Source organism: Theropithecus gelada, chromosome 20, assembly GCF_003255815.1.
Source record: "Theropithecus gelada isolate Dixy chromosome 20, Tgel_1.0, whole genome shotgun sequence".
NCBI lineage: Eukaryota > Metazoa > Chordata > Mammalia > Primates > Cercopithecidae > Theropithecus > Theropithecus gelada.
Window position 1 is genome coordinate 61,184,743 of NC_037688.1, and position 144,179 is coordinate 61,328,921.

The window sequence follows — 144,179 nt, forward strand, 5'->3', positions numbered from 1 at the left end:
TTGTTCATCAAACTTGTCAGTGTGAAAAAGACTGGAAAACTCAACAGTATCTTGGGATTGGGAAATGTGTGTTTCCCATTCATTGCTGGCAGGATAAAACCTTTCTGGGCGTCAGCTTGACAATAGGTGTCAAATATGGAATACGCATACCCTTTGATCCAAGGTTTCAGCCTAAGGAGATAGCTGCAGGATGGACAAGGTATAGGTCATGATGATATTCACTGCACTGTTGTTTCTAATTTATGTTTCCCGAGCTTGGGGGTAAGGGGTGGTACAGAGAGGGGCAATGAAAGATTCACTACAGAATGTTCAAGGTGAGTCTTTAAGAATGATCATCTGAACATTCCAACGAGAAATTTTTTCAAGCCTGCGTCAAGCTTTGAGGCTCGGTGGAGACCTGTAAGCTTAGAATAGTGGGAGGGGCCCAGATTAGAAAGGCAGTTCTTAGGTATCTCACCAGAGAGTTCAGATATTGTTTAGAAGCCAGGTGCGGTGCCTCACGCCTATAATCCCAGCTACTCAGGAGGCTGAGGCAGGAGAATTGCTTGAACCCAGGAGATGGAGGTTGCAGTGAGCCGAGATCCTGTCACTGCACTCCAGCCTGGGTGATAGAGTGAGACTCCATCACACATACACACACACACAGGCACACGCACACACACAACATTGTTTAGGTATAAAGTTGCCAAATAACCTGTTATATGATGGCTACCTTATTGGGTACCCAATAATGAGTAAGATGGGTCTCTGCTGGGTTGAAGCCCACATATTAGTGAAAGTAATGATAGTAAACTGAATTGCAGTATCGTCAAGTCAGTGTCATGAATGAGAGGTGCCAAGAGAGCCTGTGGAAGGAACATCTCCTGAAGGGGATGATATCTAAGGTGAGACTTTAAGGATGAAGGGAAGTTAGCTAAGTAGAAAGATTCTAAGTTAGCTAAGGAAAGGTTCAAAGGAGAGGGAACAGCTCTGGCAAAGGCCCTTGAGTCTGGATCAAACTTGAGTCTGGATCAAAAAAGTTGAGAGCCATTGCCTTCACATTTTAGTATGAATAATCAGATGGCTTTCTTCCTGGTGTCCAGATAAGAATTTTGACTAAGAGGAGAGTGGAGGCGATTAGGGACAGTGCAGAGCACCCTGGAGATGTCATCGTAGAGCCCTACTTACAATGGGGAGGGAGGTCAGAGGTAAAAACCATTTACTTTGAAACGTGGTGTAAGGTGGCCTTCATGTTTTAAAAAGGAGGAAGGGCTCTCCCTTCCCTGATTTCTCTCTTCTGCCTCAGGACTCAGACTAGCCCTTTTAGCAGAGGGGAGCCTACAGAGAGGAGGTCATATACTAGTTGATTTTGGACTAAAGACATCCCAAAGATGTACTATTTTTTGCTCCCTGCACTATTTTTTTTTTTAATGGAACCAACGTTTAAAAATAGGATTTCTGCCTTCTCTTAAAACATCAGATGATCTGGTAACGCTGAGCTCCTGTTCTCACATGGGAACAACCGGCTGTAGCTGAGTGGCAGCCACCTCTTTAGAAAGATGTTAATTTGAAGTTTGCTATAGTCCCCATCATTCCCTGTATTTCCCCCAACACTGAGAGCCAAGTCACTTGAAAGTCAATATGATGATTCAAACACCAGGTTCTTCACTCATTTGTAGGTTTGTGACCTGTGATATTTGTGAATTCGTGACCTTTGGTTTAGAGGTCAAGTATAGGGTTGTGAATAAAACTTGGATTTGAATCAGGTAAGAATTGTACCACGCTCAAAGACGGTGAATTAAAGATTAAAGAAAATATTGCATGCTTGGCATAATGTGTGGAACACAACAGCTATTGTAAACATCCACTAGGAATGTAAGCTGCAAGAGGGCAGGTAGAAACCGTGTTAGTTTGATCCGCTGGGGATATGACATTTAATTCTAATTTAATAGATTTAATTCTTTATAATATCCCCAGTAATTGTTGAATGAATGAGTGAGTGAATGAATGAATGGATGGATGAATGATGGGAGAGCCCGGCGGGGTTTTAAAGGCTGGAATGAAAAGGAAAGTAGTTATGATAACATCGTTTCGCTGGGACTCCAAGGTGCAGCCGGGAAGAAAAGCCCGCTGGGACGTGCCAGGCTCTGTGACTGCGCTCCGGTGGCACACAGACGGTAGGTATCTGCAACGTCCCTTGGGAGCCAGGCGGGGCTGACTTGCCCGGTACCTGTCGGGGCCATGTCCACCAGCTCTTGCACGGTCTGGTAACTGACAGCATCCTGATTCCTGCACGTTCCCGCCTCTGCCATCTGATCAGCAAAGACGGAGACCCACCCATGGGATCCACCTTTTAGCGCGAGCCCAGCCTTTTCCTCCAAGCCTGGACCGCGCCCACACTAGACATGGCCTCCCTCGGGCTTCACGCAGCAGGACCGCGCCCGCAGCCGGCGGGCATCCAGTCCAGCTGGGGAGGCAACTACCTTCCCACAGTGAATATGGCGGCCGAGGCGGCTTCAGCGCGGGGCGGGCGGCGCTGGGAGGCGCGTCACGTGAGTGGCCCAGCTGGGCGGACCGCGCGCGCGCCCGCTCGCCCCGCCGGCCGCCGCTCGCTCGCTGGCTCGGCGGCGCTCTGAGGTGTGTGGGGCGTCGAGCCCACGGGCCCGGTGAGGCGCGGCGCCGCGGGATGCGGCGGCGGCCGTGGCGGGGCCGCGGGCCGGGCGGGCGGGCGCGGTGATGAGTGTCTGCGGCCGCCGCCATGTCCAAGGTAACGGCGCCCGGGTCCGGGCCGCCGGCGGCGGCGGGCGGGAAGGAGAAGCGCTCCTTCAGCAAGCGGCTATTCCGGAGCGGCCGCGCTGGCGGCGGCGCCGGGGGCCCCGGGGCGTCTGGGCCGGCCGCGCCCTCCTCGCCCTCCTCGGCACGCTCGGTGGGCAGCTTCATGAGCCGCGTTCTCAAGACGCTGTCCACGCTTTCGCACCTTAGCTCTGAGGGCGCCGCCCCGGACCGCGGCGGCCTCCGCAGCTGCTTCCCGCCCGGGCCGGCCGCCGCGCCCACGCCGCCGCCGTGCCCGCCGCCGCCCGCCTCTCCCGCGCCGCCGGCTTGCGCCGCCGAGCCAGTGCCCGGCGTGGCGGGACTCCGCAACCACGGCAACACGTGCTTCATGAACGCCACGCTGCAGTGCCTCAGCAACACCGAGCTCTTCGCCGAGTACCTGGCGCTGGGCCAGTACCGGGCGGGGCGACCCGAGCCCTCGCCTGACCCGGAGCAGCCTGCGGGCCGCGGCGCGCAGGGCCAGGGCGAGGTCACCGAGCAGCTGGCGCACCTGGTGCGGGCCCTCTGGACCCTGGAGTACACCCCGCAGCATAGCCGCGACTTTAAGGTGAGCCTGCGTGCCGCCACGCCCCAACTGCACCCCGAGTCCCTGGGGCACCTGCCCGCTCAGGTCTTCCTTCCCTCTGTTCCTCTTGGCCCGGCAGGCTTCTGCATTGGTTGCTCTGAGTGGTCTGGGCAATCTACCAGTGATTGTAAGGAGATTCATTCATTCATTCATTCTTTCATGCACTCACTCACTCAACATGTATTTATTGAGAGCTTGCTACATACGTGCCTGTACTCTGTGATATAAGGCAATGGGAGTGACGTTGCAGTGAACAACTGTTTGCCTTCATGGAACTTGCATTTTTGTGGGATGGGAGTGTTGAGCATGGGTTCAAATCCTGGTTCTGCCACTTACTAGCAGTGTGACCTCGGGCAAGTTAAGCAGCCTGTCTGTGCTTACCGTTTCTTCATCTGGGACCTACTTCATAAGGTGGTTGTGAGCTGCAAACAAGTTGATATATTAGGTCGAACACAGTGGAATTACCCATATTTCACCGTTTTTTATTTACAGATTGGCACTTTTATAGGGTTCGACTTGATAAGTAAAATACTGCAATATCATGTGTATTTGTTGTTATTATTTTTGTTATTAAACATTTGAAGAAGTTAACGAGATAATATCAGATAGTGGTTTGAAGAAAGAAAAACCTGCTGATGTGATTGATGTGCTGACAGGCTACTTTTTATTTTTATTTTATTTGTAGAGACAGGGTCTTGCTCTTTTGCCCAGGCTGGAGTGCAGTGCTCACATAGCCTCAAACTCCTGGGCTCAAGCGATCCTCCTGCCTCAGCCTCCTGAGTATTTAATAGCTGGGACTACAGACACACACCACCATACCTGGCTATTTTTTATTTTTAAAACACTTTTGTAGAGACCAGGGTTTTGCTGTGTTGCCCACGCTGGTCTTGAACTCTTGTCCTCAAGCCACCCTCCCAGCTTTGGCCTCCCAAAGTGCTGAGATTACAAGGGTGAGCTCTACATCCATGAGGGATATGTATGGCCCTTGACCAAGCCCTCCTTTGCTGTCTGATGGTGGGGCTGCAAGTGTAATGAGAGGGTGAGATTTGAGAGCCGCGTGGTGGGCTGGGGCTGGATGGTATGGGACCATTTAGGATGCACTAAGAAATTGGGCTGTTACTCTAAGCAGAGGGGGAACATGATGTGAGATTGTGTAAGGGATACTTTTAGATGGGACGTGAATATGGTATTAAACAGCGTGAAATCGGGCCGGGCGCAGTGGCTCATGCCTGTAATCCTAGCACTTTGGGAAGCCAAGGCGGATGGATCACCTGAGGTCGGGGGTTCGAGACCAGCCTGACCAACATGGAGAAACTCCATCTCTACTAAAAATACAAAATTAGACGGGCGTGGTGGTGCATGCCTGTTATCCTGGCTACTCAGGAGGCCGACGCAGGAGAATCGCTTGAACCCTGGAGGCGGAGGTTGCGGTGAGCCGGGATCGCGCCATTGCTCTCCAGCCTGGGCAACAAGAAACTCTGTCTCTAAAAAGAAAACAAAACAAAACAAAAAACAGTGTGAAATCACACAGGGAAAAAGTTAATTCCTTTTTTTTTCCTATCCTGATCTTGCCCAGGACAAAGTCTCAGCTTGATGTTAGCCTGTTTTTAACACCTCTTGTTCACCCCCCACCCATTTTTTTTTAAACAGAGAGAACAAGCTTCAAGTCTAGAAGCGTTGGCAGGCAACAGTAGCTAGAATTTAATAAGGTTATGCTTTTATTGGGTTTCCATTTGTCTTCAATTCTTGGCAAAAGGTACTGGTTTCCCATTGGTGCTATAAAACTTCTTTATAACATCCATTTATTTAAGTAAAAGGAGATGATTTTGTTAAAATATAAAAAGGTGAACTAGCCGAGGATCTGCACTTGGTTAAGATCCTGCTTTCTTGCTGACGAACTACATGGCCAGTGTGCATCTCTCCCCGTTTAATACCTTTTCCTTATATTTTATGCTGCTCAGTGCTGTTTTTCTTGGGAAAAAATCGTTGCTGTTTGATCTTGACTTGAATGGAAGTACTTGAATGAGATAGGGACTGGAAAAAAATGAGATCTATGTCAGAGATCTCAAAATTATTATTATTATTATTATTATTATTGAGATGGAGTCTCGCTCTATCGCCCAGGCTGGAGGGCAGTGGCCTAATCTCAGCCCACTGCAGCCTCTGCCTCCTGTGTTCAATCAAGCAATTCTCCTGTCTCAGCCTCCCGAGTTGCTGGGACTACAGGCGCCCACCTCATGCCCAGTTAATTTTTGATCCACTTTCCTCGGCCTCCCCAAGTGCTGAGATTACAGGTGAGAGCCACCGTGCCCAGCTGAGATCTCAAAATTAGAAAGGGAGAATGATCAGGAGAACTGGCTACTGTAGGTCCACCCCCCACCCCCTATCCTGCCTCTCTTTGCTTACAATTGCCTGTAAGTAGCCACAGCATTTGTAAACTTTTCGAGGTCAGAGCCTAGTATTTAAGTTCGGTTTTCTCCTCTTTTCCAAAATGTGAAAATCAATTTCTACAGCATCTTTGTATGTGAACATTTCCATTGCTTTTTATGAGTTTGTTCACTTTTTTATCCATTAAGCTGTGAACAGAAATGGGTCAATAATTCTAGAAGTGCAGAGACTGATTTATAGGCATGTTTTGGCAGACATGAAAGATTCTTAGAGGCCTGACTTTTTAAAAGATGTAATCTCCTGAACCTTTAGTAGGTTTCACTCTACATTCATTCATTCACCTCCCATTTATCGAAGGCTTACTTAATCAGTTAGGAATGCCTTCAGCCCAAGAAAGGAAAAGCCCTAATGATAGTGCCTTAAGCAATAAAAACGTTGCAGTTGGCACACACAGTGATTCCGGAGTTGAATGGTTCTGTGGTTCAGTGGCTTGTTGGGCCCAACAAGAATCCAGACCATTTCTGTATTTCCACCCTGTTGTCTTTTTAGCTATCATTGACTTTTTGTTCCTATGTTTGTCACCTCATGGTTGTCCAATGATGGCAGCCACAGCACCTAGCATTCTACCCAGGAGGGCAGGAAGTCATTAGGGAAATAAAAATTCTTCCAGAAGCCCCCTCAGCAGGCTTCTGCTGACATCTCAGTGACTATAACCATGTCAGTTGGCTGTCATGGCGGCTGGAGGGTGGGTATTTGGGTTTTCTTGTCTCCATAGAGGAGATGAGTAAAGGAGGGGTTTACCTCCCAGGCAGCTATGAAGTGCTGAGTCTAGTGGGATCTAGGAAGTTCCCAGAGACAGCGCTTCTCACGCGTCAGTGTGCACATAATTCACCTGGGGATCTTGCTACAAAGCAAATGGAGATTCGGTAGAGCTGGAGTGGTGCCCAAAATTCTGCATTTCTAACAAACTCCCTGGTGATGCTGGTGCTTTTGGCTCAAGGACCATCCTGTGTGTAGCAGGCACCAAGGAACAAGGAAAGCATTACCGAAAAGGTGGCTCCTGAGCAGTGTTCTGAAAGATGAATAGAAATTTGCAGGGCGAGGAAGTAGCAGAGTGGCATGAAAGGGCGTGTGGTTTTGGGGAATAGACATTTAGTGGCTGGCTGCACCACTGAGAGCAGTGGGGGTGCAGGAAGCCTGGGAGAAGTGTGTTGGAAACGCACTGTGAAGGGCTTCGTGATCTATGCTGGTTTGGATTTCATCCTCTGCAAGTTGAGAATCCAGAGCTGATTTTTAAGCAAGGAAGTGGTATAATTAGATTCTTTTCCCCTTTTTATTCCCCCAAGTTAGGTAACTCTGGCAAATTGATTACTTTTTAAAAAAATGTTCTATTTTAGCTAAATTTGATGGATATTATTTTGAGTATAAAGAAAGTTGAATGCTAAGGCAGGACACAGTGGCTCATGTCTGTAATCCCAGGTGGGAGGTGTAATCCCTTTGGGAGGCCAGGGTGGGTGGATCACTTGAGACCAAGAGTTCCAGACCAGCCTGGACAACATGGTGAAATCACGTCCCTACTAAAAACATACAAAAAGTAGCCGAGCATGGTGGCGCACACCTGTAATCCCAGCTACTCGGGAGTTTGAGGCACGAGAATCTCTTGAACGCAGGAGGTGGAGGTTGCAGTGAGCAGAGACCACGCCACTGCGCTCCAGTCTGGGTGACAGAGCAAGGCTCTGTCCCCCCCGCCCCCGCCAAAACAAAACAAAACAAAGTTAAACACCAGAAGATGGACCTGAGGGCTCACTCTTGCTTCGCCTGCTTGGGGTGGACATTGTTATTTCATTCAGATATCCTTCACTCTCAGATCATTCATATTCAGCCGTAGAATCCTGCTCAGTTCTAGAAGGGCTCTAGGCAGCCACCATCAGTTGGTTGAAGTTGGCAGAGGAGATAAAACCAATTTGCCATCTTGAGATGGTTTGCCTTGAGGTTAGAAAAGCACTTACTACGTCTTTGTGCTTTTATTATCTTAAAACTTTAAGTTACTAATGTTTTTCTTGTAAGTTTTTCAATTAGAATTCTTTCTTCCTTTCTAACCACATTGATTTGAGTTTTAGGAGCTTGCCAAGTAGATGGTTTTTGGTTTTGGATGGGCTAGATGGTTGTTAAAGTTGGGTTTTCGTTTCCCAGGATGAAATGAATTGACTAGCTGAAACTTGATACGCTTTAAAAAACGTCTCTAGTCATTACCTTTATCCTTTCTCTTTTTACACTTTTTTATTTGTTTGTTTCCTACTCTTAGACCACTGGTTTTCAACACGGGCACTTTTGCCTGTCCTCACCCCACCCTGCTCCCACCCCCTGGGACATTTGTCAATGTCTGGAACCCTACTTGGTTGTCACAGCTGGGATCAGGATGCTACTGGCATGTGGTGGGTAGATTCCAGGGATGCTGCTAAATGTCACACAATGTGCAGGACAGCCCCCCTTAATAAAGGATTTTCACCCCCAAGTGTCAATATTGCTGAGGCTGAGAAACTTTGGAGGAATGTTTGGAGACTCAGCACAAGTTTCCCCTTACTTCCCTAACCTTTAAAATGGTTACCTTGTTATCTCTCTCTCTCTGTTTCTCTGTCTCTGTGTTCTCTCTCTCTCTCTCACTGTTTCTTGCTCTGTCTCACTCTCTTCCCCGCAACCTCTCCCTCTCTCTTTCTCCTTCTCTGTCTCCCCTGTCTCTGAGTGTGTATATGTGTTTGCAGCAGCACTAGGGTAAAACTTAGACTTCACTGGCAGGACCCTTGCATCACTTTCTTAGTAAAATAGTGAAAGTAAATAAATCACTTTGAATACATAATATGCTGTTTTAAAGGGAAATCAGCTTATTGCTTTCATAGGAGCATGGGTGCCCCAGATTCTCACAAATGCTTTCTGAGTTTTAGTGCTCAGAGCCGTTTTGCAACAAGTAAAAAGATGGATGGTCATCTTTCAAGCAAGAAAGATAAATTTTATGGCAGCAGTTTTTAAATTGTGCTGGCGAAGAACAGCTAGAACAGAGTGATCTATTGATAAAAGAATTGTGGGGACTCCTTCCAAATTTGCAGTGAAACAAATAGTAATTGATGAATAGAATTCTCTCTCACATATTTTTTTTTCCTTGAACTTTGGTGCCTTGTAGTGCTTATTTATTAGTGAGAATTCTCAAGTCACTAAAGGAATAAACATGCATAAGAGACTAGTGGGGAACAACCTGGCAATTGGAGGCTCACACTTGCTGAGTTTCCCAGCCTGCTTTTCCATGCACCCATGCTGGGGGTTCTGGTGCTATGCTGCACACCCATGGTACACAGTTTTTTTCTGGTTTGTGTCAAGCTCTTTTAGTATACTGTTATTTCAGTGTTTTCCACAAAGCACACTGACTTCAGGGTGTCCCTTGGGGGAAAAAATGAAATTGTGTAGGTCACATTTAGTTTTGTGACAGAGTATAAAATAGAAACTACATCCCTTCCTGGTCAGTTCTCTGGTCCATCAAATGCCATCACTTGAGTTTTAGCAAAGCTCCAAATCTCTGAGGGAGAAAGTTGATAGAATCATGAAATTTTAGACTCGGAAGGAGACTCATGTGGTATAAGTAGTCCGTAGCCTTTCAGGATGAGGGAACTGAGTTCACCTGCTGGCTAGATGTTGAGGGAGCAGAACCAGAGTTCTGACTTCCACTGACTGTCAACTCTGTGTACCCCTGCGCTGCTGGTGCACAAATGGTCCTGGGCCTGGGGCGACCTTATCAGTACAAGCAATGAAACGACAGGTCTCAACATAACACATACACGGGCAGAGGGGACGTGCTGAAACGTGTAACATTTTTTCCTCTGAGACTGTGGTGCTGAATTGGAGTGAAAATAAGGTCATCTGCAGCTGGCTTCACGTTTGTGCGATTGCTCCTCAGGCTTAGGTGTTTTTGGAAGTCTTTCTTAAAACACATTCCTTTCAGACTGTTTCAACACATATATCAACACGTGTGGATCTCTCTCCAGTAAGCTTTAAGCTGATGTTTGCCACATCTTACCAAGTTTGGTAAAAGTAAAGTGTTAAGAATTACAGTAAATTTTCCAAGACGACTAATTGAGGAATAAAAATACATGTGATAATTATGAACTCCATATTTGTGGACCTGAATCACATTTGCTGCGCAGTTATTGTTAGTTTAGGTGTTGGGCTGGGAATAGAGGATTAAGTACAAAGGTTATAGGACTAGGTTCATGCCCTCAGAGAACTTAGCTGCTAATAGAGAAGCTGTTTTAAGTTGTACTGGTGAGGAAAGTTCACTGGGAGCTCAGAGAGAGGTGAGATCATTGTGTACGAAAGTGTAAGTAGAAAGATTGATTTATTCATCCTTTTATTTGTTGTCAGCAATTAAGCATCTACAAATTTGAGTTTCTAACTCCATGCCACATATTGTACAGGTCATTTGTTATATAGTGGAAAACAAGGTGATATGATAATGGTAAAAAAACTGTAAAAGACCATGTGGTCCCTTCCATCATGGAACTTTTATTGCTACAGAGGAGGCAGATATTATTCAATAAACACTGGTAAATATGAAATTAAGAATTACAGTAGGCCAGACATGGTGGCATGCGCCTGTAATCCCAGCACTTTGGGAGGCTGAGGCAGGCAGATAGCTTGAGCCCAGGAGTTCGAGACCAGCCTGGGCAACAGGCGAAACCCTGTCTCTCCAAAAAGTACAAAAATTAGCTGGGTGTGGTGGCACACACCTGTGGTTCCAGCTACTTTGGAGGCTGAGGTGGGAAGATCACCTGAGCCTGGGAGGTCAAGGCTGTAGTGAGCTGAGATTGCGCCACTGCCCTCTGGCCTGGGCTACAGAGTGAGACCCTGTGTCCAAAAGATAAAAATTAAAAAAAAAAAATATTGTATAAGTGCTAAAGAGAAATAGGTGTATGAGAGGGAGTAGTGGGTGTGACCAGGCAGGAGGAATAAAATGCAGAATGTGCTATAGTTGGAAAGAGCTGAGGGTACACTTAAAAGTCTGACGGATCTTATTTGCGGCTAGAGAGCCAGGAGGAAAGTGGGGTGGAGGAGGTGGAAAGAGAGGCAGGGGCCAGGTAGGCAGAGGCCGAGTCTGCCTTGTGTAGCTATAGTGTCTTATAGACCAAGGTAAGGGGTTTTAGATTTTATTCCAAGACACATGGGGGCTGTTGTAGGCTTTAAACAGAGTCCTGGTATGATTTTGGGAAAATGTGAAGTGGCCATTCCGGGCACTGAATAGTGAGTAGAATGGAGGCAGAGACCAGTCAGGAGGCTTTTGTGAGGAACTAGGTAAAAGGGATGATGGAGGGAGGTGGAGAAGTGGATGGATTTAAGATGTGTCGGGAGGTAGACTTTTGACAGAACTTGCTAATGGATTGATTTGTGGCCAGACACTGGAGCAGAGGACATCGAGGAGAGCATCCAGAATAACTCCCACCTGTTTTCCTGAGCAACTGGGGCTGTATACCTATTTGAGGAGAAGCAGTTTTGGGGGAGTCAGGAATTCAGGTTCAGATATGTTAAATAGTACACTCATGAGATGTCTGGTAGGCAGTAAGGAACTCAGAAGATAAGATAAACATTTTGGAGTCGTCCCCAGTAGATGACGTATTTAAAGCCATGGGCTATAGACTTAGAATGGGATTTGAAGATAAATAAAACATTGATAGTTAAGGGGAAGAGAGACGACATTCTAGGTTGCTAAGGAAATATTCTGAGCAGAGATATAGATATAGCATGGTCTGGGGACAGAGAGCCTTGATTTGGAGCAGATTCTCGGCCTTGGCACTGTTGCTATTTTGGGCTGGATAATTCTTTGTTGTTGGGGGCTGTCCTGGCACTGTAGGATGTTTAGCAGAATCCCTGGCCTTCACCCACTAGATGTGATTGTACTCCCTCCCCGCTACTCCAAGGCATGGCAATTAAAAATGTCTCCAGATACTGCCAAATGTCCCTGGGCAGCAAAATTGAGAACCACTGATTTGGAATGAAGGGGAGATAAATTTAGATGACTGGGAAGAGGAGAGGGGGCACATTATGGATGACTTTGAGAGTCTGTCACAACAGTTTAGCCTTGAGGCTGCAATCAGTAGTGATTCAACTGAGGCTTCTTGAGTTGTGCAGAGAGATTGATTTGATGAAAACTATTTTAGAAAAATGGGTCTGATGGTGAGCGAAAATGAATCAAATGGAGGAGAAAATAAATACAGGGAGAAAACAATCACAGGAATGAAGTGAGGAAAAGGGGGAGGAAAGGTGAATCCAAGAGACATTTTGGAGGACATTGGACATTATTAAGGAAACTACAAGACGCGGAGTGGTAAAGGGAATACTGAGATTTCAGGCCAAGGTGATAAAGAAATAATAGGGATATTTGATATAAATTTAATAGCTGATAAAAATTGAGCACTTAGAAAGGGAAGTGGTTTGTGGAGCATGAGGAGCAGAAAGATTGTGCATTTAATTTGAATATGTGGGGTTGGGAGTCATAGGATATGACCTTCCCACTTAAGAGATGAAGTCTTAATAGACAGTTGGAAATCAGGTGCAATTTAGGACTAGCTGTATAGACTTGGATTCAGCTGCATAGAGGTGATAATTGAAGCCAGGAGCATATTTAGAAGGTCTGAGGCCCATGACAAAGCCTTTGAGGGAAACTAAAACTGAGAGGACAGGAGGAGAAAGAGGACCTCTTAAGGGGCAGTCAGAGAAGTAGCAGCAAAACCAGGAAGGCAGAGTCATGACACCTGGTTTGCTTTACAGTTTGACGACCTGCTCTTAGCGCTGAATACAGTGTAGAGCTGCAGAAATATCAATTTATTTTATTTTATTTTTTATTTCGAGACGGAGTCTTGCTCTGTTGCCCAGGCTGCAGTGCAGTAGCATGATCAGCGTGATCTCAGCTCACTGCAACTTCTGCCTCCCGGGTTCAAGCAATTCTCCTGCCTCAGCCTCCCGAGTAACTGGGATTACAGGTGCACATCACTGTGGCCAGCTCATTTTTGTATTTTAGTAGAGATGGGGTTTCACCATGTTGGCCAGGCTGGTCTCGAACTCCTGACCTCAGGTGACCTCAGGTGGTCCACCCACTTCAGCCTCCCAAAGTTCTGGGATTAACAGGCGTGAGCCACCGCGCCTAGCCTGAAATATCAATTTATGCCCATTAAGAAACAAATCAGGTTGGTATTTTGCAGACAGGGTATAGATTTATTAAGTCCACAGATTTATTGAGCACATATACTGTGGTGGTCCTGCATTAGAAGGCACTGGAGATATGGCAATGAGTGAAGTGGCCCATGTCCTCAAGGAATTCAGGGTTTAGAAGGGAAGACAAATGGGTATAAAAATAATTGCAATAGGATAGGACGAGTACTGGGACAGAGTTACGTACAAAAGTGCTGTGCAAACCTAGGGGTGAGGTCACCTGAGGGAGGAATGGGGCCTGCAGGGTGACTGAAGAAACAATACCTGCTCCGTGTCTTGAAGGATTTGGTAGGAATTTTCTAGGTAGATAGGGGAAGGGTGGGAAAGTCCTTTGCAGGGTAGCAAAGCCCGTAAGTGCAAAGGTTTGGAACCTGAAACAACATGGCTTCTTCAGAAAATGTCAAGGTCTAGGGTGGTTGTAGCAGAAGAGTAGTGGTTGACAAGGTAGAATGGGAGGAGGCCCACTGAGTGATGGTTTGAGCAGGGCTGCCTCTGGAAGTCCTTGGGTGCCATGTTGCAGAATGGCATTCTGCAAAGGCAGAAACCAAATAATTTTAGACAAGCTTGTGGTATGATTGTCTTTTTTCTTTTATTTTTAAAAGAATGTTCACTCACGAGGCTAGGTGCATTGAGGATGGGTTGAGTGATGATGAAAGAGGGGAAAGGGCAGAAACTGATTCAGGACAAACAGTATATATATATATATACTTTAGCCTCTTTGAAACTGGTAACATTTGGGAAACTGAAGCAATTTAGAACTTTTCAAAGATGATAAATTCTATTTTAGACATGTTATATTTGTGGTCCCATGGTAATTCATGAGGGGAAATATTTGGTAGTTTAAGATAGAGTTTTAGCTAGATATTTCTATTTGTTATAAAACTCCAATTCTGAGGTTTTTAAAAAATGTCTTCCCAACCAACGATGTAAACTAGCACTGAATCTGTCATTCTGATTTGACCTAGTTTGGTTCTTTACACGTTTGCAGGGGCAGAGCTTCAACTTGAACTTAGGGCAGTGTGACATACATGCTCTTACTCTGTGGAACGCACTGCCCTAAGGTGCCATTGATTTACATTTTTGTACTTCTTGTCCACTTAAGATATTTTATATAGTAGTTATTCTGGTCAGACCACTTCGGATTATGAGTTTTAAATGCAACTTGTAGGCCGGGCACGGTGGCTCAAGCCCGTAATCCCAGCACTTTGGGAGGCCGAGACGGGTGGATCACAAGGTCAGGAGATCGAGACCATTCTGGCCAACACAGTGAAACCCCGTCTCTACTAAAAAATACAAAAAACTAGCCGGGCGTGGTGGCAGTCGCCTGTAGTCCCAGCTGCTCAGGAGGCTGAGGCAGGAGAATGGCGTGAACCCGGGAGGCGGAGCTTGCAGTGAGCTGAGATCCGGCCACTGCGCTCCAGCCTGGGCGACAGAACGAGACTCCGTCTCAAAAAAAAAAAAAAAAAAAAAAAAATGCAACTTGTAAAACATTTTTTAATGTTTCTAAAGAACATTTGTAATACTGTTTAGTGTTTAATGATTTATGTGGTATTATCACATTGCTAAGTGATAATTTACTTATCCTGTCCTCTTCCTTTGTACATTTTCTTCCCTACTCTTTTTTTTTTTTAACTATAATGAACATGAATTGTGTTAATAGCTTTTTGCTTTGTTGGGTTATTTCTTTAGGATACATTTCCAGACATATCCTTAGAACATCAAAAACGTATGGACATCTTTTTGATTTCTCATGTGTTATATTACATTGCAAAGAAAAGAAATTACAAAAATTACAGTGCTGCTAGTTGATAATAAACTTCACCCAGCACAGTAAATGGTACATGTTGGGTACCCAGAAGCCATTTGTAGAATGAGTTTGGCTTTGTAATTTAAATTTGTTATGTCCTTTCTTTGCTCATTTATCTGTTAGCATTTAAAAACTTTTTTTATTGTAGTAAAATATACACAACATAAAATGTACCATTTTATGTATATAATTGGACTGGGTGCAGTGGTTCATGCCTGTAATCCTAGCACTTTGGGAGGCCGAGGAGGGCGGATCACCTGAGGTTGGGAGTTTGAGACCAGCCTCCTGACCAACATGGAGAAACCCCGTCTCTACTAAAAATACAAAATTAGCTAGGCGTGGTGGCACATGCCTGTAATCCCAGCTACTAGGGAGGTTAAAGCAGGAGAATCTCTTGAACCTGGGAGGCGGAGGTTGCAGTGAGCTGAGATTGAGCCATTACACTCCAGCCTGGGCAACAAGAGTGAAACTCTGTCTCAAAACAAAAACAAAAACAAAAAATGAAAAAAACCACAATCCAGTGGCGTTACGTACAGACAGTGTGGTACAACCATCTTTCCATTTCAAAAACTTTTTCATCATCCCAAACAGAAACTTTGTATGCATTAAACGGTAACTCTTCTCTAGTCCTCAGTAACCTCTATTTTTCTTCTGTCTCTATGAATTTGCCTATTCTAGGTACCATATAAAAAGGGAATTCTATAATATGCAAAAATTTTTTGTCTGGCTTGTTTCACTTAACATAATGTTTTCAAGGCTCTATACATGCATATTATAGCATGTATCAGAATTTCATTTCTTTTTATGGCTGAATACTGTTCCATCATTTGTATGTAACAGGTTTTTATTCTTTTATCTGTCAGTAGACACTTGGATCGTTTCCCCCTTTAGGTTATTGTGAATAATGATCCTGTGAATATTGATGTACTAGTATCTGAGTTCTTGTTTTCAGTTTTTTCAGATCATGTAATTCTATGTTTAACTTTTTGAGGGACTGTCAAACTGTCTTCCACTAACCACCATTTTACATTCTCACCGATAATGGATGAGGGTTCTGATTTTTCTGCATCTTCACCAACATTCGTTAGTTTCCATTTGCTTTTGATTATAGCCATCCTAGTGGGTGTAAAGTGGTATCTTATTGTGTGTGTGTGTGTGTTTTTTCTTTTTGAGACAGGGTCTTGCTCTGTCACTCAGGTTAGAGTGCAGTGGTTCAGTCATGGCTCACTGCAGCCTCAACCTCCTGGGATCAAGGGATCCTCCTGCCTGAGTTCCTCTGAGTAGCTCAGACTATAAGTGCGTGCCACTATGCCTGGCTAATTTTTGTGTTTTTGTAGAGATGGGGTTTTACCATGTTTCCTAGGCTGGTCTTGAACTCCTGGGCTCAACTGATCCACCCGCCTTGGCCTCCAAAAGTGCTGGGATTATAGGCATGAGCCACCACACCAGGCCTCATTGTGGTTTTGTTTTACATTCTCCTAATGACTAATGATGAGCACCTTTTCAAGTGCATATTGGTCATTTGTATATCTTTGGAGAAATGTCTATTCAGGTCTTTGCTAATTTTTGAATTAGTTTTTTTGTTAGTGGTGGTGATGAATTGTGAGAGTTCTTTATATATTCTAGATGTTAATTTCTTATCAGATATATGAATAGCAGCTATTACCTTCCATTCTGTCATTCAATCCCTTGGTAGTGCCTTTTCAGGCACAAAAGTGTTTTTTTGTTTTTTGTTTTTTTTTTGAGATGGAGTTTTGCTTTGTTGTTGCCCAGGCTGGAGTACAGTGGCACGATCTCGGCTCACTGCAGCTTCCGGCTCCCAGGCTCAGGCAGTTTTCCTGCTTCAGCCTCCTGGGTAACTAGGATTACAGGCATCCGCCACCACGCCTGACTAGTGTTTTGTATTTTTAGTAGAGACGGGGTTTCACCGTGTTGGCCAGACTGGTCTCGAACTCCTGACCTCAAGTGATCTGCCCACCTTGGCCTCCCAGAGTGCTGGGATTACAGGTGTGAGCCGCTGTGCCCAGCCAAGTTTTTAATTTTGATGACATCCACTTTTTCTAGTTTTTCTTTTGTTGCCTGTGCTTTTGGTCATATTCAAGAAATCATTGCCAAATCCAGTGTCATAAAGCCTCTGTTTTCTTCTGAAAGTTTTATAGTTTTAGTTCTTATGTTTAGGTTTTTCATCCATTTTGAATTAAATTTTTAGGTAAGGGTCCAACTTTATTCTTTTGCATGTAGCTGTCCAATTTTCCCAGGACCATACCATGGTTAACAAAATTATCCTTTCCCTATTGAATGATCTTGGTACCCTTGTTGAAAATCAATTGATCATGTATGTGAGAGTTTATTTCTTGACTCTGTGTTCTATTCCATTGATTTATATGTCTGTTTTTATTAGGCTTTATCTTTATGTATCTTTACCTCACTGTTCTCATTACTGTAGCTGTGTAGAGTAGTAAGTTTTGAAATCAGAAGTGTGAGTCCTTCAATTTTGTCTTTTTCGAGATTTTTTTGCTTCAGTGTCTTGAGATTATTCCATATTAATTTTGGGACGGACTTTTCTATTTCTTCAAAAAGACACTGTTAGGATTTTGACAGAGATTGCCTTGAATATGTAGATCGATTTGGGTAATATTGCCATCTTAACAATATTAAGTCTTCAAAGCCATGAAGATGGGATGTCTTTCCATATATTTATGTCTTTAATTCCTTTCAACTGTGTTTTGTGGTTTTCAGTGTACTGTTTTTTTCCTTCCTTGGTTAAATTTATTCCTAAGTATTTTTTTCTTATTGATACTATTGTAAATGGAATTATTTTATTTTTGTATTGTTCATTACTAGTATGTAAAAATGCAGTTGATTTTTGCATGTTGATTTTGTATCCTGCAACTTTGCTGAATTTATTTATTAGTGCTAACAGATTTTGGTATGGAATCTTTAGGTGTTTCTACATACAAGATCATGTCATTTGTGAAAAGAGATCATTTTTCTTCTTCCTTTTCATTTTCAATGGCTTTTGTTTCTTTTTCTTGCCTAATTGCTCTGCCTAGAACTTCTCATACTATGTTGAATAGAAGTCGTAAAAGTAGGCATCCTTGTCTTGTTTCTTGAACTTAGAGGAAAAGCTTTTAGTCTTTGACCATTGAGTATGATGTTAGTTGAGGGCTTTTTAATATGGTGCTTCTATCATGTTGAGGAAGTTTCCTTCTATTCCCAATTTGTTGAGTATTTTTTATCATGAAAGAGTGTTGAATTTTGTCAAATGCTTTCTTCTGCGTCAGATGATCATGGTTTGCTTTTTTCTCATTATTTTGTTAATGTTGTTGTTAATCAATTTTCATATGTTGAACCTCCTTTCATTCCAGAAATAAATCCCATTTGGTTATGGTGTCTATTTAGATTCTGAAGACTGTTTTTGATTTTTAAACTTTATAAGAGCTTTCTATAGAATATATGTGTGTGTGTGTGTGTGTATGTTTATATAAGGTAACAACTTTAAACATTTGGTATATTTGATAAAAATATTTTCTTCATTTTCTTGCTTTTTTAGTTTGGTACTTTTGTATATTACAGAAAGTTTTAATTTATATTTTTTAACCTGACCTTTTCCCTTATTGCTTTTGTTATTATATAGCTGAAAATGGTGTTCTTGCATATAGGATAATTTTTCTTTCTTTCTTTCTTTTTTTTTTTTTAAGCTTTTTTTCTACTGTGTTCTAAAATATTTATCTCTTCAGAATATGGAGTTTACTTTGGTGCATGCATACAGTGAGGATTTATTTTAAGGTTTGGTATTTTCCATCTTGTGTTCTTGTGTAGTATAGTGAGTAGTTAAGAGCTTGACTGGGGGTCCAGACTGCCTGCCTTCAAATCCTGGCTGCACCACTTGCTAGCCTCGGGACATTTGGCACTTAACTCTTTGGGCTTAATTTCCTCATCTGTAAAGTTTAGATAAGAGTATATCTATTTCATAAGGCTGTTTTGAAAACAAATGAGAGAAAAACTTGGCAGGGGGTCTGGCATACTGCCAGGGCTCACTGAGAGCTAACTGATGTTGTTACCATTGGTTACTCCGACCTTACGATCATCCTGCTTATTTACGAAAGGTTTCTCTGTATATTTAGAGTTTTAGTTTATTTCTGAATTTTGTATTCTGTTTCATCAATTCTTTTGCTGGTGCTGTATAGTGTTATTGTTGCTTAGTCTTCTTTCTCATGCTATTTAAAGTTCCTTCAAATTTTAGAATCGTTTTGTCAAGTTTCAAAAACAGTCATCTGTTCGATTTTTTTTTGTGTGTGTGTGAGACAGGGTTTCACTGTGTTGGCCAGGCCGGAGTGCAGTGGCATGATATTGGCTCAGTGCAGCCTTGACCTCCTGGGCTCAAGTGGTCCTCCCACCTCAGCCTCCTGAGTAGCTTGGACTACAGGTGCATACCACCATGCCTGGCTAACTTTTGTATTTTTTTGTAGAGATAGGTTTTGCCATGTTGCCCAGGCTGGCCTTGAACTTCTGGGCTTGAGTGATTTGCCCATCTGTTCCTCCTAAAGTGCTGAGATTATAGGCATGAGCCACTACGCCTGGCCAATCTGTGTGAATTTTAATGTTAAATATGTGTATTAATTTGGGGCAGGTAACCATGTTTACTGAATGCCTGCCTGTCACTGATACAATCAGTAACTCTTCACAAAATATCAACTAAAAATGTTACAGTAGGAGAGCCTGAATTGACTGATAACTGAGGAAGAAATGGAAGGCTCTTAAAGAACTGCCTGTTCCCTTAAAGGGTAGCAGGATTGGATGGATTTATTCATACATTCTTCCAAGGATCAGATAATCCCCATGTTGTATGAACTGTTTAAAAACATAGAAAAATCACTCTCAGAGGCAAAAGGATTCTGTTTCCTAAATCCATTGCCATCTCCCCTCCACTCCCTCCCGTGCAGTGCTTATGTCTTATTCAACATCGAATCTCTGTGCCTGGTTTGTAGGAGGTGCACAACGTGTTGGTTAATCTGAGAGGAACATGCCACAACCAAAGACAGCTTGCAGAGCAGCCAGCCCCAGCCTCTGATGTTATAAATGTAGATGTGCTGGTGGTGGGCCAGTTCTGTTGTGGGCTTGGGTCAGACCTCACTTGAGGACTGTGATTACTCTTGGGCTTGAAGCTTTGAGAGGGGAGAGGAGAAATTAGAAAAGGGAATGGCGGGCCTTGTATATAGGATTTATGAGCAGGTTGTCTGAAAATAGGATGAGCTGCCTCACATAATAGTATTTTTCCTATCACTGCACAAGCTTAAGCAGAGTCTTGGGTGATACTGTAGGAGGGCAGTCACATGCCTCCTAGTGGACTGGGCTGGATTCACCTTACTTACTTTCTTTTTTTTTGATTTTGAAATGTGAAAAGGACATGAGATTTGGGAGGGGCCAGGGTGGAATGATATGGTTTGGCTCTGTAAGATCACTTACTTTCTTCTCTTTGTCTCTTGCTCCTTTCTTTTGACTTTTGAGCTTATGTAAAATGTATGTTAGAAGCAGTGTTGACAGTGTTTGGCAGCTTTATGGGTGTGTGAAGAGTGGATAAGGAGGAGGAGATGAAAATAACATAGAGGTTTTGAAACAGGGTGTTTGGGGATGGCACTCTTGACGACTGGAAAAATAAAATGGAAAGCCATTCTGGATGTGGGTGGATAAGTTTCATTTTGATTGGGTCATATAGTATTTGAACATAAGAATCCCAAGAAAACTTTTTTAAAGGCTATATTTATTGAATATTACCATTTTCAGGTACTGTGCAATGTGAATCATGTAAGTTTTTGGTGACCCATGTAGAAAGAAACTGATCTAGTCTAAACATGGAACTGTCTCTTAAATCAAGATACAATTGTAATCATACAGATGCTTTTCCTAGGTTAGTTGTTTTACATCTTCCTTTGTGTGACTTAAAGTTTTTAGTTTGACTCTGCTACTTTTGTTTTATTTGTGTGCGGCTTGATGGATTTTTCCTGTCCCCATCTATACACTGGTCACAATGAGGGGCTACTAAATAGGGCAGTGTTCTCTGTTTGTGTAGTCCCCACAGCTGTTTCCTATAGTAAAGACTCTGGAAAACAATGACCTCATAGTTTCCGCAAAAAAAAAACCTTTTATATTTAGTAGGGGAAAATAAATCATTCAAAATTCAGTAATTTAAAGTTCTGTCCTCTGTTGCTTCTTCCTTCAAAAATATTCTTGTTTGCTCTGCTAATTAATTGTTCATTGGCTGTTCCTCAGATGACCTTTTATGTGTAACAAACATTTTTGCAGTGGAGCACATGGGGATCTCTTGTCTTTGATTTGATTGTGATCTTTCTCTATTTAGAAATCATTGTTTTAAACCATGGACTGTGGCAGTTCCTAGAGCAATTGGCCAGTCACTGAACATCTGTTGCTTCTTCCCTCCAGCTGTTGGGTTCGGATGGTAGGAAACAATGTGTCCACAAACAAACAGTTCACGCTTTAGAAGATTTCATAGGACTGGTCAGGAAATGCCTTTGTTGGTATCTGCTTCTACTGGAAAGAACCCTTCTTTGTAAACCCATCACCAGTTCAGTACATGTTTTGGCTTTAATTCTTGCTATTCTTCTAATCTTGAAGAGCAAGGCAGAGAGCCATCTGATTGTCAGGAGATTTAAGAAACAATAATAATTACAGTAATGAAAATGCCGCTTATTTGTGTAGGGCCATATCATTTACAAAGTGAATTCATGTGCAATGGATGAATTCATCATCCATTCTTTCTGGCTTTCTCAAGCCCAGAGAGAAAAGCAAGCTGATGATGGCACGTTCTATGTGCCTTTTATGGTTCATTAGAGTTCTTCAGCATCAAATGCCCTCCCATTCATTGCTACACTCATTTTATTGCTTGCACATTTCAGTCCTTTAGTACTCTAGTGACACAACAGGTTTCTGTGTTTGATCCTGTGTCCAACAACATTTTTGCCAGTGAGTTGGATGAGGACTTAACCTAGGTATATTAATTGAATTTGTAAATGTCTTCTAAAAAAATTTGGCTGGGCATAGTGGCTTATGATAGTAATCCCAGCACTTTGGGAGGCTGAGGGTGGAGGATTGCTTGAGCCCGGGAATTCAAGACCAGCCAGGGCACCATAACAAGATCCGGTGTCTACAAAACTAAAATAAAATACAACCTTTTTTTTTTTTTTTTGAGACGGAGTCTCGCTCTGTAGCCCGGGCTGGAGTGCAGTGGCCGGATCTCAGCTCACTGCAAGCTCCGCCTCCCAGGTTTACGCCATTCTCCTGCCTCAGCCTCCCGAGTAGCTGGGACTACAGGCAGCCGCCACCTCGCCTGGCTAGTTTTTTGTATTTTTTAGTAGAGACGGGGTTTCACAGTGTTCGCCAGGATGGTCTCGATCTCCTGACCTCGTGATCCGCCCGTCTCGGCCTCCCAAAGTGCTGGGATTACAGGCTTGAGCCACCACGCCCGGCCTAAAATACAACTTTAAATTGTTATTATTTTTAGAGCGTCTTGCTCTGTTGCCCAGGCTGGAGTGCAGTGGCATGATCATAGCTCACTGCAGCCTTGAATTGCAGGGCTTGAGATCCTCTTGCCTCACCCTCCTGAGTAGCTAGGACTGCAGGTGCACACTATCATGCCTGGATAATTTTTGTATTTTTTTGTGAGATGGGGTATGTTGCCCAGACTGGTCTCGAATTCCTGGCCTTGAGTGATCCTCCCACCTTGGCCTTCTAAAGTGCTGGGATTATAAGCATGAGCCACAGCGCCCAGCTGAATTTGTAAATGTCTTGACGGATATAGCATATACTCCAAGTTAGAAAATGCAGGTCCATTAAGATCTTTAATTGAAATTAACAGCTAACATGGAATAGAATCCTGCATCTTGCATTTGGATCCAAAAATGAAGTAACTACCCCATAGCACCTATGTGAAAGGACCTGGGTGTGTTACTAGCATGTGACTTATGCTCATGTGTCTGCCAAAAATGTTTAAGGTTTTTATGCTGCCTTCGGAGAAGTATCTTGATCTGGGGTGGTGGGTGATAGTGCTGTTCCTGTCAGACCACACCTAGGATTTTATGTTTATGTGTCATTCTGGAAACCTAGGCTATCATGTAATTTCTGGGCTGACAAACTGTAGTGTGTCTAGAGTTGGTGGTGGAAGACTCCCTGGGGAGTCTGTCAGCAGAGAGAGGGGATTACTGTGAGAGAAAGCATTTGTCTTTGCCAATAATTTCAACTCCTGTAATTCCGGCCCTCATTATGTCTCAGTCACACAATTGCAGTAGCCTTCTAGCCCCCCTGCTATTGCTAAATTCTGTCCTTTCTGGTTGGTAGTTTTTCTTTGTTAAAATTTTATTTATTACATTAAAAAATATTAGAGATGGGGTGTCACTTTGTTGACCAGGCTGGACTCGAACTCCCAGCCTCAAGTGATACTCCCATCTTGGCCTCCCCAAATGCTGGGATTATGGGATTGAGCCACCATGCCTGGCCTAATTGATAGTTTTGATTGCTGCCAGATGAATCTTATTAAAGTTTACTTGAAATTACAGTATTTTTCTTTTCAAAAATTACCATTGCTTTTTTATACACAAAGTACCATGTAAATTTCTTAGCTTGGTATTTAAGCTTCCCCATGATGAAACCTTATCTTCCCCCTATCCTGGAAAGGCAGAGGAACACAGGGAAAGAGTTGTAGCATCAGAGACTTTGGTTCAGATTCTGAGACCTGAGGCAAGTGATGCATTCTTCATAGGATTGATAACCAGGAATAGGTGAGAAATGTCTGTAAAGTACCTAATACAGTACCTGGTATAGAGAAATCTGTTAGCATTATTATTTCACAGTCCCCTGACTACCTTGCTGGCTGTTGTTTGTGCCCTATACTCTCCCACCTGTCATGTTTTTTCTGTTTTCTCCTTCCTGGGTCCAGAGCATACCCCCATTTTACTCGTTTTAGAAGTTACTCTTACTACATTAAAGTTCCTCTCACCCCTATAGTTGAACGTTATGGCTCCCTCATTTGAAAGCAGATCACATTTTACATGGAACCGTGTTAAAGTACTTATACACTTCCCTCTTAGTTATGTTTAATAGTAGTAATAGTTATGTTTAATAGTAGTAATAGCCAAATGTTCAGAAAACTTTTCTTTGTGAACATTTCAACTATATAACTAAGAGGGGAGATCAGTACGATGAACCTGCATTTCCCTGTCACCCAGCTTCAACAACTACCAATTTGTGGACAATCTTATTTCATCTGTATAACCTTTGCCTGTACTTCCCCCAAACTTTGGAAGCAAATTCCAAATGCATTTCATCCATAAATATTTAAGTATATATCTCTAAAAGATAAGGATGCTTTAGAAAAATCATAATGCCATTATCTGCCTAAGGAAAACTAATATTCCTTAATATCATCAGATATCCACCAGTGTTCATATTTCTCTGATATTGTTTCTCTGTCTCTCACACACGTGTACATACACATATATGTGTACAACTGTGCATATGTATTTCCTATACTTTGTATAAGAATCCAGATAAGTTTCCAGAATTTCAATGGATTGATGAATCTGTTGTCTCTCACGTTCTGTCTCTTATTTATTTTTCCTCTGGCAGTTTATTTGTTGAATGCATGTTTGTCTGGTAGAGCAAAACTTTTCATATTATTTGTGATTTAGGACTAATTTTTAAAATATCCAATCTATTGTGGACTGTTTGTAAAATACAATACAAATGAATCAATAGAAAAGTGACATAAAAAAGGTGTATGTAAGACCAGCCCCATTAAAAAATTGTTGGCCGGGCGCGGTGGCTCAACCCTGTAATCCCAGCACTTTGGGAGGCCGAGGCGGGTGGATCACGAGGTCAGGAGATCGAGACCATCCTGGCTAACATGGTGAAACCCCGTCTCTACTAAAAATACAAAAAACTAGCCGGGCGTGGTGGCGGGCGCCTGTAGTCCCAGCTACTCGGAGGCTGAGGCAGGAGAATGGCGTAAACCCGGGAGGCGGAGCTTGCAGTGAGCCGAGATCGCGCCACTGCACTCCAGCCTGGGTGACACAGCGAGACTCCGTCTCAAAAAAAAAAAAAAAAAAATTGTTAAAATCAGTAGACATAAAGTTACGGTTTAATTTGTAAATACTTCTAAATGCTTATTCTCAACTTCTGTAATGTCATCATGGACTGGCAACAAAAACTTCATAGTCTTGATGTTTTGTATTATATTCCAGTAGTGTCAAATAAGATGTTCCTCTGTCCATGTATTTCCTGTAAAATGGTGGTTAGAGCCAGAGGTTTAGAGACTCACATTTGAGGTTTTTTTTCTCCTCTTTTTGGCAAAACTTTCTGTGCGTAGTGTTACAAACTTCCATCAGAAAGTCTGCGCTGTTTGGTTCTATCTCTTGTGGTGCCAAGAGTCACTGATGATTGTTCCCTGGTACATTAATTTGTTAAGGGTTTAAAATGGTGAAATTATAATTCTGATATTCCTTTTTTACTTGTTAGCTGGAACACTTCTGCAGAGACTCTTGTCCAGTTATTTGGTTTCCCTGAAGTAAATTTTGCAGAAGAAAGGCTAGATAAAAGCTTGATTTCTTCCCCCTCCTTTATTTTCCAGTTTTCAAAATACTTGATTTCCAATTGTGTTTAGTGAATTTTTGTAACCTTATGAACTCATGGGTTTAAGCATATTTGATGTGTTCAGTCAGTTATACTTATTGATGCTCAAAGTTGTCCCATTTTTGGCCAGTGGGACAAGTTGACCGTCAAGTCCTTTTGACGCTATACTAGTAGCCTGGGATGTCAAATGAGAATGCAAGGATGTTAAGATGTTCCAGGCTCATCATTTCTTGTGCCAGATTGGGAATCAGTGGTTTCCAGATACTGGAATCAGGTTTCTTTGGTACAGTGATATTGAGAGACCACAGTTGAGGCATAAGGAATGCACATGGTTTCTAAGAAAGGGGTGATTTCTTTTAAAGCTAAATCACGAATTCACACTAATTGTTCCAATACAGGGTTTCGGGGTTTTATTGACCCTCATTGGTCTTATATCTGTGGCTCCTTCCTCCCATGCTGAAAATCCTATTTGTAACACCAGCGTAAATTCTTGTTTGCCGTATCCCACAGTATGCTCCTAAGTCTCAGAATAATAATCCCAATACTACCACCAGCAGGGTTAGTATTTGAAAATGGCTGAAGACTTATTTGGTAGTTTTTTTGTCCATAGCATATATTCTACTAGGACTGTATAGTACAAATTACTGTGTTTTAAAGTTACTTGGAATAGTTCTCTGTGTGGTTTTGTTGTCAACAGGATATGTAGTTAATATCAGTCGTTTTGACCAGGTGCATTGGCTCACGCCTGTAATCCCAGCACTTTGGGAGGCCAAGGCAGCTGGATCACGAGGTCAGGAGTTTGAGACCAACCTGGCCAACATGGTGAAACCCCGTCTGTACTGGGGAAAAAAAAAAAGCTACAAAAACTAGCTGGGCGCAGTGATAAGTGCCTGTAATCCCAGCTACTTGGGAGGCTGAGGCAGGAGAATCGCATGAACCCAGGCGGCAGAGGTTGCAGTGAGCTGAGATCACGCCACTACACTCCAGCCTGGGCGACAGAGTGAGACTCCATCTAAAAAAAAAAAATTCAGTTGTTTCTTTTTTAATCTTTTTTTTTTAAATAAGGTTTTCTTTTTTTTTTTTCTTTGAGACAGAATTTTGCTGTGTTGCCCAGGCTGGAGTTCAGTGATGCGATCATAGCTCACTGCAGCCTACCTCCCATGCTCAAGTGATCCTCAGTCCCTGGAGTAGCTGGGACCACAGGTGCTCACCACCATGCCAAGCTAATTTTTTATTTTTTGTAGAGATACTGTTTCACTATGTTGCCCAGGCTGGTCTCGAACTCCTGGGCTCAAGCAGTCCTCCTGCCTTGGCCTCCCAAGGTGCTGAGATTACAGGAGTGAGCCACCACACTGGCCCATTTGTTTCTTTTTTTGCTTTTCATTTTGATAGATTGGTTCTTGAAATTTGGTTTTGTTGCATCATAATTATGTTAAAAAATGCAATATATGGCCTCAAGTCAAATCTGCAAAACAACATCTATTTGGAAATCTAGCTCTGTCTCTGATCCTTCCACTCTGTTGCCTTTCTGCCTAAATTTTATGATTTATTCTTTCAGTATTTAAATACAAGGCAGTATGTGTAGGTATATATTAATATATGTGTGTATTCATATATGGGTGTGTATTCATGTTCTCTCTTAGTTAGATAAGTTGTAGCACACTATGGATAATTTTATCCTCTTGGTTTTTTCATATCGCTGATGTACGAGTGCTTATCACATGCCCTGCACCGTGGATTATTTTATTTGCTGCTTATGATGTAAGATGCATGTGTTACAATTTCTGTTTTATAGTTGGAGACAGAGGTATTTCTGTGTAGACCTTTACTTCTCTGAGTCCCTTATTTATTTATTTATTTATTTATTTAAGATGAAGTCTTGCTCTACTGCCCAGGCTGGAATGCAGTGGCGTGATCTTGGTTCACTGCAAGTACCACTTCCCGGGTTCACACCATTCTCCTGCCTCAGCCACCCAAGTAGCTGGGACTACAGGTGCCCACCACCATGCCCAGCTAATTTTTTTTTTTTAAGTAGAGAAGAGGTTTCACTGTGTTAGCCAGGATGGTCTCCATCTCCTGACCTGGTGATCCACCCACCTCAGCTTCCCAAAGTGCTAGGATTATAGGCGTGAGCTACCACGCCCAGCCTTGGAGACAGTGTCACTCTGCACCCAGGTTACAGTTTAGGGGTGCAGTCATAGCTTACTGCAGCCTCAAACTTGGGCTCAAGCAGTCCTCCCACCTCAGCCTCTGGAGTAGCTGGGACGACAGGTGCCTGCCACCACTCTCAGCTAATTAAAACTTTTTTTTTTTTTCTTGTAGAGACAGATTCTTGGTATATGGCCTAGGCTAGTCTTGAATTCCTGGCCTCAACTTATCCTCTTGTCTCAGCCTCCCCAAGTGCTGAGATTATAGGCATGAGGCACTGTGTGTGGTGGTTATGATTCCCTTTAACCCCGATAGTAACTAGTCATGTCCCTCGTGTGCATATTCATGAGCAAATGAGTGAGCAGGGAATGAACTTCTCTATTTACTTTACTTTGAGCAATGAATGGGAGCAGAGAAAGGCTGTTTCCAAACTCTAGAGAAGGAAATTCAACGCTTTCTTTATTTGAAGGTTATGGCTCTCTGTAGCTGGAAGAGAATAATAGTAAGAACTTATTCCTTGACCAGAGTTGCTCCCAGTAGTTGCACAGATACATTAAGTTGGAAAGTTCTTTAATCTTCTAAAATAAGAGTTCCTTTTTAACAGTACAGTGACAACTTGGTAAATCTTCCTCATTTTAGAGTCTTTGTGTCATGGAAGTTATAATAAACTAGGGTAGCTAAGGAAAAGGACAGACTCCTGTAAAAGCAACAGCTCATGGAAAATACCTACTAGTTAATGATTTCACAATTTTAATAGTGACAGGAAGAAAGGAGAGTAGCTTCATTTCCCTACAGATGGGAAAGAAAGGAGTATTTGGCTGCTTTTTATTTTATATCCAGCTGGAGGAAGGGGTTAGTTACCCTTCAGGCTCTATTGTGATGTCAGGCAGCTGGTTAAGCTGTTGTAGTTGTCCCCACCCCTTCCTGGATTCTCTCAAGCTTCAGAGGGTAGAGCTGGGGGAGGAGGAGGGCAGCCAGGGTCAGAGGCTACTCCTTTCCTGTTGAAAATCTGTGAGCCTATGAGTTTTGAATGTAGTGAGACTCCTGGTGCAGCTGAGATCTTGGACAGGTCACTGAGCCTCAGTTTCCATATTTTCCTTTTCATTGCCACATAGTAATACCAGCCTCACAGATCATGGTGTTTAACAACCATTGGCTCCTTTACACTTGAGTGGTGAAAACATTTTAGCAAGAACAACCAACCAGCACACCAACCAACCCAGCCTGTGACAGCAGTTCTGGGACATAGGAAAGGGATGCTAGTAGGACGGAGTTGTAGAGAGGAGATTGCAAAATATCACCGTAGTTAAGTGCTGAAGAGAAGTATGCTCCACCTCCACACTTTCTGTGGGTCTAGCTTTGCAAGTCTGATTGTTTTATAGCTTACCTTTGATGCGTAGATGCTGTAGGTTTTTTTTTTTTGGGGTGTGTGTGTGAGACAGAGTCTTGCTCTGTCACCCAGGCTGGAGTGCAGTGGCATGATCTTGGCTCATTGCAACCTCCACCTCCTGGGCTCAAGCAATTCTTCTGCCTCAGCCTACCAAGTAACTTGTATTTTTAGCAGAGACAGAGTTTCACCATTGAAACTCATTCAAGGCTAGGCTGGTCTTGAACTCCTGACCTCAGGTGATCCACCTGCCTCAGCCTCGTGCTGGGATTAAAGGCGTGAGCCACTGTGCCCGGCCATGATGCTCTAGGTTATGACCCCTTGAATTTCAGACTGTTTTTGAAGAGGTGGTATTTATTTATATCTCCAGTGTTGTAGTGCCAGATAACTCACTGAGGAGTCTGTCCCCAAGAGGGCACTCACTTCTCAGTATGATACATTCTGTGCCATTGTATCATCGTTGAATAACACAATGATAACCCATGTGCCTGACATTTTAGGGAATGAGTCTTTTACGTAAGTGACTTCTGAAGTAATTACTTATTTGAACATCAGATCCTTACAATTACTTATTTGAACATCAGATCCTTACAATTTTAACCTTTTCTTTTGATTAGATGGCTTCATCATATTATCCTGGACTCATTGCCAGGGTGAGAATCCCGGACATACTCAGTTGTTCCTTGGCAATTTAGGGTTGTTGTGAACATCATTGATTGATCTCCTTTTAGGTAATACGGAGGTTTCTTTTGGGGCTAGTGGGACTACATAGGCCCTATTGAGTGATTCTGGATTGCTATATTGTTCGAATTCTTGTTTCTGTTATGATATTTCCTTTCATTGCTCCCTACTGTCTTCCTTCATGCTAGTTTTCTCTTGCTTTATCCTATTTCTGGGATCCTGTACCTCCTACTTCCTCCTGTACTTTTCTTCTTTTTTTTGAGACAGAATCTCACTCTGTCTCCCAGCCTGGAGTGCAGTGGTGTGATCATGGCTCACTGTAGCCTTGATCTCCCAGGCTCAAGTGATCTTCTCACCTCAGCTCCCCAGTAGCTGGGACCACAGGTGTGCACCACCATGCCTGGCTAATTTTTAAAATTTTGGTAGAAACCAGGTCTCTCTTTGTTACCTGGGCTGGTCTCAAACTCTTGGCCACAAGCGATCTTTCTGCCTTGGCCTCCCAAAGTGTTGGGATTATAGGCATGAGATACCATGCCCTACTCTTTTGCAGTTTCTAATCTGCTTTTTAGTTAAGTAACTAGATAAATAGAATCGACTCTAAATAAGACTAACTAAACTGAGTTAGGGCCTGAGAGTCTGACTAAATTAAGAAACTTTAGTGTTTTTCCTTTTTAATATCAACATTTTTTTTTTTTTTTTTTTGAGATGGAGTCTTGTTCTGTTGTCCAGGCTGGAGTGCAGTGGCATGATCTCGGCTCACTGCAACCTCTGCCTCCCAGGTTCTTAGGGAGGAGACCACCCCTCATATTGTCTTATGCCCAATTTCTGCCTCCAAAGAAAGAAAAAGTAAAAACTAAAAGGCAGAAATGAAATCCACAAGCAGACAGCCCGGCGTCACACCCTGGGCCTGGTAGTTAAAGATTGACCCCTGACCTAATTGGTTATGTTATCTATAGATTATAGACATTGTATAGAAAAGCACTGTGAAAATCCCTATCCTGTTTCGTTCCCATCTAATTACCAGTGCATATAGCCCCCAGTCACGTACCCCCCTGCTTCCTCAGTAGATCACAACCCTCTCATGCTTACCTTCGTAGAGTTGTGAACCCTTAAAAGGGACAGGAATTGCTCGCTCGGGGAACTTGGCTCTTGAGACAGGAGTCTTGCCGATGCTCCCGGCCGAATAAACCCCTTCCTTCTTTAAGTCAGTGTCTGAGGAGTTTTGTCTGCGGCACATCCTGTTACATTTCTTGGTTCCCTAACCGGAAAGTGAGGTGATTGGCGGATTGTTGAGGCAGCTCCTTAGGCGGCTTAAGCCTGCCAGTGGAACATCCCTGCGGGGGACTCTGACCAGCCTGAGTGACGGGGATCCTGAGAGCGCTCCTGAGTAGGCATTTGTCCTGGTGGGATGCCTCATCAGAGCAGTGTGTGGCAGGCCGCTGTGGAGGATCAATGCAGTGGATGAACACTGGGAAGGAACTGGTACTTGGAGTCTGGACATCTGAAACTTGGTAAGACTAGTTTTGAGAACTTGCCCACTCAATTTGAGTGGAAGCGTGGCCTCATCACCCACGGCGTGCCTTTATCAGCACTTTGGTTTTGGGTTTGGTTTTGACTTGATTTAAATTGCTTGACAGGACTGGTCTTGGGAACTTGCCTACTCCATTTGAGTGGAAGCGTGGCCTGATCACCCATGGTGTGCCTGTACTGGCACTTTGGTTTTTGTTTTTGACTTGACTTGGATTGTTTGATACTTTGGTTTTGATTTTGACCTGGCTTGGATTTCTGGATACTCTGATTTTGGTTTTGATTTTGGTTTGGTGTAAACTACAAAAGTGTGTATACCCTTTTTACTAGTTCTTTGTTTTGTGGTATGCATGTGGTGTGAGCGTGGTGTTTGGTCTGGAGGAAACATGGGTGAGACACAAAGTAAGCCCACCCCACTAGGAACTATGTTGAAAATTTTCAAGAAAAAGATTTAAGGGAGACCGTGGAGTACTGTGACACCAGGAAAACTTAAAACTCTGTGTAAGATAGACTGGCCAGCATCAGAGGTAGGTTGGCCATTAGAAGGAAGCCTGGACAGGCCCCCTGTTTCAAAGGTATGGCACAAGGTAACCTATAAGCCAGGGCATCCACACCAGCTCCCATACATAGACACTTGGTTACAGCTGGTTTTAGACACCCCGCCTCCAACACACAGTGGTTGAGAGAACAGCACCATAAGCGGCTGGCAGAGGCAAGGAAAGACCAGCAGAGAGAGAGAAAGAAAAGAGATAGAGAGGAAAAGAGGCAAAAAGAGAGAGGAAGAGACAGATGAAGAAAGAGTCAAGGAGAGAGAGAGAGAAAGAGAGAGGCAGAGAAAGAGACAGAGACAGAGACAAAAGGAAAGTCAAAGAGAGGGAGACAAAGTCAAAGAGAGAAAGAAAAAGTTGATTTAACATTAACCACTGAAAATTCCCTTAACTCAGCAGGTTTCCTAATGGGATCTAAATCTTAATTACCATACGAAGGTCTGACCAGACCTAGGAGGAACTCCCTTCAAGACAGGATGATTGATGGTTCCTCCGGGGTAATTGAAAAAAAAAAGCCATCTATACAAATTCTAATTTGGACAAAACAAGGTCTTATTAATAGCAAAGGATAGTTAAAATCCCAAACTTACAAGATTTTCAACAAAAGTAAAGTTGGCTAAAAGTTAATAATGTAACACGTATTGTAATAACTTCTATTCTTGTGGCCTTAGACAGTCTAGTCCACAGACATAGAAAAGGGTTTGCTTTGGAAAAGAATGGTTATCATCTTCGGGGAAAAAAAAGGGAAAAAAAGGGGGTGAAATTTATATAAAAAGAGTGTTATACGGTAAATTCTTGTCCTGAAATGAATTGACTGGTTGGTTTAAGAAATGTTGGTAATAAGTCAGAAAGTTAAGGCATGTCGAAAAATTCCCTGTAAAAGTAGTGAAAGAAAAAAAAGGTTATAAAAAAAGTGTGTTAAAAAAAGCATTTATGCAAAAAATGTTGTATAATTTAAAAGTAACGAGGCCTCCTGAATGTAAAATTATTGAGGAAAAAAAACCAGTTTATGTGCAAGGTGTATAAGAAAAGTAAAATATACCTTTACTAAAAGGATTATAAGGAGGTATAAGAATGTACATTTTACCTGCATTAAAAAGTTAAAAAAAATTATTGTTTTGAAGGTTTAAGCAAGTTTTAAAACGTTAATTGTTAAAGAAAATTCTGTGTGTAAACATATTAGCTAAAGTTAAAGAAGTATCATTCAGTTTTTCTATGAACTGGATGTTAAACTAAAAGCATAACGGGTTTTTCTTAAAGCACCAACCTGCTCTGTAGCAAAAATTATAAAAGGTTAAAAGGAGTCCATAAAATCTTACCTTATAGTCATAAAGATTAGATAAATATGTCTACAAGATTTTATTAAAATTAGGTTTAACATTAATAACACACTAACATAAAGATGAAATTTAGCTTCTCTGGTGTAAAAATCGTACAAAAAGCATTATTAAATGTAAAATGGTGTTTAGCTTTCTTTGGTCTAAATAATAAAAGTAGATGCTAAAGGAAATTTCTCAGTAAAAAGGCACTTAGGACTATGAAGTCCACTGCCAAGGTCCCCACATTTAAAACAAAAGGTCAGTTTCTTAGAAATTATATACTTAGTTCATCTTCCACTTTCCTGTCCCTCAAAACTAAAAGTCTTTTAGCACATGTACCACCCCTAGAATTTGCGGTAAACTAGCACCAGCCTGAAGATGACATTCTCATCAGAAGGTGGAAAGAAGAAAAACTCGAGCCAGCCTGGGAAGGACCCTACCTTGTGCTGCTAACCACCAAGACTGCTGTTCGTACAGCAAAAAAGGATGGACTCATCACACCCGAGTCAAGAAAGCGCCACCCGCTCCAGAGCTATGGGCCATAGTCCCAGAGGAAAATCCTACCAAACTAAAGCTAAGAAAAATCTAACTCTTTTCATCTATTCTATTACCCTTTCTTCGTTCCACGCTTTATTGCTGACCACTAGTTATTAACATAACCAAGTCAATTTCGCCTCAAACTATTGCATTTAATGCTTGCCTTTTTATACCCTGTGAGGACTTGCCAAGTCAAAGACAGCTTTCTACTTCAGAAAAGTATTTCTGTTCCTCCTGACTCTCCTCAGACTGGGCATTAGTAAACTAGGACCATTTAATCTGGGGAGATTTCGATAAAGACCCCAGTGCCAACGAGGAGTCTTGCCCCCCGACGTAGAGCTTTCATGCCATGGTTGGTCCAACGTTCTGTGGACCACTAAAGAGCAAGGATGGACTGCCCCAGCCAGTTTTTGTAATTTCCTAAAACCCTACATTCATTTTACTAGAGGACCATAGAAGTTAAAGACTTAAACTTTAGCAATTAAGACAGGATACCAAGATGCAAATGCCTGGTTAAAATGGATCAAATATTTCATCTGCACGTTAAACAAAAGCAATTGTTATGCTTGTGTACATGGCAGGCCAGAGGCCCTGATTGTCCCCCTTCCACTAAGGTGGTCCTCCAGTCGACCAGGCGTAGGCTGCATGGTAGCTCTTTCACAGGATTCTGCAGCCTGGAGTAATAAGTCATGCCAAGCTCTCTCTGCTATATCCGGAAGTCCGGCACCCTGCGGTTCAGCCCCCGAGGGCCATCCAGCTTCCGTCTCCCAACACTAAGTTCACTTCGTGTCTCTCACGACAGGGAGGAAACTTAGCATTCCTTGGAGACCTGAAGGGATGCGATGAGCTTAAGAATTTTCAAGAGCTTATCAGTCAGTCAGCCCTTGTTCATCTCTGAGCGGATGTGTGGTGGTATTGTGGTGGACCTTTACTGGGCACTCTGCTGAATAACTGGAGTGGCACTTGTACTTTAGTCCAGTTGGCTATGCCTTTCACCTTGGCATTTCATCAACAAGAAGGAAAAAAAATAAGACATCATAAAGCAAGAGAAGCCCCTTATGGGTCCTTTGACTCATGTCTATTGAGACATAATTGGAGTCCCACAAGGAATACTAGATCAATTTAAAGCTTGAAATCAAATAGCTGCAGGCTTTAAGTCAATATTTTGGGGGTAACAGTTAATAAAAATATAGATTAGATAAACTACATCTGTTACAACCAACAGCAATGAGCTTTTCATGAGTTAAAAACTCATGTCAGTCCCCAGCACTGAGGCTACCTGACCTGACAAAACTCCTTCCACTCTATGTGTCAGAAAGAGAAAAATTGGCAGTTGGAGTTTTAACCCAGACTGTGGGGACCTGGCCAAGGCCAGTGGCCTGTCTCTCAAAACAACTAGACAGGATTTCCAAAGGCTGGCCCCCAGGTCTAAGGGCCCTAGCAGCAGCGGCACTGGTAGCACAAAAAGCAGATAAACCCTTAGGCAAAACCTGAATATAAAGGCCACCCGTGCTATGGTAACTTTAATAAATACCAAAGTCAGCATTGGTTAACAAATGCTAGATTAACCAAGTACCAAAGCTTGCTATGTGAAAATCCCCACATAACTGTTGAAGTTTGCAACACCCTAAAACCCACCACCTTGCTCCTGGTATCAGAGAGCCCAGTTGAATATACTGTGTAGAGCTGTTGGACTCAGTTTATTCTAGCAGGCCCAACCTCTGAGACCATCCTTAAACATCAATAGACAGCAGTACATGGATGGGAGCAGCTTCAACAACCCTTGCAAAGTGACTCTAAAGAAGACGACAAGCCCTGCTCCAGTCACACCCGGAAGCTGACTGACTGGTCCACGCATGGCAGAAGCATAAGGAAATTCATCGTGGGACTCATTTTCCTTAAAATTTGGACTTGTACAGTAAGGACTTCAACTGACCTTCCTCAACTGAGGGCTGTTCGCAGTGTATACATCAAGTCAGTGAGGTAGGACAAAAGGTTGCTATGGTCCTATTATTTTATAGTTATTTTAAGTGTACTGGAACCCTAAAAAGAACTTGTTTGTATAATGTTATTCTATACAAGGTATGTAGCCCAGGAAATGACCAACCTGATGTGTGTTATGACCCATCTGAGCCTCCCATGACCACAATTTTTAAAATAAGATTAAGAACTGAAGACTGGTAGGGGTTCATAAATGATACGAGTAAAGTGTTAGCCAAAACAGAAAAACAGGGGTGCCCAAACAAGTCACCTTAAAATTTGATGCCTGTGCATCAAATTAATAGTAATCAAATGAATAGTATTAAGTTAGGAATAAGGTGTAGTTCTCTTAATTAGAAAAGAGGCTATATGGCAGAAAATAAGTACATCTGTCGTAAATTAGGACTGTGTGGAAATAAATGTAAATACCGGTCTTGTGTCATTTAGGCCACTTGGATTAAAAAAAAAAAATGAAAAGGATCCAGTCCACCTTCAGAAAGGAAAAAATGGCCCTTCCTGTACTAAGGTACAATGTAACCTCTTAGAGCTAGTAATAACCAATCCCCTTGAACCTCGCTGGAAAAAAGGGGAACGTGTAACCCTAAAAATTGATGGAGCTGGACTGGATCTTCAAGTAAATATCATGGTTTGAGAAAAAGTTTATAAATGCTGTCCTGAGCCAGTATTTCAAACCTTCTGTGATAAACTAAATGTGCCAGTACCAGAAATTCCAGGTAAAACAAGATACTTGTTTTTGCAATTAGCTGAGCATGTAGCCCAGTCTCTCAATGTCACTTCGTGTTATATATGTGGAGGAACTGTAATAGGAGATCAATGGCCATAGGAAGCCCGATAATTAGTACCTACAGACCCAGTTCCTGATGAATTCCCGGCCCAAAAGAATCACCCTGATCACTTCTAGGTCCTAAAAGCCTCAATCATTAGACAATACTGTATAGCAAGAGTGGAGAAGGACTTCACCCTTCCTGTAGGAAGACTACATGGTGGAGTTCAAACCACACAGAGAAAAATCCATTCAGTAAATTTCCAAAGTTGCAGACATTTCAGGCCCACCCAGAGTCCCACCGGGTCTGGATGGCCCCCCACTGGGCTATATTGGATATCTGGACATAGAGCCTACGCTAAGCTGCCTGACCAACAGACAAGTAGTTGTGTTATTGGCACTATTAAACCATCTTTCTTCCTACTGCCCATAAAAATAGGCGAACTCCTGGGCTTCCCTGTCTATGCTTCCCATGAAAAGAGAAGCATAGCTATAGGAAATTCAAAAAATGATAAATGGCCCCCTGAGAGAATCATACAATATTATAGGCCTGCTACTTAGGCACAAGACGACTTGTGGGCATACCAGACCGCCATTTACATGATCAACCGAATCATACGGTTACAAGCTGTCTTAAACATAATCACTGATAAAACTGGCAGAACCTTGACTATTCTGGCCTGGCAAGAAACTCAGATGAGAAATGCTATCTATCAAAATAGATTAGCTCTTGACTACTTGCTATCAGCTGAAGGAGAGGGCTGTAGGAAATTTAACTTTACTAATTGCTGCCTACACATAGAGTATCAAGGGCAAGTAGTTGAAGACAGTTAGAGATATGATAAAACTGGCACATGTGCCCATGCAAGTGTGACATGGATTTGATCCTGGGGCCATGTTTAGAAAATGGTTCCCAGTGCTAGGAGGATTTAAAACTGTTAATAAGAGTTATAATAGTAATAGGAACCTACTTACTGCTCCCTTGTTTGCTACCTGTATTTCTTCAAATGATAAAAAACTTCATCACTACCTTAGTTCACCAGAATGCTTCAGCACAAGTGTACTGTATGAATCACTGTCAGTCTGTCTTGCAAGAAGACATGGGTAGTAAAAATGAAAGTGAGAACTCCCACTTTTGAGTGAGAGTCTCAAAGGTGGGGAATAAGGGAGGAGACCCTCCCTCATATTGTCTTATGCCCAATTTCTGCCTCCAAAGAGAGAAAAAGTATAAACTAAAAGGCAGAAATGAAATCCACAAGCAGACAGCCCGGCTCCACACCCTGGGCCTGGTAGTTAAAGATCAACCCCTGACCTAATCGGTTATGTTATCTATAGATTACAGACATTGTATTAGAAAAGCACTGTGAACATCCCTATCCTGTTTTGTTGCGATCTAATTACCGGTGCATGCAGCCCCCAGTCACGTACCCCCTGCTTGCTCAGTAGATCACGACCCTCTCACGCTCACCGCCTTAGGGTTGTGAACCCTTAAAAGGGACAGGAATTGCTCACTCCAGGAACTCGGCTCTTGAGACAGGAGTCTTGCTGATGCCCCCGGCTGAGTAAACCCCTTCCTTCTTTAACTCAATGTCTGAGGAGTTTTGTCTGCGGCTTGTCCTGCTACAGTTCAAGTGATTCTCCTGCTTCAGCCTCATAAGTAGCTGGAATTACAGGCATGTGCCACCACACCTGGCTGATTTTTGTATTTTTAGTAGAGACAGGGTTTCACCATGTTGGCCAGGCTGGTCTCAAACTCCTGACCTCAGGTGATCCACCCACCTCGGCCTCCCAGAGTGCTAGGATTACAGGTGTGAGCTGCCATGCCTAGCCTGATGTCAACTTTTTAAATGAAGTATAGCGTACATACAGAAAAATATATATGTTGTTAGTGTACAACTTGATGTATTATCTTAAAGTGATAATTTGTCACCCAGATCAAGAAATAGGACATCTCTAACACTCCAGACACCATCGATTAGACCGTCTTCTAACACCATTGATTAAACAGACAGTTAGACTGTCTTCTAACACCATTGATTAGTTTTGTCTGTTGCTGGACTTTATTATGAGTGAAATAAGTATATGTTTTTTTGAAAACAGCTTTATTGAGATACAGTTCACCTACCATTTAATTCACCCATTTAGTGTACAGTTAGGTTATATTCTTGGAGTTGTGCAAACATCATCACAATCCATTTTAGAGTATTTTAAATTATCCCCCAAAGAAACCCCATACTCATTAGCAGTCACTCCCTATTTCCCTGTAACGTTCCAGCCCTGCATGAACACTAAGCTACATTGTGTATCTATCTAGTCTGGACATTTCAGATGAAAGCAATCATACATGTGGCCTTTTGCATCTGGCCTCTTTCACTTAGCATATTTTCAAGATTAATCATGTTGTAGTATATATCATACTACATTCCTTTTTATAGCTGCAAAATGTTATATGAATATTTCACAGTTTGTTTATCCATTCATCTGCTGATGGACATTTGAGTTGTTTCTACTTTGGCTATTATAAATAATGTTGCTGTGAACATTCACATACAGATTTTTATGTGTTCATATGTTTTTGTTCCTCTTGGGTATATTTTAGAGATGTAATTGCTGGGTTATATGGTAACTGTTTAATTGTTTGAGGAGCTGTCAGGCTCTTTTCCAATGTTGCTACACCATTTTATTCCCACGAGCACTGTGTGAGGGTTCCAGTTTTTCCATATCCTCATCAACACTTGTTAACGTCTGTCTTTTTCGTTATAGCCATTTGAGTAGGCATGAAGTGGTATCTCATTGTGGTTTTGGTTTGCAGTAAGTATATATTCTTTTGTGTCTGGGTTCTTTTGCTAAAATTTGATATGAGATAACATCTATTTCTGTAAGAGTAGTGCCTAAATTATTGTAGAAAACATGGAAAATATATGCAAGTTGAAATAATAAAATTGACTTACTTGCCTTCCCCTCCCCTGTGTGTGTATAACATAATTGATATCAAACCATATATCCAGATTTTCATCATGTGATCTTTATTTCGTATGGTCTTATCAGTAATTTTCATCATAAAAACTTTTCAGTTTTTGGATCTGCTGTAAACCTTTCACTTTTGATTATTTCTTGAGGCTATATAAAATGAGGAAATTCCTTTCAGTAGTTATATATTTCAAAGGCTCTTAAATCATATTATTACCTTATTTACAGAAGGATTTTACCACTAGCATTATTAAGAATGTGTGGTACCCCACTGTTGCAATTAGAAAAGAAATCTTTAAGTTGCTAAGTAGAAAATAGCATTTCATTGTTTTAATTTGCATTTCTTTGGTTAGTAGTGAGGGAGAACAGCTTGATCTATTCTTTGAAGTTACTATATGATAGTAACATTTTGATACTAGGGAATTGCCCTATTTTGATTTCACACCGTTGTCTTTTTTTTACTGTCCCTATGTTCACACACACACATCCATTTAGCATCCACGTAAGACAGGCAGATGACCAAGGCCTGGACTGACTAGAATTGGTCAAGATTGGGCCAGGCCAGGCCTAGGCTGGGAAGGTTCTAAATTTTACTTTGCTAGGAGAAGACTGGAGCCAGGATGAGCTGGAGGTATCTTTGTTGGTTTTTAGGAGATCTAATTCTTGTGGCCAGGATTGAAACAATGGGTGGAGGCTGTGATTGTTTGGAGGCCTAAGAGTCAGCCTGGTTTGCCTGTCAAGTATCCATAGGGTTGGCTGTGTAGAGTACCACAGCAGGTCTATGACTTGCAAGTATCTCAGGCAGCTAAAATTTACTGGGAGTACTCTGAGTTTATGGTGATGTGAATGCATAATTTATAGTGAAACTTGCTGGATCTGCTTATGAATAATCTCCCTTAGTTACTACTAAGTGATGTTGCAGTTATAAAGATGCAATAGCAGAACAGTGAGTCAACGCAAGGTTATTTCCAGAATATTTTGGATCCCCTTATAAAATCGGCTGTTCAGTCAAAAACATTTTAGGTCTGTTATAATCAAATGTCAATATATTCAAAATCAAGAGGATTTTGCCTCTTGTGTGTGTATATATAATCTGTCTGTGTTTATAGAAGAAATATATTCATGTTTGGCTTAGGGTTAGTTCAAGGCCTTATCTCATTTTTCCTCTACTCCTTGCCTTTCCCACCTTATTCTGCCTCCTGGGATGTATAGGTTGCTTTACTTCCACTTCGGAGAGGAGCGCCACTCAGCAAAGAACGTTGATTGGCTCTTGTGCTGTGTGCAGGGCCATTGTGCTGAGTTCGTAAGTCTGTATGTTCTTCCTGTACTTTCTTTTACTTGCTCAAAAAGCTGCCACTGCCATTCCTTTTTTCTCTTCATAGGGTTAAGCATTCATCTCCCACCACCTGGCAAGCCAGGATGGCCTGAAAAGGCCCCTGGATATAGCCGTAGGGATACATTCTTTTTCCCTCTTTCTCTCATTTTTCTTTGATGCTGGCTCTTGTCTCTTTCCCCAGTGGTTAAGATCCAGAGGTTGGTCTGGGCTTTGGGTTTAGAGTTACTATAAGTGGAAAACTTTTGTTTAAAGCTCCATAGGTCTCTCTTGTTTTTAAACAGCCTGAGATATCATTGGCATATAAAAATTGTGTGTATTTAAAGTGTACAACTTGGTGCTTTTTAAACCCTTAACCATTTATAATGTTTCATGATAGGAACATATAATAATTATTAGATATTTAGATGACTTTTCAGTTTTAACTTTTTTTTTTTTTTGAGACGGAGTCTCGCTCTGTTGCCCAGGCTGGAGTGCACTGGTGCAATCTCAGCTCACTGCAAACTCCACCTCCCGGTTGACGCCATTCTCCTGCTTCAGCCTCCTGAGTAGCTGGGACTACAGGCGCCCGCCACTGTGCCTGGCTAATTTTTTGTATTTTTAGTAGAGATGGGGTTTCCCTGTGGTCTCGATCTCCTGACATCGTGATCCGCCCGCCTTGGCCTCCCAAAGTGCTGAGATTACAGGTGTGAGCCACCGTGCCCGGCCCAGTTTTAACTTTTAACTCTTTCAGATTACCATTCTTTCTGTATGATGACCAAGTTGCATTGGGACTGCACGTTTGCTTTTTTGTGTTGATTGTAAGTCAAAATTTCCCCCCTTCCTCCTTAAAAAAAGGGTTTGTTTTATTATGGTTGAAAAGAATTGTAGATTGTGTTGGAAAATGACAAAAAGAGTCCAGAAAGAAGATGCTTTCAAAAGTATCTTGAGTTACTTGAGTTAGTTAATTGGGTAGTTAAATACATTTTGGTGACCTGAGCTGACTCTAAACTTGGAGTCAGCAATGTTTGGCCACTTAAGTTGTACGAGGAAGGATGGACTGTTGGTGGAATTAATCTCCACCAGAAGAGCAGCTTGAGCATTGTAAGGTGAAGAACACCCCCTTTACGTTACTGATGAGAGACAGATGGAGTTCCCCAAAGCCACATCTTTGTCGCTGGTGTGTTTGCTTTCTCTAGCATCCTGGGACACTTGGGCAGGACATAGTTCTTCACATGCCGCAGCTTGATCTTTCTACATCATCTGCATTCCTCCTTACTCCTCAAATAATAACATCCCAATTAGATAAACTGCATTTTTGTTTCTGGGCCATATTTCAGTCATAGGAGGAAATACAAATTGCAACAAAACAAAAACTGCTTAACAAGGATTTATTTAAAAGCAAATAAATTCCCCGAAGCCTCAGGGTTGGTGCAGCTGTAGTTCAGTCATGCTTTATGTCTAATTGAAAATTGACATTTAGAATGAAGAACCTGAGCCCTGTGTGATGCTGAATCCTATATGGGGACAAAGCATTTTAAGGGACTTTGTTGAAAAAGGATTATAGGCAAAAATATTTTATTTTAATCAGATGAGGTTGAAGAATAGTGGTAACTGGCCGGGCACGGTGGCTCATGCCTATAATCACAGCACTTTGGGAGGCCAAGGCAGGTGGATCACTTGAGGTCAGGAGTTTGAGACCAGCCTGGCCAACATGGTGAAACCCCTTCTCTACAAAAAATACAAAAATTAGCTGGGCATGGTGATATGCGCCTGTAATCCCAGCTACTTGGGTGGCTGATGCAGGAGAATCGCTTGAACTTGGGAGGCAGAGGTTGCAGTGAGCTGAGATCCCGCCACTGCGATCCAGCCTGGGGGACAAAGCGAGACTGTCTCAAAATAGAAAAAAAGAAGAGTGATAACTTGGAACAGTTACTTTGTTTCTCTGAGGCTAAGTTTTTTCATCTATAAATAAGAATACAGCATAGGGAATTTCCTAAGAGTGAATTTATTTATTTTATTTTATTATTTTTTTGAGACAGAGCCTCACAGTGTCGCCCAGACTGGAGGGCAGTGGTGCGATCTCAGTTGACTGCAACCTCCGCCTCCTGGGTTCAAGTGATCCTCCTGCCTCAGCCTCTAGAGTAGCTGGGATTACAGGCATGAGCCACTGCACCTAGCCATTAAGGGTGAATTTTATAGAAAACAACATCTATAAGCAATAAGCGTAATGCCTGATACAGTATAAGCGCTCAATAAATATTATCTGTTATTGTTACCCTTTGCACCAAGCATTGTATTTGCCAGGTATTGGGGAAGTAATATTGAGTAAGACATTATTCCTGTTCACTGTCTAGGGATGCATGTGAGATGGTATGTCCTGGAGATATGAATAAAACATAATGTAAGAGGTCATATAATGCACTTATGACAAAGGAGCCTCCTGTAAGTTTTGGTGCTTTTGGAAGTGAAACTCCAGAGCTTTTCCAGTGTGGCTGTGTTCATTCTCAGACTTGGCTTCACATTAGAAATAGTCATTAAAAATACGTCACACTTGAGAAAAAATTAGCAGTGGGCTGCTGCCAGGATGTGGTTTTTATTTTTAACTTTCCCCAGGTAATTCTAATATGCAGCCAGGATTGAGAACCAGTGCTTTAGATGTTTTCTCCTTCTCTTTGGCATTTTTAAGGATCATGTAGTATTATAGGGTGATTCTATTCTTTTTGTTTGTTTGTTTTTCAAAACTGCATAATAGCATCGGTACAGAGTTTTAGACTTTATACAATGCTTTTATGATCTCATTAAAGCCTTACAGTAATCCTTTTAGAAAAGCATTACTCTCACCATTCCCATTTTGCAGAAAAGATGACTGAGGCTCAGAGAAAACACATGTTAAGTAAAAAATGGTAGAAAGTTCAGGCACAGTGACTGACACCTATAATCCCAGCACTTTGGGAGGCTGAAATGGGAGGATCACTTGAAGTCAGGAGTTCAAGACCAGCCTGGGCAACATGGTGAAACCCCATCTCTACTAAAAATACAAAAATTAGCAGGATGTGATGGCGTGCACCTGTAGTCCCAGCTACTTGGAGGCTGAGGCAGGAGAATCGCTTGAATCCAGGAGGCGGAGGTTACAGTGAGCTGAGATTGCACTCCTGTACCCGAGCCTGGGCAGACAGAGAGAGACTCCATCTCAACAACAACAACAATAACAGAGAGAGACTCCATCTCAACAACAATAATAACAAAAAAAAAAAAAAAAAAAAAAAGAAAAAAGAAATCAGAAGTAGTAGGAAGAGAACTTGAACCCTGGTATTCATAATCCAGCCTTTTTCTACTGCATTTCTAGCAGAAAGTTTTAGCCATTGTGTAAATACTTACTTGGAGGTCTTCTCTTGTTACTTGTATAATCTGTTGGGACAGCTGTTGCTTCTTGTTCATCTGGCTGAATCCACTTCACTTTTTCTCCCTTTTATCCTGGCTCTTGACCATACTTCATCCTTTAGTTTTGTGGTTTCACGAGTCAGTTATAATTTCTTGAAATGCAGTAACCATTTCTCAACCCCTTTATTATAGCCTTTTCTTTTAGGTAAGGAATGTATACTTTACTAGTCGTTATTCAGCAGTGAGTCCTTGCCACCGGGTCTTTCTGGTACATATGAATTTGCTTAAAATCTGATACTAATCTTTTTTTTTTTTTTTTTTTTTTTGAGACGGAGTCTCGCTCTGTCGCCCAGGCTGGAGTGCAGTGGCGTGATCTCGGCTCACTGCAAGCTCCGCCTCCCGGGTTCACGCCATTCTCCTGCCTCAGCCTCCTGAGTAGCTGGGACTACAGGCGCCCACCACCGCGCCCGGCTAATTTTTTGTATTTTTAGTAGAGACGGGTTTCACCGTGGTCTCGATCTCCTGACCTTGTGATCCGCCCGCCTCAGCCTCCCAAAGTGCTGGGATTACAGGCATGAGCCACCGCACCCGGCCTAAAATCTGACACTAATCTTATAGCAGTGCAGATATTCTTTGCTATCCAAATCTGTTTGGTTCCTGAGTTTGGATCCTGAGAACTTGGATATGAGGGACACCGATTCTTGAGTTATCCTATGCTTGGCCCTTGTGCCTGGAAGGATCAGGAGCTCTGTACAGGTTGAGCATCCTAAATCTGACAATCTGAAATCTGAAATGCTCCAAAATTTGAAACTTTGTGAGCACTCACATGATGTTCAGAAGAAATGCTCATGGGAGCATTTTGGATTTTGACTTTTCGAATTTGGGATGCTCAGCTGGTAAATATAATGCAAATAATCAGAAATCCGAAAAAAAATATGAACTTGAAAATACCTCTGGTTCTGAGCATTTTGGATGAGGGATACTCAACCTGTACCAGGAATAACATGCTTTGCTCTGTGACCAAATGTGAACAGAGTCCAAAGAATGTGTGTGGCATTTGCTCCTGTCCTCATCAGGTTGTCTTTCCATCCTGCATGGAAGCCCCCTTTCCCTGTGCCTCATTTATCTCTCTCTCCTCTCCCACCAGGGTCCCCTGCTTATCCTTCTGAGGAGGGAAAGTGGTTTGAGGAGTGTGGTGGAGGGCATTCCAGCCCTAGGGGAAGTACATATGAAAACCTAGAGGCCTTAGGGTCCCTTTCAAGGGCCTTTTGCCCCAGCCAGCAAATAGTAGGAGTCTCTCAGTCTTATTTGTGCCTTCTGTTAAAAGACCTTCCCTCAGAGGAGAAGATAAGGAGGAAGAATGGATGAGGGGCACAGAAGGCCCTATTTATTCTGTGTCCTAGTATGTCATACTATTGCATGGACACTATATTACCATTTTTTCATGGCTCATATCTGTTTTTACAGTGTTCATATATTTGTACAAATTTTATCCCTCATGTTTTAGCTAATTATTCTTCATCAACTTAGTAGGTGTCCTGAAAGTAAAATTCAAAAGATGAAACTTTTCTTAAGACAACTGCTTATTATTTTATTTCTAGCAGCAGCCCAGAAACCAGATTTCACTTTTAAATACCATCTATAAACCCAGCTGTTTGCATTTTGTCTATTTCTTTTTCTAAAAATGTAAATACTATTGTCCTCCTGAGTTTCTTCTGTGTGTGGGGTTTTTTTTTTTTTTTTGTCCCTGATCACTGGAAACAAATTTTGTGTTTCTTCTGGCATATAATCAAAGAAAGTGGGCAATGATTGGGTTTGATGAGTCTTGCAAGCTACCCTTCTTCCCAAAAGAGGAGCCCAGTTCCCGATCATTCATGTCAGACCAGTATTGCCACATCCGTTTCCCATGGGTGGAAATCACCAGTGACCGACCATTGCTTTTTCTTCTTCTTCCTGGTGTTAGGTGAAGGATGTCTTGGACCAGTCAGTACCTTTTCCCTGGAGCCTGGGATGCTTCGGCCTCTTTACTAGGGCTCTACAGAAGGAAAGACCCTCATGTCTAATTTTATGGCTCTTTGCTTTTCTGACCCATGTTTCCAACTCATTTTTTTTTTTTTCTTTAAGGGAAAAAAATAAAAACATTCTCTCTTTGAAGGGTAAGGAGAAATTTTGTGAAACTTGAAAACCTGGTAAGTGTTTTGCCTTTTACTTTATTTTTTAGTAACTATATGCTAAGGATCATCCCAGTTGAGGGGAAAATTGAAGCAGAGGTCAAACTTGTTTATAGTAGGATGTATAGGATTTAAGCCAGGAGATCAAGAGACTCAGTTTAATATTTTTTCCAAACAGAAGCACTGTACCCAAATTCTGTAAAATAGACACAAATATGTAAGACTAATTTTAAGAAGGACCATGTTCTATTTTTTCTTTTCTTTTCTATTTTATTTTTATTTATTTTAAGTAGAGATGGGATCTCGATATGTTGCCCAGGTTGGTCTTGAACTGGGCTCAAGCCATCCTCCTGCCTTGGCCTTCCGAAGAGCTGAGATTACAGGCATAAGCCAACACACCCGGCCCACATTCTATTTTCTATAGAAATGACATACTTAAATGATTTCTCAGATTGTAGCAATGCTTCTGTTTACAGAGGACATTGATAATCAACTTTTTCAAAACTGCAAACATACAGAAAGATTAATTTGACATCAAATAAACTAAGGTTTAATTATGAAAAAAAAATTGTAAAGACAAATCAAAGCAGCATCAGATGTGACCAAAAATGTAAACCAGATCACTTTCCAGGACTCCTAGGGAAGAGCTTGGGTGAAGATTTGGGATGCAGGGGTCTCATCTGCTCATTTGATAAACGAGGATTCGAATCACAGGTTCAGTGAGTTGCCTCTGATAACCAGTGGTTTGTGGCAGAGCCAGAGCTTGAACTTAGGATTCCTGACTCCTGCTATTTTTCTTTTTTCTGTGACACATACTAAAGGATTGGCCATTAGATTCTTCTATGTTTTGTTTTGTCTGGGGAAGAGGTAAGATAAATAGTCCCCTGGGTATCTGCAGTGGGAGTAAGTTACCATTGTGAGGGGTACAAAGGCAGAAAGAGGACCTTTTGTGTTTGTGTATTGAGATTTTCTTTTCCTTAAATTTCCTTTAGGGTGTGCTGTAGTGATTTAGGGTGGAGTTGACCCAGAATGGTTTTTGCCGTAGTTACGAGGGTTGTGGACGTCCTGTTACCTGTTTGGTCATGCCCAACAAACATGTTGTTGAGCAGCCTTGGCAGTCTGCATTAGAACACAGCAACTGGTGGATAAGTGTGGATGAGTTGAAGTGATAGTGGACAGAAGCATAAATAAATTTAATGCAGTCTTGATAATTGAATGTCATCTCCACCCTGAAATCTGAATGGATGCTGTGTATAAATTATCTGCTTTGAAACATAATGAAGAGTTTGATTTCAGTTAATTTGTTTGGAATGTCTATGTTGAAAACTTTTTTTTTTTCCTTTTATTTCTCCATTGGGAGTCCATAAGAGAGAGGATTCGGAACAGAAGCTTGCTGTACTTCTGACAGTTTCTGTGGCCCAACCATATGCCATGAGATTGTCATTACCCCTGTTACACCTAAGAGCTCCTCTTAGCAGTTGTCGTCTACTTTTTTTTTTTTTTTTTTTTTTTTTTTTTGAGACAGAGTCTCGCTCTGCCGCCCAGGCTGGAGTGCAGTGGCGTGATCTTGGCTCACTGCAAGCTCCGCCTCCCGGGTTCATGCCATTCTCCTGCCTCAGCCTCCTGAGTAGCTGGGACTACAGGCGCCGCCACCTCGCCCGGCTAGTTTTTTGTATTTTTTAGTAGAGACGGGGTTGCACCGTGTCAGCCAGGATGGTCTCGATCTCCTGACCTCATGATCCGCCCGTCTCGGCCTCCCAAAGTGCTGGGATTACAGGCTTGAGCCACCGCGCCCGGCCTACTTTTTTTACAAAACAAACTCAGCCAGGTTCCCTGCCTTCCTGTCTTTAGCTTATCTGCATCCAGGACTATCTTTACCCCCTTCTCTTCCATCTCTCCTACCTATCTTCTGTTTAAGGCCAGTACCTCTACAGCCTCTGTTAAATCAATCTCTCCTTTTCCCCTTACCAAAGAATCACCTTTTTTTTTTTTTTTTTTTGAGTAAGAGTCTTGCTCTGTTGCCCAGGCTGGAGTGCAGTAATGCGATCTTGACTCACTGCAGTCTCCACCTCCTAGATTCAAGCAACTCTCCTGCCTCAGTTTCCTGAGTAGCTGGGATTACAGATGCCCACCACCACGGCTGGCTAATTTCTGTATTTTTAGTAGAGATGGGGTTTTGCCGTGTTGGCCAGGCTGATCTTGAACTCCCGACCTCAGGTCATCTGCCCGCCTCAGCCTCCCAAAGTGCTGGGATTACAGGTGTGAGCCACTGCACCCAGCCCGAAGAATCATCTTTATTCAGATATCTCCCTTCTGTTAGCTCCTTCCCTTAGCATGTGGGTCCCTCTGCTCCTGAAGGTCCCCTCCAGATGGTCACAGCATCTTTCCTCCATCCTTTTATAACTGAGCTCGTTGGTAATGAAGAATGGTCTCTGGCAGTCATTCAAATCCTTGCCTTGTTTCTTTTAACCCTCTCTGATAAATATTCTGCTTCATTGAGATTACATGAGCATGCAACCTCTTAATTTGCTATTCCAGAGGATCTGCCTCAGAGCCTGTCTGACTTGCCTTTTCTGCGGTAGTTTTCATTGTGGCTTCTGCCTCCATGGAGGTTTGTCTGTCCTCACTTGTGATGCCACTCACTCTCTCCTGGCTGCCACCTCTTTGCTTCTTCACGGGCAGCTTTTCTGTGACCTTTTCCAGTGTTCAAGATTCCGTCCCAGTTGCTTCCTTTTCTCACCAGATGTTCTCTGGGTTCTGTCTTATATGATAGGCGTGTGCTGCTCTGATTCAGTTTTCCAGCTTAGATCTCTTTCCTGAGCACCAGATTTAACCTCACTTGGGATCATGTTTATACCTCAAATGCAGCTTGTTCAAAACTGTGGTCCCCTAATCTCTTCCTCTGTTCTTGGTTTCATTATCTACCTAAGTCAGAAGTGGGAGACCTTGTGTCATCTGCTTTCCTCTTTCAATCCGTCAGTATAGTGACATCTACATGTTTGTCTTCCATCCCGAGTCAACCAAGGTTTCATTAGTGCTAATGATGTTTTTAATCAATTCTTTTTTGTGTTTTTTTTTTTTGAGGCAGAGTTTCGTTCTTGTTGCCCAGCCTGGAGTGCAATGGCATGATCTCGGCTCACTGCAACCTCCTCCTCCTGGGTTCAAGTAATTCTCCTGCCTCAGCCTCCTGAGTAGCTGGGACTACAGGTGCCCGCCACCGCGCCCGGCTAATTTTTTGTATTTTTAGTAGAGACGGGGTTTCTCCATGTTGGTCAGACTGGTCTTGAACTCCCGACCTCAGGTGATCCACCCGCCTCAACCTCCCAAAGTGCTGGGATTACAGGTGTGAGCTACTGCACCTGGCTATTCATTTTTTTTTTTTTAAATTAGGAAATCTTCTCTTCTGTAGCTCACATTCTTCCATTATACATACTAATGCCTTTGGTTTTGATTCTTCTAAATGAGGGGAACATAAGGCCACAAGCCACCATTTCAAGATGGAATAAGGGTTTTTTTTAAAAAAAATTATTATTATTCTTTTTATTGAGACGGAGTTTTGCTCTTCTCGCCCAAGCTGGAGTGCAATGGCGCATTCTCAGCTCACTGCAGCCTCCGCCTCCCAGCTTCAAGCATTTCTCCTGCTTCAGCCTCCCAAGTAGCTGGGATTACAGGCATGTGCCACCACGCCTGACTAATTCTGTGTTAGTAGAGATGGGCTAACTACTGTTGGTCAGGCTGGTTTTGAACTCGACCTCAGGTGATCCACCTGTCTCAGCCTCCTAAAGTGCTGGGATTACAGGCATAAGCCACCACGCACAGGACGTTTATATATATACAAAATGCTAAAGGGAGACAGATGTGAAGACTGAGAAAAAAGCCCTTGGATTTGATGATTTAGTGGGGAGGTTTTGTAGTGTGGTGAAGACTTCCTATCATGCCTGTTCCTCCTTGTGTACCTGTTTCTGAGATGGCATTCAGTGGTCCTTCCAGGTATTTGAAACTTTGTCTTTATCAGGATCCTTCTCCTGTGCTCATTTTATTCAGTAAGTTGTGTCAGTGACACCTCCATATTCTCTGTAATATCCCTTTGTTATTTTCCTCCCAAATCTGAATCTCAAGATCTATAAATGAACATTTTCTTGTTGATTCACATCAAACTGATCATCAGATTGTGATGCAAATTGCAAATCTCTTCCTTCTTTTCACCTCTGTTATCGTTGTCTTAATTGCAATATAGCAGACACTTTTTAGTTCTCTGGCCTCCTTTATCATTCTTCAACATTTCACACTGTCAATCAACCTTTTCTTCATGAAGCTCTCTTCATTTGACTCTTGGACACCATTCTCCTGATTTTCTCACTACATCTTTGATGGTTTTTTTCTTGGGCTTCTTTGAGCCCCCCACCTAAATATAGGTTACCTCTGCATTCTGTCCTCTGACTCAATCTCCCATAGATGATGTCTGGGCACTCTCAGCCTTAGTTGAGGTTTCTACCACCATCCATCTGTTGAATTCCAAATCTTTGTCCTTAGCACAGACTCCTGCAGTGAACCCACAGATCTGTAGTTTCCAGTTGTTTACCAGATAACTTCCATTCAGAGGTTCCATAGAACTTTAGCTGCAATGGATTCGAAAGTGGGGACCAATTCTGGGAACTCTTTCCCAGACTTCTTCCTTTTTTATTTTCTGTCTTGATGCTACCAGTTGCTCATCATCTAGGTAAGACCCCTGAGTGAGTGACATTAATGCCTCCTTCCTCCCTCTCCACATTCATTAGATCACAAATCCTAATGATTCTACCACTCAAATTCCTAAATCTCTCCTAAATCTGCCTTCCCATTCTGTCCTCACTGCTTTAGCTTAAACTGTCATTATTTCTTGCCTCTTTAGTTTGTTTCCTAACTACTCTCCCATTGTGCAGTTATCTCCCCTGCTTTCTTTTTTATTTATTTATTTATTTATTTGAGATGGAGTCTCGCTCTGTCATCCAGGCTGGAGTGCACTGGTGTGATCTCGGCTCACTGCAAGCTCCGCCTCCCAGGTTCACGCCATTCTCCTGCCTCAGCCTCCCAAGTTGCTGGGACTACAGGCGCCCACCACCACGCCTGGCTAATTTTTTGTATTTTTAGTAGAGACGGGGTTTCACTGTGTTAGCCAGGATGGTCTCGATCTCCTGACCTCGTGATCCAGCCACCTTGGCTTCCCAAGGTGCTGGGATTACAGGCGTGAGCCACTGCACCCGGCCCCCTGCTTTTTCTTTACTCCCATATATAATATGGCTAAAATTTGAGTGCTGATTATATCTCATTTACATGTGAAATGTTTGGCATGCATTCTCAAAATCTAATCATCATACTGAGTCATTATTATCCATTTTGCTTTGGAGGGGAGTAGTCCCAGGCCTCACAAATAGGAAGTGGGGGAATGGGGATCTGATCTCAGGCTGTATGCTCCAGAGCCCATGATCTTAATTTACCAGTTCACTTACAGCTCCCTTTGCCATGTTTGAGTGGTCTTAAATGTCTTTCCTGAACTGGCCTCTGACTTTACTGTTTCATCTCCTCCTACTCTGCCTAATCTGTCTACTGTTTCATCTCCTTCCATTCTGTCTAAGAATGGAATTTCAGGCCTATTGACCTTTTTGGTCTTCCTTGAAGGTGTCATACTGTACCTTTGTGTGTTTGTGCATGTTGCTTCCTCAGCCTTGAATCCCTGCCTCTTTATCTTCAAGGTCCAGCTCAAATGACATCTCCTGAAAGGGTTTCTTGTCTATTAGTTAACACCACTATCCTCCTACTTCTTAATTAGCCTCTATTCTTTTCCCATGATATGCCTATATACAACTGCCATATTTATATTTATAGAAAGTTTGTAAATATATATATTCGCCTTTAAATAAACTTTTAATTTTAGGATAGTTTTAGATTTACAGAAAAGTGGCAAAGGTAGCATAGAGTTTCCACGAAGCCCATACTCAGTTTCCCTTTTGTTAATATCCTATGTCACCGTAGTGCATTTGTTATAACTAAGAAGCTAACATTGGTACGTTACTATTGACTAAATTTGACACTTTATTCAGATTTCCCCAGTTATTCTCTTGTGCCTTTTTTCTGTTCCAGGCTCCCATGGAATAACACATTACATTTAGTCGTCACGTCGTCTTAGTCTCTTCTGGTCTGTGATTATTTCTCAGACTTTCCTTATCCTTGATGACCTTGATAGTTTTGGGAAGCACCAGTCACATTTTTTTTTTTTTTTTTTTGCAGAATGTTCCTCAGTTTGGGTTGTCTGATGTTTTCCTTATGATTAGACTGAGGCCATGGGTTTTTGGGAGGAAGACCAGAGGTAAAATGTTCTTTTTGTCACATATCAAGTGCACATGCTAGCAACATGACTTACTACTGATGATGTCAACCTTGCCCAGCTCTCTAAAGCAGTGTTAGTTATTGTGTTAGTAACTGTAAGTTACTTTCTACTCCTCTTTCCAATCTCCTGTCTTTGGAAGTAAGTCATTATCACAACCCACACTCAAGGTGTAGGGGTGGTAAGCTCTACCTCCTGGAGGGGGGATTATTGATATAACTTATTTGGAATTCCTCTGTAAGGAAGATTTACCTCTTCTCCCTCATTTATTCATTCAGTCATTATGTCAATTTATACTTTTTTATACATTGGGTTATAACCTAATATTATTTATTCTTTTGATCAGATTGTTCTAGCTTTGGCTGTTGGGAGTTCTTTTAGGTTGGTTCCTGTGTCTTTTTGATATGTCTCCTGTCCCAACCCTAGAATCGGCATTTCTCCAAGGAGCCCTAGTTTTATACTGGAAAATGGTATTAGAAACCAAGATATGGGCACTGGATGTGCACATTGTTACTGGGGTGTCACTACTTCTTTGCCTTTCAGTGTACATATATGGATATGAACCCAAGTTTATATAAATATCTGTATTTATTTATCTGTTCACTTTATATTAAGCTAAATAGGAGTTTATACTGACTTCAGCTGATTCATTGCCTTCCCTCCTTGCTTATCTGTAACTTCCCTCTCTATGAGAAACTTGGTATCCATTACCACTATCCCATCATGCTACACTGTAAGATGGACTTTCCCCCTGTCCCCTTCACTAGGCTGTTTGTATCTTAGACACTTATTAAATCTTTGTTGATGAGTGATGAATCTTGAAGCTGTTATGTATCTTACATAATAAAAGTCCAGCATTTTAGCAAAAGCAATGTAAATCAGTCTCGTAAAGTTTGAAACAAAACTTTTACCTGCTTTGTATGTAACATGCTCATTGTAGAAAATATGAAAAGTGAGAAGGAAAAAAAGCACCTGTAATTCTATCACCCAGAGATAATACTTAATATGTAGGTATGTGTTATTTTAGAACTTTTTCTTTGTATGTACATGTCTACACCCCCCAAACAATTTTTACAAGAATACATTCACATTTCACATGAGTTATTTATAACTTTTTTCACTTAATATAGTATTTCTTAAGGATGTCATGTAGTTGTATCCTAATTTAACTGTCTTTACTGTTTCATCTCCTCCTATTCTTAACCAATTCTCTTTTTTAAGATGTCCAAGTTATTACCAATTACTTGCTTTCATAAACCCTGATTAATATTTTCTTAGAAGTCTTGACAGGCTGTTCTGATAATTTCCTTAGATACACTCCTAAAAGTAGAATTGCTGGATTAAGTGTATTTTAAGGGTTCTGGTACATGTTTCTAGGGGTGAGGTTTTTACACCAGCATCTGTTTTTACTTTGCACTCCTTCTGGGAAGTACTCTCTAACATGCTTGAGGTCTTGCATCCCTTTTGGGATTATGACTAAATAGTTTTTCTTTAAAGCCAGGAACTCACAACTGTTCATGCTGATTTATTTACCTGCATAGACTATTGTGTCAAAGAATGCACTGCAGTACCGGGGAAATTCCCAGCATGATGCTCAGGAGTTTCTACTGTGGCTTTTGGACCGAGTTCACGAAGACCTCAACCATTCAGTGAAGCAGAGTGGCCAGCCGCCTCTGAAGGTAAGGACGCATGCTCCCCTAGGGCAGTCAGCTAGTCATGAGAGCGTGTAGATTCTTCTACTGAGGAATTGTTGCATTGCATTAATACAATGAAATTGACTAAGCTCTGAGTGAGTAGAAGATTCAATGGACATTAAAGGACATTTCATTTTGTTTGCTACTGTGCTGGCAGTGTGAGATACAAGAACTGTTGTCCCCAAGGAATTTATAGTCTAATGAGAGGGGAAACATTTGCATGTATGATGAACTTCAGATTAAAAAAAGTGATTCCATTTCACTAAACTGTTTTTAAAGCAGAATGTGTTTCCTTTCTATTCTAGTAAGACACATACTCTGTAGTTCACTCGAATGAATACACAATCACAAAGGAAACATGGATTTTCTCTGCTGTTAGGATTGGATTTGAATATAGAAGCCCCAGAATGTTCTCATTGAGAAACATAATGATTAATTTTTAATTGTATACATGTAGTCTTACAAATATGGATAAAATGACTTATATAATGGAAAAAATTAAGACTAAAGAGTTGCTTCCCTTGGGCAGTTTTTAAAGTTTTTGATGAGTCTGCTCTGTACTTCAAATTTTAAATTTCTAGGTTTGGTAAGTTGTTAAATTATTCTAATTCAAGATCCTTTTGTGCCTGAACACTCTCTTCTGTCATATGACTATATGCATGTGGCTGATTCTCCCACCAAATTGAGACATCCTCAAGGTCAGGCACTGGGTCTTATTATCTTTGTATCCTAACGTTCTGTACAGTTCTCTCTGCGTATGGTGCTTAGTAACTAATTGTTAGGTGGAGGGACATGAAAAGTTAAATACAACATGAAGTAGAGTGTGATTAGGCACTAACATACACAGCACAGCTAATAGGTACTTTTTTTTTGAGATGGACTTTCACTCTTGTTGCCCAGGCTGGAGTGCAATGGCGCAATCTCGGCTCACCACAACCTCTGCCTCCTGGGTTCAAGTGATTCTCCTGCCTCAGCCTCCTGAGTAACTGGGATTACAGGCATGCGCCACCACAGCCAGCTAATTTTGTATTTTTAGTAGAGACGAGGTTTCTCCATGTTGATCAGGCTGATCTCGAACTCCCGAGCTCAAGTGATCCACCCGCCTCGGCCTCTCAAAGTGCTGGGATTACAGGCATGACCCACCGTGCCCGGCTACCATTAGTACTTTTAAAGTGGTTGAGGATTACTTCTTAGAGGAGTTTGGAGAATTGGAGGGAAACTGGAGCATCCTGGGGAAGGGGAGCTGCCTGGCTGAGTGCCATGCAGAGACGATCGCTGGCAAAGTCTGTGTGAGGGGATGAGTCCACGTGACCCACATCCTGCCTGCTGTGTTCTGGCTCCTTTAGCAGGTGCCCGTCACTGAAGTATCTGCACTTGATGCATAGCTTGTAAAGGAAGTCAAGGACATTTGTGATTCTCTGACTTCATCTTCAGCCAAGAATTGGTCTTCCTAGTCTGTGAAATTGTACTTTCTTTTTTTTTTAGCCACCGTCAGAGACTGATATGATGCCTGAGGGACCTTTTCCTGTCTGTAGCACTTTTGTACAAGAACTCTTTCAAGCCCAATACCGGTATGAGCAAATCAGATGTTCCCACTTATTTTGTTTACCTGACATAGTTCTGGGTGATTTTAATGTTGAGTGTCTTACTTTTTGTTTTAAAGATCTTCTTTGACGTGTCCTCATTGTCAGAAACAGAGCAACACTTTTGATCCTTTCCTTTGCATTTCTTTGCCAATTCCTCTACCCCACACAAGGTAAGAATGGATTTAGTAAAATGAAGACTGTATTTTCTTACTGTATTCCTTTTCCTCTGTAGGCTCCTATTAGATCTTCTTACTTATTTAGACAGGTAATGGGATTAATAATGGGATTGAATACAGTCATTGCTACAACCTTACAAGAATAAATGCCCTCCTGAGTTTGCAGGGTAAGCAGGCACATGAGGCAAGCAGGGGCTGTTTAGTCTGACCCGGTTTGTCATCCTCACATAGTATTGGGGGAGGGGGAGGGCTGTTGAGTGGCTTCAGGATTCTCTAGAGACCTTACTTTACATTTCTTGTTTCTTAGTTGCTTTATTTTGAACAATTTCTCAACATTTCCAGGAGTTACGCTGTTCTAAAGAAAATACAAAGCACAGAATCAAGTGTAGATATATTTTTGTTTGCTTCATAAAATGTTCATTTTGTGACGATTGCCTTTTCCAAAGATCTTGATGATTGTTTGATAGTTCTGCTTAGAGCCAAGTGAAATTTTTCCATTTGGCTTCAGAGTAACACTGTGGGTTAGCTTTAGATTTTTGTTGATTTCAGCTCAGGTTTATTTTGCATTTCTATGTTTTAGTTGAAATAAGTGACTAATGAGAAGATCTGACTTTGATCTGTACAGGCCTCTCTATGTCACTGTAGTGTATCAAGGGAAATGTTCTCACTGCATGAGGATTGGTGTGGCCGTGCCTCTGTCTGGGACTGTTGCCAGACTTCGGGAAGCAGTGTCTATGGAAACAAAGATCCCCACTGATCAGGTAATAAGTCTGCTAAGGCAAGTTACACATGAACCACAAAAGTATTGCTTTCTGTTCTCTTAGAATTTTTTATAGTTCTTTGCCGAGTATGATTAGAGATTTAAAACCAGTTGCATTTAGAGTTGAGGGGAAAAAAATCAAGACCCCAAAGAGTAAAATATATAGAGAAACTTTTCATGTTTCATGTAATTGTATATATAATTTTAAAAGGAGGCTGGGCACAGTGGCTCACGCCTGTAATCCCACCACTTTGAGAGGCCGAGGCAGGTGGATCACGAGGTCAGGAGATCAAGACCATCCTGGCTAACACGGCGAAACCCTGTCTCTACTAAAAATACAAAAAATTAGCTGGGTGTGGTGGCGGGTGCCTATAGTCCCAGCTATTCAGGAGGCTGAGGCAGGAGAATAGTGTGAACCCGGAGGTGGAGCTTGCTGTGAGCTGAGATCGCGCCACTGCACTCCAGCCTGGGCAACAGAGCGAGACTCCTCTCAAAAAAGAAAAGGAGAAGCTGTGTACCAGGACCTTCTTGTAGCTTTGTTCATAAGGTATAATTACTTAACCCTTCTTAAATCATTCCCATGGATGTGTATGTGGGCAGTGGAGCATCCTTGCAGCGTTTGATAGTCAAAGAGGCTTTGAAAACTTGAGCAGTGACGCTAGAAAACCCCTTGTGGTGATAAGAGTGGATATCTTGCTAGTACAGTGTTCTATACGTAATAGATGCTCAATACGTTTTGTTTTCTCATTATGGCTGGATCAGAGTCTCTTACCTTGTTTAGAGAAGAGAAAGGAAAGTTGTGCCCATGCCACTTCCCTTTTGGGATGCATGTTTGATAAGCAGTTATGTTGAAATTGACCAAAAATACTTTTGACCTGTTTGGACTTGACATGTTTCTGCATATAGCTTTTACTCAATTTGCTATTATTATTTTATTTGGAAAAACATTCCTTATTTAAGATTTATTAAGGAAAGATGACTCAGTAGCTAAATTGCTTTCCCTAGATAGTAGCTTCTGGAAACTACTATGTAATCCCTGGAATAATAAAGGTGTTTTGTACTTTGGCCTTATGTGGCCTTATTTGGGAAGTTACCACAGTAAAACAAATACAACCAGCAGTGTTACCCTAATATGGCAAATATCTCATATTTTTGTAGGCCAAGTACTGGCATGTTGATAAAATGTTCATATTCTTTCCTACTCTGAAAAGCCCATTGGCTCTTTCTTCCTCTCAGGATGAGGGAAAGGCAGAAAGAGAGGGAGCGAGGCTTTGGTGGTATCCAGGGCAAATCTGGTTGCATCTTTACAGCTTCCAGCACTGTCTGGCTCCTTTTGCATGTGGTTTAAATTGGTGAAATAATTACAAGTTTACTGTTGACCTCAGTTTGCTGAAGAGAGTGAATTTTACTTGCATGTTCACTGGCAGAAAAACAACATGGTCATTAAATTCATTAAAAGGAAAATGTGCCAGGAACATTTTTGCTGGACTATTTGTGGAATATGCCACCAACCTCTTTTACCTGGTAGATCTGCAGAATGTTAGTGCTGGTAGAGGGGACCTCAGGGGTCCAGTCCAACTCTCTTATTTGAAAGAGGCTCAGAGAAGACGTGTGACTTGTTCAGGTTTGCAGGGCTGGTTGGTGATAGGCTGGACTGGAACCTGCATGCCCAGTCCAGTGCTTTTTCAGTAGACAGCGTGGCTGAGCATGTAATAAAGTCTTTAAATGTCTCCAGTGTTCTCCTCTCCATCTTTTGTTTCTTTTGTTCGTTTGTTTGTTTGTATGTATGTATATTGTACGTATGTATGTATTGATTGATTGAGACAGGGTCTCACTCTGTTGCCCAGGCTGGAGTGCATTGGTGCAATCATGGCTCACTGTAGCCTCAACCTTGTAGACTCAAGCGATCCTCCCACCTCAGCCTCCCAAATAGTGGGGACTACAGGCGCATGCCACCACGCCCAGCTGAGTTTTGTATTTTTCATAGAGACGAGGTTTTGGCATGTTGCCCAGGCTGGTCTTGAAGTCCTGGCCTCAAGCAGTCCTTCTGTCTTGGCCTCCCAAAGTGCTGGGATTACAGGCTTGAGCTACCATGCCTGTCCTGTTTTTCTGTTTTATTGTAAAATATTCAACCATTTCAGAAATATAACAGAAAGAGAAAGTATCTCATACTAGGTATCTTAATGCTAAGGGTTACTAACTTTAATACTATGTTATATAGTATTCATTTAGATTTTTTCCATGCATATATACATTAATGATTTTATATAAGAATCATTTACACTTATTGTTTTTACCTTGCTTTGTATTTACTTAGATCTTTGCATGTTAGTGCAAATATATATAGTTCATTCTTTTTAGTAGCTTTATAATTCCAGTAAGGCTATACTATATTTAACTAGTTAGTATTTTTGACATTTGAGTTGATTTTTTTTTCAATACAAATATCCATGGTTTAGGCTTGAAAAATAGAAAATAAAATGATATAGGAGAAAGCCTCAGAGTCAGATGTGGACTCCGTCCTCGACATGAGGCTGAATCGTTGTAGAACTTGAGGCAAGTCTCTTGGCTTCTCTCCTTTCAGTGAAAATGGGGGTTAGACGTTATGATCTCCTGGTTCTCTTCTATACCAAAACTTAGAGGAACCCTGGAGTTAGAGTCATAGAGTTCTGACATCAGAGTACAGGTGTCCCTCAGTGTCCATGGGATTGGTTGTAGGAACCCTTGCATTAGGATACCAAAATCCACGGTGCTTTAATCCCTTTTATAACATGGCACAGTATTTGCATAGAGCCTAAGCATATCATCCTGTATACTTTATTTTTACTTTTTATTTTATGGATACATAATAGTTGTACCTCCAATATACTTTAAATCATCTCCAGATAACTTATAATATTTAATGCAATGTAAATGTTATCTAAATAGTTGTTATGCTATATTGTTTAGGGAATAATGACAAGTAAAAGACTGTTCAGTATACATTCAATCATCCTTTTTTTTCTTCTGAATATTTTTGATCTGCAATTAGTTGAATCCACATATGTAGCACCTACAGATATGGAGGGGTGACTGTATATTGTTAATATAGTTACAGAGGATATTGTGCTTCCAAGATTCTCTCATTAAAGGCAAATAAAGTGGGCTCTGCGAGATGTTTCAGAGCTCTCTCAGACCGCTGCCAGTCCTGATGGTCTGGAGAAGTTCCTAGAATTGGGAGATCAATTAGTATTGAATTTCCAGTTACCCAACTGTTTACATTTTTCCTATTTTTAGATTGTGTTAACAGAAATGTACTATGATGGGTTCCATCGTTCCTTTTGTGATACAGACGACCTGGAAACAGTCCATGAAAGCGACTGCATTTTTGCCTTTGAGACTCCCGAAATATTTAGGCCTGAAGGAATTCTCAGTCAAAGAGGTAAGTGAGCTCCTGTTTTCATAATGCCACCTGGGTTTGCAGGTTTAACTATAGTCTACCTTTTTAGATGTCTATTATATAATGATACACATTTTAAAAAAATTGTGGTAAAATGCACATATGTATTTTTTTGATGGTATAATGGTAAAACTCTTATAGTAATATTTTCCTAGAAGAAGGCAACTCTTACTGTTTTAGGCAAAGATATGTCCATAGTTTAGTTGGGAAAACCTTATATTGAGATTCAGGACTGACTGTGACCTCCTTTAAGTAGCCTTTTTGGCATCTTATGGCATTCAGGAAGATATACTATGCCATAGTTGTATGTTTTTTGTTTTTCATTTTTCAGACAGAGTCTTGCTCTGTCGCTCAGGCGTGCAGTGGTGCGATCTCAGCTCACTGCAGCCTTAGCCTCCCGGGTAGCTGGGATCACAGGCACATGCCACAAAGCCTGGCTAATTTTTATATTTTTAGTAGAGATGGGGTTTCACCATGTTGGCCAGGCTGGTCTTGAACTCCTGACCTCAAGTGATCCGCCTGCCTCAGCCTCCCAAAGTGCTGGGATTACAGGCATGAGCCACCACATCCGGCCCACTATTCTGCTTTCTGTTTCTACAGATTTCCTGAGTCTAGACTTCTATATAAATGGAATCATAAAATAATATGATATTTTGTGACTGGCTTTACTTAGTGTGATGTTTTCAAGATTCATTCATGTTGTAGCATATATCACACTTAATTCCTTTTTATGGCCAAATAATATTTTATTGTTTGAATAGATCACATTTTGTTTATTCATTGTTCATGAACATTTGGGTTGTTTCCACCTTCTGGCTAGTATGAATAATGCTCCTGTGAACCATTCCACACAAGTTTTTGTGTGGACTTATGTTTTCATTTCTCTTCATACCTGGGAATAGAACTGCTGTGTCGTGTGGTAACTCTATGTTTAATCATTTGGGGGAACTTACAGACTGTTTTCCAAAGTGCTGCACCGTGTTACATTTTTATCAGCAGTGTTTGAGGGTCCAGTTTCTCTACATCCTCGCCAATACTTGATTATTATCTGACTCTTTAGTTTTAACCATCGTAGTGGATATGAAGTGGTATCTCATTACGGTTTTGATTTGTGTTTGTGACTGACATGATGTTGAGCATCTTTTCTTGTGCTTGTTGGCCGTTTGTATATCATATTTGGGAAAATGTCTATTCAAATATTTTGCCCATTTTAAAATTGCATTGTTTGCTTTTTGTTGTTGAGTTTTAGGAATTTTCACATGTGCTGAATACTAGACCCTTATCAGATATATGATTTGCAAATATTTTCTCCCATTCTGTGAGTGATCTTTTAACTACCTGATGTCCTTTGAAACACAAAGGTTCTTAGTTTTGTTGAAGTCCAGTTTATCTTTTTTTATTGTTGTTGCTTGTGCTTTTGTTGTCATATCTAACACTTTATCAAATCCAAAGTCATAAAGATTTACCCCATAATTTCTTTTAAGAGTTTTTTAGTTTTAGCTCTTATATTATAGTTTTTTGAACTATTTTGAGTTAATTTTTTGTGTTGTGTAAGGTAAGGGCCCAACATTATTCTTTCATGGTGGCTGTCAAGTTGTTCCGGTTAACAGACTTTTCGAGCAGATGGGTAAACTTCCATGAATAGAGTAATTGAAATGGTAGAAGCCTCATTGGATTTTTCTGTAAGGGTCCAAACCAGAACCGTGGTCACCTTAGTAGTTGTGTTAGCGTAAGGGAGACTAGCACCTGGGCTTTGTGTCAGACCTGGGGAGACTGCTGCTTCCTAGCTTACCCAGTTTTTTAAAATTTTAGTTTCTTTACATGAAGTGCAGAGGAATAATCACTATAGTGTTGATGTCAAGACTGTATGAGATCAGGCACGTCAGACATTCCACAGGGACTGACTATACTAAGTCTTCAATAAATGAAAGCTACTTTCATATTTCTGGTTATTGCTTCCAGTGTTCGTTACTGGTAAGCCAACGTTGAGGTGACCGTCTTTGCTCCAGCAATAAATGAATCAGTCAATTACAAATATTTTTGTGCACCTGTAGATAACTTCTGCTGTAATTAGCATGAGTGGTAAATATAAAATAAGTGTATTTTAGGTTTTTGGTACTATCCAAACAGAGATTTATTGAAATTATTTAGTGAAGATAATGTGGGAGGTACTGATGACCACAAAGAAGACTAAGACCAAACTCTGGCCTTCAAAAATTTCACCATTTAGTGACCTCTTAGTAATAGTTTAGCCTTGGTCAGTTTATGTAGGAGTATTATCCATGTTCCAAGTAAAGTATAAATGGAACTATTGGAAAATGTTAGAGGGAGCCACTAGACTGCTTGGGCTGGATCAGGGTGGTGCCACAGGGGAGGGGACAGATTTGAATGTAAAGGATGGGTGGGCTATCCAAGGCAAAGAAGTGTGGAAGAAAGGGCTTGCAGTTTCAGTAGGAGGGAGGGGCAGAGGCCAGAGTGAGATGGGCTAAGGAATAAGCAGAAGGCCAGACAGGGAGTCAGGGTGTGTTTTCCTCTTTTGACCTTAGTGTAAAATGCAGGTCGTAGATTGTGCTCAACCTTTAAAAGGTGAAGGGGCATTTTTTTCTGAGACAGGAAGAAGGGGGACTGTGGGTGAAGATGGAGACATTCAAGGTGGAGCAGAGGGAAGGCAAAGTGATTTGGATCAGGAAGACTTCATCCCAGCAAAGGAGGAGGCAAGGTCGACAGAGTGGGTGATGAGTTTGGGCACTTGAACAGAACGGAGGCGTGTGGATCAGGGAGGAGTGCAGCTGCTGCGCTGAGCCTGGGCTTGACCTTGAACACAACACCACCTGTGTTCAAGGACCCACCTGACCCTCCCTCCTTGGTGTTTTTTTTTTTTTTTTTTTTTTTGAGACAGAGTCTCACGCTGTCGCCCAGGCTGGAGTGCAGTGGCCGGATCTCAGCTCACTGCAAGCTCCGCCTCCCGGGTTCACGCCATTCTCCGGCCTCAGCCTCCCGAGTAGCTGGGACTACAGGCGCTGCCACCTCGCCCGGCTATTTTTTTGTATTTCTTAGTAGAGACGGGGTTTCACCGTGTTAGCCAGGATGGTCTCGATCTCCTGACCTCGTGATCCGCCCATCTCGGCCTCCCAAAGTGCTGGGATTACAGGCTTGAGCCACCGCGCCCGGCCACTCCTCCTTGGTGTTTTTGCTGGGGCCTTTCTTCTGGCCACCCTTAAAGTTTGGAGTTCGCAAGGGTCCTGCTGTCATCCTTTGTCTTGGTCTTGACCCTCTCTTTGGCCTGTCTGTTGAGCACTCACGGTTTGAACTGCCATTCTTGTATACCATCTATCTTTACTTATTACTTTCATATCCAGATGTGATGCGAAATCTCACTTCACGTCCAGATGCTTACTACTTTCACCTCGATTGTCCACAGATTCCTCAAATTTTAAAACATAGTGTTCTGTTTTTTCTTTTCAGACTGGCTCCTTTCGCACATCCCTTATTGTAGTGAATGACACCGTGATCCATCTAGTCTCCCAAGACAGATGCTTGAGAATCAAACTTCTCTTTCAACCTCACCCTGTTCACACCTGAACCCTTATTGTTCATTTTGCCTCCTAAATATTTTATACTCATTTCTTCTGCTCCACTTGCCCTGTTGTTCTTATTTTAGACCATCATTCTTTCTTAGAGCAGAGTCTCCTGTCTGCCCTTATTTCGGTCCCTCTGCCAGTCCATCATGTGTCTGCTATCAAACCCTCATGATTAAGGGCACAGGTACAGTCTGGGGAGGAGTCATGCCTGTTCCATAGGTGTTAGGAGGATTTAAAGCAATAATGCATGTGTTTTCACACCTGTGGGGCTTTTGGGGTACATACTGGTTACTCTTTCTGAAATGTACTCCTCATCCCTTTTGGCCTGAGGAACTCCTTTCAATCTTATCTGGAGCCCCGGAATCTTCTGTGACCTCTACTAACAGACTTGGCTTCATCAGCTGACACAGACCTTCTGTGCATACAAATATTATGACATCACATAGTTCCTAATATTTATTTGTATGTGTGTGTCCCCTACTAGACTGAGAAGGCTATGGGTTATCTTTCATCTGCCTTTCATTAGCCTCCTTAATACCTGTCATATGGTAGGGACTTAATGAATGTTGATTGGATAAGTGAATGATGGTTTGGGCCAAAGAGATCAGTGAATGACAGAATTCAAGCACAGTTCTTCCTATTAAAGAAGCAAAGAAGAAAAACAGTGCTTCTTGAAAAAACTGCATGCCTATTGTTAACTTTTCATTTTGAAATAATTTCAGACTTAGAGAAAAGTTGCAAAAATAGTACCAAGAATTTCCATATATCCTTCACCCAGATGCCCCAATGTGTTAACGTTTTACTGTTTTATCACATTTGTTCTCTCTCTGTAATATGTGTGTGTTTATAATCTTTTTCTGAACCATTTGAGAGTGAATTGCAGATATATTAACTCTTTGTGCCTAAATACCTTATGTATTTCCTAAAAACAAGGATATTATCTTACATAATCTAAGTACAGTTATGAAAATCAGGAAATCAAGACTGGTACAATACTACAATTTTTTTAGCCTGATAATTTTTTACTAGTTGTCAAGTTGTTACTGCATGATCCACTTCCAGATGGAGTGAGCATCAGAAACATACCAGGCATATTGATTATATTATCTTGGACTTCTCTCCCGAACTCCAGATTTGAAATACTATCATTTTACCTACAGACTTTATTGAAATTTTGCCATTTGTCTCACTATTGTACTTCATAGCAAAATTTAAAAAAAATTCTTATGCAGGATCGAATATCATGGTTTGCTTGGTTGTCATTTCTCTTTGATTTCATGTGTCAGGAACAGTTCTTTAGTCTTTCATGACTTTGGCATTTTTGAAGAGTATGGGCCCTTTGTTTTGTAGAACATCCTTATTTTGGGTTTGACTGACATTTCGTCATCGGTAGATTCCGGTTATGTATTTCTGGCAGGAATACCATGAAGTGTTGTTTTGTCCTTCTCATGGCATCATAGCAGGAGGTACGTGACACCTATGTGTCCTATTGCTGTCAGTAACTTTGATAACTAAGGTGATGTCTGCCAGGTTTCCCCTAGTACTAAGCTACTGTTTTCCCCTTGTAATTAATAAGCATCTTGTGGTGAGATACTTTGACAATATGTAAATATTTCCTGTCTTTTCTCAAACCTCTTTTTTTTTTTAAATGGAGTCTCGCCTTGCGCAGGCTGGAGTGTAGTGGTGCAATCTCAGCTCACTGCAACCTTCACCTCTCGGGTTCAAGCGATTCTCCTGCCTCATCCTCCTAAGTAGCTGGGATTACAGGCACCCGCCACCACGTCTGGCTAATTTTTTGTGTTTTTAGTAGAGATGGGGTTTTACCATGTTTGCCAGGCTTGTCTTAAACTCCTGACCTCGGGTGATCCTCCCACCTTGGCCTCCCAAAGTGCTGGGATTACAGGTGTGAGCCACTGTGCCCGGCCTTCCTGGTGATTTTAATGTGCTACCAGGACTGTTAACCACTGGTTTAGGGGAGGGCAGAAAAACATTACTGTCAGTGCAGTCCTCTTCTTCATTATTCAGTTTTTGATGTTTTATGGCTCCCCTTGTTTACTTATACTTTTAAGATACATTTGATAATAGTTTTGTCAAGTTCCTATAATCATAATTTTAAGGTTGGGGTAAATGTATAGAATTAACTGGGAGAGGGTGGCATTTTTACAGGATTGCACTTGCTTACTCAGGAACGTGATATCTGCATTTACTCGCCTTTTTTATTCCTGGGAAAGTTGTGATTTTCTGCACCTATTTCAAAGTTATTCCTAGGTGTTTTATTGCTGTTGTGAGTAGTGACCCCCTTCCCACTCCCATTATGTATTTTGTTTTTGATTTTTAGAGACAGTCTCACTCTGTCACCCAGGCTGGAGTGCAATGGCACAATCATAACTTAACTTCAGTCTCCATCTCCTGGGCTCAGGTGATTCTCCTGCCTCAATTTCTCGAGTAGCTGGGACTACAGGTGTGTGCCATCTGCCTGGCTAATTTTTTTGTGGAGACAGGGTCTAGCTATGTTGCCTAGGCTGGTCTTGAACTCCTGGCCTCATATATTCTTCTGGGGCAGGTTAAATTCCTGAAGGAGACCTTTCTACACTCCTTGTTGGAAGGTGGGGCCTGGTTGCCAGCACCCTAGGTGCTGAGTGACGGGAAAGAGCTGAGATGTTCGCTCACCCCTTTGTTTTAATACAGTGCCCTCACCTTCTCCTGGATTGCCTCCCTGTCCAGACATCCCTGTCTTTGCTGGAGTGGGAGGGGTATTTTGGCGTATCATGTTGGTAGTCATTTTCTCGTTTTTAAAAAATTTCAGTGAAATTTACTTAACATAATAACCACTTTTAAGTGGTCACTTCCATGGTATTAGTACATTAACAGTGTCAGGCAAATACTACCTCTATGTAGTTCCAAAACAGTTCCATCACACCAAAAGAAAACCCCATGACCATTAAGCAATTGCTTCTCATTCTCCCCTCCCGCCAGGCCCTGACAGCCACTAATCTGCATTCTTTTCTCTGGGTTGACCTATTCTAGCTATTTCATATAAATAAAATCAATAAATAAAATCATATAAATAAAATACAATATGGGACCTTTTATGTCTGGCTTCTTTCACTTAGCATAATGTTTCAATGTTCATCCATGTTGTAGCATGAGACAGTACTTCATTCCTTTTCTTTATTTATTATTATACTCTAAGTTCTAGGGTAAATGTGTGTGCAGTGTGCAGGTTTGATACATAGGTATACATATGCCATGTTGGTTTGCTGCACCCATCAACTTGTCATTTAGATTAGGTATTTCTCCTAATGCTATCCCTCCCCCATCCCCCCATCCCCCGATAGGCCCCCGTGTGTGATGTTCCCCACCTTGTGTCCAAGTGTTCTTATTGTTTGATTCCCAGCTATGAATGAGAACATGCAGTGTTTGGTTTTCTGCCTTTGTAATAGTTTGCTGAGAATGATGGTTTCCAGCTTCATCCCTGTCTCTGCAAAGGTTATGAACTCATCCTTTTTTATGGCTGCATAGTATTCCATGGTATATATGTGCCACATTTTCTTAATCCAGTCTATCATTGATGGACATTTAGGTTGGTTCCAAGTCTTTGCTATTGTGAATAGTGCCACAATAAACATACATGTGCATGTGTCTTTATAGCAGCATGATTTATAATCCTTTGGGTGTATACTCAGCAATGGGATTGCTGGGTCAAATGGTAATTCTAGTTCTAGATCCTTGAGGAATTGCTACACTGTCTTCCACAATGGTTAAACTAATGTACATTCCCACCAGCAGTGTAAAAGTGTTCCTGTTTCTCCACAGCCTCTCCAGCATCTGTTGTTTCCTGAGTTTTTAATGATTGCCATTCTAATTGGTGTGAGATGGTATCTCATTGTGGTTTTGATTTGCATTTCTCTGATGACCAGTGATGATGAGCATTTTTTCATGTGTCTGTTGGCTGCATAAATGTCTTCTTTTGAGAAATGTCTGTTCATATCCTTTGCCCACTTTGTGATGGGGTTGTTTGTTTTTTTCTTGTAAATTTGTTTGAGTTCTTTGTAGATTCTGGATATTAGCCCTTTGTCAGATGGATAGATTACAAAAATTTTCTCCCGTTCTGTAGGTTGCTGTTCACTCTGATGGTATTTCTTTTGCCATGCAGAAACTCTTTAGTTTAATTAGATCCCATTTGTCAATTTTGGCTTTTGTTGCCTTTGCTTTTGGTGTTTTAGTCGTGAAGTCCTTGCTCATGCCTATGTCCCTAAGGGTATTGCTTAGGTTTTCTTCTAGGGTTTTTATGGTTCTAGGTCTAAGATATAAGTCTTTAATCCACCTTGAATTAATTTTTGAATAAGGCATAAGGAAGGTATCCAGTTTCAGCTTTCTACATATGGCTAGCCAGTTTTCCCAGTACCGTTTATTAAATAGGGAATCCTTTCCCCATTTCTTGTTTTTGTCAGGTTTGTCAAAGATCAGATGGTTGTAGATGTATGGTGTTATTTCTGAGGCCTCTATTCTGTTCTATTGGTCTATATATCTGTTTTGGTACCAGTACCATGCTGTTTTGGTTACTGTAGCCTTGTAGTATAGTTTGAAGTTAGGTAGCGTGATGCCTCCAACTTTGTTCTTTTTGCTTAGGATTGTCTTGGCAGTGCGGGCTCTTTTTTGGTTCCATCTGAACTTTAAAGTCGTTTTTTCCAATTCTGTGAAGAAAGTCATTGGTAGCTTGATGGGGATGACATTGAATCTGTAAATTTCCCTGGGCAGTATGGCCATTTTTATGATATTGATTCTTCCTATCCATGAGCATGGAATGTTCCATTTGTTTGTGTCCTCTTTTATTTCATTGAACAATGGTTTGTAGTTCTCCTTGAAGAGGTCCTTCACATCCCTTGTAAGTTGAATTCCTAGGTATTTTATTCTATTTGAAGCAGTTGTGAATGGGAGTTCACTCATGATTTAGCTGTTTGTCTGTTATTGGTGTATAGGAATGCTTGTGATTTTTTTGCACATTGTATCCTGAGACTTTGCTGAAGTCGCTTATCAGCTTAAGGAGATTTTGGGCTGAGACGATGGAGTTTTCTAAATATACAATCATGTCATCTGCAAACAGAGACAATTTGATTTCCTCTTTTCCTAATTGAATACCCTTTATTTCTTTCTCTTGCCTGATTGCCCTGGCCAGAGCTTCCAACACTATATTTAATAGGAGTGGTGAGAGAGGGCATCCTTGTCTTGTGCCGGTTTTCAAAGGGAATGCTTCCATGTTTTGCCCATTCAGTATGATATTGCTGTGGGTTTGTCATAAATAGCTCTTATTATTTAGAGTTACATCCCTTCAATGCCTAGTTTATTGAGAGTTTTTAGCATGAAGGGCTAAAAACTTGAATTTTTAGCTTGAATTTTGTCAACGGCCTTTTCTGCATCTATTGAGATAATCATATGGTTTTTGTCATTGGTTCTGTTTTTGTGATGGATTATGTTTATTGATTTGCGTATGTTGAACCAGCCTTGCATCCTAGGGATGAAGCCAACTTGATCGTGGTGGATAAGCTTTTTGATGTGCTGCTGGATTCGGTTTGCCAGTATTTTATTGAGGATTTTCACATCGATGTTCACCAGGGATATTGGTCTAAAATTCTTTTATTTGTTGTGTCTCTGCCAGGCTTTGGTATCAGGGTGATGCTGGTCTCATAAAATGACTTAGGGAGGATTCCCTCTTTTTCTATTGATTGGGATGGTTTCAGAGGAATGGTACCAGCTCCTAGAATTCGGCTGTGAATCCATCTGGTCCTGGACTCTTTTTGGTTAGTAGGCTATTAATTATTGCCTCAATTTCAGAGCCTGTTATTGGTCTATTCAGAGATTCAACTTCTTCCTGGTTTAGTCTTGGAAAGGTGTATGTGTCCAGGAATTTATCCATTTCTTCTGGATTTTCTAGTTTATTTGTGTAGAGGCGTTTATAGTATTCTCTGATGGTAGTTTGTATTTCTGTGGCATCAGTGGTGATATCTCCTTTATCATTTTTTATTGCGTCTATTTGATTCTTCTCTCTTTTCTTCATTAGTCTTGCTAGCGGTCTATCAATTTTGTTGATCTTTTCAAAAAACCAGCTCCTGGATTCTTTTATTTTTTTGAAGGTTTTTTTGTGTCTCTATCTCTTTCAGTTCTGCTCTGATTTTAGCTATTTCTTGCCTTCTGCTAGCTTTTGAATTTGTTTGCTCTTGCTTCTCTAGTTCTTTTAATTGTGATGTTAGGGTGTCGATTTTAGATTTTTCCTGCTTTCTCTTGTGGGCATTTAGTGCTATAAATTTCCCTCTACACACTGCTTTAAATGTGTCCCAGAGATTCTAGTACGTTGTGTTTTTGTTCTCATTGGTTTCAAAGAACATCTTTATTTCTGCCTTCATTTCGTTATTTACCCAGTAGTCATTCAGGAGCAGGTTCTTCAGTTTCCATGTAGTTGTGCAATTTTGAGTGAGTTTCTTAATCCTGAGTTCTAATTTGATTGCACTGTGGTCTGAGAGATAGTTTGTTGTGATCTCTTTTCTTTTACATTTGCTGAGGAGTGCTTCTAATTATGTGGTCAGTTTTAGAATAAGTGCGATGTGGTACTGAGAAGAATATACATTCTGTTGATTGTGGGTGGAGAGTTCTGTAGATGTCTATTACGTCTGCTTGGTGCAGAGCTGAGTTCAAGTCCTGGATATCCTTGTTAACCTTCTGTCTCGTTGATCTGTCTAATATTGACAGTGGGGTGTTAATGTCTCCCATTATTATTGTGTGGGAGTCTTAGTGTCTTTGTAGGTCTCTAAGGACTTGCTTTATGAATCTGGGTGCTCCTGTATTGGGTGCATATATATTTAGGATAGTTAGCTCTTCTTGTTGAATTGATCCCTATACCATTAAGTAACGGCCTTCTTTGTCTCTTTTGATCTTTGTTGGTTTAAAGTCTGTTTTATCAGAGACTAGGATTGCAGCCCCTGCTTTTTTTTTGCTTTCCATTTGCTTGGTAGATCTTCCTCCGTGCCTTTATTTTGAGCCTATGTGTGTCTCTGCACGTGAGATGGGTCTCCTGAATACAGCACACTGATGGGTCTTGACTCTTTATCCAATTTGCCAGTCTGTGTCTTTTAATTGGGGCATTTAACCCATTTACATTTAAGGTTAATATTGTTATGTGTGAATTTGATCCTGTCATTATGATGTTAGTTGGTTATTCTGCCCGTTAATTGATGCAGTTTCTTCCTAGCATTGATGGTCTTTGTAATTTGGCATGTTTTTGCAGTGGCTGGTACCAGTTGTTTCTTTCCATGTTTAGTGCTTCCTTCAGGACCTCTTATAAGGCAGCCTGGTAGTGACAAGCATTTGCTTGTTTGTAAAGGATTTTATTTCTCCTTCACTTATGAAGCTTAGTTTGGCTAGCTATAAATTCTGGGCTGAAAATTCTTTTCTTTAAGAATGCTGAATATTGGCCCCCACTCTCTTCTGGCTTGTAAGGTTTCTGCCGAGAGATCCGCTGTTAGTCTGATGGACTTCCCTTTGTGGGTAACCTGACCTTTCTCTCTGGCTGACTTTACCATTTTTTCCTTCATTTCAACCTTGCTGAATCTGACAATTATGTGTCTTGGGGTTGCTCTTCTCGAGGAATATCTTTGTGGTATTCTCTGTATTTCCTGAATTTGAATGTTGGCCTGCCTTGCTAGGTTGGGGAAGTTCTCCTGGATAATCCTGAAGAGTGTTTTCCAGCTTGGTTTCATTCTTCCCATCGCTTTCAGGTACACCAATCAAATGTAGATTTGGTCTTTTCACATAGCCCCATATTTCTTGGAGGCTTTGTTCATTTCTTTTTACTCTTTTTTCTCTAACCTTGTCTTCTTGCTTTACTTCAATCACCGGTACCCTTTCTTCTACTTGATCAAATCGGCTGTTGAAGTTTGTGCATGCATCACAAAGTTTTCATGCCATGGTTTTCAGCTCCATCAGGTCATTTAAGCTCTTCTTTACACTGTTTGTTCTAGTTAGCCATTTGTCTAACCTTTTTCTCAAGGGTTTTAGCTTCCTTGCGATGCGTTCAAACATGCTCCTTTAGCTCAGAGAAGTTTGTTATTACCAACCTTCTGAAGCCTACTTCTGTCATCTCATCAAAGTCATTCTCCATCCAGCTTTGTTCCATTGCTGGTGAGGAGCTGTGATCCTTTGGAGGAGAAGAGGCGCTCTGGTTTTTAGAATTTTCAGGCTTTCTGCTCTGATTTCTCCCCCTCTTTGTGGTTTTGTCTACCTTTGGTGTTTGATGTTGGTGACCTACAGATGGGGTTTTGGTGTAGATGTCCTTTTTGTTGATGTTCGTGCTATTCCTTTCTGTTTGTTAGTTTTCCTTGTAACAGTCAGGTCCCTCAGCTGCAGGTTTGTTGGAGTTTGCTGGAGGTCCACTCCAGACCCTGTTTGCCTGGTATCACCAGCAGAGGCTGCAGAACAGCAGATATTGCAGCCTGATCCTTCCTCTGGAACCTTTGTCCCAGACGGGCATCCACCTGCATGAGGTGTCTGTTGCCTCCTCCTGGGAGGTGTCTCCCAGTTAGGCTACATGGGAGTCAGGGACCCACTTGAGGAGGCAATCTGTCCGTTCTCAGAGCTCAAACGCTGTGGATGGAGAACCACTGCTGTCTTCAGAGCTGTCAGACAAGGACCTTTAAGTCTGCAGAAACTGTCTGCTGCCTTTTGTTCAGCTATGCCCTACCCACAGAGTTGGAGTCTATAGAGGCAGCAGGCCTTGCTGAGCTGTGGCCCAGTTCAAGCTTCCTGGCTGCTTTGTTTACCTACTCAAGCCTCAGCAATAGTGGATGCCCCTCCCCCAGCCAGGCTGCTGCCACACAGTTCGTTGTCAGACTGCTGCGCTAGCAGTGAGCAAGGCTCCATGGGCGTGGGACCCAAATCTCCTTGTCTGCTGGTTGCTGAGGCCTTGGGAAAAGTGGAGTATTTGGGTGGAAGTGTCCTGTTTTTCCAGGTAGAGTCTGTCACAGCTTCCCTTGGCTAGGAAAGGGAAATCCCCCAATCCCTTGAACTTCCTGGGTGAGGTGATGCCCTGCCCTGCTTCAGCTTGCCCTCCGTGGGCTGTACCCACTGTCCAACTGTCCCAATGAAATGAACCAGGTACCTCAGTTGGAAATGCAGAAATCACCCATCTTCTGCATCCATCATGCTGGGAGCTGCAGACCAGAGCTGTTCCTATATGACCATCTTGGAACGGATCCACTTCATTCCTTTTTAATGGCTGAACATTATTCCATACATACATATGCATGTACCATGTTTTCTTTATCCATTAATCCATTGATGGGCTTTTGTTTTTTTCCTACCTTTTGTCTATTATGAATAGTCCTACTATGAACATTTGTGTACAAGTATTTGTTTGAATACCTGTTTTCAGTTCTTTTGGGTATATGGAATTGATGGATCATATCATAATTCTATGGTTATCTTTTTTGGGAATTGCCAAACTGTTTTCCACAGGAGCTGGATTGTTTTACATTTCCACCAGCAATAGATGAGAGTTCTAATTTCTCCACATCTTTGCCAACATTTATTTTTCATCTTTTTGATTTTAGCCATCCTGGTGGATGTGAAGTGTTACTTCATTAAGATTTTGGCTTGCATTTCTCTAGTAGTAAATGATGATGAACATCTTGTCATGTGCTTGTTGGCCATTTATATATTCTGGAGAAATGTCTATTCAAGTCTTTTTCCCATTTTAAATTGCACTTTTTGTTGAGTTGTAAGAATTCTTTGTAAGGTTGTATAATACTAGACCCTTATGGGATATATGACTTGCAAGTATTTTATTCCATTCTCTGGGTTTTTTCTCTTTCTTGATAGTGTTTTTTGATGTTCAAAAGTTTTTCATTTTGATGAAATCTATTTTTTCTTCTGTTGCGCATAATTTTGTTGTCATATCTAAGAATCCGTCACCACATCCAAGGTCATAAAGATTTACCCTTGTGTTTTCTTCTGAGTTGTGTAGTTTTAGCTCTTACATTTAGGTTGTTGAAACATTTTAAGTTAATTTTTATAAATTGTATGAGGTAGGGACCAAACTCCATTCTGGGGCAAGTAAATATTTACTTGTCCCAGCACCATTTGATGAAGAGATTGTACTGTCCTCATTGAATGATCTTGGTGCTCTTGTTGAAAGTCCTTATTTTAATTCCTCTTTTACTTCACCCTTTACTTCCAGAGGCCTCTGGCACCTCCAGTTTCTGATTCTTTTGGTGATCCTGTATATTGGGTTGGCCAGCTTTCTACAATGCCAGCTTACAATTCAGTTTTCTCTGGTCTACTCATATTTACAATATTTTCTAGATAGTCTATTATTTCACTTATTCTTCTTTGACTCAGGTGCTTGTTTTTCTTTCTTTTCCAGTTGTTGCATTTCCCTGTATGTGTTTTTGTTTGGATTGTTTCCTAATTTTATTGCATTATAGTGAAAAATACCTATTATCTTGTCCAGAGAGCCTTTCCTCACTCCCTTTACCTGCAGGCTGGCTGGCGAACTCCTGCTCTTCTGGGCTTCAATTATAGTAACTTCTGTTAATCTCTCACACCAGCATGTAATGTGGAAATGATCTATTTTCCTTTCTGTCCTTCCCACCACATTGTGAAGTTCTCTGGAGCTGAGACCACATTTTGCTTTATCTTACTATACCAAGCAGTGCAGTATAGTTCTTAATATGCAGCAAGAGCCCAGGTAATGTTTGTTCAACTGAAAGTTTCTCAAAACCCTGTTCCCACTCTAGTTGCTTAGAGTTAACACTGAGTTTCTATTTATAAGTGAATTCGGTGAATTCAAAGGTTATTTGTATTCTAGCTAGAGACTGCCTTATTGAGTGTGCGTTAGCCTCTATCCTAAGGCCTTCTCAGATGTTTTGTTCGATACGTAATGAGGCTACTGCTTTCCCCACATTACCAGCGAGGAAGCTGAGACTTAGAGATGAAGTAACCACTCCCAGCTCACACAGCTGGCAGTAAGCGGCTCCACAGTTTGAACAGAGCTTGATTTCTGTGCAGTTGACAACGTGGCATCCCCTTATCTTGTCAGGAGTCCTCATCAATTCTAGGAGAACAGGTCTTCCCACCCTTACTTCTGCCAAGAACCTGGGAAACGAGTTTATTATCTCAACTTCAGATATCTATTATTTTTATTTTCTCATACCAGAATTTAAAATGGTTATGAAGTGAGATCTACTCCTGTTCCTTTTGATTTCTTTATGGTGTTTAAGCTTAAAAAGTCTTCTTCCCTCTAATGGCTTGACAAAGAGTCAGCTTTTTTCTCATTTCTAGTTTGTGTGTGTTGTTTTTTTAAACTCTATCTGGAATTTATATTGGTATTAACTCTGTACTTGTCATTTTAAATTGTTATAATGTTGAGGTATCTTAATAGGTTCAGTGAGTCTTAGATTGCTGAGTATTGAGGTTATTGCCAGCATTCTGCTATAAATACTTTTGTGTAGGCCATTTGTATTTTATTCTCTTTCTGGCGGTGTTATTATTTATGGTGGTGGTAGGAGGGGTTTCTTTTATTCTCCAGCTGGGGCGTCATTTCCCTAGGCTGTACTTCCAAAGGATTAGAGGAAGGAACAGGTATTTAGTCAGGCATTTATTGAGGTTGTGCTGGGTGCTGAATTGCTGGGTACTTGGATTGACAGGGAGCTCTGCTTTGGGGCATTTGGGAGGATCAGTACTGTGCCTGTCAAACATATATTTTTGTTAACTTTAATGTGGATTGATCCAGTCTAGTAGATTGTATTCCAAGTTGGAAGATTCTCCTGATGGCTCTGAGTCTAGTAGGTGTAGTGTGTCATTTACCTTTTATTTCTTGTAAGTCTGGCTCTTTAATCAGGGAGAAGAAACTGCTATTGAATATTGAAGAGCATTCCACATATTCTCATCTTTATTTTTTAAAAATTTGTTTGATTACTGGTTGCATGACCTCACTAAATTTTCTTGGTGAATCATCTCAGCACACATGCGCTTCTAAAACTGTATCTAACATTCACTGAAGTGCAGTTTTAGTTTTCAGTTTTTAAGGTAGGTAAGACTAGTTTAAAGGAAATAATAATGGATGCTAAAGAAATTCTCTCACGGCTAGATGAGTAATCTAAGTAGGATGTTTCTTTTTTTGATTGCGGTTTAATTTACATAATGACAATTTTTTAAAAAATTTTCTCTGTTGGGTAAATTTCTTCATAATGAGTGAATAAAAATAATTTTGAAGAGATAAAATGAGTTGTTTTTATTCTATTTCAGGAATTCATTTAAACAACAACCTGAACCACTTGAAATTTGGCTTGGATTATCATAGACTGTCTTCTCCTACACAAACAGCAGCAAAGCAAGGGAAAATGGATTCGTCCACCTCAAGAGCAGGCAGCGACAAGATTGTCCTGTTGGTGTGTAACCGAGCCTGCACTGGGCAACAAGGGAAAAGGTGAGAACCAGATTATTTCCCAGTAAGTAGCTAGACTGGAGAAGTTCAGTATTTTCAAACATTTTTAAAAGCATGGGCAAAAAGTTCTTACTTTTAGTACTTAATTTTTTATTCTGATATTTCGAAAGAATACATGTACAAGTTGACCTGATTTGGGGCATTGGTTGGGGGAGAGTAAAGTTAGGAATCTGGATTTCTTTTTGTTGTTGTTTGTGTGTGTGTGTGTTTTTTTTTTTTTTTTTTTTTTGATACAGAGTTTTGTTCTGTCACCCAGGCTGGAGCACAGTTGTGTGGTCTCGGTTCACTGCAACCTCCGCCTCCCAGGTTTAAGCGATTCTCTTGCCTCAGCCTCCTGAGTAGCTGGGATTGTAGGCGCCAGCCACCACACCCAGCAGGTTTTTAATATTTTTAGTAGAAACGAGGTTTCACCATGTTGGTCAGGCTGGTCTCAAACTCCTGACCTCAGACAATCCACCCGCCTTGGCCTCCCAAAGTGCTAGGATTATAGGCGTGAGCCACCGCATCTGGCCAGGAATCTAGTTTTTAAAGGCCCATTTCATATGTGTATTTTCAGTTCAGGCTCCTCTTGGGACTCTAGACCCGTTTCCAGCTGCTTTCCTGACAGCTTTTTTATTTTTATTTTTTTAATTCTTAACATGTCTACTTGGATGGTGCATGTCCCTCAGTCTTATGTCCCAAATTGAACTCATTTTCTTTCCTTTTAAAACTGGCTCTCCAGTATTTCCCATCTTGAGAAATGGCACCACACATTCATTCAGCTTTGTAAGTCAGAAATTTGGGAGTCAGAAATCTCTCTCAAATTTGTCTAATGCCCTCTGTAAGAGTGTATGGGTGTTTTATACTATCTTTTAAAGTAACTGTGTCACAGTAGGAATGTAACCTGAGTATTAACAAAAGACAGATATGTTTCAAGGAGAAATGACTTGATGTTTCTTAACATTTGTTAGGGGAACCTTTATGTTAGCCTTTGAAATTTTTGCTTTGAAATAAGTTCCTTGCATAGTAAATAACATAAATGTAAAATGTGTTGATATGCATATTTATGCTATTCATTGACAGGTATTTTAGTGTTTACAGTGTGTTGGGCATGGTTCTAAACACTGGGGATTCAGCAGGGAACAAGACAGGCAGGGTCTGTGTCCTCATGGACAGACCGGCTATGAACAAGCAGACGTCATTAACTTCAGACAGTCTGTACCATGTTGAAGGCATTAAAACAGACTAGAATGATAGAGTGTGATGGTGGGAGGCTGGCAAGACTACATTAGGAAGGGAGGTCAGGGAAGGCGTCCCTATAGAGACTGCAGCCAAGCTGAGCCCCAGTGAGCTGTGTGAACATGAGGAGAAAGGATCCCTTGCAGAGGGAACACCCAGTACATGCACACAAGACTGGGAGGAGGTTGGTGTGTGTCAGGCACAGAAGGAATGAAGTAAAGAACCTGTGGAATTCCCTTCATGATGCTAGTCTCTCAAAGAGTGAAGTCATTATTTTTAAAAAATATGGTTGGGTGATTTACATGTGCTTGTAACTCATTTCGCATCACAGTAGTTTTTAGGCAGATTGGTTCACTGTTAAGCACCACTACAAGCGAATAGTTTGATAGTTCTTAGAAACTGGTTTCTTGGTGATCTTAGCACCTCTACTTCCCTCTGGGCCTGAGTCAGAGTTAATCTGTTAGATCATTTGTTCATTCATTCATTCATCTTCTATTTTCTAGACATTGTCTGTCTGTGCTACTAAGATAAATACATCACAGTGCTTGCTATCAAATAACTCACAGCCTATTGGTGGAGGCAGAACAATAAGCAGGCATTGTTTATAGCACAGTATACACAGGAAACAAGCCAACAGGGTGCCTCCTGGAAAAGAATACCTCCACTGGGTCTTCACATGAGTGAGCAGGTGACAGCCTAGACTCAGAAGGATGGGGAGGGTATTCCAAACAGAGCGAGTTCCCTGACAAAAAGACATGCATGTGTGAGAGTAGGACACATTCAGGGAATTTGGGTTTGAATGATTGGGCATGGATGAGAGTTGAGGGTAGGCTAGTGGTCCTCAACATTGGCTGCATATTAGAACCACCCAGGGAGCCCCTAAAAACATCTCAGTGTTCAGATCACATTCCGAACTGATTTCATCAGAATCTCTGGGGACTGGACTTGGGCGTCATTATTTTCTAAAGCTCCTCTGGTGATTTTGGTCTTTGGTCTATGCAGCTGAGGCCAAGAACCACAGTACTGCTTGGACTCTGTGGGACATAGACAGCTCTGGAACTGACTTTCACTGTCACATGCTTGCCAGTGCCTCCCTTGTTGTCAGAGACTCAAGAATGTGGCTGCCTGTCTGTGAGACCTTCCAGCCCTATCTAGTCCTCTGGCACCCAACCCCTTATGGGTTTGACGTGTACTGTTTGCCAGGCTCATGTCCACTCCCACCCCCTCTGCTCCCCATCTTCACTGATCCTGCCCCATTGCCACCTGCTGTCCTAGTACCATATGCCCCTAGAAGCCATTTTGGTGTATTGGCTATTAAATTTAATTTAGAAATCTAAGCTGTTCATCTCATTATGAAGAGTTACCATTACATTTCCTGTTTGTTTTATTTTGAGAACTGTCCTAAAGCCAATTATGTCTTGATTCCATTTTAAGAGATCAAGAACAAAAGATAACAGTGTTAAAGGAATTACCGTACTTTTAAGGTGATTACATTGTTGATGTATGTTAGATTTGGACTGCCTTTTGTGCTGCACTTAGAGAAGACAATAGCTTGGGACCTTCTGCAGAAGGAAATCTTGGAGAAGATGAAGTATTTCTTGAGGCCCACGGCTTGCCTTCAGGTTTGTAAGCATTTTGATATTCCAGCATAGCATGGGTGTATACTCAGTGAGGAAACAAGCATTATAATGAAATTTGAGTTTCTTGTGTTTGGATTTCCAGGACTGAGAATTTATCCCTCATTTTATGAAAGAGCTAGTCATTGCAAGGTTTTCCTTGAACTGCCGTGTATTCCTTTATAATATTTATCTAAAAACGTTAATACATGAACAACTTGGAAGGGTTTAGTAGAATGTCTATCTGTATATTTTAAAAATTATTACTGTGTTAAGGTATCCGTGGAAGACCATTAAGCTGATGTTTAGTAAAAGCAATGTGTTACTTGTCTTGCATGACTTACTTGATATGTAAATCGCATTTGGGTAAATCATATTTAAAGTGTATTAGAGTGGCTCAACAACCTTATAGAATCTTATAGAGAAGCATTTTGCAGAATAAACAGTTTACTGAAACTCTAATCTGTTTTGGAAATGCCACTGTGAAACAGATGCCCTTGAAGAAAAATTTGGCTTAATTCTCATCTAACATCTGATGCAGGTGTGTCCATTCAGCTTGCGTGTGGTCAGTGTTGTTGGAATAACATACTTGCTGCCCCAGGAGGAGCAGCCCTTGTGCCACCCGACAGTAGAAAGGTAAAAAAAAAAATTTTTTTTAAATTACCTTTTAGAATCTCACACATGTTCATTTGTGATTTCAAGTGATGTCTGATATAATTTCCACATAAGTGTGCAAGATTCTTTAGGCTCATTTTGAAATTAAGTACTTATTTTACTTTTGATTCATGCTTGGGTATATGTTTAGTGATCTTTCTTGAAATAAGAAAAGCCCTGGAGGACTTGCGTTAGGAAAGCAAATTAACGTATGTCCTAGGACTGCAGATAAATGACACTTTCATATTCACCAGGAATGAAGTTTTGTAAAGTAACGTTCTAATCAGGCTACATTCTTCCTTAAAACCCTTATATGGCAACTTGTGGCATAAAAGATAAACCCCGTGTTCCACAATGTAAGAAGTTCTTCACAGTTTGAATTCCGCTTGCTTTACTTTTGTCAGGCCTTGCTCTTCCTCTCCCCACTATCCCAAACTTTCAGCAGCATTAAAGTACTGACGATTGTTTGAACAGGCGATACTATTTTATACGCGTGCTTTGCATGTGTGGTTTCTTCTGTCTATAATCCCTTTCCTTTAAGCCCTTTTTTATACTCTTCCTCCTCTCACCCCCCGCAACCTGCCCTGCAGAATTAGTCACTCTACTCTGCTACCTCTTGTGCTGGCTAAATCTGTTATATTTATAATACTCTATTGTATTAATAAAATAATATACATCTATACACACTGTGTGTCTATGAATATATAATATACATATGAAAACACATTTTTTATAATAAAAATTATTATAATAAAATGATTTTTTCAACAAATATTGTAGTGCCTGTATTTCAGCATTCTAAAAAAGCATACAACATGGTCCTGCTTGAAAGCTCCCTGTTTGGGTTTAGAGATGAGAGTTAATAGATTAGACAACAATCCAAAATATTGCACAATATAAACAAGATAAGATGGGTAATAACTGAGTTCTGGATTTCCCAGGAGATGGCAAGGAGCCAGTGAACTTGCGAGGGGGGTAGATTTGGAGGAAGGAGGAAGAAGGGTGCAGTCTAGAGCAGGCGTGGCATGTTGGTGGAGAGGTGGAAAGGTGCAAGGGGCGACTTTGTTCCCGGGGGACTACCGTCCAGTGTCTATTTGGGTGGGTGAAAAATTGGGCAAGAAGTTGGGAAGGTCATAATGACTATCTGAGTGTGATCAGCAGCAGCCTCATAAATGACACTAAATTTCTTCCACCTCTTTATTATTAATACTATATTGGGCTTTTTAATTTAAGGGTTTTTCAGTTTAGTTGTCATGTAGTTACTAAATCAGTGGTTATAGTGGTCTTGCCAAAAACTTTTTTCTGATGGGGAACTATGATGAAGATTTTCATTAATCACATTATGATTTCAGGTAGGACATAATCACATTAAGTAAAATCATTTGTTTAGAAAATAATATGTGGCTTCCCTCTTCACTTCCCCGGTTCTACAGGGCATTAAAATCTTGTGGACCAGGTGGCACCGCTCATGTGAAATTAGTAGTCGAATGGGACAAGGAGACAAGAGATTTGTGAGTATTTTTAAAGTTAGTATTTATAGAAACATTGTTTTAATTATCATTTTTATAGCACACCTTTGATATGTTAAATGAGCCGAAACCTAAATCTCTCTTCTCTTTAGCTAAGTATCCAGGTGTGTTGTTAACCCTTTATTTAAGCAGTTTATTATTCCTTTCCTGTACATTCTCTCTTCTCAATCCCAGAACCTTAGAACATTTGTTCACTGCTGAAAGAGAAACTGTATACTCATTACTATATAGGTTCAATTTACTTTGATTTTTTATTACAGGCCCATTAATTCTAGGAAGCGATGTTAGATGCATGTTCTTAGGTGTAAAGGACAGGAATATATGATTTAACCAGTACAGTTCATGGCCAAACCCAGAAAAATCAAGTTAGTTCTGGAAATAACTTTGTATACAGAGAACTTTTCAAGAACATTTTGGAATATAGAAAAATTTGGTCACTACTTTTGTTTTCTTACACATTGATTTTTTTTTTCCCTTTAGTTATAAGTTTGTAGTCACTTCACGAAGCCATAATTGTATTTTTCCTTCTGTTTTGCAATACATTCTCTGATAGATGCTTCTCCCCCTAATTGCAGCTTGTTTGCAAATACTGAAGATGAGTATATCCCTGATGCAGAAAGTGTTCGTCTGCAAAGGGAGCGTCATCATCAGCCTCAAACCTGTACTTTATCCCAGTGTTTCCAACTCTACACCAAAGAGGAGCGGGTAAGAGGCTGGGCAGCATTTCTTGGTTGCTCAGGGCAGTGGGGAGTGGGGCATGGCAAGATGACAGTGGAGAAACAAATCATGCCCCAGAAGTCACTGCAGGATTTTGCATATATGTAAGTCTGCACATGTAATGAACATCTTAGTGCTATTGCTTTTAGGACTTCAACAACAAGTCGTAAGTTTCTAGAAAACCTTGATTAATTGAAATACTCTGGAAATGAACCTTCATAGTTAGTTCTTTTTCATGGTTAATGATCAAGTTTTGATGATTTTCTTTCTCAATTTAGAAGTTTCAAGATCTTTTCCTTAGTAACTTAAACAGTGATTCTTGACTTTTTGATACTAAGAACATAGGTGCCAGGACCTATTTAAATTTAAATTAATTAAAATTAAGTGAAGTAAATAATTAAATAATTCAGTTCCTTCACTGCATTAGTCATGTTTCAAGTGCTCAGCAGACACATGGTGGTTAGTGGCTCCCATATTGAACAGCGTAGATATAGACCAGAAAGTAGACAGCAAGGCTTTGCAGGTAGTAGGGACCCCGTAAGTGTTTAATGAATGGATGGACAGAGAGATGGATAAATAAGCCTCTATGGGTGGGGCCCAGGCCTGTGTGATTTTTATGCACCTTATAAACATTGACCAGAGTACTTGGAGTTCATCTAACCTTGCATTGATATCTAGGATCATAATTGTGACTACTAGTTGTAACTCTTCACTCTTAAATAGAGGGAGTCATACAATTTCAGGATTGAAGGAGACTTTAAAACTCCTTTATTCTAGTGATTGGGTTCTTCTTCTACTTAATTTCAAATAGGTGATTGCTTAGCCTGAGTTTGAATATCTTTTGTTATGAGGTGTTTGCCTCCTTAAGATGGATAAACTGTGTTTTCTCTGGATAGCTCTGATGGTAACTGAAGTTAACCTGAAATATGTCTGCTGGTTACTACAGCTAATAATTGTTCTGTCTCTTAAATTCGTTATGACTCAGAAGTCCTAATTTTATTTTTGTCTGTTATTCGAGTATTTGAAAATAGCTTTTGTATTTCCACTGAGTCTTCTCTCCCCCACACTGTTTTTAGCTAGTTCCTTTAATAATAGTTTTTCATAAGACATGTTTGGTTTTTTTCCTTTTTTTTTTTTTTTTTTTTTTGTTTCCCCCAGTTTTGCACTCAATTATGAAATAGTTGGCTTTGGAATTGGTTGACTATAGGTTCTCTATGGCACCTTGCCCTGTTTAGCTTTTTTTTTTTTTAAATGACTTTGGAGATGTTTGATAATGGCACAAAGATAATGGATGAGCAGATCGACTAGATGGCATCACTGGTATTCCACAAAACATCTCACTGATCTAGAATGCTAGCAAGATACCTTTTAACAGGGGCTCATTCATTCAGTAGGTGTTTGTTGAGTACATACCATGTTAGGTATCATACTGGTACTGGAGAAGTAGCAGGGGGCAACATAAACAACGTTTTTGCCTTCATGCTGTTTATAGTCTACTGGAACAAGTAAATAAAGGAAGCAAAGGTCCTGGAATAGGAAGCAAAGGCCCTTTGGCAAGACTGTCAAACAGAAATGAAGCCAGTATGGCTGGAGGACAGGAGGTGAGGGACAGAATTGACACAGTATATGCTCCATGAGAGCAGATACTCCATCTGTCTTGATCACTAAATAATTCCAGTATCCAGAGCAGTACATGGCACATAGAAAGTGACATCTGGCCAGGCGCAGTGGCTCATGCTTGTAATCCCAGCACTTTGGGAGGCTGAGGTGGACGGATCGCCTGAGCCCAGGAGTTCAAGAGCACCTGGGCAACATGGCAAAACCCGATCTTTACCAAAAATACAAAAATTAGCTGGGCGTGGTGGTGCGTGCCTGTGGTCTCAGCTACTCAAGAGGCTGAGGTGGAAGAATCACTTGAGCCTGAGGGATGGAGGTTGCAGTGAGCCAAGATCACGCCAGTGTACTCCAACCTGGGTGATAGAGTGAGACTCTGTTTCAAAAAAAGAAAGAAAGAAAGAAAGTAACATATTTAACGTTTATACAGTATTTACTGATTTAGTCGTTCCTCTTTGAGGGATAATCTATTCAACAAACCAGATCTGTTTAGAGTTTGGGTGCCAGCTCTGGCCACTTTTGATTGTGTTATTCCATTGATGCCCAGCATCTGTAGTTTCCAGAGAGATTTTGAGTTGCCCCATGCCCTGGCTAAGGCATTAGTCCAGCCGTAACACAGTCTTGCATTAAGTGGTGCCTGACGGGAGTCATGCTTCTGTTTTCAGCTTGCCCCCGATGATGCCTGGCGTTGCCCACACTGTAAGCAGCTGCAGCAGGGAAGCATTACATTAAGCCTCTGGACTCTGCCTGATGTGCTTATTATACATCTAAAGAGATTTCGGCAGGTACGGAAATTGTCTATCCTCAGGAACAAACAAGCTGTGACAAGTTTCTTATGACACTTGCTGATGGGCTCTGTGGGGGCTCTTTGGTATACCTGTTTGATCCAGTGAGTCCTGTCTGTGTATGTTATAGACACACTTTTTTTGCCCCTGTGTTTAGGGTAATGTTTTGTTCTTTCCCAAGGCAAAATTTGATTTTAGTTCATATTGCAGATATTTTACTTTGTTCTTGACTTGTAAATGTTGTGCTTAAATTTTGTAAAGTGTACTCTGGGATTTAAAAAGAACTAAGTAGAGATCCTTTCTGGGGGAGGTAGAATTCTATTTCTACCTAATGTAATAATGGGTGTTCTGCTCCTGAGGAGCTGTTGTATGGTTGGGGAGATGAGTCATAAATAAATACAAAGAAAATCTGCTTTGAATTGTATTGCTTTGTGAGTCAGTTTTTCCAAAAAGGCTGTCTATTCCCTGAGGTTAGGATTGTCTAGACAGTCTCAGTGTAAAAGGTAAATGGGAAGTGAACATTAATGGACTCCACGAGGCCTGGCTCTAAGTTTGTATCTGAAAGATGAGCAAGCTTTTACTAGGTGAGTTGGAAGCAGGGATCTCCCACACGGGGGCAGAGGGAGCAGTGTGTGCAAAGCCCGGCAGTGGGGAAAGCACAGCCTGCAGCAGGCCAGGTGGGCAGGCACTCTAGAGGGGTGGGCAGTGGTGGGAGTTGATGGAAGACGTGGGTGGATGCTGGTTGTCCAAGGAACCCTTTGTGGGCAGAGTAGGATTCTGATGAAGGGTTATAAGCAGAGAAGCAACCTTACCAAATCTGTATTTTGAAAATACTATTCTGGCTATTTTGTAGATAACAGATTAGAGGCTACAAGAATGAAGATGGGGAGACCTGAAGGAGGCCCTTGCCATCATCCAGGGTGGGCTGCTAGTGGATGGGATAGGTTGTGGCAGTAGAGATGGAGAGATGTTCAGGACTGTCTGAGGAGGTGGAGGTATCGGGCGACACACACATGGTCCCCAGGTCTGGGGCTTTCACACAGAGGTTCGAGGTTCAGCTCCTATGGGAGTGAAGAGTGGGCATTTGGCACCCAGTGTGTATTCTGTTGGGATTTGCAGGTGTAAAACTGACTGAGGGTTTGGATCCCAGCCTGCTGTGTCTCCTTCCCCAGACATAGAGTAATTTCCTGGGCTTTCTGTTTTCTTTTGAAGGCATGTCACCACCCTTCCAGCAACCCAGGCGTAAACCTGCAGTGTCCTCTTTGACTTCTTTCTTGTCCCTCTCATCTAGGCATGGCCATGCCTCTTCATCGACTCTTGTGTGTCCCCTCCCCATTCTTGCTGTCACCGTGCTGATTTAGACATTTTGTTGCTTTTCAGCTGGTCACTGTTGCAATGACTTTTAAGTGATTTCTTCACCTCCATTACTCCTATTTCTAACATGTTCTGTGCACTGCTTACACAGTTCTTCACCCACAACTCTGGTGACATCACCTTTTCCATAAAAGCCTCAGAGGATACGATCCAGATTCTTCAGGCTGGCCTTCCTGACCACCCAGGACCCGTCGTCCCTTCCTCTCAGGAACGTTTTTCTTCCCTTCACAGACCCTTATGTAGCTCCTTACGGTGGGCATATCTATGCCTGGTTAATTTTTTAAAGTTCCCATAGACACAGGAAACATGCAGTGAATATTTGTTCAACTCATGGATGGATTTCAAAGCATTTCCTTACAGGTTTAATGGAAAATACAGATTACCAAAGATTGCCACTGAGTGAATATGTTAAGCTGAGTCAGTGTTGCCTTGTGATGTGCCTGTTGGAGGAGGCGGAGGGGAATAGGCGCTGCTTATCGAGAGGCTCTTCTGAGCCAGGCACTGTGGTTTGCCCTTCACGGAGCCATCACATCATTAGTTTTTATACCTCTTTGACAGAGGTATCAGGAAGAGCCACCTGATATTGTCATTTTTTTGTAAGTCAAACGCTTTAAAGCCCTTTAACAGATAAGGAAAGGAAGACTTATAGAGGAAGACTCATTTACACCCCCATATGGATCCTCACTGGTTCCACCTTAGCTGATACTAAAACCTGTTCCTCTAGATAGCTAAAACTATCATCTGTTTCCCTGTTTTGTATGTCTTGGGAAACGTCAGATAGGTAACTCACACTGCTTTATCTGATAGGATCCACATTGTCCCCCTAAAGTGATCTGCCATCTGCTTGCATTAAAATATCACCAGAACTTGTTTTTCTTCTTGCAACAGGAAGGAGACAGGCGCATGAAACTTCAGAACATGGTCAAGTTCCCCTTGACTGGCCTGGACATGACACCTCATGTGGTTAAGAGGAGCCAGAGCAGCTGGAGTTTGCCATCCCATTGGTCCCCGTGGAGACGGCCCTATGGACTCGGGAGGGACCCTGAGGACTACATCTATGACCTGTATGCTGTGTGCAATCACCATGGCACCATGCAAGGGGGGCACTACACAGGTCTGCAGTGTGAGAGGCCGTGTGTCTGTGCTGGCGAGTCCTTCAGACGGGTTTGCTTGTGACAGGATGACTTGACTTGAGAGCCTCATTTCCCCTCCGGTAGGCAGTGTGCCAACTGTGAGGGCAGTTTCCATCCTCTGGCTCTCTGCCCAAGAGCAAATAAATGAACATTCTTCCTCCTCTTCCTGAGTGGGGTCATCCAGTAGGTAGCTGACTGATTGGGGAGTGGTATGTGCAGATAACAGTCTGGTGAACTGAGGATTTGCTCTTTGTTTACCTAACCTGCACTCCCCATTTAAGGTTTTGCTAGATAGAGTTCCTTGAGGTTCTAGCTTCTCTCTTATTTTAAATGATTGTGAACTCCTTTTTTTTTTTTTTTTAATTAAAGATGAGCTGTTGCTGTGTTGCCCAGGCTGGAGTACAGTAGCTATTCGCAGATGTGATTATCATACACCACAGCCTTGAACTTCGGGGCTCAAGCAATTCTCCTGCCTCATTCTCCAGAGTAGCTGGGATACAAGTGCATGACACTTTTATAGTGTCTTTAAAGTGACTTAGAAGGGTTTTTCTTTTTGTTTTAAGGTTAAATTGACCTTGTCATTTATAAAAGCAACTATGTTCATCATGAAATTTAGAGGCTAGAGGTGGAAAGAATACCATCATCCATGGGCTTATCACTGAGATAACCATTGGTATTTTTTTAATTGAGATAAAATATACATAACAAAATGTACCATTTTAAACATTTTTAAGTGTACAGTTCAGTGACATTAAGTACACTCACATTGTTGTGTAACCATTATCACTATCCATCTCTACAAGTTTTTTAATCTTCCCAAACTTAAACTCTGTACCTAATAAACACTAATTCCCGTTTTCTCTCCCCTCAGCCGTGACAAGCACTATACTTTCTGTGTCTATGAATTTGACTACTCTTGGTACCTCCTTTTAAATGGAATCATTCAATATTCCTTCTTTTGTGACTGGCTTATTTCATGTAGCTTAATGTCTGTAAGGTTCATCCACATTGTAGCAGGTATCAGAATTTCCTGCCTTTTTAGGGCTGAATAATGTTCCACTGTATGTCGGTAATATTTTGGTATGTAGTATATACTTGGCATGTTTTTCTCTACGTTTTTGCCATTATTTTCCACCATTGAGATTATACTGGCATTTTGTTATTGTTGTTCAAGTGAACATTTATTGAGCCCCTCACATCCTGCTTGCCCTGGGTTCTGTCACAGCAGAAATCAATAGGTCCCCAGCCTCTGTCTTCCGAGAGTGTAATCAAATAGGGGGAAACGTGGGTACAGATATGATTTAAAAAGAGGAGTCCCACATCATGGGTTCTGTGGTGGAGGTGTGAGCAGTGGGCAGAGGTCGGAGCCAGAGGATAGACTGGTCACAGTGTGCTGGAGGGGCAGGGTCAGCTGTTGGGGAAAGGAACCTGCTGCCTAACCTCATGGGCCAGCGGGGTGGATAGACAGGTCACAAATTCAGAAGCACAGCAGCACAGTGAGGGGTGAGTGGCACATGCGCTTCTGCATCCTCATCTTCACGCCTAGTATTGTAACAGAAGTAGCTTGATGTGGACACTTAATTTTTTATAAATACTTTTTTGTGTGTGTGTGTGTGACAGAGTCTCGCTCTTTCACCAGACTGGAGTGCGGTGGCACAATCTCGGCTCACTGCAAGCTCTGCCTCCCAGGTTCAAGCAATTCTCCTGCCTCAGCCTCCCGAGTAGCTGGGACTACAGGCACCCACCACCACACCCAGTTAATTTTTGTATTTTTAGTAGAGACAGGGTTTCACCATGTTGGCCAGGATGGTCTTGATCTCCTGACCTGGTGATCTGCCCGCCTTGGCCTCCTAACATGCTGGGATTACAGGCATGAGCCACCGTGCCCGGCCTATGAATACTTTTTTTTTTTTTTTTTTTGAGACGGAGTCTTGCTCTGTCGCCCATGCTGGAGTGCAGTGGCGCCATTTCGGCTCACTGCAAGCTCTGCCTCCCAGGTTCACGCAGTTCTCCTGCCTCAGCCTCCCGAGTAGCTGGGACTACAGGCACCTGCCACCACGCCCGGCTAATTTTTTGTATTTTTAGTAGAGACGGGGTTTCACCGTGTTAGCCAGTATGGTCTCGATCTCCTGACCTCGTGATCTGCCCGCCTCGGCCTCCCAAAGTGCTGGGATTACAGGCGTGAGCCACCGTGCCCGGCCTTAAATACTTTTTAATGACCACAGAATATTCTGTTGATAGACCTCTAATGTTATGTAACCCTTACCCATTGCTGAACATCTATATTGTTTCTGGTTTTTAACTTTTCATGTAACACTGATAAATATCTTTATGCTCTTTCACTTTTTCTGAATTTTAATTCTGTATTTCCTTGAGATTGAGTCTCAGAAATGGAATCATTGGGCTACGGGCCTGTATGAGCCTTTTGGGAGCCAGGCAGATTTCAGAGCTTTATTTGTTGATGTGATTAATTTGATTTTCCATGTGAGTGGTTAGGATTTGGATTTCTGCATCCTTCACACTCAGTGTGTTATACATGCATACTTCTCAGGGACTTTCTTTATTAATTCAGTGGTTTCTGCAACAAGACCCCGAGTGCTAGTGCTGACCATTGATTTATAAAGATAGGGAGAGGTGGAGGAGGGGTGGGGTCTGCCCAGTCCTGGGTACTATTAAATCTCTGGGACTCTTTTCTCTAGTATTTAGCCATGAACCTCCCTCCCCATCAGCCAAGGCAGAGGAGTCCGTGGCCTTGCTACCTTTCACACTCACTCTTTCAGTCTGCTCTGTTCTCTTCCAAGAGGGCAGGGGTTGGGAAGATTATTGGACACAATAATCTTTTATTTTTGAAACCCTTTTAGTTCAAGTTCTTTAAATAGGTATTTTTCTTTTTTTCAAACTCATTTTACTGCCAGAAGTTCTTTAAATATTTAAATGTTGCAGGCAGCAATTGTTGGTGAGAGGAATGATCCCAACTTTGAGTGCATCTCCTAATGGAATGGCTTGGATTGCCTCTGCCTGCTCTAGGAAGCACTTTCAAGGGGAGAAAGAAGCTAGAGAAGTTTAAAAGATGCTCTCACTTCATAGAAGACACAAGTTAATATGAATTAAGTGTTTAGATATATTTTGCCTTGTACTTTGGTTTAAGCCATATTTCAATGATGATAATAGTATATTTGGTATCTTACATATTTTAGATTTCTATTTTATGGGGGCCATGTGTACAAATACTGTGTCTCGTTGGATTTTTGCTTTTGTGGCATTACCAGTCATGTCTGTGTTCTTTGGTACTGAGTGATGGAATTCTATACTTGTGGACTCGTAGAATGGAAAGGGACGTGGAGGTCATTTAACTTCACAACTCACCGGGTGTTTTAACACCTTTGCCAGCATCCTGGATTGACATTCACCCAGCTCAGCTTTGGTAAAGAATGCATTTTCCATTTATAACACTGTTTCTCAAGAAAATACGGACTGACTTGTTACATAGTTTCTAGGAAGAAATTGTTGGGAAGAATAAGACAGCCTAGACTTTAGCATCATGTTGCTCTTTATATAATAGAACAGACCTTGGGAAGATGCCTGGAAACCCACAACTACCTCAGAGGCAGTACAGTTTGGTGGAAGGAACTTGGGTTAAAAGCCAGACGCATCTTTCTAGCTCTGTGTCCTGAGGCAGGTAACTGTCCACTAACTTGGCTACCACGTTAGTGAGCCAGAAAGTGGTCGTGCTGACCTCAGGGGACCCATTACCCAGGATGTGCTCAGATGTTTTCTGTATTCTTTCCCCTTTCTCATACTGAGGCCATACCACCACTTTTCTAATATATGAGATGTTTAGAGTCTTAGTTTAGAGAACGTTTTAAATATTCTTAGTGTTGTTGAATTAAAGATACTCTGTTTTTCAGTTTTTTCTTTTTTTTTTTTTAACATCAACTTTTAAGTTCAGGTGTACGTGTGCAGGATGTGCAGGTTGGTTACTTAGGTAAATGTGTGCCATGGTGGTTTGCTTCACAGATCATCCCATCACCTAGGTATTAAGCCCAGCATCCATTAAGCTATTCTTCCTGATGCTCTCCTACCCCCACCCCCACTTTTAAGTTTCCATTTGAAATGTTTATTTTATTTTTTGAGACAGGGTCTCACTTTGTCACCCAGGCTGGAGTGCAGTGGTGTGATCATGGCTCACTGCAGCCCCGACCTCCTGGGCTCAAGATCCTCCCACCTCAGCTTCCTAAGTAGCTGGGACTACAGGTGTGTGCCACCATGCCGGCCTAATTTTTAAATTTTTTTTGTAGAGTCATGGCCTACTGTGTTGTCCAGGCTGGTCTTGAACTCCAGATCTCAAGCAGTCCTCTGCCTCAGCCTCCCAAAGTGTTGGGATTATAGGCATGAGCCACCATGCCCAGCCTGGACTGTTTATTTTGATGTAATCTTTATTTTGCACTGGTTCTAGCTATAATTGATGGTATAATGATATAAACGATTGTATAAGGATTCTAGAACAGTGCCTCTCACACCATCTGTGATGAAGAACTTGGTCTTTTTCTACTTTAAAATTTCCAATCTTTTATGAACTAGTGCATTTGTAAAAATACAATAAAATCATCACAGCAGTATCAGATTGCTACAAAAGTTTTTAAATGCTTTTCTCCTTTTTGGTGCTTCTCTCATGTGGGCTTGTGTCAGTCCCTGAGCCGTAATTCTAGTAGCACTGGCCTAGAAAATACTTCAGAAAATAGTTCTAGGAAGAAAAGCAAGTAGAATTATTTTGTAATTAATGAATTTGCTGTGCTGCCTCAGTTTCCACACTGTTACTGAGAAGAGACCATCCTGAAGAGGAGCAGACTGAAAGGAGTGCAAGCCTGTTCTGTGTCCTCTTCCTGGTCATGTCCCTCACAGCTCTGCTCCCACTCACCACTCCAGAAGAGCAGCTGCTCCCCTGTTGGGTCATGTGTGCATCAAGCCTGACCAGACACCATTGGCCAAACAATTGCTGTTTTCTTAGAGCTCCATTTGCTGCTTACATTTTAATTTCTCTCCCTTCTGGTTCCGGCAAGTTCTCAGCTTCAAATAACTTCCCTCCCTCCATTCATAGATTCTTACTCATGCTCTCCTTTTGGGGGACTTGTTTGGTGTAGCCCTTTCTCACCTGAGTCCCTTTTATCTCTTAAGGCTCCATATTTGTGGAAATGGTTACGGCCCATTGAGGGAGTCACTCTTGGTACCTCTCAGGACCTTATCTGCCACATTCCTGGGGCCATCCTGAGTCTGTTCCAGCATTCAGCTAAATATTGTAGCACTCATTTCTTCTCACCCCAAATAAATGCATATTTTTAGAAAATGTGATCATAATGTACTTTTCTGGATCAAGCTTATATTGCTATATATTGCTATATATTGCTTATATTGCTATATAAGCTTGATCCAACCCTTTGATATATCCTTGCAGGATGAGTGGCTTTGTGAACTCTTTAAGTTTTTGTCTGTTCTTGCTGCTACTTGAATGTTCTTTATTTCCAGCTCAGGCTTAGAATTTGGACTGGAAAGAAGTCCTCCTGCATTCATGAGCTTGTGTGTTCTTAGTCTGCCAAGGAACTTCGATGGAGCATGGTTTGTGCTCCTCCCTGAGGGAAGCAGGGCAGGGTAGGGCTTTAAGTGCAAGCCAAGGACTTGATAAACCTGAAATAAGCTGGGCTCCTGCCTTTCACCACCTGCACGACCTTGGGCAAGCAGGTTAATCTTTTTCAACCTCTGGAAATTGGGAGTAATAAGAGAACAAATCTTAGGATTAAATAAGATGCTTGGCACATAATAAGTGTTAAATATTATCTGCTGTCATATCATTATATTGTTATTTCTATTCATATTATTTTCTATTTGTAATAGACCTAAAATGTTGCAACACACTGAACTCAGGGTTTCTTCACCCTAGCATCGTTAACATTTTGACCAGACAATTTTGTGTTGCGGGAGGCTGTCCTGTGCATTATGGAATGTTTAGCAGCATTCATGGCCTCTACCCACTAGATGCCAGTAGCACCTCTCCCTTGAGTTGTGACAATCAAAAATGTCTCCATTCATTGCCAAATCCCACTCCCCCCACCACACACACAGGTCCCTGGTTCAGACTCATTGGTTTAGATAAGTGTGTGTTTTCTAAGATGAACTACAACTGCGTCTACTTGGAATAGTTTGGAATTTCTCAAGACAGTTTGCTCGAGTGTGATATAGAATTTAGAATTTTTTTAACCTCTTTCTGTGTTGCTACATGCAGCCTTAAAACGTTCTTGAGTTAATTAGATGAGCCAAAGAGATGGTGTCTGTGGGTCGAATGAAGTGGCTGGTGCGGCCTACCCTGGTGCTGATGGCGGGCTCTCTTTGGCAGCATACTGTAAGAACTCTGTGGACGGCCTCTGGTACTGCTTCGACGACAGTGATGTGCAGCAGCTATCAGAAGATGAGGTCTGCACGCAGACAGCATACATCCTCTTCTACCAGAGGCGGACAGCCATCCCGTCATGGTCAGCCAACAGCTCAGTGGCAGGTGAGGTCCACTCTTGTTCTTGGGCAGTTTTTTTCAGAGCAAAAGATTGTAATGAATGGTCTAGAGGACCTCTCTGGAGGGTCTCATGACTCTGTTAGTTTGATCAGATGAATCCTTACATTTCCATTTAATCTGGAAACTAAAATGATTGCAGTCAAGGAAGTTGGGGAGGAATGTAACAGCAGCTGTGGCCCAGCGGAGTTCACCAGGGGCAGTGGGTTGGATCTGGTGCAAAGAAAGTTCATGATGTGTACTTTTGGATAAATGCATGGATCAGCTGAAAAGCAGCGTGGCATACTACCCTCTCTGTCCTGGGGTTATCTGGAGCCTGTCCCATAGGGGCCACATAGCAGTCATCTGTAATACAGGTGTAATAATAATGCCTACCTCATGGTAGCATCCAGTTAGGCAAATGTGTGTTAAAACATTTTGTAAAGGGTAAAGGACCATTACAAATAGTCCACTTTTCCAGTGAGAAGATTGGCCTATTCTGTTAGGAGAAGGATTGATGGCTGTGATAATATTAGATAGTTTGGGTTTAGCTGGATGACATCCAGCCTGTTGTGTTTAATAAACACAGGGACCAGTACCCACACACAATATGAATGTAGCCACACATAATCCAAGCAAGTGGGACACATGTTCCTGAATGCAGAGTTTGACTTCAAGAGAGCGTGACAGAGGATTGGAATGTGGTAATGTGCAGTCAGGTTAGGGGCTATGAATCCTTGCTTCTCTTGAAGGTTGCAGGGGGTGAGTTCAAAGCATCGAAAACAAGGCATCTCCCAAGCAGAGTGACCCACTGCTGGGGGCCAAGCCCACCCAGTGTACAGCCACTCACTCACTTAACAGAGCGGTAACTCCAGTGCTCTTTCACCAGTCTCAGATGTGCTCAGAAATGACACCTTCTTGAGGTCTACTTGAGACAGTCATGCTGCTTCATGTACTCCATTTCAAGAGCAATTTCTCTTGCCCTAATAAATATTTAAGGGCATCCCTGGAACAGACAGCGCAGATTGACATATAGCTATGTGTGTGTATATTATTAATATTATGAAATGGTTACAAATTTCCATAAAACAATGAGGCTGAGAGAAAAAGAGTACACTGCTGCTTACTCTCTTTTCTTTGTGTAAAAAATATGACTGCAATTGCTTAGGACAGTGCCTGGCATGTGGATGCTCAATAAATATTTGTAGAGTGAATGTATGAATGCTTGTCTCTTCCATTCTCTTGCCAATTCTTAAGACTCAGACTTACATTATAAAGTATTCATCCCTATCCTTGCGTTTTATTACTACAAATTTCATGTGTCCGGAAGTCTGCCTTCCATCTTTTCTTCTTAACTGGGGATATTCAGGCAGGCACGACATGACACAGGGTCTGGGAATTGATGCTGACCTCGGGGTGAGGACATCAGCACCCACCCAGCTCAGCTCGTAGCACCTTCATGAGAGTGTGTGTGGCTCAGGCTGGCCGAGGGACCCCAACCTGACCTCCATGCCTGTTTTCTTCTCTGCAGGCTCCACGAGTTCTTCCCTGTGCGAACACTGGGTGAGCCGGCTCCCGGGCAGCAAGCCAGCCAGCGTGACCTCTGCAGCTTCCTCCAGACGCACCTCCTTGGCCTCGCTCTCTGAGTCCGTGGAGATGACTGGAGAGAGGAGTGAAGATGATGGTGGGTGTGGGTTTTGGTGACAGATTTCCAGAATGGTAACTCATAGACACAGCAGAGTCCCTCGTGTTTTTCCTAGGAGCTAAGTCCCAAGGAGGTGGTAGGAGAACGCAAAGGAAGCTACAGGGAGTGGAGCTGTGTAGCTGTGGGTTATGATCCTAAGAAGCATTTTGTATTAACAGAGTCATTTGCTTTTCCTGTGTCCCAGTACTTTCTCCTTCCACTTCATTATTTTCCACTTTCAAGATCTCTTGTGGAGGCTGGAGCTTTATATACCAATGTATACTCTTTTTTTTTTTCAAAGTGTTTTAAAAAGCAGAATAGCGGGAAGAGGCTCAGAGACGTTTTGCTTTGCCCAGGCCACCTGGTGGGGAGTCGGCTCCAGGCTTGGCACAGAGGCCCCTTGCTGTCTTGGCCCCAGGAGTGCCTCACCTTTCCACCATGCTGCTCCCCGGGGAGGAAGCTGTGGAATGTTCTTTTTAGTACAGAAGCATCTAAAACAAAAGCTGTTGTTGCCTTTGCATAGAGATAGTAAAAAGTCTGATAAAAATTGAACTTTTTTTTTTTCTTTTTAAACTTTCACTTTCTGCTTGAGTAATGGCAGGGTAGACCTTAATTCCGACAGGGACCCAGGTGGTGTGGGAAGGACTGGGCAGCCACAGTACCGGGAACTGGAAGGAGGAGTGAGTGCAGCTTCTATAATGAGCACGGTGACTCAATCTGCCAACAAGTCTCAGTCTGCAGCCAGCATTTCGATCACTGTAATCTGCTTCTAGTGGTGATGGATAATTCTGAGAAAATGAAATTGAGTTAAAATTGCAGGAGTCTGGAGGAAGAATGCCAGGCGAAGAGAGCTGCACCATAGCTCTAGCTCTGGCTTGTTGCCTCTTCGTCTTTATTTGTAAAATAAAAATACTGGACTGCAATTCCTAAACTCCTTCCGGCTCCTCACATATCATGGAAAACGGACTAGTGAACCTTTGCTTGTTTAGGCAGAGGTTATTTTCATTACTGCCTTTAAACTTAGAATTCACTGTCATTTTAACAATAAGCCTCAATAAGGTTTGCCTCGATCTATTTTTAAGCAGTGCAGTTGGTGAAATCAATATCCTTTTAAGCATCATCATTGTGTAATGGTGCTGGGTGGTGCCCACAGAATAGAGCCTATTTCTTAGGCTCTATAAAGACAGGGTTTTGTAAATATCACAACTGTAGTATCATTGTATATAAAATTTAATTTAGAATATTTTCTTAGGAAGTTTTGAGCCACACCAAATAGGAATATGTGGTTCTGATTATGAATATTTTTTTGGAAGTTTTAAGTCACTGGAAATAGGAGTATATGATATCCAAGTCTTTTTAGTTCTTTCCGTTGATACACATCTGTAGTCAACAGTTACAGGCCAGCTTACATGTGGAATTGAGTGGTGCCGGCGGTGGGTTGGGGGGTCAAGGGGTTCTGGGTTCTGGTATTAGCACTTCCTTTAATGAGTTGTGTAATCTTGGTCAAGGACTTCATTTCTGTGAGCCCCAGGTCACCTTCAGGAAGGTAATGAAGTTGGGTCAGTAGCTCACAGCATGTATGGAGTGCCAGGTGCTCTGTTGGGCACAGGACTTCTAAGATTGTATTTAATTCTCACAGTTGCCCTGTGAGTTAGACCAGAGGTCAGCAAACTCTAGCCCCACAGGCCAAATACAGCCTACTGCCTTTCTTTGTAAAGATTTTTGGAACACAGTCTGACACATTTGCTTTTGTGTCACCTGTCGCTGCTTTCATGTGGCAGTGGCGGAGTTGAATGTTTGGCCTGTAAAGCCTAACATCTGCTGTCTAGGCCTTCACAGGAAAAGGTATGGCAAGCCCTGATGTAGGGCAAGGAGGCGAATAGAAGTTTGCTGTGTTAGAATGATCCTGAGTTAGAATGTCCCTATTTTATACATAAGGAAACTGGGCTCAGAGAAGTCAAAGCCACACTGGGACTCCCTGATCCCAGATGGGCTGGCTCTGAAGGTCATGCTCCTTTCATCCCATGAGGCTTACCTTCATTTCACCTTCAGTGTCTTACAGTGTTGCTAGAACATCTTCATTGGCTTAGCTTAACAGTATTCTCTTTGCTGTGTTCAGGAGGCTTTTCAACTCGACCATTTGTGAGAAGTGTCCAGCGTCAGAGTTTGTCATCTAGATCTTCTGTCACCAGCCCCTTGGCCGTCAATGAAAATTGCATGAGACCTTCATGGTCCCTGTCTGCTAAGCTGCAGATGCGCTCCAATTCTCCATCCCGATTTTCAGGGGACTCGCCAATTCACAGCTCTGCCTCCACCTTGGAGAAGATTGGGGAGGCAGCAGATGACAAGGTCTCCATCTCTTGCTTTGGTAGCTTGCGCAACCTTTCTAACAGTTACCAGGAACCAAGCGACAGTCATAGTCGCCGTGAGCACAAGGCTGTGGGCCGGGCCCCTCTGGCTGTCATGGAAGGTGTGTTCAAAGACGAATCGGACACCCGCAGATTGAACTCCAGTGTCATAGATACACAGAGCAAACATTCAGCACAAGGGGACCGCCTGCCTCCAGTCTCTGATCCATTTGATAATAATAATCAGATTGCCTATGTGGATCAGAGCGACTCTGTAGACAGCTCTCCAGTCAAAGAGGTGAAACCCCCCAGCCACCCAGGCTCACTCACGAAGAAACCAGAGAGCACAACCAAGAAATCCCCCAGTTCCAAAGGCACTTCTGAGCCAGAGAAAAGCTTGCGGAAGGGGAGACCGGCCTTGGCAAGCCAGGAGTCATCCCTTTCAAGTACATCCCCTTCTTCTCCTCTTCCTGTAAAAGTCTCTCTAAAACCCTCCCGCTCCCGCAGCAAAGCAGATTCTTCTTCCAGGGGCAGTGGACGGCATTCATCCCCTGCCCCTGCCCCTGCCCAACCCAGAAAGGAGTCATCCCCGAAATCTCAGGACTCCGTGTCGTCTCCTTCGCCACAGAAGCAGAAGTCAGCCTCGGCCCTCACCTACACTGCTTCCTCCACGTCTGCCAAAAAGGCCTCGGGCCCTGCCACAAGGAGCCCCTTCCCACCTGGGAAGAGCAGGACTTCAGACCGGAGCTTGAGTAGAGAGGGCTCCAGACAAAGCTTGGGTTCCGACAGAGCCAGCGCCACCTCTGCCTCCAAACCCAACTCCCCTCGGGTGAGCCAGGCCCGAGCAGGGGAGGGCAGGGGGGCCGGGAAGCACGTGCGGAGCTCCTCCATGGCCAGCCTGCGCTCTCCCAGTGCAAGCATCAAGTCTGGTTTGAAGAGGGACAGCAAGTCTGAGGACAAGGGGCTGTCCTTCTTCAAGTCAGCCTTGAGACAGAAGGAAACACGGCGCTCGACAGATCTTGGCAAGACAGCCTTGCTCTCTAAAAAGGCTGGTGGGAGCTCTGTTAAGTCCGTCTGTAAGAACACCGGGGACGACAAGGGGGAGAAAGGCCACCAGCCTCCAGCTTCCCAGCAGCCAAATGCAAATGCAACGGGAAAAGAGCAGCTTGTCTCCAAGGACCCTGCTTCTGCCAAACATTCCCTGCTGTCCGCTCGCAAATCCAAGTCTTCCCAACTGGACTCTGGAGTTCCCTCGTCTCCTGGTAGCAGGCAGTCTGCAGAGAAATCCTCAAAAAAGTTATCTTCTAGCATGCAAACCTCTGCACGGCCTTCTCAAAAACCTCAGTGATATTTCTGCAATCAAAGTGTTTTATCTGTAAAGATGTTTATTTATTTAGAACCTCTCCCCTCCCACCAAAGCCCCGTGTGCTTTTGTTTTGTATTTTTTTGAGTCACATGCCCGACTCTATGTGTGTGTGTGAGTGTGTGTGTGTGTGTGTGTGTGTGTGTGTGTGTAATTCAATTGCGAATTGTTCAAAGCGTCGCCTTATTCTGCCATTGAACCAAATAACAGCCATAGGCAAAACATTGACACCAAGCTAACTGGAATAATTGTAGATGATACCCAGGACGGTCCCTTTAGCAATTGTACATATTTCTTTCTAGAGAACTCTAATGACTTTCTTTGGATATGAGGGTTTTGAAACCTGGGAACCAGTAAAGCTACCATTAGTGCGTGGAAGGAGGAAGGAGCTGACTTGTGTTTCTCCTGAGCAGGACTTGTCCTTGCTGTGGATTGTGGGTGGCACCAGGAGCTCTAAAAACTGTGACTCTAACAATGAAACAAATCGAGGGAAAAACTGTTGCTTTCTGCACTTTCGCCCCATCTACCAGTCTTTGTAAAGGGCAATATTTTAACACTAATGTTTCTCAGGTATATACTCAGCTAGTCTAGGATGGATGCACACCAGTAAATGGATTAAAGAGGAAGGTGCCATGTGGGTGACTGTCATTTCTCCTACTGCCACAGATAGACGTTTTCAAGGTAGAAATGAAGCCTTTCACCACCTTCATATCTGCAGTGACGTGTGCACCAAAACCTGTCTTGGGATAGGTCCTAAGAGTGGCAGATCACATAGCCAGAAAGCTAGTCACTTGTTTCATTTTTTTTTCTTCTTCTAAAATTACTAGCTAAGGCCGTTGGAATTTTGCACTGTAGTAGAGCAGTTAACACCTTTGACAGATTCCTGGAAAAAACTTCTGGATTCTAAACTGGGTGAAAGACTGGACATCATGTTCCTTGTCAGGTGTTGCTTTTTTCCGTTAGAGGTGGGAAGCTCCATGATGCCCTGTGTCTGCGGGCTCATGTTCCCCCATCTTGTAGCTTGGAGAGGAAAGAAGTTGCCTTCTGCCAAAAGCCAATGGTGGTTTGTTGAAGCGATGTGTGATCAAGTATTACATATGCACTTCGGATCCTGTCTGTCAGTCTCTGTTAGGGCTGCTTTTCAGTAACTCATTTATTATTTCTTCTTTGTTCTTAAGATTTCATCTCATGCCCAGAACTCACAAGCAGGCTTTGGAGTGTGTTCCATCTGGCCGTGTCAGTGCAAATTGCATTTCTTACTAAGAAAAAGGAGAACCTCACAAAAAGCTCACAGAAAAGCAAAATATGTAGTTTTGCGAGCTTTTTCGAGGTCTTCTGGCGATACTTTCCTGCTTAATTTTTAGCTTTTCTTTTTTTTTTTTTAAATGTCAAGAGTGTGAGGGTCTTGATTCTCTCTGCATAGCATTTGTCACTTTGCCGCTAAATACAGCATGCTAACTTTATGTGCTTTTAAGTATTAGCGTTTTTTGTCAGACTCTTCAAGTTATTCTTGAACCCTTGGTGCACAGATCCATGTATAACCTCCCTTTTCAGTATTGCTGTGTGTGAAGTAACTACAAGACATATGCATGCATAGCTATGAATTCTGCACTGCCTTCCCCCCCCCCCCGCCCCGCCCAGGAATATCTCTTGGGTTTGAAAAGTTTTTAGTAGGTTACTTAACTTTATTTTGCTGCTAATTTGAGCATTAGCTGGTAACTTGCAAGTCTGGAGGCCACTTATGTTGAGGGTAGCTGGAATTTTAGACCCTTGGCAGTATTTAAGATTTAGATACTCAGCCTTGTGAAAGTTACCACAGTGCTCCACATGATTCATTGACCGTGAGCCTGTTGTCCATTGCACACAGCCCTGTACTCGCCTCTTCACTCGCTGTCCTCGTTTTACTGTTCAGATTTTGGTGGGTTCTCAAAGCAGCACCACTCTCTTCTGCTCAGTACAACTGCGGCAACTGGCTGCCTTCGATGCTATCATTGCTTTCAGCCCAGCACATCACAGCCCCATCAGTGTTTAGCCACCACTCTCGTTTTTCTGTATCGCTTTTATCGCCTGAAAAAGATGCACCAAATATGAGATCATCCATATCAGGAATTGAATGTCTAACTCAAATCTCTCATATTTGTTTAATAGGTAGATTTCATTTGAGGTCTCCTATCTGAATCTCTGAAACAATTATAGTTTGATTAGACAAAGGTTTTTAATAACACTTCTTTTTTGCTGTAGTCAATTAAACATTAATAGAAACTAGTTTAATGTTCACAGTGGTAAATATTTTTATTTATTCTTGAGTTACCTAGGAATGGATTTTCCACAATGTCTAGTGACTTAATAAAAGGAAAAAAGTTTCTACAAATCCCTTTGGTTTTCCATGGGATCTAGAATAAAATTTCAGTGTCTATAAACTATATGTCTGTGGAGTTTAGTCCTTGTTTCAGGTTTAATAGAAAAAATCAGGAAGTATCATGGCAATGTCTAGACATCTTGAAGCTATTTTATTTCCGTGGTTGATAAACAGTGAAAATTTCATTATCTCCAACTGCTAGGTACAACTTTAGGCCACAGGAAAGGTTATTTGACCCAAAAGTTTGGAGGTGCTCCTTGAGGTGAGAAGTATCTTGTGGGAAAATAGTTACTTGATTCAATTTAGATCATTGGTAGGGTTGGAGACTTGGTGGTTTTTTCGTTTTTGTTTTTGTTTTTAAAATTTTCCCAGTGGTATTTAGCACAATGAACATGTATTTGCTTTGGGGTTAAGAATTATCTGCTAAGGATGATAGGCCTGGGTTTCTGGTTGACAACTAGATGGGCCTGATTAGAGCGGTCATTTCCTAGTAGGCACAAAATAATCACCAGCAGTAACGTTGTATCTGTAATGTTTGTTTGCTTTTTAAAAAAAGTTTTATTCTTGATTTCTTGTAAACATCCATTGCACTGAGGCCATATCATTCCTTAAGACAGCCCTACACCTTGTCTTGGTAATCCCTTAGATAATGTGGAAACTCAAACCATTAGGCTCCAGTCGTCTTAGACCATTTCCTATCCATTTTGTGTTTTCTCATCCTGAAAGCAGCTGAACTGAAAGTAAGTAAGAATATGCTGGACCAGTGGAAACGGATGTGGGAGTATTTGTGGTGTGCTAAAATATTGTAATTATCTTTGAGGCTGCCTGACACCCTTTTGCAATCTTGTTTTCATCATTCATTCTGCAAACATTTATGGAGGGCCTGCTTTGAGCACAGAGGCAAAACTGAAAGCTTCAGGGATTTGCTGTAGCTGAGGAGCCCTGGGAGCACAGCCCATCAAGCAGGGGATGTGATGGTGTCCTAAATGGAGTGACAGTTCTCCTGGAAAAAGAGATCACGTGGATTCCGGTCAAATCGGCTAAGGCTTGTGGTTCTCTTGAGCAAGTCTGTTCCGTCTGGAAACCAAAAGTGCCCTTCATCTTTGGAGACATTTTACTCTTCCATCCACTTTTTCAGACTGAGCTGTCTCTACTATTTAGGGGTTGAAAATCCATTACACAGTCACTTTACGTTAACATTGGGTCATCTATGTTTGTATGAGATGGATATGGGATTTGAGGGTAACATTGTCATTCCTTTAAAATAACTTATCATGAGAAAAATAGCAACAGTATGTAAAGGGACCAAGAGTGGCAGCCTTTAGGGAAAATGGAGTAGAGAAGAGCTGCGAACAAAGTTCATTTATTTGAAATAAACTTGCTTTATTTCACATAGAAGAGCATCAGACGTTACATTTCATTCGGACAAATTGCTGAACAGCTGAAGTGATTGTTTCCTATGTAGGTTATTATAATTATTGGATACAAAGTAACTAGTGTTTCTGGGTTGGATTTTTGAAATAGTATGCAAATCATAAGCACAGTTTCAATAAAACACGTATTCTGGAGGTGCGTGGAACTTTGTATTATTTGTAGTTGAGAAAGGCAAACTTTGCTGACAAACCAGTGCCTATCATAAACACAAAAAGTAGTTACTGTGCAGGCTGTCTTTAACTTTCATTTCATTAAAGGTACATTATTGTTAAACTCTACTACATGTTTTGGGGAGAAATCCAGTGCTTTTATTTAAATGAACACTGTCTCACACTGCCTTTTGATCAACTTTCAAAGTATTTTGCAGGCGCATTTTGAGTGTGACCATTTTTTTCCACAAGTAATAAAAACAATTGTGCATGGCCTCCATATAACTCAGAAAGCATGCTGTTACTACCTATGCAAGCAACCAATAAAACATAGACATGAAATGTTAAGTCTTAAAAAAAAAAAGGCAACACTTAGATTATGGAGCTCTATTTTTAGATTTGTGATTTTCAAAATATGGGTTACTCGTCATTGTGTGGAAGAGCATGAATGTGACTTCTTGTTTTGCTCTGCATATATTTCCCTTTACTGTTTTTCTGATCATTGGTGAGATTGTAAAGTGTTTTGCAAGCAGAAGTGGAATTGGATATGTTGAACACACATCGTTGGTGTACATACTGTATTTAGCCTGAAGACTTTCTTAAAGTATTTTGTTCTAAAAATAACCTGCCATTTTCTATAGATTTTAATTTTTTATATCTTCAAGGATTCTATTGTGGTCACAAGGAAAGAATGTGGCTTCTAATAGTGTTAAGAATTTAAAGATGCTTTTGTAGAGACTTAGAGCTATTTTGAAAAGCTTTGGGGCTTCCCAGCCACTGATCACAATTAGACTAAGCCCATGGAATTTCTGGTAGTGTTGTGCAGTGGATTCAGTTCTAGATCCATCTTACATTTGTTTAAATCTAGTGTTTCTCAGTTGTGGGGAGAAGGGGTGCACAGCAGACTTAAGAGGCTTTTTTGAATCTCACACATGTATTCTCCTCAAGATTGTTTTAAGCCTCTTCTGAATGACTTGTCTGAGATAGTGAAGACCCACATTGACTAGAATCAGCTGGGGAACTATTAAAAATACAGTGCCTGGGTCCCAGTCCCTAGCTTTTGATCTAATTCATGTAGGGGTGGGCTCCAGGAATTAGCATGTATTTTAAAAGCTTCTGGGTTTTTCTAATTTGCAGTCAGATTGAGAACCACTATGATATGTTATCCCTTTCCTGAGAATTATGGCAAGAATCACTGCCATTTGAATTACTCAGGAGTGATTCCGATTCCTCAGTTGCATAGGAGAGGCAAAAAAATAAGAATAAAAAGAATTGAGAGATACTGATACCAAACTCCCATTTGAAATAGGGCCTTTCTGATTCAAGGCCCAGTTTGGGAGCTTGGAGCATGTTGTGAATGGCCTAGCACTCGCCAGTCTGCTGGGAATTGGTGGTCTTAGCTGCCGGAGCAGGCTGAGTGTCTCCCAGGGCCTTTTCCCCATGGAGGAATAGGGAAGTCACTCCGAGCTAGAAATTGTCAAAGAAGAAAATAGGAAACAACTTTCCTAGCCTTGGAAAACCTGTCCCTGCTTTTGATAGAATGATTGCCTTTTTGTAGGAATTACAGTAGCAAACCCCAGGCTGCCGCCGAATTTCCTACTTTTGCTCGTTCTCTAGGATAGTTCTTATCCAGAATGTAGTTTCAGGAATTCTTTTTTCAGTTTGAAAATGAATGTGAAACATTTTATTTGGAGTCTTATTTTTTTTTAAACCCTTGTTGCTATTTCTTCATTTATTTTTATTTTTATTTTTTTTACCATCAATAATACACATCCCAGAATTCGGCACTCTGTGTTAACTGTGGAGGCAAATAAAATTTAGTTTTAATCTGTGGTGAGCTGAATGCACTACAGCACCTTCAAAGTAATCTCAGATGGTTTTATTCTGTCGACCCTCATGCTGCCTACAAAACACCACCACAGTTTACCTGGTGGTTTCAACATTTTAAGGAATAAAGATACAAGTAAACATGCAAGTTGGAAACGTTTCTTTAGAAAGGCCACCCAGAATAGCGATATCTGTTGCAATCGTTCAAATGCAATATGAAATTTCCTAGGTGCTATTATAAACAGTGTGGTGTCATACCAAATGCAAAAGCAGTTACAGTATTTCCGAAGCTGAAGTTCTCTTTGTAGGCCTTTCAAATACGTGTTTGTGTTCCATAGAGGTTTGCTCACCAACTGTGCCTCTCACCACTGGTTAAAATTGAATTCAAGCCCCATTGACACAAATCGTTTCTTGATTGAACTCTTCAGTTTTTACACTGGAATTTCTATAGTTGTCTTAAAAGCTGCATGTCATATCACTGTACACAAAGTGCTTTGGTATTATTCATGCACCGTGGATAGTGATTTCTGTGTTGTTTTTTGTTGTACAGTAACACGGAAGGCAGGATGTCTTTCCTAGAGGCTGGAAGAAAAGTGTATCGTACATTTTAAATTTATTTTAGAACAAGTGCATGAGATGTGTCACTGATTTCTGTTATTTATTTGTATGTTTTATTATTCAAAGTGTGTGCACTTTTAAGAAGCAGAATTTATATTTTTATGTTTGAAACATTTTATTTCTGAAACAGCGGTTGATTATATAGTATACAGTTGGAATTGAGAAAAGTGGAAAATGTAACAAAATATAATAAATTTATTACATGATGTCCTCTTCAAGCCACATTCCTCCTTTCTCCCCCATGCCAACTGGTATCTTTTTGATGTTGACTAAAAATAATAATTGTACTGCATCAGTCTTTACAAATGCCTCAAAATTTGCAGTGTTTAAGACACAAGTTACAGAAAGATGTATACGTATGTTTTCTATGTAAAAGTTTAAAACAAAAAATCACATCCATGCTTGTATAATTTTCACAATCAAGGATGGTTATTCCCATTTCCTCCATGCGGATCAGAGACAGTTTGTCCTGGGCCATGGAACTGGACAAAAACTCTCCAGTTCAATCCAACAGATTTTCAGCATTTCGCATCATTTTTCCCTCTTTTACCAAACTTATATGATGGGAAGAAATAGCAATATAAAAGGGACCATTCTTCCTGGGCTGTCTCATACCTTGGATATTTAGTATCTTTGATAAGAACATTTTTCCAGCTGTCTTTCCCACCCTTCAGGACGAACTCCCTACTGAGGATGTCACATCACCGATGGCCACGTGGGGGCACTAGAGATTACTATTATGCATTTTAAAAGTCCAGCCTGCAGGTTATTAGCCTCTGAGTGTGGAAATGTTTATTCAGTATGAGTTGGGGAGTACCGTGTCAGTGAGCAGAGGTTTCTGTTAAGGGGAGTGGCAGCCATCATTTGTTCCCAGAAAGTGTCGAATACAGATCAGGGCAGATCCTGTTTTCCTAAAGCACAACATTATGGTTTAGGATTGGGGTTGGGGGGGGTTGATGTTCCTGACAAGTGTGAACCACATGCCGTGCTAGGTACAGCACTTCTAAAGCTCTCTAATTTGAAATGGTAAGATTTTGCTTAGGTTCTGTTAGAGAGTTTAACCATGTAGTACACTGATTATTCAAGAGGCTTCATTATGCCACAAAGTGTTCACATGTCATAAAATATGTAGATTTAATAGTTATGCAGATATTTAAGGATCATTTTGCCTGTCTCCTTAGGATTTGGAAGATTATCTTCCAATACTTGAATGGTCAATGTCTCTCTGAATACTTTTTGGGTCCCTGTAAATCTTCCTGAAGAAAGTAGAGGTGTGATTATACCGCTTGCCTGGGGCTGCATGTTCCTGTGTGTTAAACTGCCCCGTGAGTGATTCTAGGGATGTAGCTTGAGGTCCTCCCCCAACCCAGTATCCCCTTTCTCTTTTCTAGCTGTCATATATTCTAATTTTGTATACATCATCTAACATGTTGAACGGTTAATATTCACTTCGATTTACTAATACATTTACTTTCCATTGCTCTTCACTCCTTCCTGGGTTCTCCTAGGTGGATGCTTCAGGTTTCCTCTCTGCGACCCTGCTCCCTTCTCAGGCCTCTCCACGAGGGTCTTCTGGTAGACTTCACCTTTCTGGGTGGGTTGGGTCTTCGTGGGTCTACAAGGTAGATTTGGTCTGGTCTTAGCTACGTTTTTCACCCCCTGCCAACACCTGCTATACACAGAGGACAGGGCTCTCCTCTCCCTTGGTGGTACATTTTTGCATTGTGTCACGTAACCCAGTGGCCTTGCACCCATTTCTTAGAGCTTTCAGGGATTTGACATCAGTTTGACTTGCTCTTTGGATGTCGAACAGCTCCATTTTTCTTGTGAAATGTGAGAAGATGGTGCAAGTGAGACTGCAGTGCCTTGTTGGAATCAGGCCTCCCTGCCCCTGGTAGGGTCTCAGGGATCTTTCATCCAGCACACCACCCCCGCGCCTTCCCTTTGTTTAGGAGGACTCCAGAGAGGCCCACAGTGCGCAGATCCAGTTCCAGAGACACAGAAGGGTGTAATATGTCTTTCCTCTCTGAGAGTGTGGAGTGGACGGTGTGTGGGGATTGTGCAGTAGGGACTGAGATGAATGGTGCCAGTCTCAGGGTTCCAAGTCCACAAAAGTTGCAGTGAGGAAGGTGACCCTTTACTGTCTCACTCAGAATCGGAGTCCAGGTTCCTTCATTTAGCAATGCCTTCTGTGTGCCCAGCTGCTGGGGATGTGACCATACTTGGAGGGGCTTACTGGCCAGTCAGGAGGTCAGGTTGGCCAATAGATAATGTTTCAGCAAGTTTGCCACTTATTCCCTGCTCTTCCCGCAAGCCATTGTCCCTAGAATGCTCTTCTCTGAGATGCCCGCCCAGCTCATTCCCTCATCTCCTCCACATCTTTACTCAAATATCACCTTATTGAGACCTTCCCTTACTACCCTTTTAGAACACTGCAACCTGCTTCACACACTCTCTGTCCTCCCTATTTTATTTTCTGCATATCACTTACACAACTACCATAGGGCATATGTGAGCTGATTGGTGAGCTTACATAGAGCAGGGAGGTTTGCCTGTTCTATACACTGCTCTTTGTCTCAGCATCTAAGAGGGTGCCAAGCTGATAGCAGTTCCTTAGTAAATACATACTAGCCGAATTAGTAATCTGCCTGAGTCTATCCAGAAGATGGAGGATACTGGTACTTGCATCATAGAGTGGTGAGAGTTAGATGGGAATGATGCCTATGAAGCCCTCAGCACTGGTGCCTGGCACAGAGAAAGCACTGGCTGAATGAAGCCCTTTATAAAGATAACAATAGGATGAGGAGGAGGGGCCGACCCTCCTGGGGTCGGAGGAGGGGGCAGTGGGCCATAACTCACACTTTGTGGGCGGGGGAAGCTGCTTGCACTCTCTGGAAACCCTGAGTCCAGTCTTCCTGGAATGTAGGGCAGGAAAGCAGGAAGCGTTGGATGAAGGGGGCAGGAGATCCCATCTAGAGGAACGTCTTATGAACTGCTCCGTTTGTCCTGTAGTAAATGAAAATCCAGGAAGAGATTTTAATTTAGGGGAGAAGAGATCCTGTTTGCACCTTCGCATGGTCACCATGACAAGATGTGTCATGAGAGAGCTGGTTTGGAGCTGGTTGCAGGAGTCTGGGTAGAGTGTGCTAAAGGGCTGACCAAAAGCAGTGCTGGGTGGCTGGAGAACAGGGAGACACTTGGAAAGGCACCGTGCTCAGGGTCCAGGTGCAGGCTGTGGGGTTCGAATCCTGGTACCACGACTTGCTAGCTGGACAATCTTGGGCGGATTACTCAACTCTACAGCTCAAATTCTTCACACCTGTAAAATGTGGATAAAGGTGTCTACATGATCATCACAAGGCTTAACTGGAGTGCCTATGTTAACTGTTTCTTGGATATTTGTCCTGCTTATTTTATATTTATTCTTCTTACTAGCTTTTCTTTGAGATAAGCATTTTTATTTAAATTTTTAAAATTTTTCTTCTTAATCCACAGAACAAAGCATTTTTTTTTAATTCTAATTTTTCTCTTCAGTTTGTTGATTTTTTTACTCTTCTTTTGTGGTTATCCTTGTAATTTCAACATGCATTTTTGATTTATAAGATTCTAAGAAAAAGGCCAGGCGCGGTGGCTCACTGCTATAATCCCAGCACTTTGGGAGGCTGAGGCAGGTGGATCACCTGAGGTCAGGAGTTCACGACCAGCCTGACCAACATGGTGAAACCCTGTCTCTATTAAAAATACAAAAATTAGCCGGGTGTGGCGGCGGGCACCTGTAATCCCAGCTACTTGGGAGGCTGAGGCAAGAGAATCGCTTGAACCCAGGAGGTGGAGGTTGCAGTGAGCTGAGATCATGCTACTGCACTCCAGCCTAGGTGACAGAGTGAGACTCTGTCCCCCGCCCCCACCAGCCCCCCCAAAAAAAAGATTCTAGGAAAAATTTGTATTTGTTTACCCCTTGAAGGCCTTTATTTAGGACACAATTCCACTTACCCATTTCCACCTTTTGCTATTTTTGTCTTGCATTCTAATTCTATGCTTATCTACCCTAACTTTATTAGTAATGCTGAGTAGTCAATATTCACTCAGATTTACTGACATATTTACTTTCCACTGCTCATCACTCCTTCAGTCCAGTGTTTGATTGCTTCTGTCTGAGACCATTCTCCTTCAGCCTGAAGAACTCCCTTATTTCTTGTTAAGCCTGTGTCAGCGATGCATTCTCTCCGTTTTATTTGATTGGAAATGCCTTTATTTGGTCTTCTCGAAGGGTGTTTTCACTGGGAACAGAATCCGAGGTTGGAAATTACTTTCTTTCATTTTCACTCCATGGCCTTCTGCCTTTCACTGTTTATGTTCATAAGTCAGCTATCAGTCTTATTGCTGTTACTTTGAAGATATGTTTTGTTGTTGTTGTTGTTGTTGTTTTTTCTGACTGCTTTCAAGATGCTTCTCATTGGTTTCCATCAGTTTTATTAGGATGGTGTTTTGTTTTGTTTTTATCCTTCACTTCATAAATCAAACTTGAAACTTCTCAGGTGTTATTGCTTTAAATATTGCTTCTGACCCTTTTTTTTTTTTTTTTTTTGCCCTCTCCTAAGACTCCAATTTCATGAATCTTAGACTTCCACCATGTCTCAAATATTCCTTTCACTGTTTTTTGTATTTCCTATTCTTTTTGATCCCCATACCTCAGTCTGGATAGTTTCTACTGAATGAATCTTTTCAGCTCTGTCTAGTCTTGCCAGATTAAATAAAGGACATCTCATAAAAGTTGAATTTTAGATAAATTGTGAATAATTTTTTAGTGCATGTCCAAAATTTTGAATGAGTATACTTATATGAAAAATTATTTGTTGTTAATCTAAAATTCTAATTTAACTGGACATCTGTTTTTATTTGCCAGTTCTGTCCATCTTAGCTAAGTCTAATCTGCTATTAAATCCACCTAATTGTATTCTTAATTTTGGTTACAGTGTTTTCAATTCTAGAATTTGCATTAGCTCTTCAGAGACTCTAGGTCTCTGGTTAAATTCTTCATTTGATTGTCTATTTTCTTAAACATATTAGTTATTTTAAAGCTTGGATCTGATAACACTAGTATCTAGTCACATGTGAACTTCTTTCTATTGTCTTTTTTTTTCTTTTGTTCTACTTCTTGGTGTGCTTTTTGATTAATGCTAGGCAGTGTGTAGGAAAAAATGTGTAGGCTCTGGCTGGTGATATTTGCCTCCAGAGAGAATTTCCTGGTTGGCAGCTAGGGACTGAGTGGACTCAAAGTTGGGCTGTGGTTGTTCTAAGACTCTGCTGCTTTCAGGTCATCTTAAACAAGAATGAGCATTCATTTAATCATTCAACAATTATTTGTGGATCACCTGCTATGCCAAGCACTGGTCTGGGCTTGGGGTACATCAGTACACCAGACAGGAAAAAAAAATCCCTTTCTCAAGTGGAGTTTATCTTCTAGTTCACCTGTCCAGAAATTAATAATAATAATAATAATTGACGTTAGCTGGGTGGGACCAGCTTCCAGAAGGAACAGAAACGTGGAGGTAAGTTGGTATTAAAACAGTGTGGAAATACACACCAAAACATGACTCTCTGCTCTCTTCCCAGACCCCAGCCTTCCTATGTTGGTAAATGACATCAACATCCAGTCCAGCTGCTCAGTCCAGAAACTAAGGATCTATCCTTGACTCTGCTTTTCCCCTCAACTCCCTCCTTACATTGAATCCATTCACAAGCCCTGTCCAGTCCTACTTCCACAATTATGTTCTCAATCTGCTTCACTTCTCTTTCTCTCCACTGATAACACCAAGTCCAAGTCACACGATCCCTACCTAGACTGGGCTTCTGTATCTGCCTCTTAAATTTGTCTACTTCTTCAATTCCATCTTTAGTCTGTTCCTGCCCCCATAACAAAACACCTTAGACTGGGTAATATGTAAACAATAAAAATGTATTGCTCATGCTTCTGGAGGCTGGGAAGTCCAAGATCAAGCCGCCAGCAGATTTAGTGTCTGGGGAGGGTCTGTTCCTCATAGATGGCACCTTCCAGCTGTGTCCTCATATGGTGGAAGGGGCAAACAAGCTCCCTCGAACCTTCCCTGTAAGGGCACTTATCCCACTCATGAGGGCTCTGCCCTCATGACCTAACACCTCCCTAAGGGGCTCACCTCTTAACACAATTTGATGTGTGAATTTGAGCGAGACACCAACATTCAGATTATAGCACCATCTTATGTCACTTTTCTTCCACTTTGGGCACAGAACCCACCTTTTAGTGTCTTGAACACAGGGCCTTGGCTGTTTTCCTCTTCCAGGAATGCTCTTCCCCTGGATGGTCACAGAGCAAATTCTTTCTCATCTCAAATGGACCCTTAGAAAGGCCTCCTTGGACCACTATAACCATGGTTACCCTTTCACTCTACAGTCATTCTCTATCTCAGGACCCTCTTTTATCTTGATAGTATTTCTCAGTCTCTGAAATTCGTATTTATTAGTTCATTGGTTTATCATCTGTCTTCCCCCAACTGGAATGTAGTTACTATGAGAGAAAAATTGTTTACCTGCCTTTTCTCTGATATTTGGGTCATTTTGGATACTTTCAGCTATAAGTAACAGAATCTCCAACCAATGTAGGCTTTATTATTTTAATTTTATACTTTTGCATACTGAGTCCCAAACAGAGTAAGTAATCTGTCTAAAAGTCACACAGGAAATAACTGGTAGGTTTGAATATTAACCTAGGCCTGTTTTATTTCAAAGCTTTTATTTTTTTCCACTTATTCCTTCAATACCCTACACTATATTAAATAGGAAAACTTAATAATAAACATATACAGTTGCATTTTGTAATGCAATTACTAGATGGGGAATTCTTCTAGATCGATATAGTCATTTTCTTTGTAATCCCTGAGTGACTTTTACTACAGCAAATTCAGGAAGTGATGCAATGTCTGCTTTTTGGTAACAGAATTGAGGAGAGCCTCCTTGGGTTGTTTTTTTACAACTTAAAAATAATTTTAGACTTATAGAAGGAGTTGCAAAGATAGTTGAGATAATTCCTATATACCTTTCAGCCAACTTCCCCTAATGTCAACAGCTCATACAACTGTAGTAAAATTATCAAAGTCAGAAATTAACATTGGTACAATACTATTAACTACAGATTTTATCTGGATTTCACTAGTTTTTCCACTAATTTTTTTTGTTGTTCTAGAAGTTGATCCCAGATTCCACATTGCATTTAATTAGCCTGTCTCCTCAGTTTCCGCAATCTGTGACAGCTCAGTTTTTCATGACCTTGACTATTTATTTATTTATTTAGAGACAGGGTCTATCTAGCTCTGTTGCCCCGGTTGGAGTACAGTAGTGCAGTCATAGCTTACTGCAGTCTTGACCTCCCAGGCTCAAATTCAGCCTCCTTAATTAGCTGGGTCCATAGGTGTGTACCACCATACCCAGCTAATTTTTTATTTTTTTTTGGTAGAGATGGGGTCTCCACATGTTGCCCAGGCTGATCTTGAACTCCTGGGCTCAAGCAATCTGTTCACCTCGGCCTCCCAAAGTTCTGGGATTATAGGCATGAGCCACTGCTGTACCTGGCCAACCTTGACACTTTTGAAGAGCACTAGCCACTTATATAGGATGTCCCTCAATTTGGGGTTTGTCTCATGTTTTCTCACGATTAGATTGAAGTTTTGCATTTTGGGGGGAGAATATCATGAAAGCAATGTGCCCTTCTCCGTGCTTCAAAGGAGGCAGCAAGGCATCAATATGTCTTATTACTGATAATATTAACCTTGATCACTTGGTTCAGGTGGGTTTCCCACTGTAAAGGTACTGTTTTTCCCATCATTAATATATATCTTGACAGAGATTCTATTTTTAGACCACACAAATATCCTGTTTCTCCCCAAACATTGACCTGCTAATTTTAGCATCCATCAGTGGACCTTGTCTGCAGCAATTTATATGACGGTGGGATTCTAATGGTGAGAGAAAGACATTTTAAAGGCCTCACTTAATGAGGAGGCCAGAGGCAGGGCAGGTGCAGGGGCTGGCTCTGTCCTTCAGCAGTGTCACCGAGGACCCAGGCTCTTATCCTTCCTGCTGCTGTTCTCAGCATGTTGGCCTTTTGTTCTCACATTTGGCCTTCAGTGGCTGCCATGATTCTGTTAACATGACAACATCCAGCTGAAGAAGATGGGACCTTTCTCTACCTAGGTCCAGAAAGGAAAATATTCCCCAGAACCAACTCTGCTCCCTGAAAATCATCTCTCAGATCACCTGCTCATGACCAAGTTGCAAGGAAAGCAAACTATCTGGCATTTCTAGCCAGTGCTGGGGGTGGAGGACAGGCTTTGGCCCAGAAGACAGAGAGAGTGAGTGATGGGGACATAGTCTACTGGCTCTGCCCCATTGTGTCACCCCCAGCCCCCAAGGCAGTGCCCTGCACCTGCCAACACTCAGTAGATCTTTGTGGAGTGAATGAGGTTGTCAGAGGCTTCTAATCTGCCTAGAGGCTTCTAATCTGCCATTCCCTGCAAGCATCAGGGCTCTTGAATGTGGAATCCAGAGAGGAGAATGACTTGGAGAGTGGATCAGAGGAGTGGTGAGGTCAGTGTGACAACCCTGAGTGATAGAGGTGGGTCCCTGGTAGAGTTCCTGGCTCAAGGACCCCCTTAGCTTCATGGCACTTTAGCCTCCAGCAGGGTGCCGCACCTCTGGCCTGTGCCAAAGCCTTGAAAAATCCTTAGAAGGAACCTGCCTGCTAGACCCAACCCTCTCTACTAAAAAGGTTTCCCTGGAGGAACAGGGGAGCTGAAGGGAGGTCTCTGTACACTCAGGACTCTTGCACCAGGGACCTCAGACGCAGCCTGGTAGCTTGTTTGGTAAATAATGACATTGTTATAAATATTTAACAAGTCAAGGGACTGCAGTGCATGAAAAATTGATGTCCCTGTGTGGGAAATGCGGGCTTTTCTCTCTACGTATGCTCTGGAGGAGGCAGTTAGAGTCTGACGTCTGCTTGGGCTGACACCTGTATTTGTGGTAGGGCTGATGAATGGCTGGAGAAATATTCGCCATGTTTAGGAAACATCAATCCATCATGCTTGAATTTAGGCTGAGGGAGGAATTTGCAGCCATCAATATTCTCCATGTTTATTAAGCAGTGTGCACATTACGTGAGGCAGCAAGTCCTGCACTGGTCCCAGGAGTGGCGCCTCTGGAAAGGGCACGGTGGCTCCTTGATGAATGACTTTAATAAGCAGCAGCTTGGAAGTACCTTCAAGTAAGAAACTAATCACAATAATTAGATGTTTCTTAATCATTTATTTATTTTATAATGTATGCCCTGCCTGCTTCCAGAAAAAGAATGAAAGTGACTGGCAATGAAAACACATCTACCCAGGATGGTTCAAATGAAGATAAACAGGAGATCAGAAGCCGTATTGGGGGAGTGAATTTTTCTTCATCAACTTTCCTGCTTCCAGCTGAGAATATTGTATTCGCTTTGCCAGGAAGCCACCTTTTGCTTCGCGGAGCCACGGGAGCAGATGTAAAGCAGCGGCTGAAGGTGTCGCAGGGACAGGGGATGAGGTGGGAGCATGATGTGACCTGTAGCTTCAGCATCTCAGCACGGGGCTTCCAGCCACATTTGCATTTCATTTATCATCACTCCAAACAAATCTGTGTGTCTGCAGCAGGGTGGCATGAAAAATTAATGCCCCATGTCAGGCCGAGCTTGTCAGAGTGACAGTGCGGAAAGGGAATAACAAAAGGGTAACATGCATGGTCCTTTCTACTTAACAGCCACTCTCATGTTCCCTGAATGCCTTCTCTTGAGCCTGTGTGTTGGGGCTGATGGAGCAGCCAGACCCTTCCTGTAGGCTGAAGGTGGAGAGCCTGTTTCTGGGCAGTAGCTCAGGCCATGTTTCAGGAGTTTGCTTGGCCTCCCGACCCAGTGAGGGCAGAAGTCACTGTGGTCAGAGTTGGGTGACCAGTCTTTGCTGAGCCATCTTGGACACAGAAGAGGAGAAAGAAGGCAGCCTTCCCAGCCCCAAGGATTCTCAGAAAGTAGGCAAGGGCAGAGATGTTCTAGAGAGGCTAATGTGTAGAATTACCTGGGGGATAGGTGGATAAGAGGCTGGGATGACTTGAGCATCTGTTGCTTCAGAACCTTCTTGAGATGCCAGCCGGGTGCAGTGGCTCATGCCTGTAATCCCAGCACTTTAGGAGGCCGAGGCAGTTGGATCACCTGAGGTCAGGAGTTCAAGACCAGCCTGTCCAACATGGTGAAACCCCATCTCTGCTAAAAATACAAAATTAGCCAGGCGTGGTGGCACATGCCTGTAGTCCCAGCTACTCGGGAGGCTGAGGCAGGAGAATCGCTTGAACCCGGGAGGTGGGGGTTGCAGTGAGCAACCAGAGATCATGCCATTGTACTCCAGCCTGGGCAACAAGAGCAAAACTCCCATCTCAAAAAACAAACAAACAAAAAAAGAACCTTCTTGAGAGGTAGATTGATTGGAAGTTTCCCAGCACATGTAGATGCTCAACAAATTTTGGTTTAGTCTGAATCCAATACTGGCTTCTTTCTGACATGGTCACAGCAGTGGAAATAGCCACCTTCTTCCTGCAGCAGGAAGGGTATAGTGATAAAGACTGTGGATTCTGGAGCCAGACTGCCTGGGTTCAAATCCCAGCATCACCACTTCTCAACTGTGTGACCTTGGGCAAATTGTTTCACATCTTTGTGCCTCAGCCTCATATGTGTAAAGTGTGTAGAAAAATATTTGGTGCTTGGTATTAGTTGAATTCGTGGTTATTATTTCCCTAATCTTCATCCAAGGTGAGTGGATGAGGAAGGGCTGTGGGACTCGGAGACCTAGCCTTAGGCTATGTAGAAAACGTCGTGTGGCTAGAGTTTTGGAGTGTGAGTTAGGAGCTTGTTGACTTGCCAGATGGCTTTGGGAAAAATCGACATCCTCTTCTGTCTTGTTGACCTGTTGAAGAAGAGATACCTCCTGCCTCCCTTCCCTAGCAAGGATCAGCATAAGAGTGATGTTAGGTTTATGAGATGAACCACCTCCACACAAGCCAGGCCAGGCAAGGCACCCTCTTCTTAGGCAGTAGAAAGGAACAAACCTTTTCTGCCCTTTGTGGAAATGTAGTATTATTTCTGAATGTTAATGCACTGGATATCTTCCCTCTTGCACATTAGGATCCCTGAGGAGTTTTTAAAAATTGCTGAAGTCTAGAACACTTACCTAGAGATTCTGATATGACTACTCTAAGATGAGGTCTGGATAGTAGTATATTTTTATGGTTCCCCAAGTGGTTCTGATGTTCAGAGGGGGTTGAGAACCTCTGGTTTAAGGTACTCTGATTATTGCAATATTTAATTCTGGAATACATTTTTTTTTCTGTTACACAAGGGAAGAGGTAATGAATGAGTGAGGAGAATCTGCAGGAGGTGTGTGGGCCTGACAGGAGGGATGTGTGCACCTTTGGTATAAGGGCTGTGATGTGATTTTGCGTGGGACGTGGATGAAACTGTGGTAGGAATGGCAAAAGTGGTTCAAAATGGCAGGGGTTTGAGAAAACTTGGGGAGAGCATTCACTGTGCTTTGGGGCTGGATAGGGCATCAGCTTTCCTGCTGTAGCCTGAGAAATAGGAAGTTCTGCGGACATTTAGGCAAGTGTTAAGAGGCTGTATGAGTCTGTTCTCACACTGCTAATAAAGACATACCGGAGACTGGGTAATTTATAAAGAAAAGAGTTTTAATGGACTCACAATTCCACATGGCTGGGGAGGCCTCACAATCATGGTGGAAGGTGAAGGAGGAGCAAAGGCATGTCTTACATGGTGGCGGGGAAGAGAGCGTGTGCAGGGGAATTCCCATTTATAAAACCATCAAATCTCATGAGACTTATTTACTATCACAAGAACAGTATGGGGGAAACCACTCCCATGATTCAGTTATCTCCATCTGACCCCACCCTTCACACGTGGAGATTATTACAATTCAAGGTAAGATTTGGGTGGGGACACAGCCAAACCATATCAGAGGCATTGAGAGATAAATTTGTTTCTTTGGTTTAATTATATATATGTACATATAAAATATAACATATAAAAACATAAATATATATAACTAAACTAGTTATATGTAAAATATATAATTTATATATAAATAAATGTTTTATATATGATTATATATAACATATATGTGTGTGTATATGTATATATTATATATATACACACGTTTTGCTGAAGATCTTGTCCACTGCAGAAGACACTGCTGGTTTTCCTCCATAATCCCTTCTTTTCTACCCTGCTAGAGGCCACATTTCCCAGCCTTGCTGTAGATAGGTATGGTCATGTAACTACATTCTGGCCAGGAAGATGTGAGAGGACTTAATATGTCCAACTCCCAGATCACATCTTTAAAAAGAAGCTGGGCGCCTTTCTCTCCCTCTTTCCCCATTCGTGCTGTTGGGGGGAAAAGGCAATGCCTGGAGCAGCTGCCCAGGACCCAGAAATGGAAGCCACATGTTGGGGAGGTGAGTGCAGTCTCCCAGGTCTGGACTACCTCTGTCTGGGCATGTGAGAGGAAAAAAAAAAAAAAAAGCCGATTATTTTATTCAATTTTTCATATTATTGGGTCAATACCCAACTCCGTTTGGAACTAATTGTGTCACCCTCCTGAATTCTAGGAAGAGGGAGGGAAAAGTAGAAAGAGGAGAGAGAAGAGAATAACGCCAGAAGGAAAGAGTAGAAAGGCTTTTCCCTCCCTTTGTCACCTATTGGATCTGAATCCCAAGTCCCAAGAAAACTTTCCCTGACTCAAAAACCAGGTCAATTCCCCCCGCTCCAACCGCACTATCAAATGCCTTTTTGTTTCCTGCACCCTGATTTACAGCATTGATCACAATTGCCACCTCACACACTTCTTTGGCCCCTGTGTCTCCTGCAGGTGTGCTTCCAGTGGGCTCAGGTTCTAGGTTTGTTGTCCAAAGCCTGCCAGGGCAGGGAGAAAAGGACATGATTCCTTGACCCCTTTGTCCCAGTGCTTCTAGGAAACAGTTTGTAGCCAGACTCCATGCCCTGTTCCTGTGGACAAAACATGGAACTGCAGTTCCAGCAGATGCCATACATTTCATTGTCGATTTCACCTGGCTGCCCATGGTTTTGCTGAAGGTGATTTGCTCATTCATCCAGCAAATATTTCATGAACACCTACTAGGCGTCAGCTACAGTATGTTATAGTGTGGAGCAAAAACTGACATGTTCTTTGCCTTTATGTAGCTTACAGTCAGATGAAGAGAAATATATAAATTGAATAACCCCACTGACCCACATTATTCACAGAGAAGCATTTGTATTTTTCTACTTTGCTCAGGTCTATCAGAAAACTAAGAGAGGAATATTAGCCATCAGCAGCCTTTCTCTTAACGAGGGGGGAGGGAATTTTAGTATCATTTTTATTTTTATGATTTAGGCTTTCCCCTCTGATGGTATAGTGAAGAAGTAAGCTAGCAAAAAGGATTTTACAGACTAGATGATAACTTCAAGCCATGCACCTGACTCTTCCTCTCTTTTAGTCTCCCGTTGAAGTGTCCTAGCTTAAACAAAAGGAAAAGCTCTAAGCCAGTAGTAGAAATAGAAGTGGAGTCTTTCCATGCCTAAAACCACAAAAGGCATCAGTAGCAAGCTCATTGTGGGGGAGGGAATGGCCCACTGAAACCCATTCCCTTGAGAAGATACTTGAATACTTGCCAAGAAAGTGGTAAAATGATTCCCTCACCTCCAACCTCTCTAAACCCCACAGCATCTGTCCAATCAGTAAGGATCAGTAGTGCAGAATGACCAACAGGACAAGTCCTGAGCTTCCAATAGTAGATGGAGGCTCTAGGGGGAGTAGGGATTCCACAGTGATGGCTAGACCTGCACTCAAGCTGTAAAGGCAGAGAATGGGGGTCCTGCTAGGATTAGGACCTTCCAGGCAGTCAGTCAAGAAGAAGTTATGAAAACACTTGGCAGGGGAAAAACGAAATACATCTATAAGTGAAATAAGAGGAGGAGGCCTTTCACAGACTGAAGATAATAATATGTCATAAAGTGAGGAGTATGTTTATCTCAATTTTCTGCAACTAAGGTCAGTTAGATAAACAATCCAAAGATCAAACAACACAGAGTTCCCTTCTCTTTGGTCTCAGAATTCATCAACATGAAGAATTGTTAATGAAGCACACTCTCAGCTACTGGCATTGAACTATCCTGACCTTATTTCTGAGAAAAATCTCCATCAGAATAAAAGAAGGGAACTACTGTGAAAACAAGTAACATGTTGTAAAGTCAAGTGACTGCAGTGAGATTTGAAAGGATAAGGCAATGATATAAGCAAAAGCAAGAGACCATGGTATTATCTGAGATGCAAAAGAATTTTTGGAGACACAAAGTATTATTGGAAAAAAATTGAGCCATATAATCAAATGAATGAAAGGCTTTATCAAGAAATTCTTCTAGAACTTAGTAAAAAAAGACATAAAAGTCATAAAAGACAAATATGAGACTAGGTCAAATGATTCAATATTTGTGTAAAAGGAGTTATAGAAATACACAATGAAGTAATGGAGGAGAAGAAATAATCGAAGAAGAAAATGTTCTTAATCTGAATACTTAAATCCTTATGTCAAAAGGGCTCCCTGATTATGTTCAAGATTAATTGAAAAAAGAACTGCACTTGGGCATATGTTATGAATTTTAATAAATTCTAATATAAAAAGAAAATATTAAAATCAGATAAGTATAAATGTAACTATTAAAAAAGGAAAAAAAATAGACTGGCATTGAATTGTTCTGCAACATGAAATGTTAGAAGGCGATGGGAAAGGGTTTACAGAGTTCTGAAGAAAATGGACTATGACCCCAGAATTCCATACCCTCCCAAACTTTTGTTTTTGCATAAGGATAAAAAAATATATTTAGACAATCAAGAATTCATAAAAAACACCGTCCATATATAAGAAATTTACTTGAAGTGCCTCTCCATAAAAATTCTAAAAATGAAGACAAGTAATTTAACAAAGGGAAGACATGATATTCAGAAAATGGTTTCAGCTATATCCATAAGTACATTAAATGTGAATGGATTAAATACCTAAATGTAAGTGCTAAGACTATTAATGTCTTAGAAGAAAACAGATGTGTTTTGACTTTGATGTAGACAATGGTTTCTTAGATATGACACTGAAAGCACAAACAACAGAAGAAAAAGCAGATAAATCAGAGAATCATCAAAATTAACAACTTTTGTGCTTCAAAGGATATCATCAAAAAGTGCAAAGGCAATCCCAAAAATGGGATAGTCATAGTTTTTGCAAGTCACATGTCTAATAAAGAACTTGTATATGAAAAACTCTTTATATATAGGCATATATAAAAAACTATTTTTATACATTTGGGGGTACAGTGAAGCTTTGTTACGTGGATATATTGCACAGTGGTAAAGTCTGGGCTTTTGGTGTAATCATCACCTCAATACTGTACATTGTAGCAAATAGGTAATTTTTCATCCCTTACCACTGCTTTTGGAATCTTCAGTGTCTGTTCTTACACTCTGTATGTCCATGTGTACCCAGTGTCTCTCCCACTTATAAGTGAGAACATGTGGTATTTGAGTTATTTCACTTAGGATAATGGCCTCCGGTTCCATCCATGTTGCTGCAAAAGGCATGATTTTATTCTTTTTCATGGCTGAGTAGTATTCCATGGTGTATATATATATATACTACATTGTCTTCATCCTATCATTGATTGATGGACACTTAGGTTGATTCCATGACTTTGTTATTGTGGATAGTGCTGCGATAAACATATGAGTGCAGGTGTCTTTTTTATACGAAGATTTCTTTTTCTTTGGGTTGACAACCAGTAGTAGGATTGCTGGATTGAATGGTAGTTCTATTTTTATCTCTTATATAAACAACTCTTACAATCCAATTTTGCAAAGACAAATAACCCAAGTTAAAAATGGATAAATAGTCTGAATAGGCAGTTCCCCAAAGAAGATATACACATGGCCAATAAAGCAGATGAAAAGATGTCAACATTATTAGCCATTAGGGAAATGCAAATTAAATGCACAATGAGATACCATTTCACACCCATTAGAATGAAAATAGTTAAAAAGGCAGATAATAACAAGAGTTGGAGAGGATATGGAGAAATTAGAACCCTCATACGCTGTTGGTGGAAATGTAAAATGATGCTTTGGAAAACAGCCTGGCAGTTCCTCAAAAAGTTAAACATAGAGTTATGAAACAACCCAGCAATTACACTCGTAGATACACCCAAGAGAACTGGAAACATGTGTTCAAACAAAAACTTGTGCACAGATGGCAGCACTATTCATAATAGCCAAAATAAATATGTACATAAAAGAAACAATCCAAATGTTCACTTACCAATGAATGAATTAAGAAATGTGCTATACTGTTCACAGTAGCAGAGACAAGGAATCAACCCAAATGTCCATCAATGATAGACTAGATAAAGAAAATGTGGTATATATACACCATGGAATACTATGCAGCCATAAAAAGGAATGAAATCATGTCTTTTGCAGGGACATGAATAAGAGCTGGAAGCTGTTATCCTCAACAAACTAACACAGGAACAGAAAACCAAACACTGCATGTTCTTACTTATAAGTGGGAGCTGAATGATGAGAACACATGGACACATCAGAGGGAACAACACACACTGTGGCCTGTCTGGGGATGGGGAGGGAGAGCATCAGGAAGAATAGCTAATGGATGCTGGGCTTAATACCTAGGGGATAGGTTGATCTGTGCAGGCAACCACCATGGCATACGTTTACCTATATAACAAACCTGCACATTCTGCACATGTACCCCAGAACTTAAAAGTTGAAAAAAAGAAGTGCTATAGTCATACAATGGAATCATTTTCAGGAATAAAAAGAAATGGAAGTACTGACATATGCTACAAATGGATGAACCTTGAAAACCTACTAACTGAAAGAAGTTAGTCACAAAAGACCACATGATGTATGATTTCATTTATATGAAATATCCAGAATAAGCAGATCCATAGAGAGAGAAAAATAGATGAGTGGTGGTCCAGGGCTGTGGGATGGGAGAGGAGGAAGGAGAGATGAATGGGTTGAAATAGGAAGTACTTCTAATAGGTACAGGGATTCTTGTTGGAGTGATAAAATATTCAACAGTAGATTGTAGAATTTATTGTAGATTCTACAACGCAGTTGCACAACTTTGAATATAGTAAAAATGATTGCAGTGTATACTTTAAATGGGTGCATTATATGGTATGGGAATTATATCTCGATAAAGCTGTTATTTTAAAAAGGTACAGTGTTAAGTCAATAAATCAGTGAAAGTTAGAGTTGGCTAAATTAGTATGGTTGTTAAGCCTATTATAACTGCTGTTTTATTGGAAAAAGTTGAATTTTTATAAAGAAAATATATATTTTATTATAAAAATTTTCATATATAAAATAGAAAATATAATGGATCCCTATTTACCCATCACTCAGCTCAACAGTTGTCGACATTTTGCTAATCTTGTTTTCTCTCATAGTATGTTTTTAATAGATAATGATAATCTGGAAACCATATAAACTCTTTTGCATATAGACGCACCTTGTTTTATGGCATTTTACTTTATTGCTTTTGGCAGATACTGTATTTTTTACCAGTTGAAGGTTTGTGGGGACCCTGCATCGAGGAACTCTATCGACACCGTTTTTCCAACAGCATGTATGTCTCTGTGTCACACTTTGGCAATTTGCACAATATTTCAAACAGTTTCATTATTACTATATCTGTTCTTGTGATCTGTTGTCGGTGATCTTTGATGTTACCATTGTAATTTTGAGGGGTGGGGTGCCACCAACTGCACCCATATAAGATGGTGAACTTAATTGGTAAATGCTGTGTGTGCTTTAATTCTTCCACCCACTGTTCCTTGGTCTGTCTCCCTCTTCTCAGACCTTCCTATTCCCCGAGACACAACAATATTGAAATTAGGTCAATTAATAACCATACGATGGCCTCCAAATGTTCAAGTGAAAGGAAGAATCTCATGTCTCTCACTTTAGATCAAAAACTAGAAATGAGCCAGGCATGCTGGCACACACCTGTAGTTCCGGCTATGTGGGAGGCTGAGGTGAGAGGATCGCTTGAGCCCGGGAGTTTTAGGCTGCAGTGAGCTATGATTGTATCACTGCACTCCAGCCTGGGCGATAGTGAGACCCTGTCTCTAAAAATAATTTTTTAAAAAACAAAACAAACAACAACAACAAAACGAGAAATGAGTAAACCTAGTGAGGAAGGCCTGTAGAAAGCTGAGATAGACAGGCTGAAAGCAAGGCCTCTTGCACCAAACAATCAGCCAACTTCAGGATGCAAGGGAAAAGTTCTTGAAGGAAATTAAAAGTGCAACTCCAGTGAGCACACAAATGATAAGAAAGAGAAATGGCCTTATTGCTGATATGGAGAAAGGACTGGATAGAAGATCACACCACCCACAATATTCCCTTAAGCCAAAACCTAATCCAGAGCAAGGCCCTAACTCTCTTCAATTTCATAAAGGCTGAAAGAGGTGAGGAAGATACAGAAAAAAGTTTGAAACTAGCAGGGGTCGCAAGGCGCAAGGAAGGAAGCCATTTCCATAACATAGAAGTGCAAAGTGAAGCAGCAAGTGCTGATGGAGAAGCTACAGCAAGTTATCCAGAAGGTCTAGCTAAGATCATTTAGGGAAGGTGGCTACACTGAACCACAAATTACCATTGTAGATGAAACAGCCTTTTACTGGAGGAAGATGCTGTCTATCTAAGACTTGCAGAGGTAGAGAGAAGTAGTCAAAGCCTGGCTTCAAAGCTTTGAAGGACAGGCTGACTCTCTTGTTAGTGGCTAAAGCAGTTGATGACTTCAAGATGAAGCCATTTACCATTCCCAAACTCCTAAGGCCCTAAGAATCATGCGAAATCTACCATGCCTGTGCTCCATAAATGGAACATCAAAGCCTGAATGACAGCACATGTGTTTATAGCATGGTTTACTGAATATTTTGAGCCGACTATTGAGACTTATTGCTCAGAAAAAAAAGATTGTTTTCAAAATATTCTTGCTTATAGACAGTACACCTAGTCACCCAAGAACTCTGATAGAGATGAACAAGTAAATTAATGTCATTTTCATGCCTGCTAACATAACATCCATTCTGCAGCTGTGGATTAAGGAGTAATGTTGACTTTCAAGTCTTACTATTTAGGGAATTCATTTTGTAAGACTATAGCTTCTGTAGATAGTGAATCCTCTGATTAATCTGGGTAAAGTACCTTGAAAACCTTGTGGAAAGCATTCACCATTCTAGAGGCCATTAAGAATATTCTTGATTCATGGAGGTCAAAATATCAACATTAACAGAAATCTGGAAGAAGTTGTTTCTAGTCCACAAGGATGACTGTAAATAGTTCAAGACTTCAGTGGAGGAAGAACGCTGTGATTGTGCCAGATGTGGTAGAAATAGCAAGAAAACTAAAATTAGAAGTGGAGGCTGAAGATGTGACTGAATCGCTGCAATCTCATGATCAAACTTGAATGGATGAGGAGTTGCTTCTTATGGATTAGCAAAGAAAGTGGTTTCTTAAGATGGAACCTACTCCTGGTAAAGATGCTGTGAACATTGTTGAAATGACAACAAAGGATTTTTATTTTTATTTTTTTAAAACAGGGTCCCACTCTGTCGCCCAGGCTGGAGTGCAGTGGCACAATCTTGGCTTACTGAAGCCTTAACCTCCCGGTTCACGCAATCCTCCCACCTCAGCCTCCTGAGTAGCTAGGACTACAGATGCATGCCACCACAACTGGCTAATTTTTTTGTGTCGGGGGGTGGGGTGTCTTTATTATGGAGATGGGTTTTCACCATGTGGGCCAGGCTGGTTTTGAACTCCTGGGCTCAAGCAATCGACCTGCCTCAGCCTCCCAAAGTACTGCGATTGCAGGTGTGAGCCACCAAGCCTGGCCAACAACAAAGGATTTAAAATATTTTGTAAACTCAGTTGATAAAGCAGTAGCAGAGTTTGATAAAATTAACTCCAATTTTGAAAAAAGTTCTACTGTGGGTAACATGCTATCAAACAACATCACATGCTACAGAGAAATCTTTCCTGAAAGGTAGAGTCGATTGCTGTGGCAAACTTTATTGTTGTTTTATCTTAAGAACTTGCCACGGCCACCCCAATGTTCCGCAACTACCACCCTGATCAGTTAGCAGCCATCTGCATCAAGGCAAGACCCTTGACCAGCAAAAAGATTACAACTTGCTGAAGGCTCAGATGGTTGTAATCGTGTTTTTTGCAATAAAGTTTTCTTAAATTCAGGTATGTACATTTTTAAAAGACATAATGCTATCACACTTAATAGACTACAGTATAATATAAATACAACTTTGTTGTTGTTGTTTGTTTGCCTGTTTGAGACAGTCTCATTCTGTTGCCGGGGCTGGAGTGCAGTGTCACAATCATAGCTCACTGCAGCTTCGACTTTCTGGGCTCAAGTGAACCCCCCATCTCAGCCTTCTGAGTAGCTGGGACTACAGGTGTGTGTGACTATGGTTAGCTAATTAAATTTTTTTTTCTTTCTTTTTTTTTTTTTGGTAGAGACGGTTTTTGTATGTTGCCCAGGCTGGTCTCGATCTCCTGGCCTCAAGCAATCTTCCTGCCTTGGCCTTCCAAAGTGTTGGGATTATAGGAGTGAACCACTGTGTTCAGCCAAATATAAGTTTTATACGCCCTGGGAAATTTTAAAAAAAAAAAAAGCATGTTACTTGTTTTGTTGCAATATTTGCTTTATTGTGGTTGTCTAGAACTGAGCCCATGATATCTCCGAGGTATGGCTGTATTTAGAAATGCATATTTAGCACGCTTTCCAGTTGCCCACAGAATACTTCCAAAGGATTATTAGTCACTGAGGGTGGTAACGGTCTGTCTTGTTTACATGCTGAATTCTTTTATTACTCAGAAATGCATTCAGATGAAAGTAACAAGAAACTCAACCACAATGGCTTATACAAATATGAGTCTTTTGTTTGTTTGTTTGGAGACAGGTTCTTGCTCTGTCACCCAGGCTGGAGTGCAGAGGCGCAATATTGGCTCATTGCAGCCTCAAACTCCTGGGCCCAAGTAATTCTTCCCTCGTCAGCCACCCCAAGAAGAGCAGCTGGGACTACAGGCCTCCACCACTGTGCCTGGCTAACTAAAAACAAAAAAAATTAGAGATAATGCCTTGCTATGCTGCCCAGGCTGGTCTTGAACTCCTGGCCTCAAGTGATCCACCTGCCTCAGCCTCCCAAAGTGCTGGGATCACAGGCATGAGCCACTGTACCTAGGTAATTTTATTTTTTCTCTTCATATAAGAAATCTGGAGGGAGGCACCTTTGGCCCTAGTTCAGATGCTCAACAATGTCAAAGCAAATATTACTGGGATTCTTTTGGCCTTTTCACATTAGCAGTCAAGGTAGGAAGGAGGAGGAGGGAGACAGGGCAGCATCAATGACAGAAAAGCTAAAGCAAAATGCTTTTTTGAGACCCCCACCACTCGCCCCTTCTACTTATATTTGGGTCTCAGCCACTTCTGGCTGGAAAGTAGATAGGAAAAAGAGGGTTGGAAATGGAATGGAAGGCAGGTCACCAACTAACAATATCTGCCAGACAGTCCCTGGTATAAGCAGGAGGTAGCTCCATAGCTTTTTATAGACATCTGTTAAATGCATATGGTAGAATATTCAGGAATATTCAGTGCTTCTCCTTTTACAGAACAAGACATCCATGCTCTTAAGCACAGGCATTTGAATTTTTTTGGTCAATGAAATGTGCACAGGAGTGGCTTTAAGAGTCAGGCTCTCTTTCTTCCACCTCTGTGATCATGGAAGCACATGTCAAGATGGAGCTTCCATTGGCTTGAGTCCCTGAGTGACTCTAAAGAGAATAACTCCCAGCTGACTGCTTAGAAACATGTAGCATGAGCAGGGACCAATCTTTGTTATTGGAGCCACTGAGTTTTTTTGGTTGTTTGTTACTGCAGCATAACCTGACCTACCCTGACTGTTGCAATGCTGTGTACCAGGTTGTAGAGAAGTCCGTAACAAATTCTCCAAGTTATGAGTTTATAAACTATATTTCCTGATCTCATTAACAGCAAGAGTATGCCTAAATTAAGATAAATGATAGCTACTTGGAAATTAAATAATGTAAAAAGTAACCTTTTATCAAGGTGGAAATCAATACTGAAAGAGTGGACTACTTAGACATTTAAGACAATGAAACTCACTGTCTAAAAATACATATGAGAGAGTGGGACTAAAGTTATTCTTAGCAAAATCCATATTTGAAAGCTGTTATTATTAAAATAAATATGCTTATTGGAATAATTGAATTAAGAATTCAAAATAAGTAGAAAATGAACAGCAAAATAAAAGTAAAGTGAAAGGAAGCAATTAATAGAGATGAGAGCAAACATTAATCACAAAACAAAAAGTTGGTGGAGCTGATTAATCAAATCAAGAACCAGAACTTTGAAGTGATGAATAAAATAGACAAATCTCTGGAAAGTTTAATTACCCCGACATGAAAGAAAACACAGATATTCAGTGTAAGGCATGAGAAAAGGACAGCATACCTTGGCACAACATCTTTGGTGAGTGGTTTGACACACTTGTCAAAATATCCAATGTGCATGCCTTGAAAATGTGATGAATATATAAATGTTAGATTGAACAGAATGAGCTTCTCAAAAGTGAAGGCTTATGCAAAAATATTACTTTTTTTGGTGAGATGTTGGGCCCCTGAACTTGCTGAACAGGGTATGAAGTGGGATCCTTCTCCAATAGCATTCAGAGGAGGATGCATCTCAATCATTCTGGTCCTGCAACTGGGCCACGTAGCCTGGTCCCCATGATCCTATAGACCGAGTACAAGGGGAGCGGTCTTGGCTATCCCACTTCCCTTCCCTCTTCCTCCTCCAGAAATTTCTGCTGGATTGTCCTCATGCTCTAAAAGATAAAATTATTCCCAGGATCCCCAGCACCCACGAACTCTATGGGTGGCCACAGTGGTGCCTTATTCATTCACTAAATTGTCTCTGGTCTCTGATTCGTCCAGAGAAGCTCCTTGTGTCAATTTGCCTCTTCTCTTGCTGTAAATCAGGGCCTTTTTCTGACCTCAGGCTCAAGCTCCCACCTCTTTCACCATTTTGCCTTAGTCTTAGAAGAACTAGCAGTTGCAGCTGGAAGACTGGGGCAATTCTGAGCTCTGGATCTTAGTCTGCCCTTTGCAGCTCCATCTCCAATGGGTAGATTTCCTCTTGAATGCCCAGAATCCTAGAATGCAAGATACAAATACTTTCAGGCTCCTGGCCTAGAGTAGATCTTGACCATTTGGAATTCATGGCTAGAAAGAAACGACAGACTATTCATTCATTTGTGCATGTTTACATTTATTTGTTTACTCATTCATTCACTCAAAAATATTTATTTGTGCAGCCACTTTGTTCTGGGTGTTTTTCTAGACACTGGGGATTCAGCAGTGAAACCAAGAGAGAAAACCCTTGCCCTCCTGGGGCTCGCATTTTGGAAGGGGAGATACACAATAGACGCAATAAACAGGTCAACTGGAATATTTGTGAAATAGCAGTAAGATCCATGGAGAAAAATATGGATGAAGGTTGCAATTTTAAATAGGGCAGTTAGAGGCCCCCCTGACAGGTGACATTCGAATAAAGGCACAAAGAAGGTGAATGAGTGAGCTGTGTAGATTTCTGAGGGAGACATAGTATAGGTAGTGGTAACAACAAATGAAAAGCCCTAAAGAGGAAGCATTGTGAAGACTATTCGAGAAAACAGCAAAGAGCTCAGTTTAGATGGAGCTGAATGAGTGAAGGGCAATGTCATTGGAGCTGTAGTCATAGGTAACAGCAGGATGGAGGGCATTGTCAGATGGAACCTTGGCTTTTTTCTGAGTGAGCTGGGAGCTACAGAAAGGTTCTGAGATGGGGAGGGACAGGGCCTTCCGGTGGCTGCTGGGTTGGGAATAGACTGCGGTAAAGCCCAGGTAAGTGCAGGCAGCCGGTTAAGAGGCTTCTGCAATGACCTAGATGAGAGGTGATGATGGCTTGGCCCTGGATGATGGCACAGAGGTGGTAAGAAGTGGTTAGATTCCAAGGATACCAAAGGCAGTGCTGTAGGGATGGGTGTTAGGGAGAAAGAGGAGTTAGAAAGATGTCAGTGCCAGCTTTGAACATTGAGAACCCACGCCTTCCATAGGAAACCCTACAAGGTAACATAATCTCTCATAACTCCTCTTCCTCTCTGAGGACTTGCATGAGATCATCTCCAAAAGCTGTTCCTGGATCTCGGTAAGTCTCCCTCCAGAGGGCTCTGCTTCCCATTGTTGGACCAAAAACGGAATAGGAGGAGTGCACGAAGTGAGCCTGGCACATCTAAATTCTGCCTCAGTCCCCTTCTCTCTTCAGTGACAGCAAAGAAACATCATTGTATAACCCACTCAATGAAAAACAATATTTAATTAGGGCTGAGAGAGTTAGACAAGCAAACAATTAAATGTTCTATTATGATCAGTCTTGAGCCATTTAAGCTTCAGTTCAATAAGGCATCATTATACAGGTCTAATAGAAATGAAAATTTAAATAGTGCAGTTTTATGTTGCGTTTCAACCATTTATTTGGCCTTGCAGATCTAGTTTGTTTGATCATGGCAGGTGGAGGCTGACAGCCACAAGGATGATTGAGTTGCATCCTCCTCCAAATGATGCTGGAGAAGGGTACCACTTCATTCCCCGTCCAGCACATTCAGGGGCCCAAACATCTTTAAAAAACTAATGTTTTTGCATACGCCTTCACATTTGAGAACCTCATTCTGTTCAATCTAACATTTATGTAGTCATAATAAGGGGATTTAGCATAGACCTGATGGAAACAGAAGACAGGCATGTCCACCAGTGGCTGGGGAAGCAGGGGAGGAATCTGTCGGTTAAGCTGGCTTGAACCAACACATCAGGGACGTTTTCATCTTATTCTTGATGTCTGAGAAGCAACACGAGTATCCTGTCTGAGAGGAAAGAGAAGTAGCTTAAAAGAAAACCCTGGATGTCTTGTGAGATGCTGGATTATTGAATAAATCCCCCTAGTTGCTCAGCTTTGAGGATTTAGAAATAACTTCAGACTTTCATGAAGACATTGCTTCACTGCAATTGGGAACATACCTGCTCAGGGCACCACAATCACAGGAGAGGTCTTTGGGATGAAGATGCCATCCATCTCTGAGGTCTGAGTCCCTGCAGCCAGGACTCCTGCCCAGGCCTTTTGGAACGTGGAGGCACAAACTCATGTCACCTCTTCCTGGTACCCTCTCAACATCTTTCTTCCTGTCTTGAGGCATCCCAGTCTCCTCTCTGGACTACTCAGTGTGTTGTGAGGATATGGTTTGGAGATAGTCTTAATCTAAGCCAGGTCTTTGGTGTTGTGAAAGATGGAAAACCCAACCCAAATTGGTTTAAGCAAAATGGGGAACCTGTTGACTCATGCAATTTTTTCTGTAAAGGGCCAGCTAGTTCATATTTTAAATGTTAGATTAATCTGTCACAACTACTCAACCCTGTCATTGTAGTGCAAAAGCAGCCATGGACAATAAGTAAATGAACAAACAGGTATGGTTGAGTTCTGAGAAAAGCTTATTTATAAAAGCAAGTTATAAATTGGGCCATGAATTGTTATTTGCTGACCAACCTCTGATCTAGAGCACTGTTGCAGGCTGGGCTCTTTAGAATGCTGTAGTGGAGTTAGAGGGCAAAAGGTTTTGAGGAGAGTAACACTTGTGAAAAGAAAATGAGAAGGGACAGATTTGTGCTGGAGGAGCTGTAAAACCACATTGCAGACCTCACAAGGTCTCTGCCAGCCTAGCGGGGTGCTCTGGAGCAAAGGATGCTGATATCGTTTGGCTGTGTCCCCACCCAAATCTCACCTTGAATTGTAATAATCTCCAAGTATCAAGGGTGGGGCCAGGTTGAGATAATCAAATCGTAGAGGTGGTGTCCCCCATACTGTTCTCGTGGTAGTGAATAAGTCTCACGAGATCTGATAGTTTTATAAATGGTAGTTCCCCTGCATAAGCTCTCTCGACTGCCACCATGTAAAAAGTCCCTTTGCTCTTCTTATATCTTCCGCCATGATTGTGAGGCCTCCCCAGCCATGTGGAACTGTGATTCCATTAAACCTCTCTTCTTTATAAATTACCAGTCTCAGGTATGTCTTTATTAGCATCAAGAGAATATACTAATACAGATGGCCGTTACAGAAGGGGGCAGAAATGGCCAGGTCCTAGTACACCATCTTGCTCAGTCACTAGCCAGGAGCCACCCCAAGAAGAGCATGACTTGGTTCACAAACTAAGGATCCTGAAGTTGCTGCCAGATGGAGGCTGTCAGTTATTTGCACTCCTTAATGCTGGGCTGTGTGTTTTCTCTCTAAGGGGGATTTGAACACTGCATCGCCATGTCTTCCATAAGATCAAGGAATAAACATGGAGGAAGGAACCAGAGAAGAAGACTCACACTCACTTCCTTTGGAGTAGGACTTTGGTGTGTCCCTAGAATGGAGCATAAGGTTTATATTTGGGACAAATGCCTTTTGGTAGAAAAGCAGTATGATTTTGCCGAGAACATCCTTTCACTTGAGAACCCATGGTAATTTTCAGCAACAGAACAAGTCAGAGGTCCTGAGTTCTGGCCAAACTCATCACGGCCACCATATTTGAGGTTAATCAAGCTCATTTTGTTCAGTTTTATTTTATTTTTGAGATGGAGTCTCACTATGTTGCCCAGGCTGGTCTCAAACTCCTGGGCTAAAGTGATCCTCCTGCCTCGGCCTCCTGAATCCCTGGGATTACAGGCATGTGACACCATGCCAAGCTAGCTTTATTTGTAATGGGAAAACTGTTGATTATCATTTGCCTTCCCATGTGGTTTTCTCCATAGCCAAGAATGTGCTGACCATTGGGATTGAGTAAGCAATTGTATTTCTCATTATAAATGAATACTTTGGAATTATAGCTTACACAGCAGCCTCAGTTTCATGTGAGTCCACCTCAGAGAAGTGAATGCTTTGTCAGGGGCTGGACAACGTATCAGCCTAATCAGATGAGAACTGGACTGAACCTCGGACCTTCCGGATTCATCAAAGCAAATGCCACCCTGTAAGGAGTTTTGGAACTCAGGAAGGCTGCCTTCCTTAGAAAGTCTCCAATCTTGCCAAGCTCTTTTTTTATACCCTCTGCATTGCAAATATGTGAAAAGTTGTTCCAGTAGATGACAACCACCAAATCTTACAAGATATGAAAAGACCCATCATTCACAAACATCTGTAACACTCTGAAGGTTAATGCAGAGACAAATGGCCAAATCCCCTTGCAGTGGGTCTGAAAGATACATGGCTCCCAGCTAAAGACCCCATTTCCCTGACTGTCTTGCAGCTAGCTGAGTGTAGCCATATATCTAAATTCTAATCAGTGGGATGTGGGAATAAGCAGTGGGTACATCTTTTTTTTGTTTTTCTAATTTTTTTTCAACTTTTATTTTAGATTCCAGGGATACTTATCCAGGTTTGTTACAAAGGTATATTGTGTGTTGCTCAGTTTTGGCATGCAATTGAACTAGTCACCCAGGAAATGAGCATAGTACCCAATAGGTAATTTTTTTTTTTTTTGAGACAAGGTCTTACTCCAGTTTCCCAGGCTGGAGTGCAGTGGTGTGATCTTGGCTCACTACTGCCTCAACCTCTCAGGCTCAAGTGATTCTCCCACCTCAGCCTCCCTAGCAGCTGGGTCTACGGGTGTGTGCCACCACACCCGGCTAATTTTTTGTACTTTTAGTGGAGACGGGGTTTTGCCATGTTGCCCAGGCTGGTCTCAAACTCCTGGATTCAAACAATCCGCCCATTTTGGCCTCCCAAAAGCTTTGGGATTACAGGCATGAGCCACCGCACCTGGCCCCAATAGGTAATTTTTCAACCCTTGCCCCTCTCACTCCCTCTCCACTCTTGCATCCCCTGCATGTCTATTGTTTCCATCTTTATGTCCATATGTTGGGTGCATCTTCTGACTTACGACCTGACAGGGAGAGCAGCATACCCTTTCCACTTCCTCTTTTCCTTTTCTCCTGGCTAGCATGTAGATGTGATGATAGGACCTGAAGCAGCCATCTTGGGTCACAAGAAGGAAGTCACTTGGTGAGACAGGCAGAGCGACAAGACAGAAGGAACAGCCGCCACGCCAACCACGGACTGCCTGTCCAGACTTTTCATGACAGAGAAATTAATTTCTAATCTTTAAAGCCACTGTTATTCTGCATCCCTCTTTCACAGCAGCTGAACTAATAGCCGAATCCACACAGTCCTTTTATTCTTTATGCATGCAGTGAGAGAGGATCGATAGAAGATTGTAGGCTCTTGACAAAGGTCTGGGAGTATAATATAGGGTGCAGCAAGGTCAAAGGAGCTGTGAGCTGGGGGTGAAGGACTGTTTGGCAAAGGCTTGGCATGGAGATGAATAGCCCTGACCCCAGTGCCAACATCTTATCAACCAGCAAAGAGAGAGAGTAAGACAGAAGAGAACAGAAAACTACTGGGTGTTGCTGTCTTCCAGGCATCATGCTAGCTCTTTATAAATATTGTATCTTACCCAACCTACTGGGCAGTGCATCTCAGGGAAGCAGGTACTTTAACACTGGCTCACCACTATATTCCCAGTACCTAGAACAGTGCCTGGCACATAGTAGATCCTCAATAAATATCTGTGGAATGAGTGAATAAAGCACCCCATTCCTATTCAATTAGATCAATAACAATAGCCTGATTTCAGCCTGTGAGGAAACCAAGTTCAGAGATGCTAAGTAACTTGCCCAAGGTTGCATAGGTGGCAAATAGCTGAACCAGGAGTAAAAATCAGGTGAGTCTGTTATAAAGCTTTGGCTCTCTTTGGGCGGGGAAGGGGAACAGAGTCTCACTCTGTCACCCAGGCGAGACTGCAGTGGCGCGATCTCAACTCACTGCAACTTCCCAGGTTCAAGTGATTCTCCTGCCTCAGCTTCCCAAGTAACTGGGATTACAGGCACCCACCACCATGCCTGGCTAATTTTTGTATTTTTATTAGAGTCTGGGTTTCACCATGTTGGCCAGGCTGGTCTCGAACCCCTGACCTCAAGTGATCCACCCGCCTCGGCTCCCAAAGTGCTGGGATTACTCGTGTGAGCCACCACACCCGGCCAGCAAAGCTTTGGCTCTTTCCTCTGCTCAGGTATCATCTCTTTGGAGTACAGAGTTTTCTGCTTATATGGCCAGAGAAGCAGTATTTCCCTTGGTGCAAGTGTCATTCGAACAACTAGTAGGAAATTCTGCTTTGCAGTGGCGTAGGGTTTCTTCAGGACATTCCTTTCTACAAGCAGCAGGGAGGCTGAGACCATTGTGTAAAGGCAGGGAGGACCACAGGAGTAGAGAAAAAGAAGATTTAGAAAGGAGCACAGGTTAGCAGACTTCTGTGCTTAGGTCCAAGACAATTTGCACGTGTGGAAAATATTCCATCAGAGATATTGTTGTGGCTATGAAACCTCTCGCCCATTTTTTTTTTTTTTTTTTTTTTTTTGCGGGAGGGGAGGAGTTTCCCTCTTGTCACTCAGGCTGGAGTGCAATGGTGTGATCTCAGCTCACTGCAACCTCCGCCTCCTGGGTTCAAGCGATTCTCCTGCCTCAGCCTCCCGAGTAGCTGGAATTACAGGCACCTGCCACCACACCTGGCTATTCTCGTATTTTTAGTAGAGATGGGGTTTTGTCATGTTTGGCAGGCTAGTCTCAAACTCCTGACCTCAGATGATCCACCCACCTCGGCCTCCCAAAGTGCTGGGATTACTAGCATGAGCCACCGTGCACAGCCACCCATCCCCCAATTTTTTTGCACCTGCACAATAATTGGAAAGGCTATTAGTGATTACGATTGAACAAATCTGTCCCCAAATCCAGGCAAAAACCACTATTCACCAGATATCAAAGAGAACAGATCAAGTTGCAAACAGATTGTTTAATTTTTGCTCTGGAGGAGGGGAGAGTCAAAGCGTTAGACAGCATTTTATTTTATTTTATGTATGTATGTATGTATGTATTTATTTATTTATTTATTTTTTGGAGACGGAGTCTCCCTCTGTCGCCCAGGCTGGAGTGCAGTGGTGCAATCTCGGTTCACTGCAACCTCCACCTCCCGGGTTCAAGCGAGTCTCCTGCCTCAGTCTCGTGAGTAACTGGGATTACAGACACCTGCCACCACACCCAGCTAATTTGTGTTTTTTCAGTAGAGATGGGGTTTTGCCATGTTGGCCGGGCTGGTCTTGAACTACTAGACAGCATTTTAATAATGGGCGGGTTCATTTGGAATTACCATAGCTTTTCAATATCTAGGGCTTGAGCAGCAACTGCCTTCTTGAAGTGGGGCTAGGGTTACACCCACCTGAGCCCCCCTGGACAGCTGCTTTTGTTTATATCACCTGCCTGGCTCTGGTTCCCTCTTGTGTTAATGATCCTCTGATTTAAGGAACAGAGCAAGCAGGATTTCCAGAGTACAGAGGTAGGTGTGGGTCCTTCTTGGGTCCCTAGTGGTCTGGGATAGAACACAGGAAACTCCTTGCAGATGAGCACCCTGGGGCACCGGGAGTCGGTAGCAACCTTACAGCTTGAGCAGAACAGAGCCGCCCTTGTGTTGTGGTGACCTGGACCCGGCACCACAGAGACCACGGGGGATAGAACCTTCCTGAGGAGTGAGAGTTGACACCACCAGAGCTGCAGAATTTTTCACGATCTTGTTAGCACAGATGGTTGACCATTGGTATATGTGGAGTTCTGAGCTGGGTGAATGGATGAGTGTGCATGTGTCAGTGAGTGTGGGGGATCTGTGTGTGCAGGTGCCATCTCTGGATGGTCTCTGGATGAGTGGTGTGCATGCTGAAGAAGAGGGTATTTTGTATCTGATGGCAACAGAGGGAATGCATGAATTATGTTTGCCTAGATGTGACAGATGAGGCGCCCGTGCCTTGAATACAGGGTGTGAAACATTTTGGCAACACCCGAATAAATGTACTTAATTTTTATTATCACATAGTTCTTTTATCAGCATATTATTTTGGTTTAATTGATTGCAGCTCTCCCTCCTCCAGGATAATTTATTCAGGTTGAACATTGACAACAGAAATAAAAACCGTCCATCCTGGCTTCATGCAGCGTTGGGGCTTACTCCTGGTCTGGGCTTGCCTGTCTGTTGAGTTGGTCGGCTAGCTGGTTGAGTGGTCAGATATTACGTTACCTCTGTTGGTTTTCTCTCTTTTCTGAGCTACGTTTTCCACTTGTTCTGTGGAGTCATCAAACCCCCATTCTCTGTGCAGCTCACTGCTGCAGAATTCTTTTTTTTTTATTTAAATGAGTTTAAATCATCTCAGAATATATTAGATTACCGTCTCCCTTGGGTTGGATATTTGTAGTGAAGGAAGCAAACTGAACATTTAGCAGTCATCTTTTCTTTTTCTCTTAATTGAGCAGAGGCTGGCTGCCAGGAGGGTTGGTATTCTGCACAAAGACCACCCTGAGACCCGCAGCTGGGCTCCTGATGGTCTGTAAACACTCACAGCCAAGCCAGGGCAAAGGTGCTTCAGCATCTGGATCCCGAACCTTGGCTTGTGCACCTAGCTGTGCTGGAGGCTCACCTGAGTCCTTGATGACCAGCTCCCTTCTTAGCAGGCAGCCCATCTGCCTCCTGTAGTGATTCCCAGTGACCTCATGTCAGCATTGAGGCGACTTCCTATTCTGCAAATGATTTATTATTCATAATGAGCAAAAGATTCCGCTCTTCAAATGACCTGTCTGGGTGAGCCTGGCCTGGCGCTGGGGTCCTCAGAAGGGAAACCTTTCCTCTGGGTTCCAAGGGATAGGAGAGGTCAGAGGGGCTCCGATACATGGGGCTAATATAGGTCAGGGCTTGCTGCTTTGTGTGAATTTGCAAAAATGTGCTCCTTCTGGGTAGACACATTCCCACAGCTATTCAGTTTGGCACTGAAAGGGGTCCTTCTAGAAATAAAACGTACCTCTTTCTCCAGGCACATTCAGGCTTGTGCCAGGGAGCCTTCCTTGGTGAGAAGAGACTGGACTATATTTTATCCTCCAGGGGAGACCTTGGCTAAGCTCTTTTGTGCAGAGCCCTGAAGCAGAGGCCACTCGTTCTCCTGTGGCAACTGGGTGAGCCACTCCAGGCACTCATTCTGCTCTCCTTGAGAGAAAGAATGACCTGCTCTCTTCGTCATCTCTTCCTTGTGTCTGCTTCATGTCCTAACCATTCTGCTAAGATGTGGGTATTATTGGTCCCATCTTAGAGATGAGGAAACTAAGGACCAGGAAGAGCAGTTTTCCAAGGTTAGACAGCTTGTAAGTGATGAGACTGGGATGATTAGAGATCAAGTCTGTCCTCCCACAGCCCATGGTCCTTCAACTGTATTTCCCTGCAAAAGTCATGAGATGGATCCCAATTGTGTGCAGATCGTAATTTTGTGGATACTGCGGTACTGCCTCTTTTCCCCTTCCTCAACATGGTGATAATACCTTTAGTCTAAATCTAGCTGTCAACTCTTTGCCAGGCTCTGTGATGAACGCTGGGCTAAAGAGGTAAATGAACAAAAGGAGCTTCTTGTCTATTTGTGAGAGATTCACAAGTCATCTCACCCAACTCCTCTGTGTCCATTTTTGTTTCTCCATGAGAGATGTGTGGAGAAGAAGGAGCCCTGGGCAGGGGATCAGCGATTTGGGAACCTTCCCTCAGGCTGGCTGCTGATTATCTGTGTGACACTCTGAGCAAGTCACCCGCCTAGGTGACCAACTCCTTGTGGTTTGCTTTGGACTTCCTCAGTTTTAGCACTGAAGGTCCCATGTCCAGAGAAACCCCTCCATCTCAGGCAAATTACTATGGGTGGTCACCCCACACTTGACCCCACACTGGCTCCTTCATAAGACTGTACTTTGCAGAAAAGAGGGGACTAGCATATTTTTTTCTTTTTTAAAGAAGTTATACAAGTCATACATACTGATTGCTGAAAATAGAGACAACCAAAAAAGTACCATGCTAAAATGGCTAATAAATATAGGAAAATATGCTCAATTTCACTCTTAAAGAAGTGCAAATCAAAACAAGATATAATTTTCACCTCTCAAATTGGAACAGAAAGTGAAAACATCTGATATACTTAATTGAAGCTGGAAAGGCTGTGGGGACATGTACCCTTTCATTCTCTGTGGTGGGAGTGCAAATTGGTGCAACCTTTTAGGAAGTCCATCTGGCACATCTATGAACGTTTAAGTAGGTACATCATTTGTCCTAGTAAATCATTTTTAAAGAATGTGTCATGTAGAAATACTTGCACAGGTCCATGAAGGTGTACACGAAAGAATGTTCAATACAGACTTTTCGCTGTTGTAAGAAAAGAAAATGGAACTAATCCAGGCATCCACCAACTGGGGTGAACAAGAGAACAATTCCGCATGGTGGAATTTAGGCATCCACTTCTTGTTATTCCTATTACAAAGGCGTTCTCAAACTTCAGTGTGCATCGAAATCACCTGAAGGTCTTGTTCCAACAGGTTGCTGGTCCTCATCTCTGGAGTTTCTGTTTAAGTAGGTCTGGGATGGAGCCCAAGGTTGGAGATTATTATTGTAAGTGAAGTAACTCAGGAATGGAAAACCAAACATCATGTGTTCTCACTTGTAAGTCTGGGATAAACTATGAGGATGCAAAGGCAAAGAATGACACAATGGACTTTGGGGACTCAGGGGGAAAGGGTAGGAAGGGGGTGAGGGATAAAAGACTACAAATCAGTGCAGTATACACTGCTTGGGTGCTGGGTGCACCAAAATCTCATAAATCACCACTAAAGAACCTACTCATGTAACCAAACACCACCTGTTCCCCAATAACCCAGGGAAACAAAAAAAAATTATTTTAAAAGACTTTGCATTTCTAAAAACCTCTCAGGTGATGCTGCAAATCCCAGGACCACGCTTTGAAAACCATGGATATAGAGACAAATGAGAAAACTTCCTTCAAGTGTGACCTAGTCCAGACCTGGGAACAGTACCATCAGACACAGAGAGACATGAGCAGAAGTCCAGGAGGGAGACAGGGGTGGGTGAGGGGGGCCCTCTGATTTCTCCTTTGCTGGCTTGGAGTCCTCGTCTGATCACTCAGAGTATGGGGCAAAGCGGGGCTGGATTCCTTAGAAAATATGAGTACCAGGGACTCCTGCAGAGGGGGTCTCAGCAGTAGGCAGAGGGAGAAAGCAGCCTGTGGGATGGCCCTCGCAAACAAAGGCCCAGGGCTGAGAGGAGGAGAGAGGGCCAGCTGGGTGACTTCTGCCAGCTGTTTGTTGGTGTCTCTGCTCCTCCCTGGGAGGCTGGCATTCTGCTTTCAAGGACAACATCAGATGCTCAGGGAATAGAGGAGCAGGTGTTCCCAGGAACCAAACCTTGAAGACGAACTAACAGGTGTTGATTACTGTCTGGCAGAGGTGTGTTATGTGTGGGTATTGTTTTCTGCCTTCTCTCTTGAATCCTAGGCTAGCACCGTCACCTCCTCCTCAGCTAAGGCTTCTCTTGAGCTCTCCCCATGTGCATCTTGTGACAGAGTGAGACTCTGTCTAAAAAAAAAAAAAAGAAAAGAAAAAGGAAAGAAAGTAAATTTCCCATACTGATGAAAGTCAGAGGTTAAGACTAACACCAAATCAATTGTACAACTTACAGGATGTCTGATCCATGAGCTGACAGGAGGAGGCCACAAGATGAGGGTCCATGAATGGGAATCTGATACCTTGACTGGCAGCATCCCTGCTGTCCACGGTGCTGAATCTTACCAACCATTTGCCCTTAAGAGAGGGCCAGGAAAGAGAAGTTCACATGAAGGAAAAGAAAACCAGCTGCCCAGGAACCTAAGCTCTCATTAGGAAAGTACACAGTACATCAAGGTCTAGTCAAACTGTAGCTATTTGAGGTCATTTGGTTGGACTTGGGACCCACGGACGGTTATTTCCTTGGAGAAAGGAAATAACGTTGCTCGCCTGGTGGGGCGTCGCGCTTGATGCCTTAGCTGTGTGATTTATCTTACTCTTTACAATAACCAACAGAGAAAGATATTATTGTCCTCATTTTACCAATGAGGAAATAGAGGCACAGAGAAATTCCTCATATTAAGTGATGAAGTGAGGGCTCAAACACAGAGATCCAACTCCCAAAGCTGGAACTGGTGTCATTTACACCAACATGCCCCAAGGCTAATGCTGATGGCTCTTTGTTTAGGCAGCTACCCTGACATTTGGGCAGGTCACCAGATTGCCTGTTTTCTCCCTGGGACATTTCAAATTTCAAATCTCTGGGACTCTGAAACCATTTGAAAAGCCTTTATTGTCCTAATGTCCTAACGCGCACACACACACACATACACACACACACACACACACACACACACACACACCCCATGCCCACACAAATGAATAAGCTTCATTTGCTTTTCCACTTATGGGAATGGGATATGAATATAAGCAAGACATTCAAATTAAAATTGACCGTTTTATTTTAATTGACCTTTGATTCCCACCTCACTATCTCCCTCCCGTCCCCGCTCTGGCCTCCTCCATCCCTTGCCGTGCTCTGTGATTCATCAGGGCCTGAGGCTCAGCAGCTGTAATTGGTTTGTAACTTCCTGGAATGTCAAAGCCAAGATGGAAATTTTACGTAGCACTCCACCAATTCTGTCCTGGATTTAATAATAACTTGGCAGAAGGAGAGGCAGATTTACAGCGGGAGAGAAATGTAATCAAATTTGGAGGTGAAATGCAATAAGTACAAATGCTAGTTTTCATTTGGAAGCTTCTTAGATAAATGTAATCTCACCCAGCTCCCAGACCCAATCCTTTGTTTCTTCTCCTGGAGCAGTGGAGAACTCTAGTGGGGTAAAAATCCTTGAAGGGAGAGTTCGTATCTGGGATTTCCTACCCTGGCCCCAGCAAGTGACCCTGGTGCACTGGGAGATGATGGTGGGAGAGGTATGAAGTGTCATTTGGAGGGACAAGGCTTAATTGGGGCCTGTGAGATGCTGAGTTCTGGAGGGAAAAGCAGAATTAAGCACTTACTAGGCACTGTTTTAAGTGCCTTTCATGTCTTATCTATTTCAGTTTCATGACAACCCTGCAAAGTAAGTAATATTATTCTTCCCATTTAATAGAGACATAAAGTGAGGTTTAGGGAGAGGGTTCTCAGTGATAGAATGGAGTTCTGTTTGACTTTGGAGTCTATACTATTAACCCCTCTCTTGCAGGAATACTAACAGTTAATGTTTCTTTTTTTCTTTTTTTCTTTTTTTTTTTTTTGAGACAGTCTCAATCTGTCAGGTAGGCTGGAGTGCAGTGGTGCGATCTCAGCTTACTGCAACTTTTGCCTCTCGGGTTCAAGCAAGTATCCTGCCTCAGCCTCCCAGGTAGCTGGAATTACAGGTGTGGGACACCATGCCTGGCTAATTTTTGTTTTTTTGGCAGAGACGAGATTTCCCTGTGTTGGCCAGGCTGGTCTCGAATTCCTGACCTCAAGTGATCCACCCATCTCGGCTTCCTAAAGTGCTGAGATTACAGGCATGAACCACCATGCCCGGCCTTTTTTTCTTTTCTTTTTGAGAGACAGGGTCTTGTTTTATCACCCTGGGCTGGAGTGCAGTGGTGTGATCATAGCTCACTACAGCCTCAACCTCCTAGGCTCAAGCAATCCTCCCACCTCAGTCTTCCAAGTAGCTGGGACTACAGGCATGTGCCACCATGCCTGGCTAATTTTTTAAATTTTTTGTAGAGTAGGTGTCTCACTATGTTACCCAGGCTGGTCTGAAACTCCTGGACTCAAGTGATTCTCCTGCTTCAACCTCCCAGAGTTCTGGGATTACAGGCATAAGCCACCATACCCTAATGTTTCTTGAATACTAACTTGCTAGGTCTTAGGAGAACTTTCACAACATCTCTGGATGGTAGATATTGTCCTATTGTTCTCTCCATTTATCAGGTGAGAAAACATTCTCAAGATTTACCTCCCTACAAAAGTGGGTGAGAGCCACGTGAAAAGATGTTCAACATTATTAGCTATTGGGAAATGCAAGTTAAACTACAATGAGATACCATTACACATCTATTGGCACAGTAAAAATAAAAAAATAGGGATAATGCCAAATGCTGGTGAGGATGTGGAGGACTGGGATCACTCAATCACTGCTGGTGGCAATTTAAACATAACAGCCATTCAGAAAAAGATATGTCAGTTTCTTATGAAATTAAATAAATGTTTGCCATACAACCCAGTAATTATACTCTTGGGCATTTGTCCCAGAGAAATGAAAACTTAACATTCACACGAAAGCCTGTACATGAACGTTCATAGCAGCTTTATTCATAAAAGCCAATAATTGGAAACAATTCAAATGTCCTTCAAAAAGCAAACAGTTAAACAGTGGAACACCCATACTATAAATTGCTAGTCAACAATTAAAAGGAACAAACTATTGATACATGCAACCCTTTGGATGGATCTCAAAGGAATTATGCTGAGTGAAAGAAAAAGCCAGGCCTGAAAGGTTACCTACTGTATGATTCCGTTTCTATAGCATTCTCGAAATCACAAAATTATAAATGAAGACCAGATTAATTATCGCTGCAGATCAGAGAGTAGGGGAGGGAGGCAGGTAGATGTTGCAATAAAAGGACAGTACAAGGGACCTCGTGGTGGTAGATCTTGACTGTGGTGGTGGCCATATCAATCTATGCACTTGATAAAACTACATAGAACTAAACACACAAACAAGCTCACATAAGTGCATGTAAAACTGGCAAAATCTAAAGTTGGTGGATGGTATCAATGTCAATTTCCTGGTTGTGATATTGTACTACATTTATGCAAGCTGTTACTATGGGGAAAATTGAGTAAAGGGTTCTGTGATCTCTATTATTACTTTTCTTTCTTTCTTTCTTTCCTTTTTTTTTTTTTTTTTTTTCTTGAGGCAGAGTCTCACTCTGTTGCCCAGGCTGGAGTGAAGTGGTGCAATCTTGGCTCACTGCAACCTCTGCCTCCCAGGTTCAAGCGATTCTTCTGCCTCAGCCTCTTGAGTAGCTGGGATGACAGGTGCACGCCAACACTCCTGGCTAATTTTTGTACTTTTAGTAGAGATGGGGTTTTGCCATGTTGGGCAGGCTAGTCTTGAACTCCTGACCTCAAGTGATCTGCCTGCCTCGACCTCCCAACGTGCCTGGATTACAGGCATGAGCCACTGTGCCTGGTCTGTGATCTCTAGTATTTCTTAAAACTGCGTGTGAATCAACAATTGTCTTAAAATATTAAACATATGTGTGTATGAGTGTGTGTGTGTGTTTTGGAATGTCAGTGAGGGAAGTGGATGGAGAGGGTGCAGAGGGGAGAAGGTAAGGACTTGCCCAAGTTCACACTGGCTGATGGAGCTACACACTCAGGCTCATAACCTCTGCTTTGAGCCACCACCCCATCTGATAGAAAACTGCTATGACCTTCACTTCTGGAATTTCCCCTTCCTCTCTCCATACGAGCCAAGATTACAAGGCCCTTGGTCCTACTCACACCCAGGGTGGGATATGTGAGCTGTGTACCCATCAGTCCCACAGATAGGAGGGGTCCAAGAAGGCTGGGAGCCACGTCAGGTCTGAGT

At 42.0% G+C, this 144,179-nt stretch overlaps 1 protein-coding gene across 1 annotated transcript; it reads left to right on the forward strand.

The window, feature by feature from the left end:
• Positions 1–2,737: 2,737 nt before the first annotated feature.
• On the forward strand, positions 2,738–105,488 carry USP31 (ubiquitin specific peptidase 31). Its single transcript, XM_025371316.1, has 16 exons — positions 2,738–3,358; positions 54,120–54,257; positions 55,758–55,843; positions 55,936–56,028; positions 56,660–56,795; positions 60,071–60,215; positions 76,112–76,292; positions 79,039–79,150; positions 79,686–79,780; positions 81,232–81,309; positions 81,903–82,032; positions 84,324–84,443; positions 86,706–86,931; positions 93,339–93,497; positions 95,020–95,172; positions 97,292–105,488. Exons 1-16 carry the CDS (start codon positions 2,738–2,740, stop codon positions 98,866–98,868), a joined length of 4,050 nt encoding a protein of 1,349 aa, XP_025227101.1. The 3' UTR covers positions 98,869–105,488.
• The last annotated feature ends 38,691 nt before the right edge of the window (positions 105,489–144,179 follow it).

Bases quoted from the DNA above. Each gene is read 5' to 3' on its own strand.
- USP31 (XM_025371316.1), top strand. From the start codon at position 2,738: ATGTCCAAGGTAACGGCGCCCGGGTCCGGGCCGCCGGCGGCGGCGGGC. The intron at 54,258-55,757 runs GTAAGGACGCAT...TTTTTTTTTTAG, and splicing joins GTGGCCAGCCGCCTCTGAAG to CCACCGTCAGAGACTGATAT. The intron at 84,444-86,705 runs GTACGGAAATTG...TTCTTGCAACAG, and splicing joins ATCTAAAGAGATTTCGGCAG to GAAGGAGACAGGCGCATGAA.